The sequence below is a fragment of the Clytia hemisphaerica genome, unplaced genomic scaffold (genome assembly GCF_902728285.1).
Source record: "Clytia hemisphaerica strain Z4C2 unplaced genomic scaffold, Clytia hemisphaerica genome assembly, whole genome shotgun sequence".
NCBI classification, from domain to species: Eukaryota; Metazoa; Cnidaria; class Hydrozoa; order Leptothecata; family Clytiidae; genus Clytia; species Clytia hemisphaerica.
In genome coordinates, this window is record NW_027103510.1 from 1,652,402 (window position 1) to 1,777,504 (window position 125,103).

At 35.7% G+C, this 125,103-nt stretch overlaps 8 protein-coding genes, 1 long non-coding RNA gene and 1 other non-coding gene across 15 annotated transcripts; 4 read left to right on the forward strand and 6 right to left on the reverse strand.

Moving 5' to 3' along the window:
- The first annotated feature begins 1,060 nt into the window (after positions 1 to 1,060).
- On the forward strand, positions 1,061 to 30,522 carry LOC136799143 (zinc finger CCCH domain-containing protein 15-like). The gene is made up of 14 exons (XM_067055850.1): positions 1,061 to 1,261; positions 5,900 to 5,971; positions 6,186 to 6,203; positions 6,915 to 6,941; positions 7,388 to 7,475; positions 7,606 to 7,752; positions 9,031 to 9,116; positions 15,430 to 15,612; positions 16,006 to 16,074; positions 16,302 to 16,382; positions 16,794 to 16,886; positions 26,049 to 26,213; positions 29,922 to 30,098; positions 30,346 to 30,522. Exons 1-13 carry the CDS (start codon positions 1,193 to 1,195, stop codon positions 30,069 to 30,071), a joined length of 1,248 nt encoding a protein of 415 aa, XP_066911951.1. The 5' UTR covers positions 1,061 to 1,192; the 3' UTR covers positions 30,072 to 30,098; positions 30,346 to 30,522.
- A 3,113-nt stretch (positions 30,523 to 33,635) lies between these two features.
- On the reverse strand, positions 33,636 to 37,068 carry LOC136799128 (homeobox protein 5-like). The gene is made up of 2 exons (XM_067055816.1): positions 35,099 to 37,068; positions 33,636 to 34,855 (listed from the first exon to the last, which is right to left on the reverse strand). Exons 1-2 carry the CDS (start codon positions 36,979 to 36,981, stop codon positions 34,045 to 34,047), a joined length of 2,694 nt encoding a protein of 897 aa, XP_066911917.1. The 5' UTR covers positions 36,982 to 37,068; the 3' UTR covers positions 33,636 to 34,044.
- Positions 37,069 to 41,362: 4,294 nt separating this feature from the next.
- On the reverse strand, positions 41,363 to 48,338 carry LOC136799129 (mitotic spindle assembly checkpoint protein MAD2A-like). The gene is given in 7 exon segments (XM_067055817.1): positions 41,363 to 42,516; positions 42,841 to 42,856; positions 42,858 to 42,945; positions 43,457 to 43,577; positions 43,890 to 44,020; positions 48,030 to 48,045; positions 48,241 to 48,338. Coding segments are annotated over 7 exon segments (618 nt in total). The 5' UTR covers positions 48,323 to 48,338; the 3' UTR covers positions 41,363 to 42,352.
- A 1,655-nt stretch (positions 48,339 to 49,993) lies between these two features.
- LOC136799130 (uncharacterized) lies at positions 49,994 to 58,772 on the reverse strand. The gene is made up of 2 exons (XM_067055818.1): positions 58,655 to 58,772; positions 49,994 to 52,319 (listed from the first exon to the last, which is right to left on the reverse strand). Exon 2 carries the CDS (start codon positions 52,290 to 52,292, stop codon positions 50,364 to 50,366), a length of 1,929 nt encoding a protein of 642 aa, XP_066911919.1. The 5' UTR covers positions 52,293 to 52,319; positions 58,655 to 58,772; the 3' UTR covers positions 49,994 to 50,363.
- Positions 58,773 to 59,091: 319 nt separating this feature from the next.
- Positions 59,092 to 71,969, forward strand: LOC136799131 (Y-box factor homolog). Its single transcript, XM_067055819.1, has 4 exons — positions 59,092 to 59,340; positions 70,264 to 70,689; positions 70,884 to 71,094; positions 71,257 to 71,969. Exons 1-4 carry the CDS (start codon positions 59,235 to 59,237, stop codon positions 71,528 to 71,530), a joined length of 1,017 nt encoding a protein of 338 aa, XP_066911920.1. The 5' UTR covers positions 59,092 to 59,234; the 3' UTR covers positions 71,531 to 71,969.
- Positions 71,970 to 75,660: 3,691 nt separating this feature from the next.
- Positions 75,661 to 104,873, reverse strand: LOC136799132 (broad substrate specificity ATP-binding cassette transporter ABCG2-like). Of its 6 annotated transcripts, XM_067055821.1 has the most exons (18): positions 104,796 to 104,873; positions 103,269 to 103,550; positions 101,776 to 101,815; positions 96,902 to 97,107; positions 96,494 to 96,553; positions 94,959 to 95,073; positions 94,231 to 94,383; positions 93,684 to 93,841; positions 93,113 to 93,264; positions 92,760 to 92,837; positions 81,466 to 81,656; positions 81,025 to 81,090; positions 80,776 to 80,861; positions 79,406 to 79,495; positions 78,737 to 79,016; positions 78,203 to 78,292; positions 76,614 to 76,687; positions 75,661 to 76,004 (listed from the first exon to the last, which is right to left on the reverse strand). In XM_067055821.1, exons 2-18 carry the CDS (start codon positions 103,304 to 103,306, stop codon positions 75,857 to 75,859), a joined length of 2,025 nt encoding a protein of 674 aa, XP_066911922.1. In that variant the 5' UTR covers positions 103,307 to 103,550; positions 104,796 to 104,873; the 3' UTR covers positions 75,661 to 75,856. The 6 variants fall into 6 exon arrangements, with proteins under 6 accessions (XP_066911922.1, XP_066911921.1, XP_066911925.1 ...); XM_067055820.1 differs by lacking the exon at positions 104,796 to 104,873 and having other exon boundaries at positions 103,269 to 103,594; XM_067055824.1 differs by lacking the exons at positions 101,776 to 101,815; positions 104,796 to 104,873 and having other exon boundaries at positions 103,269 to 103,593.
- Positions 83,574 to 92,586, forward strand: LOC136799133 (uncharacterized). The gene is made up of 9 exons (XM_067055826.1): positions 83,574 to 84,239; positions 85,931 to 86,236; positions 86,798 to 86,940; positions 87,486 to 87,586; positions 87,956 to 88,112; positions 88,500 to 88,563; positions 89,184 to 89,443; positions 89,831 to 89,987; positions 91,560 to 92,586. The coding sequence occupies exons 1-9, from the start codon at positions 84,179 to 84,181 to the stop codon at positions 91,772 to 91,774; spliced, it is 1,464 nt and encodes a 487-aa protein (XP_066911927.1). The 5' UTR covers positions 83,574 to 84,178; the 3' UTR covers positions 91,775 to 92,586.
- On the forward strand, positions 90,521 to 90,609 carry Trnay-gua (transfer RNA tyrosine (anticodon GUA)). Its single transcript is given in 2 exon segments — positions 90,521 to 90,557; positions 90,574 to 90,609. It is a non-coding gene; the product is annotated as a tRNA-Tyr (tRNA).
- A 353-nt stretch (positions 104,874 to 105,226) lies between the features above and the next one.
- Positions 105,227 to 119,937, reverse strand: LOC136799134 (dynein regulatory complex protein 8-like). Its single transcript, XM_067055827.1, has 6 exons — positions 119,792 to 119,937; positions 107,550 to 107,622; positions 107,001 to 107,080; positions 106,767 to 106,809; positions 106,165 to 106,231; positions 105,227 to 105,757 (listed from the first exon to the last, which is right to left on the reverse strand). The coding sequence occupies exons 1-6, from the start codon at positions 119,890 to 119,892 to the stop codon at positions 105,636 to 105,638; spliced, it is 486 nt and encodes a 161-aa protein (XP_066911928.1). The 5' UTR covers positions 119,893 to 119,937; the 3' UTR covers positions 105,227 to 105,635.
- On the reverse strand, positions 108,537 to 109,680 carry LOC136799010 (uncharacterized). Its single transcript, XR_010845469.1, has 2 exons — positions 109,616 to 109,680; positions 108,537 to 109,051 (listed from the first exon to the last, which is right to left on the reverse strand). It is a non-coding gene; the product is annotated as an uncharacterized lncRNA (long non-coding RNA).
- Positions 119,938 to 125,103: the final 5,166 nt, after the last annotated feature.

Genomic DNA, 125,103 nt, shown 5'->3' on the forward strand with positions numbered 1-125,103 from the left:
AATATCCAAAACATCTAAAAATTAAATTTATCGTCTATAAGGTATTTCATACAGATAATCCAAAGCACATTTATATATTAAAAAAAAAATCAATAGACTGAATGTGTATCCTAGAATTGGCTTGAAAATTGAGAAAATAACAGAGGGGATTATTATAAGTCAATTAAAGTATAAAACACCATACAAATGAATTGTATTTATGGCAATATAAAACAGTAAAATTTAGTTTGGAATCAGTTTAGATTTGCCTTTCACTTTAACAGAACAGAAAGTTATTTTGCTCAATTATTCTTAGAAGAGATATTGACTTCAAAGATAAAACTTTTCAATGTTCAATATATACCTATAAGATGTAAGCTCGATGTTAATGAAATACAAAAGAACAGTAAACACTTTCTCTGAGAAGTAAGATATGATTATCTGGATTATTTTAGGACCACCCAATCAGCATACCAAATCTAAAAGGTATCCCCACATTGCCAAATCAAGCTCACAAATGAAATCGTCAGGTTGCTTAACAAAACAGTCCATATTGGAGTAAAGTCCTTCTTCCCATCTTCTTAGGACTCCATTTTTACCATAATTTCTCTTCAATATATCTTTCCATGGTGTATTTTTTTGAGCGTCCTTCTCAACAATAGTTTGATCAAGGTTTTTGCAATGATATTTCCAAAGAGCCCAATCACCTTCTACAAAGTTTTTCCAACTTTTACAAACGGTATTGATTGTTTTGAAGTCTTCTATTTCAACTTCTTGTAATACTTTCTCAAAGAGTTCATCAGGTAACGTTTTTTTTGGATCCATGGATATATTGAAAACTCAAATTCGATTCCAAAGCTGATCTTTTGGCTTCAGCTGTAAAATTTCAAAAATTTTCGTCAGCCATTTTTATCAGCTGATAGTTTGTTTTGATAAAATTTAAAGGGACGATTTGTTTTGGTTTTTCTTGCATCTGATTGGTTAAAAATTACACCACGAATTTTTTATACCTTGTTCGTACTTACTAAATTAAAATAATAAATTTTCTTGAGCCGATCGTATGACCAAGGATTAACCTGCGCTCGCTGTTCTAAAATGTAAATGGTAGACTTTGTAGCGCACATGAACTTTTTTCTCGAAAGTGTGACTCGCTTGTCGCTCCCTTTATTTTCTCCAACTTTCGTCTTTTTTCTCGACATCTTTTTGATTAAATATGCCACCCAAGAAAGCTGATAAAGCAAGTAAAAAGACTCAAGAGAAAGCAAAGCAGAAAGTTGTTGAGGTGAGTTCTTATTGTAATTCTGAGAAATTCTGGGGCTGGATCGACCGGGCGGGTTGCCATGTGTGGAACCAGTCTGGAATTCATGCACAGTAATTCGGCGTGAGAATGTCCTCAATTGGGTGCAACCTTCTTGATCCTCAAAATATCTTCGGCGTGGCTTTTGCATGGATTCCACACTGGGTGTGGAAACGATGCAAAGGCTACGCCACGACGACCCACGGCATGGCCCGAACATGTTCGGGCCTGTTCGGACCATGCTCGGGCCACAAAAAAGTATTATTGAATCGGCCCGAACATTTTGTTCGGACCATGTTCGGGCCATGTATTTACAATTGATACGGATTTCATTTACCTTTCCTCACGTGCGTTTGCGTAGGGTAAAATGGCGAAATGCGAAAATCGAATTTGGCAAAAAATTTTTGAAAAATGACCCTACAAGATTTGACTATATCTTTTTATTCCATGAAGAGATTACTTTCAAATAAAAAATGTATTAACAATGAATGTGTGACTATGTTTGCTACATCGTCTAGGCTAAAAAAAGTGCGAAAAGACACGAACGCCATTTTTTAATGAGTGACGTTATGATTTTTTTGATTGCGGATGTGTACAGGAACTCGCCAAATGTTCCTAACTGTCTATTTAAAAGATATGGACATAAAAAAGGCACTTTTTTGGGTGATAATTAAGATTTTACTTAGAAACTTTAATTCTCTTACCCCCGTCTCCCCCCCCTGATATGAGCAAGGGAACCATGTTGGCCACCCCTACTGAAATTTTCAGATAAAAACAAACAAGGAATTAATTCCTGTAACTCGAAGAAAATTGGAAAACAGCTGGTTTTTGACCGTTTCTGATCCTAAAGTGCTATTTTTTAGTAAAAGCTATACAATTTATGTTTGGATTTCTAGAAAGCTTACCCATTCATTGTCAATACATTTTTTATTTGAAAGTAATCTCTTCATGGAATAAAAAGATATGGTCAAATCTTGTATCTTGTAGGGTCATTTTTCAAAAAAATTTTGCCAAGTTCGATTTTCGCATTTCGCCATTTTACCCTACGCAAACGCACGTGACGCCGAATTGTTATTTGTTTGAACTGAGATCTACGCCAAAAAAAGGTCTGCATGTAGGGGGGTTTGGGGTGCTGTAGCCCCCCCAATGAGTCCTGAGCCCTGGTGGGGGGTTCAGGGGCGAAGCTTTGACTTACGCCAAAATCTTACTTTGTATCCGTTCCTTACTATTCACCAAAAGTAATTACTGCCTCACGCCGAATATATCCGTCGCACTGTTCACCATTTCCAAGCTGGCCGGGTTGTGAAGCAATCCAGACAGTATAGACTTAACCAGTTGGCTGGGTGTTTAAGATAAAAACAGCAATTATTGCTTATTTCGGCAATTATTGCTATAAACGGCAATTTTTTCAACGATGAAATGCTTTAATCAACAAAATGTGTTGTCTTTATAAGGGCAAAGATGTTAGAGGTGTTTGAAAATTGTAAAATTGCATCGAGAAAAAGGTTTTTCGGATTTTTAACAGTGATTTTTTCGATTTTTCGTTGCTCATTAACATGAAAAGTTCTAAAATAATATGTAAAAAGATCCTGCATCGATGCCGAAACACAGCCAAAACGAGATAACAAAACCCCCCGTTGTAAATTTGTTTACTAATACATGTGACTCGATTTTGCTAACTGAATCTCCAACAAAAACCAGTTGAAAACAAAACTAAACGAGGCGTGTCAAATACCACGTGTTCAATAATAATATCAATTTTTCTTTCCAAAAACGGCAGTAATTGCCGAAAACGGTAATGATCGACGTAATCTAGCAATTCAATCACTTTGTTAACAACCCTTCAAAGACTCGATAACCGTTCGAGTACTTTGATTGTTATTGATCAGTCCGTCACAAAGTGACATACAAACAAAACTCAACATCCTTACAAAAGTTGTCTTTTTGATTTCCCAAACATTCATCTCAAGTGTTCACTTCCACAATAATTTATGTAATTGCAATTTCTGTCAGTCCACAGTCAGTTAGGAACATTTGGCGAGCTCCTGTACGCGGCTGCAATCAAAGAAATTATAATATCACTCATTAAAAAATGACGTTTGTGTCTTTTCACACTTTTTTTAGCCTAGACGATGTAGCAAACATAGTAAGTATAGGCACACTATGCTTTTAATTTGCTGAAATTTTTTTTTGCGTTGGAAAAACTTTTACAAACTTTCAGCGATGATTGACCAAACTAATACAATGAAAATTATCCAGCGCATTTTTTATCTTCTTACCTTCTTCATTTTTAATGAAGCACTCAAAGTTTACTGAAGGTAAGCACATAAGATATTCTTATAATTAATGATATTCATTGAAACATGCTTCGTTGTGCACTGCGGTGGAGTGCATGACTTAACTCGCGCGGCAACTAACTCGCCTTCTGTTGGAAGATCATATTGGATGTTTTGGCGTTACCACCCTCGAAGCAGCAGGCGCCTTTGTCTTCCAGCAACTATTTCCGCCATTTTAGACTTAGGTAAGTAGCAATGTTTTTGGTTGTTTTCGATGGAAAATGGTAAGAAACTTAAATTTACAAGTGTCATTTAGTTTTTGCTGGCTTATAGAATGGCAGGATCCTGGATGGTTTCCCTAACTGACAGTCGGGTTCAACATATAAGCGTGTTTTTATTCATGTGACCAAAGTGCCTACTAAAACAATCTGGGGTAAGTGGCGAAGCAACATAGCAGATTATTCGTAAAGTAAAGAAATATCTTTTGGCATTGACAATCAAATATAATATATTACATTATATTTCATTGATTCAAAAATCAAAAATTCATTTTGCAATCGCAAAAAAATAAAAAAATGAATTAATATTACATAATAAAGCGCCCCCGTCCCCGTCCTTTACTCTCGTCTAATTTCTGATCTCGGGACGTGTAAAACGCCCGTCCGCCCAATATCCATCCAATCATCTTAAATTCACTTTAGTTGTGCTTTGACTTTTGAAAAATATTATTTAAAAACTATGAATTTATAACAATTACAAAAAACAAAAAGCTCGTATTTTCATCAGTGAAACATAATCAATAAATTTCTAGTTTCAATTTTCAGTGGGCGTTTTTCTAGCGCTTCGTTGATCGCGCAATTTTTGAGTCACACCAACTTTCTCGGCAACTCTTAATAATTATGCATTGTCAAATTTGGTTCCCCATTGTCAAGTCAGGATCGATGGTGACATCACCTAAGCATATAAAAGAAAAGATTACGTCAGTTTTATGCATATATTGATTTGTGAGATATTCTATTCGCCGCGCGAGCGCACTTTTCGTAGACTAGTTGGAATACCTTCTTTTACTGGCGGGATTGATGGTAACTTTTCATCTTCGTTATTTTTAAAATGAAGCATTGCATCAACTATTTACATCATCCATTACATTATAACACACACAACATAATGAGCCTTTATAGCATCCAACCCATGAACGCTAAATAACTGACTAAATTACGGAGACATTACATAATGTGTCTCAAATTAACTCAACAAAAGAAATGCAAGTTCAGGACTTATACAAATACTACAAATTGATGAAAATAAGAAGAAACACCAGATCTCAACTGGATGGCCAACAAGAAGGAACTCGAATGATCAACGAACAACCAAAAGGAAGAAACCCGGGAAGAAACATAAAGAAGAAATATTTATTGTAAATTAAACTTGTGCACTAAAGAGAAAAGAATCTAAGGGAAAAGAGTAAAATTATAGCGAACACTTTAATAAATAATTAGAGTCATTTATTGTTTGAAATAATTGGGAAGATTAAGGTAATCTTATTAGTGATAAAAGGTAATTATCACAATATTTTGAAAATATGCATTTGTTTAAAAAAATTTGAAAATTTAGAGGGAAAAACTGCATTTTAAGTGCATATTTTAACTTCCTGAAAACTTCCTGTGGTACGTTTTCAATGCTAAACTTTTACAGGGGAAAATGCTAAAAATTTCAGACAGATAGATGTCTCTGGTGGTTAGTGCCTTTGTTTTTAGTATCCCCAGTAAAAAGAATTACAGTGTCGCAAATACATTTGAAAAAGTGCACTCACGAGTACTCATTTTCAAATTTTGAAAGAACGAAAAGACGTATCTTAATAATAGTTTTTGCAAAAGTAAGTCTAATAAATTCTCTAAAAAAATTTCCAACCTGGAGGTATGAAAGTTTTTTTCAACAATCTTTTTTTGTTACTGCCGCAATCGCTACCAGTGCAGATACGGTTTCAGAGTTACAGATTTATATATTGACACACACATTTTTACAGTGTCTACTGTCATGCCTGCAAGTTCTTTGTTGATTTGATTTAAAGTCAGTTCATATTCAAAAACAGCAGAGCTTTTAGAGCAAGGTTAGAAATCTGAAATCTGGAATGTTTTGCTTTATTGCGATTAACCATTTTGTTGTTTTGATATGAGGGGACCAAATTTCTGTACAATCTGAAAAATGGCTTTGGAGTGACACATTGTACCAAGTAACCTTTTATTAAAAGAGAGAATGGATGGTATAAGAAAGTTATCTATAAAGCACCACATCCCCAATCAGAGCAAATAATTGATGATGAAATAACCATTTTTTACTTTTTTAGGACAAAACATTTGGATTGAAGAATAAGAAAGGAAAGAAACAACAAACGTACATAAAAACTGTTCAACATCAGGTATTAAAAGGTTTGCGGGTGAAGTTTATCTTTTAAAAGCATTTTCAACCAGTTACATTTCTATGGCAGCAATGCTTAATTAACTACTTGTCTATTTATAAAATGGACAAAACCTTACTTGGGTTTAGATTTTTTAAGTGTTTCTGTGTTTTGACATTCAAAAATATTTTCATTATTAAAATAACATAATAATTACCCTTTCAATATTTCATAGGTTCAAGGGAATCAAAAGGTATGATTTATGATTGTTCTTATTTTTATAATCTTTACGAAATCTTCTTTGTCAGGTTTCCAAATAAGTGACATGGTGTGATATTACGGAACTTTTATGCAGAGAAAAGGTGTTACAAAGAAAAACTCGGGCGTTAACAATCACAAAATCAATTTACCCGTTACCCACTTGCCCACTCATAGTTTGGAAAGGGGTCAATACCCACTCTAGCCTAGAGCTACCCCCCCCCCCTACTCTAGGTTCTACCCCCTTTCAAAATTTGATGGAACCCTACTCAAAACCGGAATGTCATCAGGTTTTTTTCTACTTTCAGGATATTATGCACCACTCATATTAACTAAAATAATACCATATTCACTATTGAAGGGGTGTTTTTGTGTTTATTCGTAGTGTTCCTTCTGAAAACTGGTTAAAATAGGTATAGAGCGAAGGGAGGAAAAAAAATTTAGGATTTTAACCCAGACTGCAAAACTAGATACTTAGAAAGATGGGTTCAAAGAACTTTGCAAACACATTAACCCCCTTTCTAGATGAACCTGCTCCCTTTTGAGAACTTCCCCCTTTTTACGAGAATTTCTCTTACCCCTCCCCTTTCTGCGATTTTCAGGACATCTAAACCCAACCCCCCCACCCCCCACCCGAACTATGCCACTTACCTTGAAGTTTCAATATCTTGAAAATCTTTAAATGTTATTATCTCGTTTATTATAGAAAGCAGGAGAAGCAAATGCACCTAAAGTATGTATTGCATCGCTGCTTTGCTCGCATAAATATTAAATTTAGGTTTATTTATATTAGTTACAAAAATCTAACTATTTTGGGACTTTTTTGTTATGTTGAATAACGAAAACAAAAATGAAAAGTTACAAATGTTTATCCTATTATAATATATAACAAGTCTTTGTTGTTTAAAAAATTTGGACAAAATTTCGACTGACGTGTCGGAACAATTTTTAGTGGCAATAAGTTTTAGAAAATATTGAAAACATTGATTTTGTTACGGCAGGAAGTAAAGTTGTCATATTTTTTAAATTGATTTTATAGTCCTCGAATTGCGTGTCTGTAGCTATTGTTTTTAAATTCTAATATTTATTAAACTTCGTTCCAGTGAACACCCACAAAAAGTTCGTTACTGTTTCTAGGAAAATGATTGATATAAAAAACAATCTGACCTTCATTTTTAGTTATCAAAACGAGAGCAAGAGCGAAAGAAGCTTGAAGAGCTAAATGATCTCTTCAAGCCCGTGCAAGAAGTACAAAAAGTGGCAGCAGGTATTTTTCAAGTATCTTTTTTCTTTCCTTTAATCGATGTTTTTTTCTTAGTTATAGTTATGGTAGGTTATGGGCGAAGAAAATTGTTCATGAATATGAATCTCATAACTTCTTCTTTCTCTCAAATCAGGTGTTGATCCAAAATCAGTTTTGTGTTCCTACTTCAAGCAAGGAACATGTGGCAAAGGGAACAAATGTAAATTTTCACATGACTTAACGATCGAACGTAAATCTGAGAAACGAAGTATGTACTCTGATGAGCGAGACGGGAAGAAAGGTAAACAGAACTTAATTAATTTTATTCCTGACACTACACATATAATCAGAGTAAGGATTCCTCATGATAAATTCATGGTTTCCCTGTGGTTCCAACCTTAATCAACCAACTTGCCTATCTATGATATAAAATTTCATCTATTTTGAAAAAGTTTTTTTGTGACTTAAGAGCCATTTTTTTAAGAGTCTTCAGGGTGTGATACCTCACCCTCTTGGATTTTGCTGAAATTTAGAACAAATGATCTATCACACAAGAAAATAAGACTTGTTGATTCTTAAATAACTAAGCAACATTACTAGGGTGATAATTTATGAGATACTGCAAACAATGCTGTTTAAATCTTCTGGACAAGAAATATTGGACTAAGGAATCCTTGCAGAAAGTTTCAAAAAAATTTGGTGTTGCCTTAAAAAGATACGCCATCTTGAATTTTGCTCCAGGTCTGCCAAAATAGCAATTTTTTCGGCCATTTTTGACGGTTACGCAAAGATGGAAATCCTGAAAATGTTATTTTTGTGGCCAAAACCCACCAGTAAACGACTCCAGGTCAAAAGTTTGCTTCAAAAAAGTCCCAAGGACCATCAGCAGACAGCTAAAAGTGTTTCCAAACCCAGATTACGCAAAGTTTGAAGTCCTCTACAGGAGGTGCTAGAGATTTTCGGGGAAAATTTTGGAAACTCAATTTGATTTCTTCTGATTCCCTACAGAAAGTTCTTGAAATCCACTGTAAATCAGCTTTCTAATGTACTTGAATGAAAATTCATTGACTTTCAAAATCTGCTCCCCACCAGAGTTCATGATTTTTAGGGGTCAATTTTCGCTTAGTAGCCTATCTTTGAGACACTATATCTGCAAAACTGCTTGAGATATCAAGGTGAAATTTTCAGAGTCTTATTTTCTTGTGTGATAGATCATTTTGGTCAAAATTTCATCAAAATCTAAGAGGGTGAGGTATCAGTATCTTTATTCTGAAGATTTAAAAAAAAAAATGGCTCTTAAATAGCATACTAATGCCGGACTTTGTGCTCATGCGTGAGCGTTTCTTAAATATTGCTGATTCGAAAATTGATCCAAACTTAAGAAAGGAATGCTGTAAATTCAGTTGAAACGGAACAACATTTTGTTTATTTGTGCACAACTTTCAAAGGGCTGATTGATACAAAATTCATTCTTTGTTAGGCTTGGAATGGTTTTCCTTATTAACCCTATTTTATTTATTTTGGATGCTATTTCAATTCAATTTGTAACCACTATGATGATGTATCTCACTTTCTTCAGAGTCTATGGAGGACTGGGACCAAGACACGTTAGAAGATGTTGTCAACAAAAAGCATGGCGCTACAAATACGAATAAAACTGATATCGTATGTATTATTCTTTTTCTCTTGTGTAAACTTTTCTGGAGGTGTTAAGATTTCCACGAAGTCAATCATAACATAAATCACCAAAATTGGGGGAATTGATTTCTTAACTTATTATATTATAACATTTATTTTCGTTGGCCATGTTTGACTTTTCGTTGGACATTATTCCAGTTAATTGAGAGAAACATTTAGTTGCTTCTTTGCGGCCTTCCCCAGTATTCAGTACAAAGATTATAAACATTGCTTAAACCAATCTGTCTGCTTCACATATGTTAAAGTCTTGAACAAAATCTAACAGTGCATTATAGACATAACACAAACACAAGAACAAGATGGCGGACGAAGACGCGCGTGTTCAAGATGGCGCATCTTCAACATCAGAAAACAACAACAACACCTTTAATTTTCCACTAATTGTGATGGAAATTAAAGAAACTCAAGGAGACTCAACCTCATTTCTTACAAACCTGGACAATATCTACAATTTGCCGAAGGTTACAAACGAACTTTCAAAACAGCTTCAAATTCCTTTTCTCAAAACACTAAGAGAACAGGTCTTTCAACAATTCTTGAACGTATTCGACCAAGACACACTAACAGAAAACGGTTTTTTCATCACAGACAAAAATGTATCTAAACACCTGAAAAATCGCACAAACCCACTGTACGCTGCAAATGACATTTACGAGTTGGGTCTCTCAATCCATGAAGGACATATTGTGTTGAGGCTTGCCAACTCTCTTTTCAGACCATCTGATAAGCAACAATCGCACACAACAAAAATAGCATCTCCGCTGCTTGAACCAAACATAACGTTACTTATCCAGAAAATGCAAGAACTCTTAGAAGACAACGCAAAGTTGCGTGTTGACAATGCTGATCTGAGGAGACATCTTGTTAGTGTTGAGATGAAACTTGATAAGTTTATGAACAGTGAAAACAATATTCAACCAAGGAAATCTGGAGGATCCTACAACCCCCATGTAGAACGTCAAGCGTCCAACAACGACATCCTTAGCAGTAGTATCCTTAATGAAATTCCTTTCGACTCTTCAATCATCAACAATGAAACTCCCCTTGGCACTGGCACTACTTTCAAACGCAAAAATGCACAAATTCAACCTACTAGATCTGCTTCAAAACCAGCGTACGTTAACCATCCAACGTATGATAACCATCCAACTAACACGGACGACTCCACCTCCGAGAAAGCTAAAGTTACGAGTAAGACTGTTGTATACGGTGACAAACCCCAAGTCAGAGGTAATATAACCGGTGCTACCAGACCGTACTCTTTGTTCGTTGGAGGATTTGACCCCACTTTAGAGATCGCACATGTCAAAAGTTACGTAGAGGAGGAAGTCGGTTTACCAGCTATAGACGTTACACCAACACCAAACAAAGTCAACAAATACAACCGATCATTCAAAATTGATATACCATCTGTTGACAAAGACAAGGCATTCGAACCTAATCGTTGGGCAAAAGGACTCGTTGTTAAACCATTTCGAAATAAGTCTCTATCCCGTCAAACCAGATACAAACCTCGACAGCAAGATGATTACTACTACCAAATCGACTACGATGAACAGCACTACCAAACGAATCACCAACAGAACCACCATTCAGACCAACAGAACCACTATTCAGACCAGAAACAACAAAGTCAATCTCACAGCAAACCACATCACAAATTAGACAAAGGACATAATTCTCATTATTATTCACGCAATGGCTGGGCATAGTAATAATAACAACAACGTAAAATTTATTGCTCTGAACTGTTATGGATTTAAATCAAACTATCTATATGTAAACAACATTATTACTGATGTATGTATGTATGTATGTATGTATGTATGTATGTATGTAATAGTTTATTTCAAGTTGACGAACAGGTAGCAACAAAGGCTAATAAAAGTCAACGCTACTTTACAATTTGTAAGGTGATTACAGTTGAGGCACAAGGGCCTCTAAACCGTTCTTGTACAAAAAATCTTTTTAAAATATAATTTTTCACGAGGGCTTCCTCGTACCCTCCATTTAAAATCGTCATTCGATCTGGCTTTATTCGTCTCGTCTGCTCTCTTTTTCCACTCTTTGATTTGTTCCCTCTCCATTTTTGTCAAGTCGTCGGTGATACTTAATTTCACGTACTTCTCGTGTTGTTTCAATTCAGTCAACTTCTTCATGAATCTGTATTTGTTATGACTGTCTTTGAATACAACTTTGATTGGGCGCATAACCTTAGATTCTTTTCCAACACGAGAGACGTAGGTTGGTTGAGTCTTTAAATTAACGTCATTCAGAAGCTCAGTAACGAAATCGATATCTTCTTTATTTTTCATTTTCATTTACCCCATGGATAATGATATTTGCGTCTGTCGATAGTTTCCTTTGGTCCTCAATTTGTTCGTCGATTTTTTCCTCTCGTAGTAGCTGTTTCATGCTATTTACGCTTAATTGATCATTGTTTTTAGTCGCTTCAGCAAAACTTTTCTTACGTGGTTCTGTTGCGGTTTGAATTTTTGCAGTCTTGTTATTCAACGTCTCTTCTATCTTGGATGTTAGTTTTGTTTCTAGCGTGGAAAACTGGCTCTGTATTAGATTGGTAACTTGATTTTTATCCTTGATGTATTCCTGATATCTTGCCTGTAAATCTTTGATCATTGTGTTTAGACTTTTTTCACTCTCACTTTTGACTTTTATTATACTTTCGCACGATTCGATTTCTTTATAACTGTGCGTGCAGCTTTTAATTCTTTCCACTTGATTATGAACTTTTCTACCGAGTTCTTTTGCCGGAGAGCAACAAGTTATACACACGTATTTTCGGTAACCTTTATTCAAAAACATATTGAACTGGTATGGTGGTAGTCCAGTGCAGGCATAATGTAGCGTTCGTTGGCATTTATGACATTGAATTCTCATTTTTTCATCGTCTTTTATACAATTATGCTCGGTACATCGATTGTTGTCACTCGCATCTTCATCAGGGATCAGGATCTTGCCAGGTGATGTCGTTTTTGGTTGAAATTTGGCTATTTTTTCCATATTTTTAAAATTTTATTGAAAATTCTTCATTTTGAAAAATAAACGAAGAGCACAACCTTTCTGTTTGACGTCAAATTTATTTGCCGATCACGACTGCATTCATCTCTCAGAGACATGGCTTACTCAAAGTGAAGCACACCTCATCCACGATTACAAAAAGGACTTCTATATTTGCTTTCAGCCAGCTAACAAACAGAACACCGGTAGACCTTTCGGTGGAACAACGCTATTCTTACGCAAAAAGAAATTTCAAAATTCAGTTACAATTTTCCAAGAGGACTACATGACAACAATACAGACTTCACTAAATAATCAACTATTAGTTATCACAGGAGTATACCTTCAATCGATAAACAAATCAGACTATATAGAAACATATAAAAGCCAACTATCATCTATCACTGGTATTTTGAACCAATTTTCCGCTACATCTGAATCGATTATCCTTGGTGACTTTCAAAGCTGCCCGAATGAACCTATCACACAAAGGACTACACCACCCAATGCTCTTTTACCTTACCTATCAGGATTTATTGCCGATAATAACCTTGTTCCAATAGACATCACTCACGGTCATGGTCCAAACTACACATACCACCATATTTCGCTTCCCAACAAGTCATATATAGACCATGTCCTTATATCACAATCGTTACTAGATCTACTTGTTGACTCACACGTCCCCGAACCAGATGCCTTGAATACAGGCGACCACCTAGCTGTTAAATTGACGTTACAATCCCCACCTTCAACAAACAATCATACCACTGAACTTGAAACAGAAACTCTGACCAATGACTATATACCAACCCATATGTGGAGAAATAGTGAATTTGTAAAACTATACAAGGAAAAAGTTTCAGAAAACATCACTAAAATCAACAATGTAATCGACACTGAAACCATGCTTGATAACCTACAGAATATCCTACACTCATCGGCATCTGACTGCTACACAACTTTTAAACAAGACTTCTTCGAATTTCCAACTAAACGCTGGTGGAACAACGAACTAACTGAAGCCAAGAAAAATTTACAATTACACTTTAACATTTGGCGAGAAAACAACTTCCCTAGAAAGGATTCAGACATCTCCTATAACCGTTACAAATTCTCACGTAAGATATTCAGAACACTCGTTAAACGCGCAAAGCACCAAGCAACAGTTGAACACTATATTAATGTGGAAAAGCTCAAGAACTTAAACCCATCTTCATACTGGGCTCAAATTAATCTAATTAAGAAAAAGCAACAGAAATTATACACAATCAATGGCAAATCTACCAAAATCGACATTGCTAAAGAATTCAGTGACCACTTTGATAAGCTCCTTAATACACCAAGAATCGACACCATTGATAACACCACATCGAATGAAGAACTTGTTAATATGCTACATGAACTTCAAAAAGATCTCGATTCCGACGAATTTTACGTTACCCAGCATGACGTTTCATCAGTAATAGAAAAACTTAAAACAGGTAAATCTCGTGACCCTTTCCAGTTGTTACCAGAACATTACAAATACGCATCAAGTGACACATTCAATGAATACCTCACCAAACTAATAAACGAAATATTTCGCTCCAAAGACATTCCTGCATCACTGAGTACGTCAATACTTATACCGCTGGTGAAATCACACAAAAAGTCTTTGAACGACGCGAATAACTACCGTGGAATAAGTCTTCTCCCGATCATCACAAAAATACTTGAACTTATCATTATTGAGAAATGCCCTCAACTCACGGACCACAATGTTTCTCAATACGGCTTCACTAAAGCATCATCATCGATTCATGCTGAGCTCGTCATCCAAGATACAATACGATATTATAATAACAACAGTACACCGGTATACGTTTGTAGCCTGGACATAGAGAAAGCCTTTGACTGTTGCAACTGGCAAATACTTTTCACCAAACTTCTTGATTCAGAGTTACCCAACCAAGTTTTAAACTTTTTGATTCAATTTTATCTGAACAGTTCAGCAATCGTCAGCTATGGTTCTTTTCGCTCCAAAGCCTTCACATTGACTCAAGGTGTACGCCAGGGTGGGATCCTCTCACCCTACCTGTACAACTTATACACTGAAGGTCTTCTTGTAAAAGTTAAACAATTAAACATTGGCTGCTCACTACCTAACGGACTACACACAGCAGTCATTGCCTACGCGGACGACATAATCCTTCTCAGCCCATCTCTCAAACACCTACAATCAATGGTTAGTTTATGCGAAAAATATGGACGAGAGCATGGATTGAAGTTCAACCCATCGAAATCAAAAACACAATTTGTAATCTCCGGCCGGAGTAGTATTGCTAATCCAACGATACAACTTGAATCTACAGAAATCAATCCTCAACAAAAACTCACCCATCTTGGATTCCACTGGTGCACAAAGAACAACAGACTCTCTCTTAGTGGACACAAAGATTCCCGAATCTCGGAGTTATGGTCGGTAGCCACCTCTCTTATAACCTCTGGCGTAAGGCACTGTCACCCGGATGCTATTGTCAAAATCTTTCAATCAATCGTTTTGCCAAAATTACTATATGGTTTGGAACTTATTGACTTAACTAAAACTGAACTAGACTGCTTAAACAGACAAGCGAGGTCCTGTTTAAAATCTCTGTTTAATATTTCGAAAAACAGCAAAAATCATCTGCACAAAATTTACAATATCCCGGATGTCTCTGTCCTCATAGAGGACAGAAAAGTTAAACTTCTACGACAAACATTGGTGAACTCCAACACCTCTTCATATATGTATAACACACTCAGCTGCACTGACAATATTGACTATAGCTTTCTCGCGAGGGCAGCAAACACTATTCATATGAGCAGCCTTGACCTCGTTCAAGTAATCTTGGATAAAAAACACAACATTGATAGGAAATATATTTATGAAAACTCAAGCGAGGTTGACCTATGCAAGCTCCTTATAAAGAACTGGCATGTGATGGAATATCGGCTTGCTCTAAAACATATCCTAGAGGAACACGTTCAACGCTCAAGGACAGCCACATCTTCATGACACCCCTCCCCTGCCATTTTCCCTATCCCGTCCCTTTCTCGTCATGATAATTTGTGTCTGACCTTGTTCTGAACTTTGTTTCCTTTTTTTTAACGCTGTATATACTTTTAGCTTTTTATTTTTCCCTAACCATGTACCTTATCTTATAGGTGATAAAAGAGATTTATTATTATTATATACATGCTTAGTGTATCTTATCCGATATTTCTCTATATTTTGCAGGTCTGCAAATTCTTTTTGGACGCGATTGAGAAAGGTTTATACGGTTGGTTTTGGAATTGTCCGAGTGGAAACAAATGTATATACCGTCATGCATTGCCGCCTGGCTTCGTCTTGAAGAAAGACAAGAAGAAAATGGAAGAAGACGAAGAAAAAATTACACTGGAAGAACATATCGAAAATGAAGTACGTTTTCCTCACATTCATTGATTACTTTTTCAGTACCTTTTATGGGGTTAAATGTTTTAAATACTGGTCACGTGGAATATGAAAATTAGCCAAATAGAATGGCTCTATTTGGTTTTGAAGCTATACATTTACCTTGATTTATAAAATACACCTTTCATATTAATCCGTTGGGTGCTTTTCTGAGTAAAATCAATTTTTCAATGACCAATCCTGACAGTTTTTGGTCCGATGAAAGTTCAATGGTCGCTTGATTGATACTCTTAGCTTTACATGTTGACTAGGATATTAGCTTTAATCTCTAAGATTGAGACAATGGAATAGCAATATTTCATTTTGAATCGATTTGTATTCTGTATGACTTGAAACTCTACTTTTGTTTTACTTTTTTAGAGAAAACAATTAACGGGGGATTTAACGCCTGTCACGTTACAAACTTTCTTGGCATGGAAAAAACGGAAGGTAATTATCTTCAATTCAGTCAAAATTCATTACTTTGCACAGAGAAGTAATCGTTAAGAGCAAGAATACGTAAAATTCTGAGTTCGGTGTAAAAACTGCAATGCCATTTTCATTGTATTATAGGAAAGTAAGGAGAAACCCTCTCTATCTAAGTCTATTCTTTTAAGGTATCGATTAAATTGTCCATTTTCTACATATTGTCATATTATAATGAATCCATCGTTTAGATTCAAGAGAAAAAGGATAAACTTGCGGCAGAGATGAGCAAAAAGAAAGAAGACTTTAAAACTGGAAAACTTCTCGGCAAGGTATTGTGGGAGAGAGTATTATAACACCAATCAACTAAATTCAAGATTATCATTTTCCCTATAGTAACAAACAATATTCTTGTCAAATATATAAAAGTAGAAAAAAGTCCATATATTTAGCAGCAAACATACGCAAACAAATAACATTGAGAAGGATTTTGTTGACTTACTACAACGGCATAAAAAGCACCCTATCAGGATAGGGCCCATGTTATAAAGACCATATTTGTGCTAAGCTTTGTGTGCTATAAGCGTCATAACTTCTGTGCTTATTTACTGTTCACAATATGCTTCTACGTCTCAGATCGGTTGAAACTCAAAATGAACTTGAAGTACTTGAAGTGTCAGTTTTTTCAACACTGTTAAACGGTCTATTCTAATGTTGTTCTTTTGTTGTTTTCATATTCTCAGATCAGTGGAAAAGAAGTGTTCTTGTTCAAACCGGAAATGGCGGACGCGGATGACGATGAAGCTGATGACGAAATTTCGAAATTCAGAAAAGAGGTTTGCTCTTACAATATTCGAAATAAGTTTACTTTGTGGAAACTAATTTTGGCGATACTCCCCCCTTCCAATTATGAAAAAGGACCTTGTCATCGCTTTTACCTATTTCCTGAACAATCAAAGTTTCAGCCCACTTCTTTTGAGTGACTAATAATGACCTAACGGCGACCTACTATTTCAATCTATTTTCGTTAACATCGCCATCCTTTTCTGTTTTCCCTTGAATCTTTGTTTATGATAATTCGTGACGTATTAAATGTTGATCACTCTTAATCGAATTAATGTTCAGTTAATACCCTAACGTGTCTGCTTAGGAAGTAATTGAACTATGAGCGCAATAAACTTTCATTGATAATAGTAGCAGTGATCAATATTTGTTACGTCATGAATTATCATAAACAAAGTTTTAAACGTTGCTTAAGTGTACTCTTAAAGGGGACAAGCTGGAATTTTTACAAGCTCTTATTTGATTTGGTTGGTCGTTAAGATGTAATAAAAGAATCGTATTACTTTTTCTAAAGAACGCGTCATCTCTATCACTTTAAATGACCAATTAGTGAAGTATCTTGTAAAAACTCCAAGGCATCTCTCTTAAAGGGATGTTTCTAAACATCGACCAGAAATGACAACCACGACCGGCGACCGCGACCACGACCAGCGACTAGACAAATTTGGGTTATCGAGTTTTTTCCCTTTCTCCAACGTAGAGTATCTCTCCTTATCTATCTAGAGCCACGCGCCTAATGCGTAAAACAACCATTTTGACGCTCTTGGAGCTTGGTTATGGTGTCAATTTCTATCCTTTTGTATTATCAGCATCAAAATAATTAGCGGCACAAAATATTTTGAAATTGGCTTGTATTTCTTCATCAGATTTGTTATTTCTGTCGAAATTAGTCACTTTGTCAACATAAAAACAATAGAATAATTGGTTAGATTCATATCTTTAAAACTGGCCTTCCCAGTTTTTTCCTACTAACAAGTTCTATCTATTCATACTAAAGGCATCTCATTAACAGCATAATCAAAATATTTGGACAGCAGCTTAAGGACATCATACTTAATGACCTTGCCAATATTTTTGTCAAATAGTGTCACTTTGTCAAGAAAATGACTGGTTACTTCAAAGGTCATTTTTTAGTATTCTGAGGACTTGATTTGGACATTCTCTACGGTGGAGAGAGAGCAGATAAACTTGATAACCCAAATTTGTCTGGTCGCCGGTCGTAGTCGCTGGTCGTAGTCGCCATTTCTGGTTGAAACTCCCCTCTTAACCCTTTTTTTATCAGGGGGTGTTTTCCACCAGCCTGGCACTCTTTTGCTAATAGCTCACTGAAAAGAATTTAGCACTCTGAAAGTTTCTGACTTTTAATATAATCTTATAAGCAGCATGTATTCCAAATTTTTCAATCATATACCGACCAGATCAGGTTTTATGTACAGGCATATCATAAAACCATGTAAAATTCCAAAATCTTAAATTTAGCATAACTTTTGATCTAGGCATCCAATTGACTTCAAATTTTGACAGGTTTTAGGTATCAATAATAAATTTTAAAAAATATTTTTAAAATTTTCAAATACTGATGACGTCACCAAAAACGACGTCATTGTTTTTTGAAAAAATTTATTCATCTTCTGCATGGATTTTAAACGTCAATTTTACTAATATGTTAAAAACCGGCAAATATGTTAAAGATATTCTCTTTTGCTTTTAGAAATTCAAAACAGAATTGAAAAATCTCCATTCGTTCAACTTTAATTACTATTTTATTGAAAAGTACTTTTTCATTGGTCAGCGATAATTGTGAAACTTTGTAATGATGTCATCACCTTTATTACGTCATCAACCCAAATCTTTTTCTATGAGCTCCTTCTATGGTAGAAAACTTTTCTGCCAAGTTTTAAGTCCATAACTTTTCTAGATCAAAAGTTGTGCAAGGCTTGTGGAAAACACCCTCTTCCTTGAGAATACGAATGATAATAATAGGGTTAAAGCCAGGTTAACGATATTTAAATGGAGGTCTGAATCACTATGAAAAAAAATATAAGCCTGCAAGAGAAGTTGTTGAAAGAAATCAACAATTCAATAAAGCGCGCGTTTCATTACGTAAGCTTACGTCAGTTGATTGTTCTATTCGACAAAAGAATGTCTTCTTGCTGAAATTACATAATGAAGACTATCAATTAAGAACGCTTCGACGTTAATGGGTCAAATAAGATGTTCTATTGCCTTAGCCTATTGACTACGAAATGGTGAACGTTTCATCATGTTTGACCATTATTTTTTGAGATATTCAAATCTTAAATTATATAACGTCATCAATTATGAGGAAAGTTTTTGCGCCAAACATATGGCATTTTTGGACATGCCAAAGGTTACATGAAAAATTGCCCCAGGATGAATGTTTGGATACTTCAACCTTGGGAAAAGTTTTAATGAAACCGTTTTAGTATTAACCCGTTTAGCCAATACCCCATTACAAATTTCTTGCTTTTCACAAACAAAAAAGCAGCGATGGTCATGGTTTCTGCCCACTTGTCAGGTGCCCCCATTGAAGCATGGTGCCCCCAACGAGTTAAGTCCTCTTGAAAAAGAGGATTAGCCCCCCTCTACTAACCTGGCCTAGGTGCCCTTCAGATTTCTGGGGGGGGGGGCTGATACCATGGATGGTCCAGTAAGAATAGCAAACCTTTCGCTCTGTTTTAAGCTGCCGCCTCTGGTTGAAACTCTGTCAAAAAATTTTCCCGACAATTTGGCAATTTCCATCTTCGCGTAGGCTTTTTTAACAGACTTCAAAGCCATTCATTGTATCCAAAAAAGAGTACAAAAGTACAAAAATTACAAAAAAGATGAAATAAGATATAGTCACTTCTTTGGACCTGATAATATATCTATGTGCCTTATCGATCCTATAAATATCAGCGTAAAAAGGTCATCACTAGGGTAGCCATATAGTTAGTAAGGGTAGCCATATAATTAGTTAGGTTAGCCCATACATAGATTTCTGTAAAGCCCGAAGAGCTAGATAACGTGCTTTGGTTGAAAAGTGTGCCGAGGCTCGGTAGGAAATCTTACCTAGGCGACGTTGCACTACAACAGAATTTCAGCGCTTGACCAATCAGAAGCTTTAAGGATTTGTGAAAACAATAACAACAACACTTATTACGATATTTCACTTATGTTTGCTTGGAAAAGCCTAAATCATTCCATCTAACCTGTAGGGTAGCCATACGTGACCACTTTAGGGTTTTTTTTTGGAACCTCGCCCTTTACGATTGTGATGTTAGGCCACAAAAATGAGATCTAATTACTTTTCTTACAATTAGGCCCACATACAGCTCTTATTAGAAAGGGACAAAAATGTTTTCTATATTTTCTTTAGAACAGCAATCACGAAATTTCATTAACTTTTGGTGTCTAGACTGTGGGAAAATACATCTAAATCTTGAGTATCTCTTAAGTTACAATAAACCAGCTGCGCTGGAAGCTCCGGCTTAAGAGATTAAAAGATGTGAAAGATGAGCTTGTTGAGTTAGTTGTGTTAGAACGTTGCCCACAAACTGCTAATCAGAACAGATCAGAAAGCAAAGTAATAATTCTATTGCAGAGCGAGTATGAGAAATAATCTTAACGAATAAATAAACAAGCTGGAAGTTTAGCTCTTCTACTCTCGGGTACCTAATAGCCGGGGGGTTGGAATAAGCGGGGGGGGGGGGGTTGGAAAAAATCTCAAAACTTAATAAGCGGGAGGTTGGAATAAGTGGGGGGTAGGGGGGTTGGAAAAAATCTCAAAACTTATAAGCGGGGGGTTTGGAATAAAAATGTCCTGGGTGGAAAATTTTTGAAAAGGAGGCTAATACAGCTGAATTAGGACAAAAAAGGGAACTTTCAAAAATTAATTAGCGGGGGGGGAGGCTATTAAGTACCCGAGAGTAAGTGATTACACATGCACTTTCTTGCTTAAAGAACCAACCCCACCCCCCGCCCACTCATCCTCGACTAAAAAGTTCAAAATTGGAGCTAAATGAGATAAACATTTAGAAGTCAATATTTCCAAGTTCTTGATTTGATTGTCCAGATAAAATTTTGGGAAGAAAAATAGTCTAAATTAGAGGCCACGGGCTTTTAGCTAAGCATTATTGTCGGGATAATACTTGGGGGAGAGTAGGATAAACCAAATAAAATGGTACAATAGTGTGTATGTAATAAATAGTGGTATATTTGGAAAAAACCTGTTTCGGGTTTGAAAAATCTTCAAAGGGAACGGTCGCCCCAGCCAATGAAATTACGACAAAGTCCAAAAAATATCATTTTCAGCCATAACACTGAAAATTTCTCCAATCTTGTTCAAATTTACACAGGAATTGTGTTTTAGTATCCTTTATTGAATTCTCATAGTGATATGTTGGTAAAAAATCTGTGTCGGGTTTGAAAAATCAAAAGGAACGGTCGCCAGCCGCGATGAAATTACGACAAAGTCCAAAGACGATCATTTTCAGCCATAATACTGTGAAAATTTCTCCAATCTTGTTCAAACTTACACAGGAATTGTGTTTTAGTATCCGTTATTGAATTCTCATAGTGATATGTTTGTAAAATATTTGTGTCGGGTTTGAAAAATCAAAAGGAACGGTCGTCAGCCGCGATGAAATTACGACAAAGTCCAAAAACGATCATTTTCAGCCATAGTACTGTGAAATCTTTTCCAATCTTGTTCAAATTTACACAGGAATTGTGTTTTAGTATCCTTTATTGAATTCTCATAGTGATATGTTTGTAAAATATCTGTGTCGGGTTTGAAAAATCAAAAGGAACGGTCGCCCAGTCAAAAAATGATGAATACAAAACAGGACAGGATCATTTTCAGCCATACACATAACACCACAAAAACTGCTCAGATCGTTTGCAAATTTGCACTGTAATGTTGTAATTTTAGTATTCTCTTTCGAATTCCAATGGATGTGTGTTTGAAAGTTTCATTCCATTGTCTAGTCTAGCAAGCTAGACGACTAATTTATACATAGTAGAAATAAAGCAAAAAGTAATGAATAGAACAATTTTAGTCGTCTAGAAACCTTTGTGCACTCCAAACAAAAGAAAAGTGTCAATATTGCAATTGTAATTTTTTCCTGCTCAAAATAATTCTCGAGAAAAAAAGTATGTGTGGATTTGTGTATTGAAAGTTTTTCATTTGAGTTGATTTCGTTTTGAGAGTTTGTTGTTGCTTGATAAATTGTTTTCTCGCTACGCAAGTTTCTTTCTCGCTACGCAAGTTTCTGCGTAGCTAGCCCCTGTATCTATAAGGCTGGAACACCGGATTCTTCCAGTCGTTTATACAAACTAAATCCCGTATTATTATTATTAGTATTACACGCATTATAAACGACTCCAGTCTATCCATTGTCAAGTTACAGAGTTTTATGGTTTTGTGCGTCCATAAAACTAGAGAAGTTAGCCATATGCAAGATTTAAGCACTCGAGCAGCTGACGATTCATGGCCAAAATTTCTCCAAAGTCTTTCCACATTGTTATAGACCAGTATGCATCAAACTTCTCATAAATCATGTCCAAAACATCATGAATAATGATGAAAATGATCACTATCTTTCACTGAGATTTGCAGCTAAGCCCACTTTCGGCAGCCATCTTTTTCTAAATACTTTCGCAATATTATCGAAATCCAGATAATCCGTTTTTATTAAATCGGAATAGATCATCGGATTAGATAAACAAACAAAAAATGTCTTGACCGTCGTTGTCGGAAGAGAGAATTAAAGGCTCTAGGCCGGAGCAAGAATTTTCATGAAATGAGTAACCATGAACACTAAATATACTTTTAGCGTCTTTTAATTGCCCGTTAATTAATATCATTTAACATTCTGTAATTTATAAGACGATAATAAGAATATCCAAATTAGCGTTACAAAAAATAATCTAAAATCGGTGTATTTATCATACTCTTTGTAATATGACCTCAAATGTAAAAATAGAAAGAAGTTCTGAAATACAAAGTAAAACTCCCGAATAAATTTTCCCGACATTTCGGGAAATTCCTCGTCAGTATCATTATTCACAAAAGGTTTGTAAGCTTAAAAATCCATGTTGCTTATTTTGGGGTAATTTAGGTAATAGCCGAGTAGCATAGCCCCAAGTCACTCCCATACTAATCTTAATCGCTAGAGGACTGAATCCAAAAACAGTTTAAACTTTCGACCACATTCACAGGAGTAATTAGGGAATAAGTCACATACCTAGTCAGGAATTTGATAACCAATTAAAGATGGCTGAATCTTTGACTGGTCTGAATATCATTTTACTCCCATGCAGCCCCTAAAACTTTAAAAAGCGAAAAAAATAGAGAGATTTAGATTTAGATTAACTTCGATTTTACGAAAATCTTGGATACGTCATACGTCAAGAAAGGAGAGTTTCCATGGCCAACGCCCACGTAAAGAGAACACGCCCATCCTATGAGCTTTATACTAATATGACATACAAATATGCAATCAAGATTTAGCTGGTAAAAAAAAATCCAATTATGATAATTCTGATCTATCTTTAAAAAATGCTGAACTAGACAAAATTATTAGTAGGGAAAATGAGGCATCGGCTTAGGTATTTTTTCAAGAAAAAGGAATTTCCCCGACTCTTATATCAAAATGCGCTATAAAGTTAGCCATTCTTGTTGTGCAAAGTTTATGAAATACTTTACGTGAAGCAGAGTATTGATTTGAGTGGCAACACACAGGGTATCGAAGCACAAACTTTACCAAGAACTTTCCAGGAAGAGGATTTGTTAAAAGACATTCTAAACTTATTTACGTAAAAGTATTCAGGAGACAAAGCATTCAATTAGGCAATCAGACAGACTGTCGTTGAAGCAACCAGAATTTCTTCGAAGGAGTAATTTTAAAAGGCAACAAGGCTTTGGAGAAATCGAGAAGAATAAGCAAAATGTCTATGTCATCTGGAAGCTCGCCTTTGAACAGGACCCCTCCAATTCAAGAATCGAAACAAAACCAAAAATCAGAACTGCTTACAAACTCCACCAACAAGAAGCTTGTGAAGAATGCAAGCTATATGAACTCTGTAGTGACTTCTATCAAAGGAGGTATTTCCAAATCGAACGGACTGAACAGTCTACATTACGCCATCGGGAAGAAAAAATGACGTCTAGTTCTTGTAAGTTAAAAGCTTGGTTGTTTGTCCTCCGCCCAAAGACGGTACATACAGGGCAATATCAAATATCTAGTAGCGATTCCCTCGGAAGGTATTCGAAGTGGATTGGACAAGCTACATTTTGTGATCGGAAAGAAGAAAAGTATCTAAAGCCTTTCTCAGATTTTGAACAGATTCGACAGCCTTTCATCCAAAGAATACACGCTTGGTTGCTCTACTATCAATCCCTCAAAAGGCATTTCCAATGGGAGTGGATTGAACGAGCATTGTTTAATTTTGCAATCGGAAAGACGATGCAAAGAGGAAATGAATTCTATTGTATTGGTTTTGAACGTTGTAATCAGTACGAAATGAATGCAAGACTAACGAGAGCAAGAAATGAGATTATCCTTTATGGAGAAACGGAGCAAGGAAGGGGTTTTCAATTAAGATAAACTTAATTATTTAATCATTTAGGAAGCTTTTTAGTCATGGTTGCACCGATATTATTTATCAGAGAGAAATGTCGATTAGTAAAAATGGTCCTTTCTCTGCAACAGACCTATTTCGGATTCAACACAATTTTAGTGATAGCTAAAGTTAGGTTTTTAAATTTTTATTACGAACACCACTAACGTCATTTCGAAATAAGAGACTTCAGGGAAATAAGCGTAACTTTATACATTTTATATGCAAAGTTTATTTAACTGGATTTGGATTTATTTGGATTTTGATTTTGATATATTTTTCTTATATTGATTATTGGAATTATTCAAAGAATTTAACTTTTTAAAAGGCACTGTACATAAACTACTTTTCTATCTAAAATTTTTTTGACTACCACGAAATTTTTGTTTTGAAAAAGACATTTTTATCATATAGAAAAACCCGACAGGACAAACTGATATAATGTATAGACTTTGTTTCATTTTTTACTAGTTTTACACCACTTAATAATGTCAACATGCTACTCAGAAATTCCCTATAGATTTTCCATAGTGGAACTATTTTTAAAAAGTATCAGCCTTTATACATGTCGTCGACAAATATTGACAATTTCCCCTCTTTCATTAATATATGTTGAATAGTAACCTACTTGACATATGAATTAAGGACGTAGTATCAATCTTTCCACCTTCCAAATATGTGTATATTACAGACCAACTCAAATTTGCCTTTTCGGCCTTATTTAGGCCTAGCCTTTATCTCAAGATTGAAAACTTGTTTTTGCCGAAAGTGAGCATTTTTGGTAAAATTCTGACCGGTCTGTAAAATGTCAACCCCACAGGTCCATATTGCCCCAAATATTCGAGACCCATAACTCTTACGTGCCAAATAAACGGGGGGGTTCAAATAAACGGGGGGGTTGGAAAATTTACGAAATTTTAATAAACGGGGGGTACCTAATTGCCGGGGGGGTTGGAAATTGTACTTCTGAAACCCCAAAAATAAGGTAAATATAGGCTAAAATCAGGCTATTAAGAGAAAATAAGGGGCCTTCTCTTTGACAGCTGAAAATTTTCGTAAGAATTAATAAACGGGGGGGTCCTTATAAGGTCCGGGGGGGTTGGAAAATTTTCGAAAAATTAACAAGCGGGGGGGGGCCCGTTTATTTGGCACCTAAGAGTACTGGTCCAAATTTTAACTCCAAAGCTCCTGTAGTTCCCATGTTCCAGAAAAAGGGTTGTTTTACAGACCGTTCTGTTAAGTACAAAATTTTACCAATAAAAATACCAATATTTTCGGTAAATTTTATTTTTATTTGGACCAAGTTTCAACAACACCAAACTAGTTTCCAAATTTATTTGATGAGCCATTTTTAACATCCTGGTCTACAAACAACTCACTTAATTTGTCAATATTTATTACTGGTCAAAACTTCATGTTCACAGCATCACTCAATTCTGACATACGGGGAGGAGTGGTGTTCCTTCCGCTTATACAAAATATGAAGAGGCTCGCAAAGTTAAGAAGTTAACAATCTCTTTTCTCATTCACAGCAACTCGGTGAAGCCGTCGACGAAGGACCATGCCAAGAAATTGACCTCGAACAATTCTCCATGAACGCGTCTGCGGCCCATATTAACGACAAAGGAATTTCAAAAGCGTCTTCTCTGAGGGCCAGTGAACGGAACCCATACGGACCGACGTTGAACGGTGACACGGTAAGAGTCTAAACGTTGTAAAGAACTTCACCAAGAGGTTATTAGTCATAAAAGCTTAACCTTTCCAGCGCGCAACTTTTTAAATTTTCACGCTGTCAGCGCGCAACATTTTTTCAGAAAATAGACATGTTCAGTTATTTGATCATAACTCAAGAACTAGGAATCTTTAGAAAAAAAGTAAGGTATCCCTGAAAAGCTACTTAAATTCTACAACTTTTAGACCAAGTACCAATCCAAATAAAATATTCCAACAAAAATGGTAGCATCACGTAAACCACAGTTTTTTTACACGTTTTGCGGTAATGTCACTTTTTTTGCATTTTTCACTTCTAGAGCAAAAAAAAAGTGGGGGGAAGTTAATTAAAAAATCTGTCTTTGGCTATTTATCAATCTATACATCATTTTGAAGTAATATACCAAAAATCAGCATCCAGAAAAATCTGTATGTGTCACACCAGCCTCCCAAATATCTGTCACTTTTGCCAAAAATCACGATTTTCGGCTAAAAAAATCCAATATATACAATTTTGAAGTATTTTGATGATAATGTGTTTCCAGAAGCAGCTACAACATCAAAAATGGTGTAAAAGTATTCCCCAACTATCTAAACAACACTTTCAGTCAGTATTCTTAGCTCCTGAAGCTTTTGAAGGGTATCGGCTACCGTGAAACTAGATGGCATAGTCGGCGGCAGTTGCAAAGTTTCCAAAAACCGTAAGCCTTTTGAGGCAAACTCATTGCTATCAAATCTGGTCTCTTTTGCCCATAAGGAATGCTAAAATGTCATCATAATAATTCCATGTGGCTGTTATGTGGTTCTTGCCATCATTTTGATCCATATAAGCTGTAATCAGGACATCGTTATGAGCCAAGAATTTCGGGGATCGATCGACCGTTGCTGGTGGAGCGGAAGAAGTAGTGCAATTCAACATAAATCCAGGCTTTTCAAATTCTTTGGTGCTCCTTTGAAATAAATGAGGTGTAGAAAACACTTTTGCATTGAATTTGTCCACTTTCCATGCTCCAACCTGAATAAAAAGTAAAAAGTACTGTAAGTTTGGGTTGACTCCGATGGTTTGTCGAGAAAAGTGGTCAAAATGACAAATAAATGGAATTTTTATGCTAAAAACAAAACACAAAATATAAGATATACTTACTGGATGTTTTGCCATTATAAAAACAATGTTTCCATGAAGAAAAGTGGCCTAAACCAGTCAAAAAATCCAAGAACTTTAGCAGTAAGTTTGAAAAACCCATTTCTTGGTCGCCATCTTGATTCAGTGTTTTTCTCTATCTTTTCTCCGAAATCTGCTGCCTCACCACGTGATCAAAACATTACATCACCATATATCAAAAGAAAGCTTAGAATCTCTAGTTTCCGTTTCTCTTTACTTCTACGGCTAGCAAAGAAGCCAATGGGAGAAATATAGCTTAGAAGATCACTATGTCAAAAAGACGTGTATACACGTCTGCCGGAACGTATGCTCGACGTGTATACACGTCCGCCGGGCTGAAAAGGTTAAATATGTTTCAAAAGTATAAGGACATTTTACTTTTTTATTAATTTATCAACCATCCATTTATGCTATGATAAAAAGTTGTGCGCCGTTACATAAAAAAGTTGTGAAGTAGGCCTTTTTTTGTGATTTTTGGCCAGTCTAGGCCGTTTTCACAGGATTGTTGCTTCTTATAGAAGAAAGGTAATCTGAACCAGGATGTCAAATTTGCGAGAATCATATTTCTGATTAGCGTCATGTCATGATTGATTCTCTTGAAGAATATCATGGCAACGGTCTATAACTTTTTAACAGTAGCATAAATCGGTGCTGAGAAATTGTTAAAAAAAGTTTCGAGACAGACTTTAGTTTCTACATACATAAACTAAGGATTCAATCTCAAAATAAGTAAAGTGAATCTTTTACTATACTAAAAGAATGTTACATTTTCTTTTCATTTGATCCGTTTGATCCGTTTGTATGGAAACTTGATACCTTGAACCCTTCGAGCATCTTGCCACTCCCCCCCCCCAAGATGAGAGGCCCTGCTCAAAACGGTTTTTTTGATAACGTTTGAAATATTTATCAAATGGACTTGAAATTTTGCAAGTGTGCACCATAATTGTCCTTGGCATCATTGATGACGCCATCGCCACCCTGATGATGTCATCATTCTTTGAAAATATCGAAAATAGAACCCCCTCTAACTTCTAACACTTGGGATGTATTTTGGGGGCAGAGGGTAAATTATTTGCCACCTGTTGGTATCGTGTATTTTACAGACCAGCCCAAAATTGTCCTTTTTTGCCTAAACAGCCCTGTGATACTGTTTCTTTTAATCGGAAAATGCTATTGACTTGAAATTATGATGATACAAGCTTACAGCCAAAATTTCAGCAAAATCGGACGAGTGGTTTATGCTGAAAGTGAGCATTTTAGGTAAAAACGGACCGGTCTGACGTGACTAAATTGAAATTTTGCACACTGTCTTAGATGTTCAATGTTTATTACTGATGAAAATTCCAAGTTAAAAGCTACAATAGCTCCTGAGTTCACGCAGGTGGTCAACGTGTATTTACAGACTAGTCTGCAAAGTACCAAATACTCATGGGAATGAGTTTTTTCTGTTACTAGTCTCTTTTATTTTACAAATCAGCCTTAAATACATTTCAGTCAAATCGAACGAGTCAATCAGGCAATACATGATTTTGGTCAAGTTTGCATTCTGGTCTGTAAAATACTAACTAGACAGGTGACCGAACCAAAATTCTGCAATTCATCTTCAATTATCCATATCTACCAATGGTCAAAATTTCAAGTTCATAGCACTTGTCAATTTTGAGCCCCCCTAGTAAAAAAATAGGAAGATGCTCAAAGGGTTAATCGTATAAACGCCGATATTTGCATACACCTTTTTTTATAAACTCCAATTTTCGGGTCTGACCTGAGGTTAATTAGCATTCTAGCTCATTTTCTAAAGATTTTGCTTTGGCCACCCTTGATATTATACCTTATTTATGCTTAGGGTATGACTGGATTAAAAAGCTTTAACTTTTAATCCCTTTGGTTGGCCACAGAATGATGATTCAAAACGTTGCGCAAACAGGAAATACTAATTAGAGCACGTCAGCCCTAACCATATCAAAAAATTCCCTCAAAAATGATACTGTAACATAATGAATCAAAAGTTGGGTTTTAAATTTCACTGCAATTTTGTTATGAAATCTCATATCTTGTAATGAAATGTCAATGAGAGTTTTCCCTTGGATTTTTACCGTGCATCAGAAAGGGAAATTCCTACCTGATGCAAATGATATCATGTACAAGACATTGCTTCATCTATTTTATAAGACTATTTTATAAGAAAGTTATCTATACTAAGAACTCGTTTAATTAGCACCATTTAATTGTAAATCAGATTAAGTAATTTTTCATATTAGCAACTCTCGAATAGACCTTATCGGAGTTTTTGATTTTTCTAAAAAAGCGATGCATTGTGGGATTATTTTGAGTGTATTACAATAGAATTCCCTCGAGGAATTCCTAAGAGATTTCTATTGTAACACACTCGAAACAATCCCACGATGCATCGCTTTTTTAGAAAAATCAAAAACTCCGATAAGGTCTATTGCCATTGTCCCAGAATAAATCGGAATTGTTTCGATTGATTTAATCCTAGTTTTAATGTCTATACTATTTTGTTGTTTTTCAGACATCAGAAACAAGCAAAACGGACGTTTCCGGCCTTTCACAAGCGACCGGTGGTGGTGGAACAGCGGAACCCTCTCTAGACGGTGTGCCGGTCGACGAAAGTTTGTTCCAGGACCTTGACCTTGACGATCTTGATATTGATGACGAGTGAAAGATTTTTTGTCCATCGGTAGATAAGGTCTTATTTTTACTTTCGGTTTTTCTATAAATAAATTTTATTATTTTTGAAATTAAAATTAACGTCCTTTTTTCAATGAGGGGTTGGAAAGGAAAAAGGAATAGAGACGAAAAAAGTTCGAATTACAGTTGCATTTCGGTTAAAAAAATGGGTGTGAGGGCGAGCAATATTTTGAATTAATGTTTATTATGGATTCACGATTTGAAGAGAAACTTTTTTCAAAAAATAAAATATTGAAAATTTTTAGGCGTCCAGAAAATGAAGAGGGAGTTGAGTTGTACCAGATATTTGTTATTGGGGAGTTATGAATAAACTCTTACCACAATAATTTCGTAAGATTACAGTTTATTTTATAAAACTTTTTGTAACTCACGTCAACTGTCTTCGTACTATACTGAAAATGAAAATACACAACCTTATATGACGACGAAAAATCGACTGAATTACTGCTCTACAATAAAAAGATAAACAACTAGGTCGCGTCTTTTGACCCTTTCAGGTCGATTGGACCACCGTGTTGCCGGGTGACCTTAGTATTTCCATCGATGGTATTTCCAAGAGACTTAAAGCCAAAAATGAAAGTTGAGTAAATTTAAAGGCTTGGGGACACGAGAAGTTTTTTTTGCGTTTATGCAATGCAACATGCTCCATCCCACCACCACAAGAAAAAAAGTGTGTGTCTCATAGTTCCTTTTTTTGTTTCGTGGGACAAAAAGTGAGGCCCGGAAAACCCGAGTTACAAAAACTCGAGTTACAAAAACCCGAGTTACAAAAACCCGAGTTACGACGAATATGACGTCACAAGTTTCAAATTATGACGTCATAAGGGGACTTCTTAACTCGAAAAAGTTTTTTACTGTTGTTTTGTAACTCGAAATATTTTTTTCAAATTTTGCTTTAGAGTTATGTAACTCTAAAATAAAATTTCAATTTCAATTTTCGAGTTACGTAACTCGAAAATAAATTTTAAATTTCATTTTTCGAGATACGTAACTCGAAATTGTAGTACATTATTTGAACTTTCGAGTTATCTCTAGGTGAAACCAAGTCGGCTAAAAATACTAGAATTCACCATTTTTTTTGAGAAGAATCAATAGATCAGATTAGAATATATTTAAGAAAATAGAATTATTTTAAAACAGAAATGATAGAACAACGTCAAAAGATCTAATTTACAAAACAATAATCACAATAGACCAGAAGAGCAGGCGTCATAAACATGATTATAATTTTTTCATTATATTATTTCTGTACATTGCGCAATCGAGAATCTCTTCAACGAAATATGTGTTGTGTTTTTTTATAAGAACATTTAAAAATTCGAAGCCTTCGGGTCTTTAGCTTTTTTAGTTGAGCCTTAAAATTTTCTTAAAATGTTCCTATTTCACTATTAGCATTAGGTAAGTATTTTCTGCAATTTTCTAAGAAATTAGGTGTTTTTGAGTCCATAAGGCCTTAGTTAGAATGTTCTTAACTTATTGTTACTAACTTAGCCATCGAAACTTTCTGTTCTCATGGTTTGTTCTTAAAAAAATGTGTGAAAAACTTAAAGAAACTACAAGTTCTAGCGAAGTTTCTAGCGAAAGGACAATGAATTTGAATTTAATAAATATAGATTGTGGAATTTTACGTAGTAAAATGAACGTGGTTAAACCTAGGTTCCAGGCGCCAAAAACTTTGCAACAATGTTTAAAAGAATGGTGGAAGCCTGGGAACTATTTGGAGTTGAACAGCATGGAGAATTGGCAAAAAGACAACAACGCACATATGTGAGATAGCGAGCAAGGGTGCAAGATGTCAGCGATTGAAGAAGTTTTTGAAAAACAGTTGAGAAAAAACATCCCTCAAAATTTTATTTTCAGTGAACAATTTTTTGAAAAGTTTTACCTTTTGCTACCAAATCGCAATCTAGCAACTGTAATAAAATATACCAATGTTTATAAATTTCTATATATTCCTAAAGTTTACAGTTTAGTATGTTGATAATGTATCCATTTGTTTGTCGTTTTTAAAGATACCCATTCACCTGAACACTAAAACATTTTCTACTTTTAATTGTTATACTGTATCTCACTCATCCCATGGCACACTTTCCTCTACAAGAAAAGACGATAAAAAGAAAAATCACTTAGTTGTTGGAAAAGTATCTTGCTTGTATTTGTATTTGTAAGACAGCCTGTGGTACTGATCTATAAAATGTATTTCAAGTAATCGAATCTTTTAGATTTTAGTCTACTTCGGCCAACAAAACCTTCAGAAATTCCCATCAAAATAGAGGTATATAAGTTTCAAGAAAATTACAGAAAATTAAATTCTTTGCTGTTCCCGTTCATTTTTATTCCTCTTCCTCTTTTAGTTTTATAGATCCCATTCCGTAAACTAAAAGAAATATTGCACTTTTTAGAATTTTGGCCAACTTGGTTGCGCTTTAACATAACTCGAAAAATAATGTTGTAACTTATGTGTTCGAGTTACGTATCTCGAAAAATGAAATTTAAAATTTGTTTTAGAGTTACGTAACTCGAAAATTGAAATTTGAATTTTATTTTCGAGTTACGTAACTCTAAAGCAAAATTTGAAAAAAATATTTCGAGTTACAAAACAACAGTAAAAAACTTTTTCAAGTTAAGAAGTCCCCTTATGACGTCATAATTTGAGACTTGTGACGTCATATTCGTCGTAACTCGGGTTTTTGTAACTCGGGTTTTTGTAACTCGAGTTTCTGTAACTCGGGTTTTCCGGGCCTCACAAAAAGTGAGTGAAATACCCAAAAGACTCAAAGAATCAATTTTAGCTCCATTGTCACAGGGGCAAAAGTCAGATTTCACTTTTATTGGTAGAAAGAAAAAAAAATTTAAGAGCTGAATTTGGATACAGTAAAGCTAAAATAGAATGTATGTATGTTATAGTTTATTTCAAGTTGACGAACAGGCAGCCACAAAGGCTAATAAAAGTCAACCTACTTTACAATTTGTACGGTGATTACAAAAAGCCTACACCGTCAATATAGGTCTGGCAGATTCTGCACGGGCATGATGTAGGTCTCCACTGCCTATTCTTTTCCTTTAATACAGAATTAATTCCCACATTTTTGGCCCTCAAAATGAAAGTGACTCTGAACCGTGAAAAAAACGTTAGAGAGTTTATATTTCTCTTGATCTGAAGTAAGGCGTTTTGCGATTTACTTTAATATTGATATAAGAAGCTGATACTATTTACGTACGGAACTGTATACTTTATTGGAACTAATTTTTGTGGGAAGTAATATTCGTGGTCGAAAAAAAAGAATCGGAAAAATTGCATTTCGCGGGTTTTAATTTTTGCGGTTTTGCCCCTTTTTGGACAAATTTATTTTTCGATAAAATTGGAAAAGATTGTATTTCGAGGGTTCAAATTTTAACAACGCAAAAATCAATTCCCGTAAAAATTAGTTCCATTAAGGTAGTTTTAGTTAATCTTTTATAACAAATTCTATACTTTCGGGCATATTTGATTTTTTAGATGGAAGGAGAGTAATTTGAGAACATAATGGTTTTTATCATAATACAACAGTCATATATTTAAAAGATGAGAATAATCATTTATACAAGTTTTTGTGTCACAGGGAAAAACGCCAGCATTTTTCTATACTTAGAATTATCCAAAAATTATGTCTTAGGGTTTAAAATATCATCTAATAATCAAAATAATTTTATTTTAACTAATTTCAAAAAATATTTAATACATACGAAATAGGATGATATCCATAAATTATTCCCAAAGGTTTTAAATATCATTTAATTTTTTTTGATTTTTTTAGTTCCACCTTTAATCAAAAAATTATCTATAAAAAAAAGTTGAAATTATAAAAAAATATAAAAAATCTATACCAAAGTTTTAGAAAAAAGTTAAAATTCAAATTGTATACGTAATTTTTTTAAAGATTTGTTATTTATAGACACGGCGATTATTGCCTCATTTTAAAATCAGCATTAAAGCTGACCGTATTGATGCAAAGAGCGATTTCTTCTCGAAGATGATTCAATTTGTAGGATGGAGTTGTCAGAGGGCACTTCAAATAATTCAATGTTGGAGCATTGCTGAGATAACCATTCTTTGTTGTAGCTTTCCAGATCTCCAAATTGCGGACGGAATCGAAATTATCTCGGACAGTAGATTCAATGATGACACCTTTTGGATACAAACTCGATTGTGTTAACAAGTCAACATATGGGGTTGTATGTCCAACGTTTTGGATGTCACTCCAAATATACATGTCTTGGTTCTTATCTAACAGAACTTTAACGCCAGTCCATAGAGATAAGAAGTCAGTTTCTTGGATCGGTTCATTTGGTATGATAACATGAAATCCAGCATCGGATAACACTTTAAAAACATTAGTTCGATGGTAAGAATTGCCAAATGCTTCGTCTCGTAAATGAATTACGATGTTGTTACCATCGTTTAGATTCTCAGCAATTGAACCTTCATAGGTTTGTCCTGAGGGCGGGACATGCCAGAAGGTCACATTCTCTTTGGCCGGTATGTTCATCTTGATGGAGTTTGGTATCATTGAACCAATATCATCGATCTGCATTCTCGAGTACTGGTAACCATCAAGTAGCATCACACCCAACACGAAAGGTAACACGAAAACGATCATGTTTAATGTTAAGTATTTTTTCCGGATTCCATTAAGATTGAAGCCTCGTTTACGAGCATACTGGATAAGTTTGATGAAATAAGGGCGGAGGGCTTTCTGAGCTCTGGATTGGAACCTAGAAGAATAATGGTTATATTTTACAACAGGCACCTTGATATTTTGCGTAGAAAAATTCTTGGGAACTGCTTGATCTAAGTATTTACTGTGGCAAGATCATGTAAAATTATTTTAATTTTCAGTAGAAGAATATAACACAAAATATCAAGGTGCCTGTCTACGTCTATCTTATGCATTTACATGATTTTTCGTTTTCATTTATAAAAAAAGTACCAATTAGGAAAAATAATGTATAACATACCTGTAGAAATAGTGGAGCGCAATTTTCAAGTAAATCTTGAGGTGCTTCTCAACTTTGATCATAACGTCCGTGCTGGCGATAAAGAATTTGTAAGCGAAAATCATCAAGACTGTGAACGCATACGGGTACTTGCTTGCTAAAGTTTGCTGAGGTTTACCGTTATCCATTTCACCGTATTGTTTAGAAAGAGCCGTAGTACGGGGGCTTTTACGTACACCAGGTTTGGAGGCGGGTGACTTTTCAGAGTAACACGCATACATCGATTGTGACGGTTTGGACGATAATGCTTGAGCGTCGGGTTGAGCGTCATTTGCTTGATGGATGTCACTGAAACTCTTGATAAGTGGCATGGTGATTTTTCGTTTTAAGAAATTTGGTAAATAGTCATTAATGCCACTAGCTTGGCTATTTGCTGGGGTGGACTCTAAAGGACCACCGCAGGAGTCAATCGGCACTGAAGGGTCGCTGTGGGAGTTTTCCGACAATGAAGGGCCACCGTAGGAGTCGATCGGTGCTAAAGGCCCACCGGAAGAATTGTTTGACCCCGAGGAGCCGCTGCGAGATTTGTTACGAGGTGATCTTCTAAGGGTTGAAGGGCTGCTGTAAGTATTGTCTGACGGTGGAGGGTTGAGAGAGTTGTTACGGGTTGAAGGGCCGCCGTAAGAATTGTTACGGGTTGAAGGGCCGCTGTGAGAGTTGTTACGAGTTGTAAGGCCGCCGTAAGAGTTGTTCGACACTGGAAGGTCGTCGTAAGATTTATTCGACGCTGAAGAACCTCCGTAAGAGTTATTACGGGTTGAAGGTCCGTCGTAAGAATTGTTACGGGTTGAAGGTCCGCCGTAAGAATTGTTGCGGGTTGAAGGTCCGCCGTAAGAATTGTTGCGGGTTGAAGGGCCACTGTGAGAGTTGTTACGAGTTGTAAGGCCGCCGTAAGAGTTGTTCGACACTGGAGGGTCGTCGTAAGAGTTGTTCGACACTGGAAGGTCGTCGCAAGAGTTATTCGACGCTGAAGAACCTCCGTAAGAGTTATTACGGGTTGAAGGTCCGTCGTAAGAATTGTTACGGGTTGAAGGTCCGCCGTAAGAATTGTTACGGGTTGAAGGTCCGCTTTGTGAGTTGTTACGACTTGTAGGACCGCCGTAAGAATTGTTACGGGCTGAAGGATCGCTGTAAGAGTTGTTACGACTTGTAGGTCCGCCGTAAGAATTGTTACGGGCGGAAGGGTCGCTGTGAGAGTTTTCTGACAATGAAGATTCACCGTAGGAGTCGATCGGTGCTAAAGGTCCGCTTAGTGAGCTGTTACGACTTGTAGGTCCGCCGTAAGAATTGTTACGGGCTGAAGGGCCACTTTGAGAGTTGTTGCGACTTGTAGAGCCGCCGTAAGAATAGTTACGGGCTGAAGGGTCGATGTGAGAGTTGTTACGACTTGCAGGGCCGCCGTACGAATTATTACGGGCTGAAGGGCCGCTTTGAGAGTTGTTACGACTTGTAGAGCCACCGTAAGAATAGTTACGGGCTGAAGGGTCGATGTGAGAGTTGTTGCGACTTGCAGGGCCTCCGTACGAATTGTTACGGGCTAAAGGGTCACTGTGAGAGTTGTTACGACTTGTAGGACCGCCGTAAGAGTTGTTCGACGCTGAAGAGCTGACGATAGAGTTGTTCGACGCTGAAGAACCGTCATACGAGTCGATCTCTTCATCTGGAACGTAGTCATTGTTTGAGTTTTGATAGCTTCGGAATGGATTCCACAGTCCGAAGGGTGAGCGAAGTAATCGGTTGAAAACGCTTGCTTGAAATGAATGGACTGTTTTCCCATCTCGTAGAATCATATGTTGGCTTTCAAAAGGTGAATAAAAACTTCCATCCCGCAATATCATCGGCATGCTTGCTGTTGAAGTATAGAAGACAGGTTGGTGTCTGTATCAGCTGGATGCAAAATTTGTGTTGCAATGTGAATAAAATTAAAAAACTTTTTCACGAATCAATGTTTCATGTCTGCAGATATTCAGCTTTCCGCCATCTTGAATGAATATATTGAATGTCAGCAATTGACTTAAAAACAATCAAAAAATAAATTTGACGTTAATAATTTACGTATTTTCAATTTGACGTCACAATATGTTTTTATTTGAAAATACATTACGCGATGATAAAAATTTGAAGTGTTGGTCTAATTTGTTTATTGAAATATTCGAAGACGCGGGGGGGGGCCTAAGGGTTCCTTTTCCAAGATGTTTAAAATGCACTGTAAGGGGCAAACTAGAGATGTACTGTAAGGGTAGAAATTTTAGAAAAACCTAGATATTTTGCCCAAAAATGCTACTTTAATCGGATTAATTTTCGCGATTTCGCGAATTTTTGCCATTTTCGCGAAATTAAAACTCGCGAGCACGCGTGAGATTCCTGATTCGCGAAATTAAATCCACCACAAAACTTTTAAAATTGTATTTCTGGTGGAGAAACTAGTTCCAAGTCTCCATTTATGGCAAAAAATGGCTATTTTCAGCTGTTTTCGGGCTTATTCGCGAAATATTCCGAAACTCTGACTCGCGAAATTAAATCCAGAAAATTTCGCGATTTTTAAGCTCGCCAAATTTAATCCGGTTAAAGTAGAATTTAGACAATTTTTTGCATGACGTGAAAAGGGTTGAAAATTTGGGGGAAAATACGCGGGTATGATTTCACCGATTTTTACAGCATTGTAAGGGTGCAATTTTAAAAGCCAATTTTTGCCACGCACATACCGTCAGTCCGCAAACCCAGTGCCCCCACCCCGGGTCGAAGATCAAGAAAGACTATTATCTATTTGCAAAACATGCCTCGATTATCTCAAATATGAATTATTATTTTTCATTTTTTTCTTGGATAAAAAGTCACACCCCCCCCAAACAAAAAGACTAAAAAGTCCATATCAAAGTAAAATGGCAACAACATATAGAGCAGCATAAAAATAGCCGATATGGTAAAATGAATGTGGTTTACACCAACTGCTGCTTTTCTGCGGGGTAAATAGTCGAAACTACTACATTACATCTAGAATGTTAAGAAAATAATTTATGTAAGACATGTAGTCAATCTTTCATTTTTTAAATATTTCCTTTCCAGAAGGAAATATTTGTTAAAACGGTAATTTTTCTTCTCCTTCTTCTCCTTCTCCTCCAAGTCTAACGCTCGGTTTTGGTCAATTTCGTGAGTTTGTACATGAGTCTCTTTTTAAATCAAGCTCCGGCGGTAAAAACAGTAGGATGTTCTTTTTTCGAGGTGGAAGACGTCATTTCTTCGAGAAACATCACTGACCTTTATATACCCTGGACCAAGCTTCTCAATCCCAGCCAAGCAAAATCTTTGATCGGAGTTTTTTGAAAATTGGTACCCTAATGGCGGCAATACTTGATAGCGGTGTAAATGCATCGAGAGCGCTAGGTCTACTTTTCCTCAAATTCTTTTGATGATGTAGCGACGTTAGACGTTAATTTTTAACATTGCAATGGCTTCTCCTCGGGTACCAATCCCAAAAAAACTCCAATCAAAGATGGCAGATATTGCTTGGTCCAGGGTTATATAAAGGTCAGTGAGAAACATCTGTGGTAAATATCCGTACGGCCCTCTATTCTCCCTGTCGATCGGGCAACGTCGGCCGTTTCAGAAGCGTATTGTTGATCGGACCATACTGCTTTGTTTCTAACTGTCAAAACAAAGATGGCAGAAAATAGACAACAACTTTTGCTCTTTCGCTACTTTTCTTTGCTTTGGTTTATATGCTTTGATGAGTTGAATTGGATCATGATTTTTGTACGATTGTCACAAGGAATGGTCGATAGTGAACTTTTCTTAATATTCCATTCTGGATTTGATGTTTCGTGGTCTTGGAAAAACAGGACATTTTATCAACTTTCACAACAAACTAACTAGTCTGGAGACCATACTCGTTACAAAAATATTTCTATCCTGTCAAAATCCCAACAACTTCACTGAAATACAGAGTATGGAATTATTGACTCAATTCAAATCACTTCAAATCACAAAAGAAAAAACCGTTATCTTTTCAAAACAATTTAAAAGCTCGCGCCACTTCTTGAAACAATAGAGCTGTTTGACGTCATACTTTTGTTTATCAAATCATAACAATAAAATATTAGCCAATCAAATTTTGCGCTGATTCTTACATCTTCAATAATTCCCGGCTACTATGTCAAAACTCTGATATTTTCTGCTCGAACTAAATGCTATACCTCAAAACCACACGGACATTGTAGCCGGGTCTCCCAGCTACAAACTAACTTCAATTTTGTTTGTATATTTACATAAAATCATACGAAGGCAAGTGACTGTGAATAAATCTGACCATGTTATACCTGAAAAATTACATACTTGCAATATGAAAAAAGTTTGCACCCAGCAAATGCAATGCCGACAATGCAACAATGGGAATGGTTGATGAACTGATTTTAGCTAAAAATTTAAACATGGAGCAAAATTGACTGGTTAGTGATTGAATTTCCCTTGGTTTTTTATCTACAACAATGAATTAACTGCTGGGGTTAGTGACAGTTAGCTAGTGAAAACTCGTTGCGGTTATAAATTTCAAATTATAAAGCTGATAACCGGATCCGGAACACCACGGCCCCAATACGAAGAATGTTATGTTATACTTCTTAAAAGGTTTATTGCATTGAATACGGATGTAAAGAATTTGAAATCACCTCACATGTGCAATTAAAATTTTTCTTGAACTTGGAGATTTTCTTCCCCGCTTGCATTTTAAAACGTGGAAAACTTTAGTTGTGAATTTAGAGATCTTTTGCAACTTGTGTTTTAAACGTGGAAACTTTTGTCGTGAATTTGGAGATTTTCTTACCGTCAACTGCTCCAACTTAAAGGGACTATCTGACAAAACATGGGACGACAATTTGGTCATCACCGAAGCACCAAAGTCATTTGATTTGAGTTAATGAACGGCGTATTAAAAAATGGCAAAACGATGGAGCGTTTAACATCACTCATGCGGCAAGTTACACACGCCTTATTTGTTAATCCCATCGGGCGATAGGCGGTTAGGCAGCGAACGTTCTCTAATTCTCCAATTGGCGCTATCAGTGAAAGTTATCGTGACATGTTATGAAAGGAAGTATGATTGATAAACTTGGTGGAGTTATCAAAATAAATTTGTTGTCAAAGAGATTTAACGAGTTAGTGAAAAAACAGACCAGATATCAAACAGTCCCATGTTTCGACCAATCGTCCCAAGTTAAAGCAGTTGACGGTTTGTACATTTTTAAACGTGGAAACTTTTGTGATAAATTTGGAGATTTTCTTACACGTGCATTCAAAAAATGAAGAAAACTCAAGTGATTTCCTGGCATGACAATTTATTTTATTTTCTGACATTTTTTGGAAATTTTGATTGTTTCCAAGTATGTGACATTTTTTGCCCTTGCAGCATGCTTTTGGAAATCATAAAATGGCTTCTGTTAGGGAATTTTTTCCTATCGACATTCTTTCAGATTATGAAATGTTTCCCAGTATATATATAAAAATGAGATTTTTTTTTTTTTTTGAATTCTGTCGGAAAATATGAAATTGTTTCCCTGTTTTGAAAGATTTTCACTTTTTAGCACGTACATTATTTCAAAAAACTCCAAAAGTTACTTTAAATTTTCACATTTTTTACAATATTTTATATATGAAAGTATAATGCAAAATATTTCATCTCATTTTGAAAATATATAAAATTTTCTTTGGTTTTCTTACTCTGAAATATTCTCCTTTTTGTCATTCTTTCATTTTAAATATTTGTCCTTTTTGGCTATATAATATTTTTCTGGAAATCAGCGCTTAAAATAATAATTATATAATCAGGTCTTTTGATGTGTTCAACAACACTCTACTTGGCGGTGCGACGCCGGGTGACCGCTAGTATAATACTAAAATCCATTTAAAGTCCACCTAACAAAAATTAAAGTTCCAGCCAATTTGATGTTCTCAGTCGGGTTCAGCTTGAATATATTCCGTGATCTGTAGCTTTGAAATTCTTAGGGACTTGTGTTGCTTGATGTTATCTGAGATTTAAAGCACTTTGAAATCTTTTGAGGACATCATTTTATTATTTTAATATTTGTAAAGGAAATATTTATCCGCATCTTTGCGGCTCTTGTTTCCGATTCTTGGGTTTATAGGAATCTCACAATCTCACTAAGGATGAGGTAAAGTTAAACACGTCGTCGATTGTTATTTTAAAGCAAAACAAGTATATGCTCGTCAGTCTTGATTTCAAAGATGTAAATGTTTTTTTTTGTAACGTACTACCTACTTTTAAATATGTACAATAAAATAAATCCATAAAAAACTTGCTTCTTCAAATAAACATTAACTTTGAAGACAAATAAAAAATAGTTTGACAAGTCAGAAAAGGATATCTTTTAAAATGACATCATACAATAATGCCATGTAAGTCCATAACCTCAGAGTTTAAAAATAACCGATGCTAGAAAATCTCCCTAGGCTAAAAGCTTGACAATCGTTGAGTTTCAAGCCCGAAGGGCGAAACTTGAACCCTTCTAAGGCAAGAGAAATTGAAGCCACTTATTTCCCATCCAAAACACGCATAGAACGCGCCGTAATCTCGACGGGGGATTGTATCTAGCGATTCCTTTGTTTTGGAGGACTACATTTTTTTAAATTCTAGCGATAGATTTTAGTTGCCGGCGTTTGTGTAAAAACTACGCGCGGGCGTTCTGGATGGGAAATAAGTGGTTTCATTTCCCATATAGGAGTCTCGCCTCTAGCCCTTCTGGCTTGAAACTCAATGTTGACAATCTAATTATAGTCTTACCGTTTGAGCGATTACTTGCAACAACAACCTGTTAGTTAAAAGTTTCATCAATTTTTTTGGAAAAGTTCCATTTATACTGAGACGGAAAAATCGCCTGAGACGAGTAGTTTGTAAAATGTGATCTGTGGAGGAGATCCTATTCATTGAAACATGAATGGAAAGTACACTCCTCCATTATGCTCATTTTTTAAATTGCTCGTCTCAGTCTATTCTTTGCTATATGTAATGAAAGCCACATAATATTCTTAGAGTGTATCATATGAGAGAATTCAAAGTCGTTGTTAAAAGTTTTTGAAAATGATTTGCCATTGTATCAAAGAACTACACAGGCACTTTTGAACAGTCGTTTAGAACTCTCAAACATAATTTTGATAAGTTGATGCTTCTAATCAAAAATGAGAATAACAAAAAATTGTTCATTATTATGAGACTTTGTAGCATACAGCCATGTCAACTTTATGAAGCAAAGTTGAGAAGGATTTTAGTTTGACTTCTTCGGCGTTCGAAATGTAATGTTCCTCTCCGTCTTCCCAAAGAGCTGGTACTTCGCTGTCCGCATCTGTGTACACTAACAAGTCGAACGTGCCTGATAAGAAGAAGGTGGAGATTCAGGTATTGTAAATATTTGAGTTTGGATTTGTAAGTCCTAAAAGTGCAGAGGTAGTTTTGAGCTTTTACCGGCGAAAGTTGAATATAAGCCCTTATCCCGTCTGGGTGAAAGCTGGGCTAAACATGTTTATTATTAGTCTGTTTTTAGTTGAGTCATTTGCAACGTTATCGAAGAGTTGTACAAATCCAAACAACAAATTTGGCATAAGTTTGTGACAACAGAAGTTAATACGAACGAACGAACAAACGAGAGGGGTTAATTTAAAGGACATCCAGGTAGGTCCGAAACGTTAATACATACATCTTTCATCGAGGATAAGGTAGAAAGGTGACTGTTGACACAATTTGTTTGATGACTGCTTGCATTTCTTTACGAACCTCTTTTACTGGTTTTGTCGTCTGTTCCCTAGAGAAGAAAAGAAAGTAGGGCCTTATTAAAAAAAGATAAAAGAACGTTGGTTCTGACAGTATAGCATGGAACTCAAAGAGATGGAAACTCAGGGTAAAAGCTTCAGGGAAATTATAAACTCCAAGCATTAAGAAGACAGCGAGGTAAGGCAGGAAAATTAATTTTATAAGTGATAATTATGAAGTTTTTGAACGTTTACGCCAAAGATGACTCGGGTAAGTTATGGCATGTCTTAAAATTACCATAATTTTAGATCGCATTAGCCGACAGAAAACGACCAAACAAATGACTGAAAATGAAGGGTACTATAAAAACGTCATAAAAACTAAAAAAACTAACTTTTCTTAATTGGGTCATTTGTTCTTTCTCGAATCTTTTCGATTACGCCCTCGTTTTATTGATACACGATCATTGAGCACTCTTGGTGAATTAATTTACGATAACATTTAGGTTTTTAAAAAGCCCCTTTATCATAATTGTTCCCCTGTACGTCCGAAATCATTCTTACGTGGTTTCATTAGCAGTTTTATCACATTCGATGTTGAATGTCCACCGTTCAACGTCCACTTTCTTGGCAACTGAAGTGATCACCAATACAATCCTTTGAATCGTCTTCTTTACTAACCAATCTGGTAATGAAAAAAAAAATGGGATATATATTTCTTAAAATTCTAAAGCTCTTCAGATCGTAAATTTTAGCGCTCTTCCCTTTTTTACCTCACAATTTTTTTTCAGCTAAAAAAAACGCACTCGTTTTTAGCTCGCCTATTTTTTAAAATTTTTTTCCTGGTAATGAAGCAGCAAAACCATATTATCTCTATTCCCGTCCCTCCCATCCCGCTACCAGACAAAGTAGATCTCCAGGTAAGACCATGAAGTTCATTTTTCTAAGAATAAAACTGTCAAAGAATTGAAATCAAAATAAGAAAGTACCAACAAACCTTTCATTTGTTCGATGAACTTGTGTAGATAATCATTCAAATCAGTGTTGGTAGAAACGAAAACGGGCACATCGTAAGCAATCTTGCGATCGAACGATTCCATAGGATATAAACCTCGTTGAAAGAGGATACTATTGAACAATATAAAGGTTTGGTAATATTGTGATTACTGTCAGTAAATTGGGATTAACACAGGAACAATTTATTCACTGCCATTACAAAATACTTCGATTTCCACAAATACGACATTATCTCATATGCAGAAACATTCAACCAATAAATTTCGCTACAATCAACCAATTTTGTTTGGGTATAGACCTTTTCATAAATTACGTCACGAACAACACTTGCCTCGTTTTGAAATAAAAAAATTGCCATGGTGATTAACTCCCAGCGGGTTTTCTTAAAACTACTTTCTATTCATAAAAAAAATCATGCCTCAAGGGACATAATCACCATGGTAATTGTTTGGATACGAGGCAAGTGATGTTCGTGACGTAATTTTTGAATAGGTCTATTTGCAAGAAATTTATAGTCATGATGCGATGAGATCGAGTCTGCTAAATCGCGTGCCACGCGTGCCATCGGTTTTTAAGCGTGCCAGCGTGCCATGCGTGCCTTCGTGCCTTCGTGCCAACTGTCTTGGCGTGCCAGCGTGCCAACTGTCTTGGCGTGCCAACGTGTCTTGGCGTGCCAACGTGCCAGCGTGCCTACGTGCCATCCAAATTTCGGCGTGCCATCCAAATTTTGGCGTGCCATCCAAATTTTGGCGTGCCAACCAAGTTTTGGCGTGCCATCCAAATTTTGGCGTGCCAACCAAATTTTGGCGTGCCATCCTTATTCCGGCGTGCCATCCAAGTTTTGGCGTGCCAACCAAATTCCGGCGTGCCATCCAAGTTTTGGCGTGACAACCAAATTCCGGCGTGCCATCCAAGTTTTGGCGTCACAACCAAATTTTGCGTACTTTTTTTAAATTTCCAGAGTCTTTATTTTCCATGAAACATTAATTGTTAGGCGATATTTCGGAATATACACTTACTACGGTCTCTTACACGGGTTAAAGTACGGCAAGTGAGGAGAGTAAGAAAAAGAAAAAGTCAAGAAAAATGATGACTTCTGAAAATTACTTTAGCCCTTGGACAACCATTTAACTAAGCTCCTTATTTTTGGCTACAGCTCCTGACCACTTGATTTAAAAAGGCAAAAACGGTAACCGTAAACTCATGAGCTTTTTGGCTATTTTGAAGTTTTAGGTTTTCAAAAAAAAAAAATTCCAGAAAAAAACTTTTTCAAAAGGTTTCAGAATGAAAAGCTTTTTCAATTTTTTAGAACAGTAGCGTAGACAGGGGTGAAGAAAGATCTGCGTATGAGAGTAGATTTTAACGACAAAGCACTTACCTATTCGTGACATAAAAACATCAACCCCCCCCCCCCAATATGGACCCCCTCAAAAATACCACATGTTTAATTAACTGTGATATTCATTGTTACTAAAAAAGGTAACACATGGTAACAGGGAGTAACGAGGTGACAGGTGAAGAATGGTGGCTCTGAGGCGTGAAGAATTTAAGAATACACTCTTTTTATAAGCATAACGTTTATAAGCCTACTTAGGTTCAAATTCGGTAAAAAAAAAGCATAACGCTAAGTATCTAAACATATATTATATATAAAGCTGAAAATGAGATTTTTCTTTGTCAAGAAAATGACAGGTAGACTACTGCCTTACGCGTGGAAGNTCAAATTATATAAAACGTTTTGTTGTACTTCATAACATGAAAGTATTACCTGAGAGATGATTAATGTTGGCATTTTAAGCTTTTACGACGTGTCACAGACCAGCTGGGACCCCAGCCCAATCAGAAAATTTGCCTAAGTTTTGAAAAATAAAATTTCTATCCCCATTGGGAATTTAGTAGAAATTTTTTGACCCGATGTGGGAAAAGTTCCACCGGGGCTGTGAGCAGAGGTGTTTGTTACATTATTCACATATTTTAACACAGAATCTTCAACCTACAAAATAAAAACAACTTTCTTGTCTCTTCTATTCGTCCTTTCTTTTACTTTTTCATCATTTGTAGCACGATAAAATTAATATCTTTATTAATTCTTTGTCAGAGTATATTTCTAAAGTATGAATTTCACTTAGAGAACAAAACTTTCCGATGAATACTGAAATTTCGCTCTCAGCAACCGAATCTTTTCACCTACATTCTGGGGGTTAAAAAGCGAAAAAATCCAATTTTCAGAATACCAAAAGCTCTTTAGAATATTGTATTGGCACAAAATATTTCTAAAATTTCCTGTTATAATTAATTCAATCGAAAAGATATCAACATTTTACTATGGAGGAGGAGGAGGTGAACCTTCCCTTGGCACAGGGAATAAGCCCTAACTTAACGTAGGGTTCACAGCGCTAAAAGATTGTAGATTATTTTCCAGCATTGTTATGAAATTTGGTCAGCATGAAAGGAAGTTCTTTATTTTCACTAAAAAGTGGTATTCTATTTGTCAGACTTAATTTTTCTTTACTGTTTCCCCTCCCTTTTTACCATAAAAAATTTAGCCCAAAACCCTTAGGGGATAGGCATTTTTAAAGGTTGGGGGTCGTTTAAGAAGGGGAGGGGTCGTTTAAGAAGGGGGGGGTCAGACCCCTTTCCGCACTATGAAGCCATTCCAAACCTACATTCTGGGGGTTATAACGAAAATGGGAGTCAACTTCAAAGACCAAAAAAATTAGCCTATCTATCAAAAGTAATGAAACTAACCCCTGGGAAAGGATTTTGGGATTCAAACTTCACCTACATTCTCGGGGTCAGGTGCTGTAATGTTTTGATTATTATTTATAATCGGCCAATTTGTTTCATTGCTTTCAACTAGTCGGAAGTAACTATCATCTGTTTTCAAGTGGCAAGTGGAATGTTATAGAAGGAATCGGAATCTTACGTGATTCTACGGTAAGGGTCTCAAAATCAGAACTGATGAAGTCTAGGTTTGAAAGGCCTATTTTGCAAGTATAAGCTTTAAAACGACGCTTTTACAAAGAGGACGAGAGCAAATGCTTGCTTTGTTTGATTACCTATGTTGTGTGGGAGATGCGCAAGACTCAGAAGGTTTCGATTTCGAACTCGAAAAGAATACAAGTTTCAAAAAAAATTTCCGGAAACAATGTTGTTAGTACCACTATTCAGCTGAACATTTATTCTAAATAGTTCAATAGAGATATCGTTGAAATTAGCCTCGACCCCTTTAAGAGGGCGCAATGGCGGGCGTGTGGTGCGAGACAACAGCAGCAAAGCGCCTGTGTTGGCCGTGCGATAAGTATTTGCAAAAAGCTGTTTGCCCCTCGTAGGGGTCTGCTCACCGCCGCGTCAAAACGATTTGCGAAAGAACTCTACATGCAAAAACGGCAAAAACAGACCCTGTCAGACACACATCATGAAATTGCACCCCTGTCAGATCAGGATTTTGCAATTTTAGATACCCTGTCAGTAATTCTGCAACACTGAAAAAGGTACCCTGACCAGCGGCACGTCCCCGTACCTATTTTTGCCTAAGTGCCCCCCCCGGGTGTATCTCCTTCAAAACTTTTAAAGTTATGTAATGCTCTGTTCATATAAAAATAAAAATAATAAAATAATAATAAAAGTACTAATATTTTCATATCTCTGAAACAGCTCTCTTGGAGCATTTAATGTTTTCATTGCATGACAATCTATATCCATTTGCACCGCCAGCATTGTTGGTGTATACACCTCATATTTTGTGATAATGCCCAAAATTCGGATGGCACGCCAAAATTCGGATGGCACGCCAAAATTCAGATGGCACGCCAAAATTCGGATGGCACGCCAAAATTCGGATGGCACGCCGAAGTTCGGATGGCACGCCAAATTTGGATGGCATGCTGGCACGTTGGCACGCTGGCACGCCATGGCACGTTGGCATGCTTGGCACGCAGGCACGTTGGCATGCTTGGCACGCAGGCACGCATGGCACGTAGGCACGCATGGCACGTAGGCACGCTGGCACGCGATTTAGCAGACTCGATGAGATCATGAAAGGTCAAAGTCATCAGATAAATGACTACTAATTACCAAGTATAATGATTCAATGAAATGAAAATGGAAAAAGTCTTACCAATTCACACCGTATTCTAAAAAAAAGACAAAAGAAAAATTGAAAAACAAGCGAAAATATTATAATAGAATGAGAATAGAAATTTACACAATAGGGTATAAGAAATCCTCATGGTGGGTGCCATTAAAGAAATCGAAAAAAGTAGGTGAGGTATGATGGTTTCAAGGATAGAATGTTTCAAATAAAAGACTGTACGCACTGAATGACTTACCGAAAAATTCTCCAATAAGTTCAGCACTTCCTTTAAGCGTGATTGCTTTAGACTTATTTGCTTGAGCTGTACTTTGAGCCATTTCAAAAAAAGAATTTTTTTTTCTGAAAAAAATGAATATCAATTGTAATATTGATTCAAATTGCATGATATACAATATATAATATATCAAAATACAGAATCTTCTACAAGATAATTATCAAGGTATCAAATTCCTTTCTCTACTATTTATAAAATTTGGATAGTGTGGAGCAAGAAGCAAATAGAGAATGCTCACACGGAAAGAGTCGATATTTCACGTGGATAGCCCAGTAACCTAAAACTTTTAGGGTCTACGGGCAGTGGTCTTGGCTATCTGTGAGCTGAACAGAACAGAACATTTAAGTAAGTGGGGATTCGAACCGCGAACAGTTGACTTGACCACTCAGCTATCGCTCCTGTTTTTAATCTCAGTTAATCACAATGAATCACAAATAAATAATTACCTCAGGGGAACAAAATTCTGACGAGATCTAGATTTGGTGAGGCTGCAATTTTGTTTAAATTCCCCAAAATGAGTTCATCGCATTGGTTAAATACTTAGGATCATTCATTGAGACAGTTCCGCTTTCCAAACAGTGTATAATATCTAATATTTCTTTCAGTATAAATCAAGTGAGTGGTATCTAGGCTATAAATTGTTATAAAATATAAATAAAATCATTTAAAATTAATAATTACCTTCAGGAACCTAATTTTGGGATAACTGCAGTTCTACAAAATTCCACAAAATTAGTTGTCAAGAAAAAGGCTAATCGAGCTGCTCGCAAAAATTAGTTCTCGCTAAAAATTAGTTCTCGCTCAAATTTAGTTCTCGCTCAAATTAGTTCCTTTAAGGTATTCAAATAAAACACTTTTTTAATTATTGGATTGAAATCGATTAAAATTATAAATTCTGTTTCATTTCCCTTCACTTAAACATAATATCACTGTTGGCAATGAAATTGAGTAAGGATTTAAAACTTTAAAAAATCTTTGACAAGCTAAATGCTATATAATCTGAATTTGTAATTATTTCTTTTAAATATACATTCATAAATAAACTAATATCGTATTACTTCGAATAAACGCCCGGGGCGTTTATTTAATTTTTTCGATTTTAGGAGGGGTGTTTATTCGAGGGAGGCGTTTAAAAAAAGGGGGCGTTTATTAAATTATTTTAGTCTAAAGTCGAATATATAGAGCAAATATACCCTTTGTTTTAGTTCTTTATCAGGATTTTAGTACAAAATTTCTTTGGTTCAATCGACTAAAATTGTATCGAAAACTGCTCTGGTTACAAGAATTGACTAAAATCTTCCTTTTCAAACCCAATCAACACTGGTATTGAAATTTGAAGGGGGCGTTTATCTAAGGGGGCGTTTATTCAATAATTTTCCTTTTCAGGAGGGGCGTTTATTCCAGGGGGCGTTTAAAAGAAGGGGGCGTTTATTCGAAGTAATACGGTATGTTTCTTTAATAAATTAATTTACACTCATAAAACATGTAAATACTAATTTACTAAAAGTAATGGTGATATGCTGTAATTTGAAAATTATTGAGTGTAATAAAATCGCCTGTTATAATATTATTTATTTTACATCGTGTTTTAACAAAAAAAAAACTTGAATGGTGCAAAGAATTTCAAGCATTCACAAATCAGTTTTATCAAACTCGTTGTAAATGAAAATCAAAATAGCATTTCTCAAATGAACATTTGCACTTTTCTAATCAGATAAAACATTCTCAGACCAAATTTGGCAGTTTCACAAACTTCGGTGTCTCGTCCTCCAGCTTTCACAAAATTAAACCCAGTAAAAAGATGCACTCAAATTGCGGAGACGCTTGTAGAAAAAAATTAACAAAATATGAACAACACAGTTTCCTCAAGCAATTACATAAACTGACTGTATATTCATAAGATATTTATTAAGTGTAATTAAATTTAAAATCTAAGATCATCATGCAATTAACTTATCCATATATGTAGTTTTAAAGAAATATCTTCATACTAATCCTCGAATGAAGGATTAAGAACTTGGTATTCTCTTGGATTCAATCAAGGACTTGTTTATTTATCTTATATATTTTATTGCGAGGTTATTTTAAACAGGTGGTATCAATTTGGCATTTTCACTTTCGCCATCCATAGGGGAATCATCATCAGCTGCTTTTACGTCACTGAAAGCTACCTGTGGGACTCTGGGCATTGACGGTGATTTCCTTATTGTTTTGTTTGAAGAGTCTTGGTTGAAATCTGCAGGCAAGTTCAAAGACACAACACTTTTTTTTCCTCCCAAAGGCTCCTTGGTATTAGTATCAGACTTTTTAGAATGATCAATTTCATCATATCTGGTTGTTTTGAACCTGTTGACATAGCTGTATTCCCTGGGTACTAATTCAATAGTGCTTACTGGCTCAACTTGGAATCGAGAGCTGCCGGTGTTAAATCCAAGAACCTTTTTCATATGGTTCAACCCACTGCCTGGTTTATTAACCAAACGATTAGTCACAGCTGTGTATTCATTATCCTGTTCGATTCCTTTGATTAGATAACTCAGCTCTTTTGCAACTTTTTGACCCTTTGCACCCTGTATAGTTTCCTTGTTTTTGAGATCGATATTTCGTAGTTTGCTGTAATCTTGAATTAAACTTTCCTCAATTGCATTCTCCCCACCTTCATGTTTATGTAACATTTGTCGTGTTTCCTTCAAATCTTTTTTCCAAAAAGAACTTGTGATGGCAGTTGCGGTCTTAGGAGCAACTTCTTTGATTTTCAATACTACGACACCCATTATGAAAATAACAACAATGTTTACAAGGGTCAATGTTACACTGATTGCTCCTAAACGACCAAGATGGTCTGGAGAAAAATGTGTAATTTGTTGTGATGAAGATATAGGTGCAACATCTTTAGCACTATTGACAACAGCAAAGGCCCAAAACATACCAGCGTTGACAGCAGGAGGCAACAAGGAGGCAGAAATAGCAACACCGATCAAAGACCCGAAATTTCCTTGAAGAAAAGATAAAGCAACTGCTGCACCTGATGGTATTGCAACTAGCAAGCCAACCAATAAACCCCTTGGCTCACCTCTGGATTGCATTTCAGTGGTAACATTTTCGGAAATTCCAGTTAAATATGTCAACAAACCAATAAAAAAGCCAACAATCAGACAGAGAGACAATCCAATCAACTCATTAAAAACTGCAGGTTTCCAGACTTGCTTACTTTGTAACACCAAGCCAAACGTACCACCAAGGATAGGGCCCATGAGAGGTGAAACCAACATACTGGCTACCAGAAGAACAGAGCTGTTTTCAAGTAGCCCAATAGCTGCAATCATGCTTGCCAATATGAGCAACATGATGTAATCAAAAGTCATTTGTGATCCATTTTTGACTGATGTTACAACTTGTGCAACATTCATTCTAGATTTGACGGTTTGACGAAATTGTTGCATATCATCAATTTTTTTATCCTCCTCTTTTTCCACAGCTGTGGGAAAATGAATATTGATTGGGATAATACTGACAGATGAATATTCATTATTTCCAATTCCTGCATTTAAAAGAGCATTCAAAAGAGCATCAATCTTATCTCCATCAAGTTCAAACAAGATTTTCCAGCTATCGTTAATTGTATTCTTAATCCAAGTAGCATCAATTTTCAACTCCAGGTTCTTTATAATTGCCTCAAACCTGCGCTTATATTTATAGACAGATTTCTGCTTTTTCACCTTGGATGGTTTACTTTCTTCTTGAATGATTTCAACTTGAACTTCAGTTGAAGAGGTCACTTTACTGTCAGAGGATTTCTCATCAGAAAGATCGCCATCAGGAGTGATTTTTTCCTCAGAGTCAGCATTATTTTGGCTACCAGCAGATTGTTCAGTCACTTCACTATCTTCGTTTAATAATGGAGCATCAGGAACCACAGCCGCATCCACTGGTGTGTCGGCTTCTTCTTTAATAGGTTCTTCTTCGTCTTCTTCAAATGGAAGTGTAACAATAAACAAAACAGACGATGACATGTTTTCTTTAGTTTATTTTACGCTTACCTGAAAAGAACAAATAATAATTATTCAATATATTTCTCCATATATTCCTTAAAAAACACTAAAATTGTTGCAGATTTCAATAAACAAATTTTATAAGAAAAATGAGACTCAGAAAAGCCAAAAAATAAGAACAACAATTTAAAGCATTTTTTAAGAGCCAAAGCAGTAAAAAATACCCTAACTAAAGTGTGTCTCAGTCCAGCACATCCTTGCAATTGGAAAGGGTGGACAGGTTTCCCATACCCAATGTGATGAGATGTCTAGGGCAAACATACTAATTGGAGCTTGAATAAAAAATGGCTAAAGGGGAATCAAAACGGCAATTTAATTTCTTCTTAAAGTAATCTTAAAATATTTAAAAAAAAATAATGGCCCATGAAAAAAAACTTCATCTACTGTATCCAATTTTTTGCAAGTACAGTATAATATTATCCATTTACTGGAGGCGGAAATCCAAAATTTTGTGGTCCGATCTTGGATTGAACATCAATGTCTGCGCCAAAAGAATGTTTTTCTATTTTGGCCCAAACATGACACCTTTAAATATATTTTTTGCTAGGCACTATACCATTCAGGGGGGGGGGGTTGGTACTAAAATCTCAGACATATATGAATACTAAAAGGGTTTTCAAGAATTCTTTTCATACCACCACACCATTTTAGGGTCTTCTTGGGACCATTTTTCTCAAGAGTGCTGATTTTTGCAACATAATTAATCATTTTTTGCAAAAGTGATTCTTTTAAACAATGGTGCCTTATGAATTGAGCAAACATTATATAACAGTAAAAAAGAAAATATTATTTTCCATTCCGATAACAAACAGTTACAAATATAACAATTATTGCTCTTTTTGGCAATTTTTTCAAAATTTCAGGAAAGTAAAAAAAGTAAGTAAATGAAGATTGCTGTTTTTGGAAAGAAAAATTGATTTTATATTGAACACGCGGTATTTGACCCCCTCACAATGGGCCATACCAAAAAAAAACATTACAACATCAATTTTTAGAATAAATTTTGGCCCGGAATTCCAGGCAAACTTTAAAGAGAAAGTATCAGAATTACATGAATTTTACTTAATTTTGCATTAAAGTATTGGAATTTAATGATTTTTATAGGTTACAGTAACAGAATTCCACGGTTTTGATAGGTATTTTGTAAAATTGTTACAGAAATTCTGGACTTTCTTCTTGCAGTCTAAGCTTAAACTCCTATATCAGGATTAGAAACTAGGCTAGTCTTACCTCTTTATCTTTCCCTTAACAACAATACAATGCTGACAAGTTGACACAATAACAAGTAATCCCTGAGAGAAGTTTATATTGAAATCTGCAACAAAAACGAAAGTATTTTTTTCTACTGATTGCTTCCCAGCGCTCCTTCGCAGGTGTTTATCAAATTTCCACCAATAAAATTGCCGCATTTCACACTGCCCTTTTTTGGCACCCGTGGCCTCTCAGTGCCTTGCACGACGGGCGGCTGTAAAATCTCACCCTTCATATATTTGTTTCAATCCATGATCTTAAGGCCGACCCTAACCGGCCGGATGAAATTTTTTTTTGTCGTCACCCGGCCGCATTTTTTTTCATAAGAACCAAATAGATAACAGATGAAACTTTCTTCCTAAAAGCCTTTACTCGTGACTCATTCAAACTGTTACATCGTTCCTATATAACACTCTTCAAAAAGTTTGTTTATTTGGCATTCTTTCTGGACATTAAAGATCAAATAAATAGTGTTATGCATATTAAATCAATTTATTAGAATGAAAAGTTAGTTGATTCTAAAAAAAACAAGCTAGATGCTGAATGGACCTACCTGATGATGAAAGTTAGATAGCAATGCGAGGAGAAAAATGAAAAAAAAATCAGTCAGAAAATATAGCGTTTAGCGAAAATGCATAACGCAATAAATTCATCATTGATTGTTGATGGGGGGAGAGGGAAGGGTTGTAGGGAAAAATAAATAGAAAGTTCTGGTCGCAAAAATCAGTTTTATTGACAATTGAATCATGCTTGATGGTGGGCATTGCTATCAATAATGTTTTTGTGTGAAAAAACAACGAAATATAAGGAAAAAGTCCGATGAAAATCTGCAAAAACGGCGATTTCCGGCATTTTCAGCCGGAATAGAATTTTTCTCAAAAATCGGACTAGGCCATGTTTTAGACATTGTTAATACGCATCTTTGTGCAAAAAATCAGAAAAAACTAATGATGAAATCTCGAGAAAATGCCAAAAAAACGGTTTTTCCGGCATATTTCCGGCATTTTCGGCTGGAAATGAATTTTTTTCGAAAATCGGGCTCCGTCACATTTTGGGCATTACCATTTTGCATCTTTGTGCCAAAAATTAGGAAAAACTAATGAGCCAATCCCGAGAAAAGCTAGTAACGAACGGACGAACGAACGAACGAACACGGGTTAATTTATAGGACCTCCAAAGGTAGGTCCAAAAAATCACAGTAGAAAAAGTACAGCTTTTTGTAATTAATAGCAACACATTTCTTTCAGTGAAAGAGAGAAAAAATATAAAGACAGAATGTGGGGCAACACTAACAGCCAGAGAGATGATTTTTTTCTTTCTAATTTTCTTTATTAGAAATCATGAAAAGGACCAGGTGGACCGGAAACGAAAAAAAATTTAGGGTCGGCCTAAGGCTTAGGTTTTTTCTCATCTTCAATTTTCTGAAGAAAGCGGGAATTTGATGCGAGAGTTAGATTATCAACAAAGTGCCATAAAAAATCAATGAATAAAAGAAGAACTTTAAATCTTAGATATTTTCATTTTGAAGAATTGGTGCAAAAAAGTGAAACATGGAAAAGTTTCTTTTTTTATTGGTTCAATCAAAATAGGGGATTTGGAAATTTTCTTTGTTTGTTTTTTTGCACAAACCCCTGTAACTATTTATGGGCGAGCACCCTGTTGCTAATATATTGGCTAGAAATTAAAATTAAAAGTAAAACCACTGAAAATGAAAGTAAAATCGGTCCGTACTCCAAATTCCGTAATCTTGATTCAGGAGTTAAAGCATAGACTGTTTTTGTTGCAAATTTTGAAAAAAACTTATTTCCTTAAGGGAATTAAATTTTGCGGCAACTAATTTTCTAATAATAAATAATTTAATTAACTAACTAATTTTCTAATAAGAAATAATTTAATTTTTGCGAGACTTATTTTCGCGACTAACTTCGACTGTAAATTTTCGCGAGGATTTAATTTCACGAATTGGCAAATTTTTTCAAATTTTCACATTTTTCGTTGGTTTGATTACGAGATTTTATGTGTACAGTAGAGTCTCCATAACTCCAACAGCTACAAGAAATTCGCACACAGAACAACTCATCCATCATATTGAAAAAGGACGTAACGTTGACATTATTTACCTTGACTTCAGCAAGGCATTTGACCGTGTAGATCATACAATCTTACTCCATAAAATCGAGAGAAATGGTATAACTGGCAAATTACTGCAATGGATCAGATCCTTCCTTACCGGTAGGACCCAACAAGTATCTGTTGACTACATCCTCTCCAAAAAAGCAGAAGTCATTTCTGGCGTCCCCCAAGGATCAGTTCTTGGTCCACTTCTCTTCCTGATAATGATCCAAGATATTGACACTAACATCCTACATTCATTTCTATCTTCATTTCTTCTTTCTATTTCATTCTTTCGATTGTATTCGATTATGTTCGATTGCGTTCGATTGATTCAATTGTATTCTATTTTATTCATTCTAGTACGGTTACTTACGCACTCGGCCGTCCACGCTAAAAAGAGCTTTAAAGGAGTGATCAAATTTAATTTAATTGCAATCAAACTTATCGAAAATAATCATAATCGAAGATCAATCGAAGGTAATTTAGGGGCCGTCGACATTCGACTTTCGAATTTTTTAATGGCATTTGGCCGTTAAGGGGGGGAGGGGGTCGACCATGTGCCGTTAAGGGAAGGTCGAAAATCTCTCTAGGGGTCAACTCACCACATATCAATTCTTTTCACCAGAAAATATCGATTTTTGAGACGTTTATTCCATACAAATATTACTTTCCATATTTCTTTTCCTCCTTTTATCAACTAAGATCTGCTAAAGTCGCATCCTAAAGTATTCACTTCGCTATTTTTTAGAATAGTTTTAACCAAAACAAACGACCCGATGTTTATGTCTCGTGTTCGTTTTGTTTAGATGGTCCGTGCGGCCCTTGAATTTCGCAGACGGTCAGTCTTTTTTCTTTGAAATGCCGCTATTCTTTTGAGTATGATTACTGAGATAATTAATTCGCCCAACTTTCGGAAAAAAGTTTAGAAATTATCTCCGTTATTTTTAAAATGTAAACTGAGCGAAGCCGTAGCGATATTAAAGATGGCTGACGAAACAATGATGAAAGTGAAGGAGAAAATTTAGAGTTTCATTGATTTTTGACAATTTTTTTAACTTTAGAGAATTTGATGGCCGTTAACATAGAGGGGGGAGGGGGTCAGAACCATAACGGCCAAATGCCGTTAAAAAATTCGAAAGTCGAATGTTGACGGCCCCTTACAATCAATCGAACCAATTAAACATAGGTTGACTATCAATCGAACCAATCGAACGTTACTTGAACGCAATCGAATATTACCCACATAGTTTGCAGAGGGGTATGAACCCCCCTAGGTTTATTTCATCCCCCCCTATATACCCATCCCCCCCTTTTGTAATGAAATCTTATCCCCCCTTTTTTTTACAGAAAATCGGTTTCGAAGGAAACTCGCTTTCCCACCTACCAGCAAAATTATCAACAAGAAAGAGTATGAAGTATTATAGTCACGAGCCAACAATGACAGAATATAACTAGCGTTTTTCATTAATCTTGATCATTTTAAAATCTAAATCAAAACAATTTGTATTTGATTAGAAAATTGACCAAAATTTCCAATCCCCCCCTTTTTTATTTGATCCCCCCCTACATTCCCATCCCCCCTAGTTTTTTCGGCAGATCTCGGTACCCCCCCTACAAAGGCCCTCCAGAAAGTTGGCATCCCCCCTATTAAAAAGGGGGGGTGCAAACTATGACCCAAGAATCGGCCATTCGATTGAGATTCGATTGCCGAACGCAATCGAATCTCAATCATTCGATCGCGTTCGATTGCGTTCGATTGGTTCGATTGCGATTTCCGTTCGAAGTTGTTCGATTGACACCGTGTCTGGAAAAGAGCAATAATTGTTGTTTTTATCCCCCAGTCTGGAAAGGAGGGAAATGTTACGCCGGAGCTGCACCAACTTAACTAGGAAAAGTTGAGGGCAGCAGATCTCAAACCTCAAATTTATGCCGGAGATATCCGGCGCACAAGCCGCAATTTCCAGACCGGCAGGTACAAAATGCATAAAACATAATGCATATTGCATAATGCATAATAGTATTGTGTAATTTACAGAACGATTTTATATTTTCTAAAACTCTCCTTTGTAGAGGCTAAAACCGTGAAACCCTGTTTAGAAGAGTTTCTTAAGTAAACATTCAAATCAGAGGGATTTCCCCAGACATGATATTTACTTTTCGAATTCGAACAAAAGAGAAAACATTCGAATCATAACAACAAAGGGTTTTCCGCCAGCATAAATAATAAGAAAATGCAACAGATCAGAAAGGTTTCCCCCTTCTTCTTTCTCAAAAAAAGGTAAACACATATAAACATTCGAATGTAATAAAATGATTCGAAGTCTATTTTCTTTGATCTAGCTTTCGCATTAAGCTCTTTACTTCATATTGGCTGGATATTGGCTTATCTAACAAAAAGCATTCACATGGTTAATGCTTTGTAAGAGGGAAAACCCGTTGAAATTTGTTAGAAATTGTTCGAAAAGATCTCCGAGAAAACCCAGAATAAAGATCTTGCTATAAAATTTACGTTTTCGAGTTTTCGCTTTCGAAAAGTAATATACGGAGGAGATACTTTCGTGTTTTTTCTGCACTATACTACATTCTGTAAAATACAACTATGAAAATCAAAATGGTGACAAGTATTTCAGTGGATCATGGATTTTCTTCATCATCTAAAATACAGATTTACAGCTTTCTACCCTTTATTTTTTGGTAGAAAATGGTATATTTGTTTTGTTAAAAGTAACATCTTTCAAATTCTCCTTATTATAGACTCTAAAATTGACATTTTTCAAATATTATGCATTATGCATTATGCAATATGCATTATGTTTTATGCATTTTGAACCTGCCGATTTCCAGACTGGTTTTTATTATCATTATAAACACCCAACTGCTTTTGGGGACTACTCTAGAAATTTCTCAGAAAAACGGAGATTGTACCAGGAATACAATTAATCTAGAATCATACTTACTTTACTGTACTGTACTGCTAAGGCTCGTACAGTAGGTTAAGTTAGAGGCCCACCCTTTCGTTGGTTCTGGAGGTTTTGTTGGAGATCAAAATTGGTACTGCACCCAGCTACACCGCCTGCACCCGCTCAAAATTTCGATTACAGATAATGGTCACCCCTTCAAACCACCTAACCGCCCTCCGCCATTCCAGCACCAAAGGCGCCAACGAGACATTCCCACAAGTCAACATTCTTTTAAAATGTTAACAGGGGGGAATGGTAATTTTTAGATTTTAGAAATTAAGTTTTGGTAACTCGATTTAAGTATATATTTTATCATTTATGAATGGTATATTTCCACAAGTTTTCGGTTAAATGAAAATATTTGTATATTGACCTTCTACAAATTGACGAAAGTAGTTCTAAATTTAGTACTTTTACGTGCTTACCCCCGTACTAATCTGCGCGCTTTGTATAAATCCATGATATCCCTTCCACGATGCGGAGATCTCGAGAAGGAGCCAAGAGAGAACAAGTAACATCTTTACCATCAATCTTACCATCTTTTACCATCTAAAGCCAGTCGGCAGCTTTTGCCATCATGTCAGCTGCACCACAAGACCTGACTGCCGAAAGCCAGAAAAATATTAAAGAAGAACATCAAGACGAAGAAGAAGCTCCTTCAACTAAATCTGGCAAAATTATAGGTGAGGTTACTTTAATTACTTTCACTTTCCTTCATTTCCTGTTCTCACACTATTTTACTATTAGCTACAATATCCTTAGTCATCAGAGGAGAGGTTCTAGAATTTAGCCCATAGGATTCTCTAACCAACAACCCTACCTTCTTTGGGCTGGGGATTAAAAGGGGTCTTAATGTTGGTTCTTCCCGGTTTAGGGTCTGGTAACTGCTGGTAATGTCAAAATATTGGAAATGGGTTTGGGTTGGTCAGGCCAGCATACTATTGGGGTCTCAAACCTTTGTTTATATTGCACCCCCTATTTAAAAATCTCATGGACCAGCATATTGCAGTAACCTGAGATCAGATTGTGATTGTTTTCTGCCCACCACGCTGAAGCTCTAAAGGGATGGGTGAAAACATCCAGACCCGATCAATCGAACTTGTCGAACCAATCGAACAATCAAACTAATCGAACTTCATCGAACTCTAAGATTTTTTAAAAGATTGTGAGTGTTAGATTAAGTTAGATCAATGTGTTTCGGTCCGATCAGTTCGATAAACCAATTTTGTTTGACAAGTTTGTGCTACTCCACCACCGTATATTAGCTTCTTTTCAAAGCCAAAACAACAACAACACACTCAATAATATTTATTGATATTTATGAATAAAATTATTTTATTAAACAATCTTGTATTTTATATGTAGCGAAAATGGGCCTACGGGCCTAATGTTACTTAAATATATAGATAGATAGAGAGGTAGATTTTCCTGTATCCTTTTAGCGCCAGAGGCGGTTTGTTGGGGCATAGTATTCCGCCACTCGGCTGCGCGCGAAATCACAACAGAGGGGCTACGGACTTTATTCCGGAAAGACAAATATCCGGGTACAATAAACGTTAAGCTGTTAAGTCGGGGGAACTGTCGAAATGGCAATCGTGTCGGCAAGTTAAAGTTTTTGCACGCGAGGGAAGATATGAAGATTTAATATCATTGAACTAATTGAACTGCTATAGCTTCAAAAATGGAAACATACACTCTGACGAATATGCAATCTTGAAATTGTAAGGACTGCATTCGTCTAAAAGGACTGGGGATGACAACAAAGTTGCATGATTGTGTTTATGAATAGGGTGGCGTATCAGTTTTTGACTTTCTGGCGCACAACAAGATTCTTGTTGTAAAAGATGTACAATTTTCAAGCGCCTTTAGAGGTTTACTGTGCGCGTTAGAAAATTAGAACAGCTGTTATCAGGTTAACTTGCAGTGGCTCGCACGTTAGATTTAGGAATGAAAACTACCGATATGTTTAAACTTTTCAATATATCTCCAGAACGAAAAGACTTTGAAATTCTGTAAAAAAAGTTCAAACTCCTAAATAATTTTACTATGTTCTGTGGAAAAATTGTACTGTAAGGCAACTACTTTTTTATTTTCTGGTTTACGGACATTTGGAGATGATCTTTTGGACCGGAGGATAGAAAAAAAATAAAAATAAAATTGCTCTTTTCAAACTTTAATATTGGAAAAAATTAAAAAAATATGTTTTGAGAAAACTTAAATACATTAAAGAATGTTTTTAGTAGGGAAATTGTGTTCAAGTTATTAAAGACCTGGACACTGACCCCTTTACTTGCCCTTTTTACTTTTATAAAATGTAATTTTCTATAAAGTTTCCTTTTATGGCTGTTCAGTACAAGGTCGGAAGAGCATAAATTAATAAAATACCGGGTGCGCCACAAAAAAGTTTCTCTCTTTAAAACTAATTTTCTAGAAATCTAAAGATTTTAAAAGAACCATTCCTACTTTACTGGAAAGAAGAAAGATAAACTTAAATTTTGATGGGTCATTTATTAAATTCGATTCATTAGATCAAAAGTTATGCTCAATTGAATAAAAAAGTTACTTTCTGAAATTGTTAAAAAACGTTGAAAATCGACCTATCAAATTAAACAGAAGCATAATCAATGATACATCATTATCCTTCGTTTCGGTCATTAAAAATGATAATTAGCTGTCTAAATGACCTTTTGTTATGTAAAGGAAAGTTAAATTTCAATAAAAGGCAGAAAATTCGTCGAAAAAGGCAAAAAAATCTGGTAAAATTCATGAAAATACATAAAATATTAGTTTCGAGGTAAATCCAGCCTTACATAGACTTTATCCAATCTAAAACCGAAAATCGGAGGAAAATTTCGGTAAAAGTAAATTCAAGTGATTTTGATGAAGATTTTAAACCCTTTCGGCCTTTCAGTCTCGAAATGTTATGTGTTTAATCACTGAAAAATGCTTTTAATCATGTAAAGGTTATTGCGATTGCCAATTTTAATATAGAAATTTGATAGGTCGATTTTCAACGTTTTCGAACACTTTCAGATAGTAACTTTTTTATTCAATTGAGCATAACTTTTGATCTAATGAATCGAATTTAATAAATGACCCATCAAAATTTAAGTTTATCTTTCTTCTTTCCAGTAAAATAGAAATGGTTCTTTTAAAATCTTTAGATTTCTAGAAGATTAGTTTTAAAGAGAGAAACTTTTTTGTGGCGCACCCGGTATTTGTAAAATCCAATTTTATTTTTATTTTATTTTTGCAAAGGAAACGTCGGTGATTCCGTAAACCAGAAAATAAAAAAGTAATTGCCTAACCATTAGTGAAATATAAATCTCCTGCATTTCCAAAAATTTTCTGATTTCCTGAAAAAAAAATCGATTTTCCTTGGATTTTGTGGGGGAAAAAAAACCGATTTCGAAAAAATTGGATTGACAGCTACGTGGCCCAGTGGTATAGACAATATGTTTTGTAATCGAAAACATGTAGGTTCGAACTGGTGTAAAGTATCAAAAAGTTATGAAAAAATCTCTAAGTCTCAGTGTATCTTGAAGATCTGGCTGTAAGTCGTGTTTTCTCTCAATCTTGTTTTGAAGTGAGAATTATTTTTTGTTCCAGATCACATGGAATTTTTGTCATCCAATCATATCGTGTGATTTCACTTTCGCTTTCTCTAGTCCAAAAAGACAGGGGATTTGAGTCACGTGAAGACATGTGATTTGAGTCACGTGAAGACATGTGATTTGAGTTATGTGACATCTGTCTTTAAAAACTGGTGCAAAATACAATAGAAATAAGCTGTCTACATGGTGTCAGCCCCCCCCAGAAATCTGAAGGGTACCTAGGCCAGGTTAGTAGAGGGGGGCTAATGCCTTGCAATTCTTTGGGGTTACCTATTCATTAAGGGTACCTAGCTGTCTTGATGGAGGCTCTGGGGGCTGGTTATATTTTCCAAATCGAATATTTCAAATTATTGAATTTTTTTACTAAACCACCCCAAAAATCATTAAGATTTTATGAATGACAAATAAACAAAAAGTGTCTGTAAAATTGGTTACTCACCATTTATCATAGTTGGACATCAACCAACAGGATCACTTCTTTATTTAATTATTCGACTAGAAGAACAATGTTAACAGCTTCCGGCCGGACGAATCTTGTATTGATCGACATATTTGTGATCCAGTGTTGTACGTAGTGTTGTAACATAACGTAACGAAACATAAGTGTGTGTATCTTGAATCTGAGACCAAATCAATCTCAAAAGTGTTTCTGCAGCAATAACATAATGTCAACAGAAGTTTAATGTTCAATACCAACAATATTTACACTATATACATTTGGCGGGTCTTCTTATTGACTTGGAAGGCCAGCTTCACCAGCCAACACCTTCATCAATAAGGCAGCAGATGCTGTAGATTTTGTTAAGCAATCTGCCAGTTGTTTTGAGGCAGGAACCCATTCAATCGTAATGAGTTTGCCTTGAATCATTTCTCGTAAACAGCAAAGGTCAATCATAAGACCTTTATCTTCAACAACTGTAGATGTGTGAACAGTGTCTCTCAGTGATTTACTGTCTGTTATACAAACAGTCGGAAATGTTGATTGTTCTGAATCGTAAATCTCACAGAGTAGTGCTTTAATTAATGCTGCATGTTCCACTGCTTCCTGTAGTGCAAGAGTCTCAGCAGCAAGTGGACTTTTCACAACACGTTTTACTTTCTTTGAAGTCCAGACGATTGGCGCAGAGTGTCCATTTTCACCTTTAATCAGGATAATGAAACCTCCTTGAGACTTAAATCCCGGAAGATTAGCGTGTGATGCGTCACTATAAGCATACAACGTTGACTTTGTAACATCACCAATATTAGGTAAGTGGATCTGAGCAGTTGAATTTTGAAGCTTTCGAAGATACTTGTTCGCTAATCGTATGTCATCTGTTGTACCATCTTTAACACGATTACTTAAATCACACGACGCAAAAGCTAAATCAGGGCGTGTTTGTTTTGACACCCATTGTATCTGACCAATTAAAGCTTTCAGTTGTAACTTTTCCTCTTGAGTAAGATTACGTTTTGATGTATCTTTCAATTCAATAGGTTGAAGTGTCTTTAATGTAGTCATTCTGATGCATTGCTACGAACTCTCCTGTCTGGTTGATGTCCAATCCTAAGTACTGGAAAGTTGAAAACGACTCTTTGCTTAAATCAAATGATTTCTGAACATGTGATACAATTTTCTCATGGAACAGGCGTGTTCCAGCGTAGAAGAAATCGTCAACATGACAACATAAAACACCTTGAAGCTTTCCTTTGTTTCTCCAAAAGAATAACGCTTGGTCATATTTGCTTCTTGTGGCACCAGCTTTAACTAGTTCCTCAGCAGCTTTAAGATACCACGAGCGAGGGGCATCATTTAAACCGTAAACAGTACGTTTTAATTTCCAAAGTTTTGAGGTATTCGCCTCTCTTGGCGGTTGAATGAAAACTTCGCGATTAATTGGACACCCTTGCAGAAAAGCAGCTTTAATGTCCATAGAGTGTATTTTCCACGAATTGCTCACGGCAATTGTTGATACGAGACGAAGGTTTTCCTTACAGATAGTTGGGGAGTCGGTACGAATTTCAGTAGTGATTTCCTCAAAACCACGAGCGACTAACCTTGCTTTCACGGTGTTGGTGTCCTTGTCAGATTTCTCGGTAATAACCCATCTGGTCGATACTTTCTCTTGACCTTCATTGTCAACCTCCTCATAGACATTGTACTCGATCCATTTCTCTAGTTCCTTTTGTTTAGCTGCTAATACTTGAGGGTTGTTACTGGAACTGTAAAGGACTTCTCCTTCAACTGGCTGCCATTCAATATTTTCAAAATCAACGCACTTAATAACACCCGACACTAAATTTTTAACATTAAACCAATGTTTATTCTTGCCATTAGCTTTTCCAGCTCGATTAACAGCGATAAACTTTTCTTCCTTATTGGTATCTGGGTCAATGAACAAAATCTGCTGTCCAATACGAGGAAGCCGAATTTGTTGAGAGTTACTTTTATTTCTACGATCAGTCTTTTTCTTATCTCCCACCGGTTGTGTTGTTTCAACTGTTTGGATCTCTGATATCTTTTTGTCAGGTTTAGGAAGCTTAGGCTCTACGATCGGGTTTTCAACTGGAATCATAACTGTTTCATTACTAACAATATCGATTTCGAATAGCTCTGGAATGGGTACATGTGGTTGTTCATCTTCATCTGGTACGATAAGTATTTCCTTTGGTGATGATCCCGACTTTTCCTTATTTGCTTTGGTCAAATGGCATGGACTTACTCGTAAAACATTTCCTCCGTGACGCACAACAACAACTTTTCCGTCAATTCCGATAATGGTACCTGGACCATGCCAATCCTTGTCTGAATTTCGTTTGTAATAGACTGTATCTCCATTATTAAACTCCTTGCTCGTTGTTGTTCGTGTTTGACGTGATAACGCTGTTTTGATTCTTTTACTGGATTCAGCTTGGATAAATGCCCTTCTAGCAGAGTGAAGAGCATTCAAATGTTCAGCAACAAGTTCACTTGACGTTTTCGTTCGAAGGGCTGGTAACTGAGATGTTAACGTGGACGGAAGATTTGGGTTACGGCCGAAGACTAACTGATTAGGACTGTATCCCAAGTTGTTGGACAAAGCATTTTTCGCACTTACAGCCCAAACAAGTGCATTCTGTATGGAGCACTGAGTGTCAGCAACAATTTTGTGGATCATGTTTCCTAGAGTGGCATTATGTCTCTCGACTACCCCATTTGACCATGGTGATTCAGCAGCTGTAGAAGCTATCGATACATCTAAAAGTTCTGCTACATCACGAAGCAGTTCATTGTTAAACTCTCCTCCATTGTCAGCAAAGATTGATTGTGGTGAACCGAAAAAAATAGCAACCCAGTGTTTCAAGATTTCGTCAACTATCACCTCCTTGTGTTTGGATTTGATGACGGACGCCGCAGAGTAGCGAGTAAATAAATCGATCATATGAAAAACAATGTACTTTTTATCGTTAATGGTAATGAACTTTAAATCCATTGCAAGGCAACCATTAAATTCTTTGGAAAGCGATAAAGATACGACAGGTCTGGCTCTGGCTTTTCGGTAACGGGTACAAATGTCACATTCCTCTGTAACTTGATCGATAAGTCTCAATAACTCGTCATCTTTGATTTCTGCATCTTTTACGATAGTTTTCAGTTTTGTGGAATCAACAGGATGTCCAAACTGTTTTATGTAGCTTAACAGCAATAGACTTTTTTCTCCTCTTTCGACTTTGTGTTTAAATCATTTATTGTAAGATATAACTCGATTGGTGCTTCAGGTGCGATATTACGATTGACAAGAATCTGCTTTGGCGAAATAGGAATACAATAATGTCCGCTTGAAGTGTGTTGAAGTTTTATCTCTGTACCGAAAAGAGTTATCGTGTCTTTAACAAAATCAAGTTGTCCACCGGCTTCCTTTATACTATGCTTGGAAAGTAAGAGAGGTACTTCACAGTCGACTACATCTGTAAGGATATGTCCTGGTTTTCCACCGATGTTAATGGGAATGTTTACTTTCTTCAATGATTGATAAACTTGACTAGGACCGAATTGATACGACTTCTTACTTTTTGTTTCTGTTACATCTTCGTGATTTGGTAACGAATCGAGATAGCAATTTAACCAATTCTTTCCGCATACATTCGAAGGGCACCCTGGATCAATAACTGCACAACTTAATGTTTCTGATACCATCTGCTCAAGAAAACATAACTCGACTCCACTTTCTTGCGTAAATAATTGAATTTTCAAATGTTGTAATGATAAGTCCTTTTTATCCGCATCCGGACAGTCACGATAGTAATGATAAATTGAACCACAAATTTTACAACGAGTAGGGTTTCCATTTTCATCTGGACAGTTTCGATAACGAGTTGATGGCTGTGCTTGAGGAGCGCGACTGTCCTCTTGACGGGATCCTCGATAATTAGCTCCTCCACGTCCACGATATCGATTACCTCGGAAATTTCGTCCTCGATTAGCATAATAATTGTTACGAGAATAATATGCTTGTTCATTTTCAACTAAAATATCTGACGTATCTTCAGTTGTTTTATCATCGGTCGTACACGAATCGTAAATAGCTTTAATCTGTCGTTTCATGTCATCATACTTCAGTTCTGCAATAGTGGCTCTGGCTAAATCACGTTTACTTTTTGGTAAATTAGCGTTTTTCAACAATTGATAAGCTAGTACTGGCGATGGTAACTCAATTTTATAAGTTTTCAGTTTATGATTGAGTTGTTCAAACTGATTGATATATTCTGCGATATTCATACTCGTATCTCTTTGAAAACGTTTCGAATTGTTCGTATGCAGTAAACATTGCCTGATCTTTTGACACTGCATAGAGTTCTCTCAATTTGGTTATAAGCACATCCAAACCCTCTTCGACATTTAGCTGTTCTTTCGTTAATGTTGCACATGCTTGGCGAACCTTTGGGGATAAACTGAGATACAACACAGGTCCCTGTTTTGTTTTAGCTAAATCAGTTACTAACTGCCACATTTCAATTTCATGTAACCAATGTTCAAAGTCTCCATCTTCGGAGAACGGGGGCAATCCATACTTTTGCCCTATCGAAACAACACCTGCCATTTTCAACAATTAACCACTTTAGTTTATACTTTTATAACAACCAAAGTTCATAAACTTTATCACACTTTAGTAACCAACCAATAATATCTTTACTGCAAACCACCGAATGCTGCTACCATGTAAAATTGGTTACTCACCATTTATCATAGTTGGACATCAACCAACAGGATCACTTCTTTATTTAATTATTCGACTAGAAGAACAATGTTAACAGTGTCAATTCAAAAAAATTTTTTTTGGCTGAATGGGGGTACCTAACTCAAAGCAATTTCTCAAGGGGACCTAAATTGCTGGGGGCACCATGCTCAATTGGGGCACCTGAAAAGTGGGCTGAAACCATGGTCTACCAGGTGTCATACTACTGGCTACAGTAACTGAAAGCAAACAATTGAAGCTGATGTTTTTGGTTTTTCTGAAGGACAGAAGGTATAGGAAGGTTTATTAAAGGCGGCTTGAAGCTGGGACTATTTATTTAAGAGATATGGGGTGATATTAAGCATTTTACTTAGAAACAATAATTCCATTGCCATCTTTGCCATGAGCGAGGGAGACATATTGATTACCTCTGCTGAAAAATTCCAGATTTAAACTGAAAACCAATTCTTGCAAGTCAGTGAAAATTTAAAAATGTTGGTTTTTGACAGTTTCTAATCCTTAAAAGCAAAATTTTGTAAAAGTTATGCAATCCATGCTTGTATTTCTTTAGGGTTTACCCATTCGTTGTCAAGATAATTTTTATTTTAAACTGATTGCTTTATGAAATAAAAAGACACAATAAAAAATTGATTATCCTACGCAAACAAGTAGGGAAATAAAGGCAAAAACAGGTCTGTACCTCTAGAGACCAAACAGTGGAGAGGATGTGAATTATTTAAAAGATGTATTTCCATAGTATTTGTCAAACAAAAATGCAATATAATTGGCAAATTTTGACTTTAGTGAGACACATTCTTTCTTTCACTTTGCTGGTATAGTTGTATGTCCTCTTACAAAACTTCATTGAAATTTTAGACCTGTAGACCCAGGGGACATTCAATCTGTAGCCTACAATCTGGACCCGTGCAGAAAGAAAATTTGACCACAATTTGGAAAAAATTAGGGCCTCAGAATTGAGTTTTACAGCTATCTTCCAATTCTGGGTGACGTAAGTTTTTTTTTTGCAAGACAATTTTCTCAAAAAAATTACACTTTGCGGGACATTTTCGCGAGCTAAGGATAATATTTTGCGAATTAGCCTCTTTTTACCTACTTTCCTTCATTTTTCAAAGAGCTTAGGTAAAAATCAATCTGGTTTTGAAGTCGCAAGGGACCATATAGTTGTTTGGATGTTCTTTTGAATAACTTATTACTCTCAGGTACCTAATAGCCGCGGGGCTGCTAATTAATTTTAGAAAATTTTCCACCCAGGACAAACCCCCCCTCCAAAAGTTCCCTCTTTTGCTCTGATTCTTCTGTATTAGCCTCCTTTTCGAAAACTTTCCACCCAATACATTTTTATTCCAACCCCCCCCCCCTTATTAAGTTTTTAAATTTTTTTCCACCCCCCCCCCCCCTGCTTATTCCAAGCCCCCCAAGGCTATTAGGTACCCAAGAGTACTCCAGCAGATATTTTTTAATGATAATGTGATATAATTGATTTGTCTTTACAACACAGCTGTTACCTAGGTACAATATAATTTATTCTGTTTGTACTAGCTGGAGTAAATTGCTATTTGATCGACTGTCGTGTTCTCCCAAATGACTTATAATAATGGAAAACAAAATTAAACCCATGTACATACTATTTGCCAGACTTTTTGTTTACGTAATCTGTCCATAGTTCGGACCCCCCCCCCCTTTTTCTTAAGGGGGGATGGCACCTTCCAAAAAAGTGAAGAAAGAGTCTTGTAAAATTTTGCTTTGGCATTGCTGAATACTGACCTGGATTCACAGGGCTGCGAAAGTTATTGAATTCCTTTTCCATGGAATAACACAAGTTGGCAGCTAGGCGACTGATTACAAAAGTTGCAAAGGAATTAAAAGGCCTTACTCTTAGGTGCCAAATAAACGGGCCCCCCCGCTTGTTAATTTTTCGATTTTTTTCCAACCCCCCTGGACCTTATTAGGACCCCCCCGTTTATTAATTTTTGAAAAAATTCCCTGCTATCAAAAGGAAAGTTAACTAGATAAAAATATAAACAAATGACTGTCATAAGTTCTGAAGGTTAAAAAGAGTTCATCCATTACCTATGACATATGTTTCCTAAAGGAAAAAAGGATAAACTGAATTTTCAGGTGGGGGTTGGGCTGATATGAGATTTCAGGTGGGGGTAACCCTATGTAGGTGGGGGTGACCTTTTTCAGGTGGGGGTTGGAGGGGTGTTGCCCACTATGCTTTTTAGGGTTTTTTTAAGGTCCATTTTCCAACCCCCCCCCCCCCGGTAATTAGGTCCCCCCGTTTATTTAATTTGAAAATTTTTTCCAACCCCCCCCCCGTTTATTCGAACCCCCCCCCCCCCCCCGTTTATTTGGCACCTAAGAGTATGCTTCAAAATTAAGTTAGAGTCCCTCTAGCCCCTGGTCCACCCAATATAATTTGACAGACTCTGTTTGGCTCTGCTTGAGATGGGAGCTATTCGGTTAATTGTGTCGCTATTATTATCAACATTGAAATGCCTGCAGGGATATATTCATAATTTTGCCACAGTCCGAAGAGTTAGGAAGTCTTCCATTTTAGCTGCTCAGGGTCCTATTAGCAAGGTTGAAATTTTTTGCAGGACACATCCTGCGTATCTTTCAGCTTTGGCTGAAGGAAAGTGCCGTGGGCAAACAAAGGTTGAGGAAAATCCTTTTATTTGACATGTGATATAACTAGCTACGAGTCTCACTCGATACAACTTTCGGATTTCACATTAGTTTCTTTTTCTTAATCTTCTACTCTCTTCTTTTTCAGCCGAGAATGTCTCTGGCGTTGTCAAGTGGTTCAATGTTCGTAACGGTTATGGATTTATCTGTCGCCACGATACAAATGAAGACGTTTTCATTCATCAAACTGCTGTAAAGAAGAACAACCCAAAGAAGTATTTACGTAGTGTTGGTGATGGAGAGATCGTTGAATTTGATGTCATGGAAGGACAAAAAGGCTTAGAAGCCGCCAACGTTACAGGACCAAATGGGGAACCAGTCCAGGGTAGTAAATATGCACCCGACAGACGACCACGAAACCGTGGATATAACCGCGGTCGGGGACGTGGTCGTGGAGGATACATCCGACGAAACAACTACAATGACCGACCAAGATCAGAAGGTACTGGAGAAGAGAAAAGCGACAACGAAAATGACCAAGACAGATCTGAGGCTGATGAACGACCAAGACGATGTAAGAACTTTTTCTCATTAGTAAAAAAGGTTAGACAAGTACAATAGTTGACTTTTTGCCCAATGTGTTTGATGAGAGAACATCACTTATGATTTTTACTGACTTTAACACTAATGGTTCGATGTAGTTGAAAGATATTAGTGGCTGACGCACTGAGTTTCACCTTGCTTTCAAATGATGTTTTTTCTCCTTAGCATACAGAGGTCGTGGCCGTGGACGGGGCAGAGGACGTGGTCGTGGACGAGGTTATTCAGGACGTGGAGGATACATTCGACGCAACCGTGACGACGACGGTGAAGGTTCAGAACACTCACAAGACGGCGATCGTCGAGGAGATGACGGTGAGCGACGTCGCGATAACAGTGATGGTGATAGACGCCCACGACGATTCCGCAGACGTCCACGGTAAGAGGCCTTTATTTATATCTTTGATTCAAATAGCTGAGTTCTCTGAAGTAAAGAGTGCAAGTCTCGGTAACGCTTTTTCTTCCAAGACATCCTCCTGAACGATGCTTGTTCTAGGATTTTACACAATTTTTCAATATGTAATGTCTCTTGTCATTACAGACGTCCACCACAGAGCTCCGGAGACGAAGGTGATCATCGCGACCGAGGTGAGCAAGAAGAACGCGGAGACCGCGACAACGAACGTAGAGACGGTGATAACGAACGTGGAGGTCGTGGCGGACGCCGTAGACGCCCAAGACGTAACTTCCGTCCACGTAAGCCAAGAGGTGAAGGCGAAAACTCAGAGGGCGGTCAATCTGAACGTCAAGATCAACAATCTGAACGTCAAGATCAACCTGCAAAGGACGCCCCACCCGCCCCCGCTCAAGCTTAAAGCTGTAAAAAAAAACTCGAGTAGTTTTTTCAACCGTTGCGTTGTTTCATTCATATTAATCGCAACTTTACGAACTTATTTTTTCATTCCAAAATTCATATTTAGTACGAAGGTGATTTTCCAACCTGTTAGAGAAGTAACCGAATATCCAAAAAGTTTCCATCTATGATGTTTTGGAAATAACACCAACATTGTTGATTTAGAACTTGAACTTGTAGTTTATATAAATGGTGTTCATTAAGAACTTTTTTCATAAATTTACGATCTATATATTATAATATTATATTTTTTCCTGCACTCTTAGAGATCGGGTAGTGCTATTTCAAAAATTCTTGTAAAACGATATCTACGTCATTTTCTTTACACGATTCTTTGATATATTTTGACGTATGCAAGCCAGCTATTTGTTGTTCATTTAAGATCATATATGCAACCATAATCTCTTTCTTATCTCTTGTTTATTGTCTATCGCCGACCACCGGAACTTTAAAGATTTGTTTTGATCTCTTTTTGTATGAAGGGATTTGAAAATCAAATCGTATTTAAAAATTTTTAATACCTTTTTCTTTGGCTCAATATTTGTCAGAAAAAACAATTTAGAAAGAGCTTTGAGAAAAACCCATGAAAATTACTTATGCCGTTAAGCACCCACGCCGAAATTGAATAGTCTCTCAAAAGGGTACACAAACGATAAATAGGCAATGAAGTTTCTGAAAGGGTCCTAAAATTACGAATTATAGCTATTTCGACTCACAAGGTCATAAGGTCTCGTAATTTATAGTTTTTGGCTTAAAAATGGAGGAAATTGTCCCTCAATTACAGCAAAACTCTCGGCGACGATTTTCAAACTAAAGACATAGAACTATCATCAGATAGAATAAATACAAGCTTTTTCCCTCAAAATGAAGCATGTCTGTAAGGGGTCCTATAGCTGCAATGGGAATTCTATTATACGCGTGTAATAATAATTTCATTTCTTTGTTGTTATCGTATATTAATTACATATGTTCACATGCTTGATCAGATTCTTTTGAATTCTCGAAAATTATGATTAATAATTTGATTATTTTCAAATGGAAATTTAGGGCACATCGGTCCCATCAGTAAAAATAAAAATTATGTATTCGAAATCAGCTACTTTCATAAATTCATCAGTGGTGAAAACGCAATTCTTAGGAAAGAAATCTAGCTGTCAAGTTTTCACCTAAATTAGTCATTCCTTCCATGTAGATGGGAATTCAGATTATAGTTTTTGAAGTGAAAATTGATGAAAGCACTGAATTTCAACTCCTAAAATTTCAGATTATATTGTAAGCTGAAATAGATTTGTAAAATTTCGAACATTTTTTAAAATGAAATCTTTCTGAACTGAGACAAAATGTAGTGAAAATATACCCTTATAAAGAGATTTTTATCCATGCTTCAGATTTTGAGAAAATGTTTTTACGACCAATAAATCACTTTTAACAAAAGGAATCTGAATAGACGATGACGCAGCCAAAGTAAGATGTTATTCTATCTGATAACAGTTCACCTTAATGGCATTAATTTTCGCGGATGACTACCCTAAGAGAAGAAATTTTGGCGAGCCTATTTGCCAATTTCACTTTGGGTGCAATTTGGTGATTTAATAAAATTTCTAAATTTGGCGAGAATTAATTTTGGTGAACGACCCACTTTGTTGTTGAATATTTAAGCTTAAAAGGATGAAAAGGGTTTTTAGGAGGATAGAAACTAGTGTGAAAGAAATTTCTTCTCGTTTTCATACTATTTTACTGCTAAACGCATAATTAGCGCTTCTTCGATGGCGGTAAACATGTAAAAATGGTCTTTTGACACTCTTTGGAATTTTAATTCGAAATAATTTTGCGGTTAATAACAATAATAAAGATAATAATAATAGTAACCATAGCTTCTTCAAATCAAATTATCAATTTACGTTTTTAAACTGATGTGAAAAACCTAAGCTTTTTCGATCAAATACACCTCAGGGTAATTTATGTTGCTACTATTTCGTACGAGATGTACTCTTTTTTATGATTTATAAACAGGAAATCTCTATCTCTATTGTACTTTTGAATTTATATAAGGAAAGAAATGAGATAACAATAATAATAATAATAAGACCTTCTCAAATTTCCATTGGGACTCTTTTTTTTCCCGCGGATAACAACCAAATCCGCGATATCTGCCAAAATTGACCCCATTAAAGCACCCGCCCGTCACCTCAAACGTAGCACCCACGGGTAATTCTTGAAATAATTGATTGCAGTATGTAACAAATCTTAACACACAAAACGTTCTATTTTCTGGGAGTTAGAGTAACTGAAAAATGTCAATTTTGGGCTCAAAGCTAAGTTAACGGTCATTTAAGAGGTCGAAGTCGCTATGAAAAGAAAAAAATGCTGAGCTTGCCAAAACATTGCAGTTGTTTTAACGTGGATTGTTTTATTTGGCTTTTTAAAAGTACATAATGCAGACCATCAATTCAGAGCGCTTCGTTGTGGGTTTTTTTCTTCAAAATATTAATAAAAATGGGCATGTAAGTTATGTGGTAGGCACCACAAATAAAAAATGTTCCGATGGTCCATTGCTTTTGCAAGATCGGCAAACAGTTTCATAAATGTAGAGATTAAAGATTTTGATTTTAAATAAGAGTGATATCGTTTGCTTACTCATCAATTTTAATTCACAAGCTTTTTCACATTGGATTGACAAGATTGACACAGATGTGGAGCAAGATTGGTCAGAAATATGAAAAGAAAAACATTTTTTTGTTTATATAACCATGAACATATAACAATAGCAAGACACTGTCCTGATATGAAATATGTGTCTGATATGAAACAGGAACACTTATGTAAAAACAAAACCTTTAACTGTAGACAATGACAAAAACAAAGGGTAAGTTTATTAATGGTGAAATATTGGAATAACCTAAAATCCCACCCCCCCCTCTGAAAAGACGGTAATTATATCGATTCTTCTATTTTGACTCCATTATTGCTCATAAAAAATGTGGTAAAGCTATCAATTTCAGACCATTAACATTGTTAAAGATATCGGAATTTTAATACGTTCTCTCTTACTGTGTATATTGTATTATCAATTTTCCTTCCCAATAAATTACAAAATCAATATCTGTTTTAAAACTAAAACAGAAATGTCGTATAAGCTTTAGAGTCAGATAAAAATGTAAAAAAAATAAAAAAATTAATAGCCAAATAGCTAAAAGTCAAACTAAAATATCGATTTTACCGAACCATTTTAAACAATTGGCAACAGTTCATTTTCTTTAAAGGTTTGAACTAGGTTTGAAGCTTTCCTTTTTTGGTCCGGGGGGGGGGGGGTACTTAGGCAAAAATGGGTGCTGGGTATGTGCGGACGGTAAGGCTCGGGTAAGTTATGGCATGTCTTAAAATTACCATAATTTTTAGATCGCATTAGTCGACAGAAAATGACCAAACAAATGACTGAACATAAAGGGTACTATCATGTGGTTTCTAACCTGATGTGTAACCTAATTGTTTTTTCGCTGATTTTTGCGAAAAATCGCAAAAACTGATTATTACGTAATAATCGATGACGTCATCAAAACTAAAAATTGAATTTCTCAAGAATGGTTTATCTAATTGTCTTCAAACTTTCACCAAAGATGTATCTTACTAAAGTCGATCATCTTAAAAAAAAATTTTTTCGAAATTTTGATGACGTCAGTAGAAAATAAGATTTCTCATTTTTTACTAATTTCTGCTGACGTCATCAAAATTTCGAAAAAGTTTTTTTTCAAATGATTGACTTTAGTAAGATACATCTTTGGTGAAAGTTTGAAGACAATTAGATAAACCATTCTTGAGAAATTCAATTTTTAGTTTTGATGACGTCATCGATTATGACGTAATAATCAGTTTTTGCGGTTTTTCGCGAAAATCAGCTAAAAAACAATTAGGTTACACATCAGGTTAGAAACTACATCATAGTACCCTTCACGTTCAGTCATTTGTTTGGTCATTTTCTGTCGACTAATGCGATCTAAAAATTATGGTAATTTTCAGTTTTTGAGACATGCCATAACTTACCCGAGGGGTCGGTTTTTTGAAAATTTTTTGATTCAGAGTGAACAAATTGTAAAAAAAGTCTCTCTATGGGTCGGTTTTTGGAGGTCCCATCCGCACATACCCCTCATCCACCAACCCTAGTACCCCCATCCCTGGTATAACTACCTGACTATAAAACAGTACGACACAGTTTCCTAGTTGAACACTCTAGTTGAAATACAAAAATATGTCTAATACTAATAAAAAACCTTCAGAAAAATACAAATATTTAGGAGAATTTCTTCATCCTTCGTAACTGAACGTACGTCAGTAGCAAAAACGCAACGGTGATTCCACCTAGAGCCAACTGGTTCCACCACTGCCAGTCGGTCTCTATGCCAACTTTCTCCAGGTATTGGTAACCTGTCTCCGTCATACTGTAAGTAGAAATAGATAGAAATAATTTTAGGAGAATCATCCGGGTAAAGTAAACCAATTCGATTTATTGACGAGGCCCCCCAGCGGTAAGTCTGATCACATTATCACGCAATTTTTTGTCTTCAATCAAGATCACGAAAATCAGCAAACAATTTGGATAATAAAATTAGAAATAGTCCAAATCACTCATCACGGCTCAAAAATCTTTCAAATCACGATTACGTTTTGACTTCTGATCACGAAATCACGAAAAAAAAAATTCCAAATCACGTAATTACGCAAGAAAAAGTTCCTACCACGCTATCACGAAAACCGCTTGGGGGCCTCATTAAATTACCTCTTAAATGAACAATCGAGAAATGCTTGAACCGATACAATCGAGGAATCACCAAAAGATATTCGCGTATAAAAATCTGAAAAAAGACTGAAAACCCAAAAGCGTGTGAAAAATGACTAGAATCCCAAAAATCTCAAAACATTCCAAGAGTTCAACAAATCCACCAAAGAAACCAACCGCAATCAACCGCAATCAAGTCCACCAGTCACCTGAGACGTTGTATTTTTGCTCATCTTCTCCACATCACTTACTTTAACATTGAAGAACTTACCAAGGCAATGTTTCTGGAGTATTGCTTGTACAATTTGTGAACGTCAGCCCTTCCATTTCATTTAAAAGAAGGCTCTGAAGAGAGAAAAAGACAAAAATGACAATTGGACATGGTGGACTTCATCATATTAATCTTGTGAGGGATAAACGAAAGCATCCAGCGAGGTCCTTTTTTTAAACATCTGTTTCCCAGGCATAGCCTTCCTGGAAAATTTCATCTGTTGGCCAAAAGTTTCAAAAATCTTATTCCTAGAAATGAAGATCTGTTTCTCCTCAAAACCTAAATTTTTAATCTCAAAGTATCTTCCCTAGAAAATTTGATCTGTTTTCACAATTTTCAGAATTAAAATTTTGATATGTTCTCCTAAGCTTATGAGGAATAGGATATGTTTCCCTCTCCTGGAAATTTTCATCTGTTTCCCTTGCTTTTTGTGATTGATAACTGTTTTCCCTAGAAAGTTCAATCTGTTTCCAATGCAATATCATCTTTACATCCCTGTCTCACAGCCCCGGTGGAACTTTTTTCCTCTGTGGAGATAAAAATTCCTATTGAAATCCTAATGGGGATAGAAATTCTATTGTTTCAAGGTTAAAAGACCTAGTGGGGATGGTTTTGGAGTGCAATTTTTAAACATGGAGTTTCGAGTGGGGATGAAATTAAAGTCAATATCCCATTGGGGCTGAAATTCAAGGATGTTTTTCGAGTGGGGATGAAATTGTTGCTTAATTTACCAGCGGGACTGGGGTCCCAGCGGGTCTGTGACACATGGGTGTATCTTTTTTGGAAACAGATATCTGTTTCCCAATTTATTATGCCCGGGGGGGCAGCTGGGCAAAAGGACCGACGGGTATGTGCGGGTCCTAATGGTACCTTCTCCAATATGTTTAAAATGCACTGTAAGGGTCGGAAAAACTAGAGGTGCACTGTAAGGGTAGAAATTTCAGAAAATTCTTGAAAAATCTAGATATTTTGACCAAACAAGCTAGAATTTTGACCATTTTTTGCACGAAAGGGAACGAAAATTTGGGGGAAAATGCACTCTAAGGGTATGATTTTCACTGATTTTTGCTGCACTGTAAGGGTGCAATTTTAAAAGCCAATTTTTGGCCCGCACATACCGTCAGTCCGCAAACCCAGTGCCCCCCCCCCCGGGTTATTATGTCATCTCCTAGAAATATTGATCTGTTTCTCTCTGATGACGTCATCAGCTGGAGCGGGGAAACAGATAGCTTTAAGGAAAAGGTCTTTCCTAGAAAATCGGATCTGTTTCCCCATTTTTCAAAAAGCACTCTCTCCTGGAAAAGGGAAACAGATATTTCGGGGAAATGGGCTCGTTGGCTGCTTCTGGATAAAGCATGAAAAAAATCTCATATACTTTTTAAGTACTTTAACCAGTCAGAAAATGTATTTTGGCTGACTTTGACAGTGATGTTTATCTCCGGCAAAAAGATTTTCATCCCAGTAAATTTTTGAATTGCAATTGCCTTCAATGAAACTAAGGCTGACACACCAATATAACAGAAGTTTTAAAGTAAAAACTAAAAATGAACCTTTTCACAAACAGCAAAAAAAAAAAAAACTGAACTTACAGAAAAGCCATATTTGAAGATACTGATGTATTTGATCCATCTTAACCACACTGGTATACTTGAAAGGTTGTTCAAAAATCCACTAAAAATCTAAAAGAGAATGGAAGAGGAGCAAGATTGAAAGGGAGGAATTCTATGTCACACCTGTTGAATTCACTGTTGTAGGCTCTATATATGCAACAAATATTTCATAGGGTGATGCATAGGGCTTCAATCAATTCTTTTTTTCAAAAAGTCATATGTTATATTACATTGTAAAAGAAAGCCACCTAGAGAACTAAGCACACGCACTTTTATATATTCATCAATTCTCTAAAATCATTTTTGAAAATGTCCATACAAACTTTCCCACAGGATTAACTTGGATTCTTTGTCTAGACTTTTAAAGATTTCGCTTTGGTTGATAGCATTTGTAATGGGCCTTCAAAATCTGCTAAATTCATAAGCATAATGCCAGTGTAAATATTTACCAGCAATGGTTTTGTTGGTACCAGAAAACCAGAAGATAAGGACTAAAATATCTATAATACTTACCATCATCAGTACAAAAGGTAAGGAGACCAACAAGTTGGCGATAGCGATGTTGGACACACTACTGCTCACCATCAAACACACCGCTGCTGCAGCAAGGGAAATCAGTAACAGCGTCAATACGAAGACGAAAAATTTGACAACATCTTTTTGGAAACCCACTAAGAAGTATGAGATGCATGAGAAGAGGAGAATGGGTATTAGTCGAAGTGGGATGACATCACAGATGACTTTCGATATGAAGAACGCGGAACAACGGTAATATCCGTTCGCTGATTCATGCCTGTAACGGGAAGGAACAAAACTGAATTAATAGAATTAGATCTGAGGTCGAACTCCATTTGAAATGTATAACTTTCAGTACAAAGTGTTGATTGCCCTGTCAGAAAATCCCCCAGTCCTCGCGAAAGTAAGGGGGTTTAAAGCTTCCTGGCTACGTGCTGGCGATTCCAAAATAAGACAAACTGCACAGTGACGAGTATCCAATCTACTGATACGATAGCTAGCTGGATCAATGTTTCTTCTTTATGTACATTATTGATGCCAATAGCGGAATCAACAGTGGAGCATTTTCTAGAATTTCTACAATTCATTAGTCTGATTTGCAGTCATAACAATCAAAGGTGTCAAAACCATACAAAACAGATTTCAATAGCCTAGAAACACACTCACCTGAATATCCTTCGTTCGAGAAGAAAAACAGCGACCGCGCTCATGTTTGAAAACACCATGTTCGTCGTGACCAAGAAGAAGACGCCTGACCTATAAGAATGAAATGTAGAATATAAAAATCAATCGAGACTATCCAGTAGCGAATACCTCAACTACCAATTAAGGAAAGAGTGGTGGTCATTTGGTACAGGATAGTAAAACAAAGTATACTAGGCATTGAATGAATATTTGAAAAAGTTTAGAAAAAACGTTATCATTGGTTTTTGAACAAAATTCCGTAAATTTCGCTTAAAAAATGTCGAGAAAGGGAACCAACATTTGATGATTCAATAATTCACTTATTTGACGATGTCAGTTTTGGAATTGATCGATATGCCGAGTATTTAGATTTTTCTAAATATCATTTATAAATGGTAGCTATAATCTTTCTACGATTTCCGATGGAGCTTTAAGAACTGAGCAATATGGATACGGTAAGAAAAATAATAGTTTCTAATATAAAAAAACAGTGTTTCCAGGGTTTGGCTTATTCCGCTAATGGGTTATTTTATTCAAAGTATAATTAGACCAATCATACAAAAAATCCAGAAAAGCCCTTTTAGTCCAAATAAAACAAGTCTCAACAAACGAGGTCTAGGGGAGCGAGGAAGCAAATATTTTATTTATGAAAATCAGTAAAACCCATTCAATTAAAATTGAATGGCGGTCCTCTATATAAAACTGTTCTGTGAGTGCATTCTTGCGCGTATAAGGTTATGACAAGATTCCTGTTTTGACATAACTGTTCCGAAGCCGTGGTTCGGTGGTTTTTGTTCAATCAGAGAGGTTCAATGATTACCTAACTTAGCTTTAAGTTTACCACAGGCCATTTAAGGGGACTTTCAATCAAAAGGAAAACTTTCTAGACGTTGAATAGTATTATATAAATTCTTATAAATGGACCTTTGGACAATATTGTATATTCCATTTCCTTTTTTCTGTGACCCTGCACAGAAAAATTTTTCCCAAAATGAAGAAGAGGAAAAAATGTGATTTGTAGTCTGGGAAGAAAATTGAGAGAATGTAGACTGATTGCTTGGTTCTTATGAATGGATCATGTCAGATTGCTTAGTTGTTACTAAAGTTCATTCTGACAATAAAATTAAATTTTGTTTTTGTAATTTCTGAAAACCGTTGGAAAGATAATTCCAAGTTCTTATATTTTTAGAATGATGGCGCTTGTGCTAGAAACTTTATTTTTTGTACGAAGGACCTTAAAAAGGTATAAAATATGTTGGGGAAGCACTTTCTTCATTTCTAGTCAATCTAATTTTCACTGTCCAATAGTTGGTCACTAAATCTTTGGAACCCAAAAAGATATTCACACATACCTGTTTACTAGTCCAGTATTGATTCCCAAATCCAAATTGTAATAAATTGCTCCAATCAATAAACCCATGAAAATATTCGTAAAAACCTATAATAAAAAGAGTGAAAATATGAAGATAAACTACTTTTAGAATAGTCAAAAAACGAATTATAGAAAGATTCAGATAATAGAAGTTCGAATGAGCGAGAGGCTACTGTACCATGAAAATAATTTGAATCGCAGTAATAAGATGACAATTATAATGAAATACCTGAGAAGCGAATGTCCGAGGGTCCCTCAGAACGTTAATAGATGTCCGGTGTGAGACGCATAGTAACTGGAAAGGAAAAATAGGAAAATAAATAAATACAATTTAGCCTTCTTATGCTCTCATCAAATTGAGATAATGGTTTTTTGGCAAATCCACGAAATTAAAAATTCCACAAAACAAGAATATTCTCATGATTTAAAAAATCATTGGTGTTTTTGAGGCAAAATAAGCCATATCTTAAACAAAAATTCCTCTCAAACTTCCGAATTTTGAGCTATGAACTGCGAAATTAAATTTCGCGAAAATTTCTTTTTTTTTTGGAAATTCAATCCATCAAAGCGCGAAATAAATCTTTCTAGTCATAGGGCTAAAGCTAGCAGTACTTTCTTTGTTAGGGCATTTGTTACAAAGTGGCAAACATAAATCAAAAGTTTAAGGTACCTGCTTTAAGAAGGAAGAGTTATAGGTGACTTGAGCAGTATCAGCGCTATGACTCTGATTGAACTTGGCTTCTTCGACTGAAGGGTAGATAGAACGATCCGTCTCTGCTTTGATTAACGATGTTTTGTACTGACTTGCGAAGGAGGGCGCTGCAATAATTTCCTGACCATTCTTATTCAAATTGACTGCATCTGAAATCGAAAATAAGGTTTTATGAATTAGCGTCTTGATGATACTTAAGGCTGGTCTCCACTTCCGCGCGCTGCGATTTTTTTGCTTGGAAATAGCGACTAATAACGTGGAAACTTTGCTCAAAAAAGTGCGATCGCAACGCGCGCAAGTGGAGACCGACCTTTATACTCTGCATCCGGGGCAGATACTGAGTTGGCAAGCCATGGGTTCACATTGCTTGTGAGCTTGTACCCTTAAACACGCCGTAAGGTCCCGTACATGCTGTTATATCAATTATACTCAAATTTCAAGATGGCAAATTCAAAATAATCTCACCCTAAAATATTTTCTTCAGATAGCATGGAAACATGGAAACGAGGCCAACTGTTAGTTTTAATGTCCTTGGACTCTAGTACCTTTTTTTCTCGGCTATTGAGATTAACCTTTACCACGCCGAGGCCGTAAATTTACGTTCTAATATATAGCCGAGGCCGTAAATATACGTTTTTCATGGGGTGTTAAGAAAAGCCGCCCTACCGCCTTAAAGACGCCTTTAAATCCCGGGAAATGTCTTATATGACGGAGAGAAAATGTAAACAAACTATTTTCAATAGTTTGAAACCACCTACTTTCGATTTTAACTGTCAAAACAAACTGGAAAATCAGGCAAAATATTCTTTTGGAAATTATGAGCTCATTGACTGCTGTAACTAACTTTTTATGTTTATTTAGTGGAAAATGGTTTGTTTTATTGGTTGGAAATGTTATGTATTGCTTGTTTGTAGTTTAGTCAGTGTTTGAGGTAAGTTTCTGCCTCCTTATTCTTTAGTATGACGGTACATTAAGGGTGAGGACTGGAGGCTTGTCGGCCGCCATCGACCGTCACCGAAACCCAAGTTAAGGCTTCTGATAAGGCTGCAAAGAGTTTCAAAGTATATATACTATGTTATTTCTATTGCTTTCATGCTGGTTGATGATAGGAAAGTTATTTTTAGCTGTTTTTAGTGATATTTCCCATAAAAATTACCTCAAGGGGCCTCTGCCTTACGTGCCTCTGATTTACGTGGAAATTATCTCGAAAACCAAGGTTTTCTAAAAATGAATTCTGCTTTTTCTAGTAAAGGTATGATTGTGATTTTTTGGCTAGCAGTTGTAGTTATAATGGTGGACAAAATGAGCCAGAAAATTATGGTATCGCAAATGTTCTCCCCACTTTTTTTTTAACCGGAACTTAAAATTTTGAAAAATATGACAAATTGCGTTTTGAATTTTTTTCAACTCTAAGGCAAAAGACTACTGTGTCACCATTGATAGAGGAAAATCCTTTATTTTAACATTTTTAGAAAGCAGGATAGCTGGGCTTTCCAGAATGGGCTTATTTTTTTGAATCGGTTTAGTAGATCAAAAGTTATGACGGAAAGCGTAAAACTGTCATTTTTCCCAAAAAGACAAGGCGTGCACGGGGTGAAGTTCCCAAAGAGAAGGCGTGGTAAAGGTTAAGCAATGAGTTGTGTTCTTGGGGTGCCTTTAAGCCTAACAGATACTTAAGTTCTCAGGATCTTTGTCCTTGAATATTCGTGCTCTGAAATATAGTTTGTGGTTCTTAGGCAAGACCAATTTGATTAGATGTTTTACGGGCCCAACTGACCCTGAAATTACAAAAGTCAAGATAAAAATAAAATATTTTTTGTTTTTCAAACTTAACTGTTATCCTCATTTCACATTTTAGCGATTCTGGAACTTCGATTCATATGAACTAATCGAATTTGTTAATTTGTAAAAATCAATTTGAATATTAACGGTGTAAAAAAAGTAAATTAATTTAGAAAAATAAAAAAGTGGGAAAATTGATAAAAAAATGTGCGAAAAGGGCAGATATGAAATCGATATAACCTCGTAAATATAAAATTGAGTGTTGATGAGATAACAAGACGATCTAAAAAACATTATTTTCGTTCGATAGAAAACCTATAACAGTATTAAAATTGTAAAATAAAGAAGGGAAAAAGAAGAAAAACAAGGATTGGAAATCATAATCTTATTCTATTGGGATTTGAAAACCACGAATGGATATATGAAAGATACGAAGAGAAGAGTGGGGTTGAGTTGATTAAAAATAATAAATATATAAAGAAAGAAGAAGAAAAGAAAGTAGAAGGGTATATTATAATAACGACGGCGCTTGGTACCACCTGCTGAGATTGTCCTAGAATGTCTCTCACTTGAGAGTGAGAAAGAAAATAGATTTGAAGTGTCAGGATTTTTTCCCTTTACTCAATAACTGATGTAAACTCAAAAGCAAATATACATTCGATATGATGATGGTGGTCTTATAAAATATGAAATTGCGTGCAATGACCGGTAATTTATGAGACCAGATTTGATCAAACGTGAAATTTTTCATATAAATTGGAATTTGAATGGAATACATTGTAGCTAACAGGAAGAAATATTTGAGCAAAGCATTATTTTTTTTCACAAGCATCGTTCAAACGTGGATTCGAGGACTTGAAATACCCAAGTGAAATTTTAGAACCTTTAAATGATGGATTGGATTTATGGGAAAGTTCTGTTTGTATTTTTGATGGTTCTAATGATGAAAAGTAAGTAAAATATCAGATATAAATGGAATACACCCCTGTCTCGCAGCCCCGGTGGAACTTCTTCCCACAGTGGGCATGGAAATTGCTATCAAAAACCCAATAGGAAAAAATTCTTATAACTTCAAGCTTAGAAAATCCACTGGAGACAACTTTGAAGTACAATCCTTTGAATTTCAAATGGGGTTGAAAACTAAGTCAATTTCCCCGTGGGATTGAAACTGTAGTGCATTTCTGATCGAGGACAAAATTTTCAAAGTCTTTCAAAGGAGTCTGTTCAAAGTCTTTCAAAGTCTTTCAAAGTCTTTCAAAGTCTTTCAAAGTCTTTCAAAGTCTTTCAAAGTCTTTGTCTTTGAAAGTCTTTCAAAGGTCTTTCAAAGTCTTTCAAAGTTCGAGTTTGAATCTCTGTGAGGTCATCGTAAATTCAGACATTTAGACATTTAGACACTATTATATTTAATCTCCGAGCAGATTCTGATATCCTCGCACATGGTACGTAGTCACTCTAAAGGCCAAGGCTCCATTATAGCCCATAACAATAGCTTTGGAGCAGAATATGGTGTTCGCAGATTTGTTATGTGATTACGTCATATGTCATATTCAATTATGTTCGACACGATTTACATTAGCCTAACTAGACGTCACCCGCGTTTTTTACGCAATTAAGAAACGAGATGAAAAATTCCGGTTTTTAGTGAGGTGCTCGCTAGATTTACATAAGAACCAGTAAATTTTGGCTCAGCATTGGATGTTCTTAGTTTTTCCAGGGATATGTTATAGCGTAGCTGGATAACGCACATTTGAAAAAGCCTTGTTCTATCTCTGTCCCTGACATTAAAATTTGATATGATATTAAACTTTTTTAATTACAAATTCGTGAAATTTGGATTTCTTTTTAGCCAATGATTCGGCTGCTGCATTTATTGTTCACGATTAAAAACTTTTAATTATCAAGAGGGTCTGTAAAACATTGGTGAATGACAATTTAAAAAAATGAAAAACATTGTTTTCATTAGTAAAGTTATAAGAAATTTCTTCTGTAGATTATAAATAGCTCTTTTTCATTTGAAATACCGCGCTACACCGCGGGGTGCCTCACTTTCTAACTGATATTTTCAGATAGCAAGTCGGTATGTCTGATTATGGAAAAAATTTCAAGTCAATTGAAACAATATTTGTCAAAATATTTACATCCGAAATTTTTAAAGAGAAATCATGAAAGCTTCTCAAATTCATAACACACGCTGATAAAATTAGATTTCATTTACAAAGAAGCTTTTGGGGTATCTTTTGCAAATATTATTTTGATGAAAAGCGGGAACATCATAGCAAAATATAGGCAAACGTACTGCATGAATACTATGTCTGCTTCATTTTTCTTATAAAAACAGAACACTCAAGGGGACAGAGATGGATTTCTATTATGAACAGTTTACAATAGAAAAGACAAAGAAGCAATCCGCTAAGGAATTCTCGTCCTTCATCCAGCTACGCTATAACATATCCCTGGTTTTTCGAACTTTTATGACATGATTTACCTGGAGACTTTAAAATGAAATCATTTAAAATCAACAGCATTTCAGTTTCAACTTTGAAATCCGAGACTGGAGCTGTTTTTAATTATTCTCATAAATAAGAATGAGTCACATCTATTGACAGTTATACTTTGATTGTTATTTCTTTCTGTTTTTCAGTTTGTTTGGCTGGATTTTCTGGTAAACCCAGTTGTTTAGACACATTAAGCGGAGCGTACCGTATAGAAATGCCATTTATAAATATATCACGGACTAACCGGACCAGCGAAGGAATCATTCCGCAGATTTTCGAGAAAGCAATGCGGGCATGTTGTCGTGGAGAATTCCAAATTGATTATGATCAGCAATTCGAAACACAGGGACAAGTTATAGAAATACTGAAGAATTTCACCATACATTTTGCACTACCTATTCAGAAAGATCATAAAAGCAAAAAACATTTGCATAACCCTTTCGTATCAATAGGTAAGTATATCTAGTTTTTTTCATATTTTTTTAGTCAATTTAACGTCTAATTCATGGATAATTTTGAATGATTATTCGAATTCCTGCTTTCCACAAAAAAGCCATCAAACCATCTTTAATAACATTTGAACAATTTTTCAACATGATAAGATAAGACAAGAGATTTTGCACATTTGGGAAGTTTTAAAATTACATATTATCAGCTTTCGGAACTTTACGATATGGGTCAAAATCATAGATTTTTAAAGCCCAAAGGGCAAGATATCGTGCTTTTGCTGAAAAGTGTGCCGAGGTTAGGTAGAAAATCCTACCTAAGTCACGTGACATTACAATAGAATTTCAGCGCTTGACCAATCAGAAGCTTCGCGGGTTTTCGAAAACAATAGCAGCAATATTTTTTTACGATATATTCACTTTTTTTTACTTGGAAGAGCTTAAAGCACTCCATCTAGCCCGTCGGGCTTTATAAATCTATGGTCAAAATCTGTGCTTTCATTTCCCATTTCAAATGCTCCTTGATGCACCATTCTCTTTGACAGTCATCTTTATTCAATTTTTCAGTACAAAGCCCTGGTTTAGCATTTTACGTTGTTGGAGAATCCAGCATTGGTAAAGAGATAATGAATGCTTTGATGCCGTCATGGTCTGTCTTTGCTCTGCTGCTGGTCCTTGTGGCTATCTCTGGTTCTATATATGCTCTAATTGTAGGTAGCTTTTTCACCCTCGATTAAAATCACAACTTTGACCTGTTGTCGAGTGTGACGATAGTGTATATTGCCAAGTTAAATTATATTCCTGTATCATAATAAGCTCTTTAATCAAAGAGGTCTCATTTTTTTAGTAACTTCTTTTCAATATAGTCATACTCCATTCGATGATAACAATCACTTTATGTTGAATTTAACTTTGAAAAATTGTCAATTTTTCCCTTATTTGGGGGTTACGAGTTTTGCGAATAACGTCATAGTTTCTGGCCGCAAAAACTTTTGCCAGGCCTAATTCGCGGGTCCCTTACCTCTCAAAAAAGTCTCAATATCCTTTCGAACCAATCACATGAGATTGCGTCCTAAGAAAGACGCTAGCATCCTAAAGGTTGGCCACCTACCAATACAAAACTTTTTAGAGATTTTTCCCCATTCTTCCATATAGAACTCGTAGACTGGCCTTAGTAAAGCACAGCAATCTGATGTCTTGTTAGCTTTGGTCTGAATCTCTCTTTGTTTGACTTGATCATTTGACTTGCTTTCAGGAGATGATTAGTCTCTCTCTGGATGGTGAAGAGTATCCTGCTTTTCATCAAGGGGTCTGGGCAGGAATTTGGTGGGCCTTTGTTTCCATGACTACAGTTGGGTGAGTTAATTAAGTTACATTCTTGAGTTATAGTTTTTTAGTAGAAGTGTGGAGTCTTTTCACCTTTTCACCACAAGATAATTTCTGACTTATACTTTTGTTTTTACAAAAGTAAATATTCCACAGATTGAACTTTAACTTAAAACATATTTTCTAGTTCTTGTAATCAATAATTTAGTTGAAATTGGCGTTGGAGTTGGTTCTGGCGGAACCAGCACTTTAAAATAGCAATCAAATAAAGCTTCCATATTTTCGGAAAAAAGTAGGGGGAGGGGGTATTTAATCGAATTTGAAAATCCAAAATGCATTTTGAGACTAAAACCCACATCAAAGAATGAAAGACTTGAGACCTGAAACTTTCATTTCTAGATACGGCGATATATGTCCAAAGACGAAACCTGGTCGTATATTCAGCATTGTATGGGTGATCACAGGAGTTGCAAGCTGTGCATTATTCACGTCCTACATGACGACGGTTTTGACGTCCATTTGTATGACGGAAGACGTGTCTCTGACGGCAACCAAGGTAAAAACAACAAATAACACTCCATTCACACACTAAAAATTTGTTTTTATTCGAACTCTTGAGCATTAATTTCCTTTGAGCTGTTTGGTCAACCTTTTTGTAAAAAAGTTTCTTTATAATTGTTGAATGATGGCCGATTGGTTTGAAGTGCCGACTGTTCCTTTCAGTCTAAGGAAAGCACAAAAGATTCACAAAGGATATTGGGAAAACAACCAAAAGTCGGCGAGTCCAAGAATACTGCACTATTCACGGCAAAATATCGATTGCATCAGATAGCTTTAGAGAGTAAATAGAAAAAAGTGGTTATATAAGGTTCAGAAAGAGGTGTCTGTTATGAAGGAACGCCCTCTTTAAACCTTTTGAATCTCCTTTCCCAATTTCTTTTAGGTTGGCGTCCTAACTGAAAGCGAAGAACATCGGTTTGCCATGAAACGAAATTCAATGCCTCAAGGTAAATCCTTCCTTATTTCCTGAAAGAGCCAAAGGCGTTCAAAAGAGTTCAATGATAGTAACAATATATAGGTCATTTAAAGATTTTGAGAGTTTTAAAAGGATTTCTGAGTTTTCTAAACCAAGCTACAATGGTGGAACAAAGGTTTGTAAAACTTTTAAAAAAATCCCTAAAAGTGTCAATCTTTTTCACACTTGGGGAAATTCATTGGCAGAAAATATCAATATGCTTGCCAGGAGTCCTTATGACTTCAGTCCGTATGATTTTTGGACTTCCAAGACTTCCAAGGACTGAAAATGGGTGAACCTCGGCCACACAGATTGTAGGTGCACCAGAGAGCTCTGAAAAGTTGTTTTTCATGAAGGAACCTCCTCAAATATGGTCTAGTTAGTTGTTTTCTCGAAGGAGATGAAGAGGAAAACTCGTCGAGTCTTCAATCTCAGACCAAAAAAGGCCTGAAGGTGACGACATTCATTTCCTTCAATATTGTGTGGATCAAAAAAACATCATTGGCTTTATTTCATGGATTTTTGAAAAGTCTACAATCTTTTGCCCATGGTTGTAGCTATGAAAGTTGCACCGTCTTTTAACCTCTGTTGGGCAAATCAATATATTTGTAGCATTTCCAACGATAAATGAAGTCATAGATGCTTTAAAACGCCGTGAAGTTCGTGGTATCTTAATCGATAGTTACATAGCAGCCGAATATGAAGAACAACTGAAATCGTTCAAGAGACAAATGGTCATTGAATATATCACAAGTTATGGTGTGGTGTTTTTAAACGAAGGTGTTCGCTTCTCAGATTGTGTGCGAGATTATGTGTTTTCAAGACAGAATGAAATATCAGAGATTATACGACAGAACGTACAATTATTAGAGGTATGTAGGTTCTCTTCCTTCCATGGGTTATTGCGATAAAAGTACTAATCTTGCCACAGATACATGACTTGTGGCTCAACTTTCAGGAGGCAAAAAGATTAGAACAGGGTCAGAGGCGTCTAATGTTCACAAAGTTCATAGTTACTGTGCTGGTATAATATCAGGGTTGGTCAAAGCAAAATTTTTAGAAAATGAGCTAGAATGTTAAGCAACCTCAGGTCTGACCCGAAAACTCTTCGAGCATCTTCCTATTTTTTACTAGGGGAAGCATCTTGGGGGTCAAAGAATATGGCTTAATTGTTTTATTCTTGGATAATGATAATGATTCATTGGGATCACGTCGAAATTTCACCGAAGAAAAATGTTGTGCTATAATTCTTTTATTAGGTTTCCACGACGAGTGCTGCAGCAGAGAAATCGAACAATTTGATTGATGTTAAGAGTCCTTCATTTTTCTATATCGTAACTGGTGTGATTGGAATATTAGTGGTGGCAGCTTTCTTTGGCACGATATGGGATATTAGAAAAAGACAAATGGAAAAACGTGAGTATTGTACAAATGAAGTAAAAGCCCGAATGGTTAGAAGCGAATCTTTAACCTTTCTTAGCCAAGCAAAAGCGAAGCCTTAGAATATACGCCGTATTTTTGACTATGGATTAAATTTAGCGGTTTCTTTGTTTTCGAGTGGTATATTTTTTGAAATCTGGCGAAAAAGTTTACTTTCAATCTGAAATTTGTACAAAAACCACGCGGGCCGCTCAAGGATTTGGGGATTTAGCGGCTTCAAATCCTACGTAGGAGGGATTTATGCAATGAATACAGATAAAAGTTATCAAAGAGCTAAAAAAAAACATACGTCAAAGAACTTCGGGGTATAATTTTTTCTCTGTAACAGTGCGATCAACGGAATCAATCCGGTACAGCTATTAGGGTGTTTGGAACTGTTTTAAGATTAGTTGTTGCAAGTAGAAATGAATGAAATGTAATTAAGAAGAGAAAATTACATTAATTGGTTGTGGACAATTAACCAGTTAATATCTAAGAATATCTATGAAAATTATCCCATTCTCACATAACCTTCGATAGCTCAGTTGGTAGAGCGGAGGACTGTAGATGTGAATGAGCAGATATCCTTAGGTCGCTGGTTCAAATCCGGCTCGAAGGACTAATTTTCTATGATTTTTTTTTCTAACGAGATTTCTTTTTCACTTGGTGTATATCAGATTCTTTCATATTGGAAGTTTATCGTGGCTTGGATCACGAGATTTACGTTTGGCTACGTTTCGAGAGATTCTTCTCCCATCATCGGATCCTTTCATCTTTTTAATAAAGAGTCAAATACAGAATTTAAGAACCTTTTATGATGGTAATACAGCAGCAAATTTTCTTAAACCTAACTAAAAAGAAATACAAAAAGGCCACTCACAACATCTTTTGACTCTCCGTTCGAATCTGGTGGTACGTTTTTAGATAGAAAGCATTGATATTTAACGTGGAACAATGAGAACTGGTGACTGCTATTTTCAGCAATCTTTAGCTGTAGCTATTTTTGATTTGTCAAAAACAGTTCCAATGACAACACGAGTGATCTATCCCACTTTTCCGGCCTAACCAACCTGGTCGACTCTAAGTGACGACACCACATCGATTGCTTCAATTGATCTTTAAAGATGACATCGTGGAGATCGAATTAAGCTTGACAAACAATTCAGATTACAGGAAGCTTGGCCGAGCAAATAGAAATATTGATAACGGCTCTCGACTTCGAAAATACAAAAAACAACAGAAATTTGAACACTGAGTTTCTGCTGGTTTTAATACACGTTTTTTTTATAAGAACAAACTATATAAGAACATAAGGCTTCGCTGGCCAAAATGTTAAGAACAAGTTAAGAAGATTTAAGACTTTGTGGACTGAAAAACACCCTATTTCTTAGGAAAATGGTCAAAAATATTCAAAAAAATGGTCAAAGTAAGAACATGTTAAGAACATTATTAGGCTTAAAACTCAAAAAGTTATTGAGAACATCCAAAGGCTTCAAAAATTTTGGATGCTCTTATAAAAAAATGTGTACTGGCTTTGATAATTGGTATTCTCCTTTTTTTCATTTTCAGTGAAGAAGTACAACCCCCACGAAGATATTTCTCTGTCCGAATGGCGTGCACGTTATAAATGTGACTTTCAACAGGTGTTGGAAGACATGCAAGGGGAATGTACAAGCATAAGTGATAAATGTACTTCTATACTGAAACAACTTCAAAGTAGTAATGGGATTGTATGTTTACGGAAAAAACGTTCGGATGATATGAGGATTGAGTATGACTACTAGTCCAAACACAACGTTGTGCCTAGCGCCCAGTGACGTCGAATCGACAGTTAGGAGACGGTAGAATGTCTGTAAGGAATGAAACCACGTTCACACGCTACGGTTCCGTTTCATTTCGAAACAAAATGAAGCCATTCTATTGGTGAATTCAAGTTTTACGTCATTTCTAACCAATAGAATGGCTTCACTTCGTTTCGGAGCGAAACGGGACCGTTACCTGCGAACATGGTCTGAGTTTGCGTATCATTCCTTGAGAAATCAATTCATGGTATTCATTTCGTAATGATTTCTATGGAAACAACCGGTTTTTGCCAGTAATGGCAAATTTTTAACAACTTTTCTCGAAGAAGTGAAGACGTCAACGATATTGTACCTCTCGGATACAACCGTCAGCTGTTGATTTGTACAATAGAGAAATACCGATGTTGGTTTATTCTCGATTAACCATCAACCACGTTCCTTGAGGTGGAAATTTGGTCAGCATTTTAAGCAAGAAATTTTATGGAGAATCGACCATAAAAATGTTTTTATAAAATATGTGTTAGTATGCCAATGTAAGTTTTTTAAGAATTGTTTTAAATAGCTCGGACATCCTTTTGGATTTGTCCATTAAACAATTCCATGCGAAATGGGAGGTTTTAAGATAGCATATAAATAATATTAGTCTGCTGGCTCATAGCCCAAAACTACATGAATGGATCAGGCTCTCCATAAAAATGGTACCGTGTCCAGTTTTAGAGCTGATTAGTCCGCCTTCTTGTTTCAATTCTGGTCGCACACAGCCCGATTTAAATGTTTAGAAATTCGAACGTTCGAAAATCTTACCAAGGTAAATTAAAAGACAATGTGGCGGACTTATCGATCTCAAAACTGGGCACACTTCCACGGGGAATCTATAAGCAGTTAGGCTATCTAGAGTGTAAATGAATATGATATCTGTGATCCATTCCAGTAATTATTTTAAAATACTGCCAAACAAAACACAAACCTCTTTGTTCCTTTTCGTTACCGGCAATAATGTCCAAAAAATGGTCGGCAGGATTGTTGTATGTTTCACACGGGTATCCTGTTGTAAAGAAATGAAAAGATGATATGGAAAGAGTAACTGAAACGCTTTGTGTTACTAACAGGACACCAGGGATCCAACCATTCGAAAAAGTCACAATTGAAATAGACGTGACGTGTTATGAACTCGAACACTCACTAACAAATTTGTTCGTGTTAAGGGAATTTCGAGCTATGGAGTAAGGTTTGTAAGGCATTATTAACGGATGGGACCATAAAACTTGTTCGAGTTATAGAGAAATTCGAATTAAATAGGTTCGAGCTAAACAGACTAACCTAAATCTTTGAAGTAAGTGATTGCGTTATTCGGATCGCCATGATAAACCATTTCACCAGCAGAAAGAAGAGTTAGAGTGTCGAATTGCTTGAATACTGAATATCGCGGTTGATGGATGGAGAATATGATGGTCCGACCTTTCTCGCATTGCCTGGAAATGGAATGGTCACAAACAAATCTTTATAAACCCTGAAGACAATTACTTATTCCTAAGTCCAGCGGTACCTATACTCATGAAAATATGATCAAAGATGGCAGATATAATGTAGTCTCGGGTTTTAAATAGAGGTCAGGACACCTAGGTCATCAATAGTCAATAGTCAATAGAAACTAATTTACAACTAACCTATTTTTTGGGGAACCATGTAAACCGGTCGTTCGAAAACGTAAAAGATAAAAAAAAGACCTCTCAGTAGACCAAAATTCCTTCAGTAAATTTGTAAAAAAAAAGATTGCAAAAGAAAAACAGAGCATAACCAAAGCTCGCCAAAATAAGCTGGTTCTTATAACAAAACACACATACAACGGCACCTCAAACATCCGAGAAGAGTAGAAGAAAAAAGAACGAACCTTTTTAAAAGCATCATAACAGAACTAGCCGTGGAAGCATCCAGTCCGGTTGTCGGTTCATCTAAAAACAAGAACTGTGGCTGCGTGATCAGTTCCATTCCGATGCTTGTACGACGTCGTTCCCCTCCGGATACACCTCGCGTTTCGTCCGTACCAACCTTCGAAATAAGAACAATACAATTTAATTGCGAAAGCGATACGTACTGAATATTCGAGAAAATAGAAAAAACGTTAAGTGATGACCTATCAACAATGACGCCAAAATCGAATCGCGTTACAGTTTATCATAGACCAGTACGTAGACTTTACTTATTGCACTTTTTTAGTATATTACGAAACCATCCTGCAATTACGTCAAAATTAAAATGACGCCTTGAAAGTGAAATCCTTTCTACGATTTCTGGGAAAATCACTCATAAGCGATTACGGAACATTTCTTTTTGGAAAAGTTTGAGAGCTCTTTTTGAATGTTCCAGAAGGGAGAGGGGAAATCTACAGTAGAGGGAAAACTTATTATACATAGATGTATAAACTGAATAAAACTAACCCTAGTTTCTGCACAGCGGAACAAACCAAGATCTTGTATTGTTTGATTGACTCGTCTCTCACGTTCTTCTTTCGTAAATTCCTTCGGTAATCGTAAAGCAGCTGAAAAAGCTAGATTTTCACGAACCGTCATCGTTCCCATAACAATGTCTTCCTGAAAAAAAAATTGATAATATTATAGCCAAGCCAACAAGAGATGATCAAAAAACCAATTAAGAAGCCTAAATAATAGTTTGACCGGGTTGGTTTTCAAGGCGAGGACTTTGTCGATTCTAAGTCTTTCACAGACGAAAAAAATTTTCAAAACCAAAACAAAATAATTCCGAAACAGCACCTACATGTTTTTTTTTTTATAAGCAAGTGTATGCCCCTTGGTCAGGCTCGTGTATGCTTAAAAGTTCTCAAAGCATCCAGGCATAGTTTATGCTTATTATATGCTTAAGAATTATGCTTATGATTCACCCCGAGCCAAGTTTTTTAATGAAATTTCAGAAATTTTGTAAAAAAATTGTTCAGATTTTGGAAGAAGTGGAATGTAGCTAGCCGTGGAATGTCTTATATTTTACTAGACCTCTACCAAACCAGTTAAAAATGAAACAACAACATATAAAAATTACCACTTGAAAAATATTTTAGGCTGACATATATGCTCATGTTATGCTTAGGAATTCTGCAAATCTGAGCCTTCATATGCTTATAAGCGTTATGCTTATAAAAAAAAACATGTACCTGGACAACGAATCCAGATTCCAACCGAAAATCACGTTTTTGAAAAGAGCCATTGATGAGTACGTTGCCAGAGTATTGAGATTTGTCTTTACGTCCTGCAAGCACGTCCAGTAAGCTGAATAGTAATGAAAACTTTCAATACTCAGATACAGGGTGTCTACGGATTTTATTTTGGGATTTTCAAGGTTTTCAAGGTTCTTTGGGCCATTTTTAAGTGGTTTTTCAAGGTTTTTTGGCAAAGTTTTTGGCATTTTTCAAGGTTTTTTTATCCTCAGTTGACAGATTGTCAGAAAAGTTTTGTAAGATACTATCGTGAAAAAGATAGGCAAATAGAACTTTTGCATCTTTTAGACATAATGAGCCATACAGGGTAGGCAGAAAGATTGGTCAGGCAAAAAATTAGCGAATAAGAAATTCCATTTATCTTAATTGTGCCGTAGTTGTTCTTGTAATACATTGGGAAAACCCCTACGTGGTAGCCCCCTCAGGAAATATATTTGAAAATTCAGAGTCTCCCCATAGGAAATCCTATAGAAATTTCAGTGCAGCCCCCTTTATGCATTCGACCCATCAATCAAAAGCCAATTTTTTACAGTGGGGTCGGTACTAAAATCTAGGACATCATGATGTTTAGTGACGTGGTGGCATACCCAGAAAAAAACCATGGATACTAAAATACCAAAAAGGTGGTATCCAGACTAAAATTTGAGAACTTTTTAATAATTGGCTATAAAATTATAGATTTTCATGATATTTTGAATCTTTTTTCAGAAATCTTTGTGATTTTTTCAGAATTTAACTTTCAAAGTTTTGGAATTTCAATGGCACTAATTATTATTCAAGAAGCACATTTTTGTCTCGCAACTTTTTTTACCCACCCTGTATGGCTCCAAACTTTAATGTAATAAAACGGTAACAGTAAAGAATGAAAAAAGAACTCAAAGATAAAAGCATTCAAACTCAAAACTAATCTCAACCTTTAAGATTAACCTGGTAGAACCTATGACAATCGATAGAAAAAAAGAAAAAAAAACCTACTTCATTGAAAGGCTAGTAGAAGAGATGGAGATATACCTCAATTCGCAATTCTAGAGAAAAACATGGCAGCCACTGCCCTATTGAAAAGCTTGTATGATAAAAAGGATGAATAGGAAGAGGTACTTTTCAAGGTTTTTAATGATTTTTCAAGGTTTTCAAGGTTTTTCCCAGAAAATTGATAGTTTTCAAGGTTTTCAAGGTTGGATGGTTCATTTTCAAGGTATTCAAGGTTTTCAAGGTTTTCAAGGTCCCGTAGACACCCTGAGATAGGTTTACGCATGTTAATGTCCTCGTGTTTCTAATTTGAGGTTGAAGCGCGCTATTGCCGTTTTTTAATCAAAATCTTTTTTAACGCAGAACCAAAATATATATAAATTGAAGGCAAAAGACTTGTGACGAGAGATTTCTGAATTCTACACCTGAGTTTGTCAAACTGAGAAAAAATAATATGAAAGGAACAAATTGAACAAAACGTTATTGCTGGTCCTTTATCTTACGTTGTTTTGCCTGATCCGGTTGGTCCAAGAATTGCGTTAAGACCAGACTTCATGATGCCGCTGAAAGAAGATATTATTAGATACACATACTTCGAGTAGCAGTATAGTACGTGATCATTTGGGTCAGGAAATCCATATTAGGCGAGGTTTGCCAAAAGTTGATTAGTTGCTGAGGCAAGGGTGTTTTTTTGGCGTCTAAAACTCCTTTAATAATTCAGAATGTCTCTTTTTGCAACGAAAAAGGCAAGGTGCAGTTATTTGGGAGTTATTTTAGCATGAGAATTTAAGAGCGACGGGGCTTTAAAAATCGATTTAAAGAAAAACTCGAGCCTCAAATGGCTGGATCTAAAACAAAAAATAAGCACATCCGGCCTCAACTTCTACCGATGCTTATGAAATGTTAAATACCTGCAGTCTGACAGAATCTGTTTGGAGGTTTTTTGTCCTTTGATTTTGAGGGGAATCATGACGTTGACATCATTGAAGACAAGTTCATTTTTACGGAAAGTGCTGTACTTCTTTTCGTTGTAAATGGTTGTTGCACCGTGTTGGTCGTCCATACCGTTTGGTTGAACCTCGTTGGCAATCAGACCGTCAGTATCTTTGTAATCAGCCTGTTCGTCCATGGTGAGGTGAAGTGAAGTGAAGAATATGAAAAGTCAAAGTTTTTGATTGATCACTGGGAAAGTTTGCGGGAAATCCCCTTTCTTATGGTCTAGATACGTTGATAAATATCGATAGAGGCTTTAAGGCCAAAACAAGGCGACCCAATCACAGTCACCACCGCTAATGAGGTGATTAGTATTGCAATTCCGAACGCAACAGTTCCACAAAGAGCTCCAATTCCAAATTAAATTCCACGATCAAAGCAATAAAACAAATCAAACGAAGTATTGAATTAAATCAAAATCCAGTATACGTCTTTAAAATACTGAAGTTCAGTACGATTTTCTAAAACCTCTTATAACTGCTATACCATCTACATGTCCTTACATTCCACTACTTAAACATACATCATGGAAGCACTACAGCGTACAAAGTCTCAAATATCACATGATAAAAACATTCTGAAATTCTCATTCCTATGGTTAAACTATTGCTCAATCTTCTTGTGATATCAACAAAAACAAAAATCGACAACAGACGGGATACGTATTTATTCTAGCTCAGATTTCACGACGAATTCGTTTTTAAAGTTTGTATCACAGTAAAGAAATCTCTCATAGTTTCCTAATTAAAGATCGTTGACATTTATTTATTCAATTAGCAATTAGCATGGCGTTGTCAGCAAAACTTCAAATGTAGCTTCTGGTGGCAATTCAAAACGGGGAATTAATTAGAAAGCTCGTATAAAATCATAAACATGTACAGTCAGCGGTTGAGATTCAAGTAGAAGAACAACCTATTTGGTTGTTCGAAGACTTTTTCTCATACACGTTTTTATAAGAACAAATTATATAAGAGCATAAGGTTACGATGGCCAAAATTTTAAGAACAAGTTAAAAACATTTTAAGGCTTTGCAGACCCATAATCACAAAATGGTGAAAATAAGAACATATTAAGAATATTTTTAGGCTTAAAACTCAAAAAGTTAAGAATAGCCGAAAGCTTCAAAAATTTTGGATGTTCTTATAAAAGAAAACGGGTATTAAGATTTTAACCGAGTCTGGCAATCTGGCAAACACACGATGACGTAATGTTATATAACAAAAACCATAGAAAAACACGTGAAGTTGATATTTTATACCAATGGTTGTTTACTTTAAGACAAACATCTTAAAATATGGAATTAACTTTCTCACAAAGTATTGACAGAATGGGATTTGGCATGAAGCTCTTTGCTACAAAATATAGTGGGCTTAGTACCTGAAGCAAAGTTATACAACTTTGGAATTGTTACATACCATGCCAAAATCACGAGTCGCTTTATTATGAAAGTCGTGACTAAAAGTTAGAATCCAAGGCGTAACAGGATGTTCGAACTAAAGTGGCTCTCGCTAATTCAAGCTCGAATGGGGAATCGAATTACAGAGAGATTCGAAATAGAAAGTATTTTAAGTGGGTTTTTTCCTGACGGAGACAAGTTCGAATTATAGAAAGATTCGAATAATAGAAGTTCAAATAAGCGAGAGTCTGCTGTAAATTCAATGTACAATATTTATCAATTTGAATGACGAAGGATACTACCAAATCATGATCCAACGGCAAACCCAAGTTTCAACAACAACAATTAATAAAATAAACGATGTTAACCTCAATCTTCACCAGCCAACATACTAAAAGAACATATCACGTTCTCCACAACATGAACTGCAAAAACATTCGTATTATCTACCTTCTAAGGTGCAATAAATATCACATTCAATATATAGGTAAAAGCGAGAATAAATTCAATCAACGACTCAATAACCATAGAAGTAACGCATACAGACCACGACAAGAAACAATCCAAGCGTGTAAACACTTTCACCAAACAAACCACGATTTCAACAGAGGCGCAAAGTTCACCATCATCAAACAGATAAAAAAGACTGATATTGGAAAATGGAAAAGATAAAACTTCCTGATCAAAAAACTGAAAAGCCTCACACCCTATAGATTCTTTTCCACCGTTCAACATCACATCATCATCCAACGGCAAAGCCAAGTTTCGTCAATATCTGACGAGCAGTAACAACACACATCAATTTTACCATAGAGGTAATAAGAAATAGATGGAGAATTAACTCCTTTTGTTTCATTGTACCTAATCATCGGAAGCAAACGGCTCCTTGGTTTCAATGGGAAAAAGTGATCAATTCTGTTTGCACTCATGGGAATATTTAAGTTCATAAAAAACTGAATAAAAAGATGTTGCATTTTTAACAACTCTATTGTGAGATAATAGCATTGTTTTGTTCGTAGTTTGACTTAATATTTTCTCTGTCAGACCAAAATAGACTGACCAAAACACCATTTTTTCACCAACAAAAGGTTTTCTTGCCAAATGTCACAAAATGTACCCGAAAGTGCAAAAAGAAGTTTTCAGTAAAAAAATTAAAATACCTACAGGATTAATGCATAAGTTGAAGTCCTCTTCAGTAAACATATTCCTTTAAAAACTTTCAAAACCTTTCTTTTAGTTTGAAGATTCAAAATAAAAAAAGAATCCTTCTTTCCGAAAATGAACAGGTATTTTATCAACACTGTCGCTAATCTTTAAAACCTCAAAACTACTATTGAACAGTGCTTTTAACCTTAAAAACTGTTAAAAGGTGGACCTAGTTTAAGCCTCTTGAAGTCAGCAATGACGCAAGAATAATCTTAATGACCTTAACCTAGTGTCAAGTCAAGAGGGCTGAATCATTAAAGAAGACTCTAGGCTTATGGACCTGTGAGATACCCTTTCACCGTTGGCCTTGTTGTTTGTTATTTATTTCTATCAAAACCGAATGTTTCTACAACCACAAACACAATTTTAAAGGGTGGATAAGTTTTTTAGTCATTGATTGAAATTCAGGAAGTATTATCAACCTGAGTGTTGAACGACTAACTAATATTTCACAGTCTTACATGATTTATACATTGGAAAAGACGAAACCCTTTAAACTCATAGGTCGAATATATTAATTATAATTGAAGCAGTGAAATTATTCTTTCAATATTGACCCTAATAACCCTCAAATATTACGCTTCCGATTCTCCGATTTCGGGCGGTTAATTCTAATGACGAATAAAAGGATCACATCAAGTAAATAAGTTGAACATAAAAACATAACATACCTTATAGACCTGATACCGCAGCTTTATTTAAGTTCCTCTACACATATTTTCAGGTATTCGAAACATACTTCTCAATGCGAGTACATACCTAATGAAAAATTAAAATTTCATGAAACATGAATGAAACGTTACAATGACTACAATATTCATACAATATTTTTCATAATACGTTGTATGCCCATTCACTATTGTTGCCATGACGTTACCAAGGTTACATTGGAGGATGAACAGTGACATGGATGAGGACGACCAATAGTGGAGATTGCCTTAAAGTTACCAGGAGTCAGATATATCGTCACTTGTAGCACATTAGGATAATCGTGATTGAGGTGTGATTAGGTATACCCTTATATTAGGGGTAATCCGTATATACGTACGCAAAAATTTTCCAAATATTTGGAAACCTATCCCCTTTTGAACGCAGAAAACAATAGAAATGACGTCTTTCAAACAATAGACGTACGCTTTTACTTAACCCCCTCCCTCCTTCCTCATTGTATACGTACCATATGGATGACCCCTATGGTAAAGATTTGATGATGCTTTTGAAAAAGGAACTTATAGTGCCGACTAGAAGGGGTTACACGTGAGGCCCGCAAAATGAACTGTAGGTTGAACTCTTTTTTTGAATATATCAAAAAAATTGGCCCTGAATCGGACTAAAATTCAGAATATTCTACTATTTTTTCAAAATGTCTTAAAAAGGCACACTACGAGGGATGAATTTTTTCTAGTTGCATGTGTTTGCAACCCTAACTGGAACCCTCCTTTTTAGTCCCGCTAAGGGTCCGAGGGTTGAAAGTCGGGCGCGGCACACCCGCATCAGCTCGCAACCCTAGTACCCCCTCCCCTCGGGCCCTATAAGTAGCTGCTACAGCTTTACCACCCGGAAAGATACTAGTTGACTGTTTCCGGTCAGTTTAATATAGGTTCGGAAGTTTCTCTTTTGCAAATCATCATTGTAATAAATTTTTCGAGGAGAAAATTATTCAAAATAGCTAAAAAGACAAATATTAAGTTAAGGAAGTGATATGTTTTCGAACCGTCTTGTCACTTTTAGGACCTTTTAGTAGGAAAGAAGAAGAAAAACAGTCAGAATTTATGAAGACTTAGATAAAAGCCGAAAGGGAGTTAATCAATACCCGATAAAGATCTAAATGAGACAAGCAACTATTGAAGAACAGTGAAGAAAATATTAAAAAATAATCAAAAATTTATTAACCCAACGATTAATATTAAATTTTCTTTCACGGTTTTTTTTCAAGAGACAGTAACTTACAAAGTCTCATTTAACATAAGTCTCAATGTGTTTTTTAAATCATTTCGCATTAGTATTTCAGATAATAAGTCACTATTTTCAGGAAGAATTGATTGAGTTTTTTCTTAAATTTAACGAGGCGAGAATTAAAACTGGTTGGAACTCAAACCATTCAGGATGGAGTCTATAAAAGGAGACAGCCAATCTATCGAAGACGAAGGTAATTACCCCCGGGGGGAGGACTCAATGCAAGCGACCTACCGTAGGTGTGGTCGAACGTTTTCGAGGATTGCCAAATGCACTGTAAGGAAAAAGTGAGAGCAACGAAGTCTTTTTGGCAAAACTTTGGAAAATCTCATCATTATGCATATTAAAATGGACAAAGATTTTCATAAAAATACACCGTAAGGTTCCATTTTTCTCCAACCTTTGCTCAGACTACACATCATACAGTCGTTTTTAAATCGATGCCCCCCCCCCTGGTTATGACCCTACCCTATACAACTTTCAAAACTCATGTCTGACCTTATACATAACTGAACATTTGCGCGAAGATTACCACTCGAAGTACTAAATTGGTCCCAAAATAAAATCTTTGTTGTCGGTTCTTAGTTTTAAACAGTTAGAATATTAACATCTTACTGAGATTGAATGATAGAATTTAATGTTTCGATAAGGTAGTTCATTATCTGAAAATTCTGTTCTAATTTTGAAGTTTAAGGTCAAAGTGATTAACGGACCAAAACCAGATAGTTAAAATTAATAAACTTTTTTGTCCTTAGAAATGGTGATATTACCCACACTCAAAAAGTCAATAACGCGATCCAAAATCCTACAAAAGAAGAAACGGGAATATTCCGAATCGTTCGCTATACACGGTCTATCGCGTGTTTTTCACGGTACCAAATTGGAACAAATATTCTGGCTTATAAACCTCCTTTTAAGTTTGGGTGTAGCAATTTTTCTCATCCGAAAACAAGTTGAAAGTTATTTTAACAAGGAAACCTTCATGGATGAAAACAAAGTTATTGATAATGAAGTTGGCTTCCCGACTATCACACTTTGCACAAATGAAGATCGTTCTAAACTTTTATATTGTAAACGCCCAGTCGCAAAATATACGGCTCTAAACAATAATGACGGAAATCCTTGTCAAGAAAATGGGGAAGCTAAAAACGAGGTCCTTTTGCATAAATTTACATTTGAATTTGCAGTATTCGGTCATCTGTTTGAATTAAGATGTAAAGGTGACTGTGATGCAATGACCGAGTTACTCTTATGGAGGCCCGTTGCAAATTTCACTAATTGTGTCCAATTCAATGGCCCAATCAATAAAAACACCGAAATCACCAAAGATTATATTAGTTACTCTTTCAAACCAAGAGTCGAAATAAAAAATTTGGAAATTTTTATTCACGAGCATGAACGAAGAGGCGGCGTCCGACTTTCGCATCTTCAAGACACTGATATACGTATTCGAAAAACAGTTAAAACAAAACGCTTGGAGGCTCCATATCCGTCAAGATGCATCACAGAGGAAGAAGGGAGCCAGCTCAATATTTTTCCTGGAGCATACAGCACACAAGCTTGTGCAGAGAGTGTTAGATGTGTCGAAAGTTTTAAAGCCTGTGGAGACACCTTTGATTTTTGTTCCAAATATATTCCCCAAATTATCAAGGAGAAACATCAAAAACGTAATCGGACAGTTCTCACAATCAAACAATGTTTAAGAAAATACACAAAATACAACCAACCTGTAATATGCCGCCAACCTTGCCATCAAGTATCTCATGATGTTCAAATCATAACCAGGCCTTTTTCAAAGAATCGAGACGAATGGCAAAATCATTTTGGTTTAGATCTCATTCTGGTACAGCCTGGTTCATACATCCAACAACAAGAGAAGGCCTTGTTTACACTTGAAGATTTGTTAGGTATAGTTGGAGGGACAATTGGTTTGTTTTGTGGGTTTTCTATCATGTCTTTGTTTGAATTGATGATTTATGTTGGTATCAAGGTCATCCATAAACGGCCAACTGTTGGTGAAGACAAAGAGAAAGAAAACGATCATGCTACTCGAGAATAAGAAGATTGCTCGAGCTTACAGTAACATAACATCGAAATGAACAACTTGATACAAAATTTCCGATAAAAAATTGCTCAGATCCTTTGAATATAGTAGTATTTTTATGGTTGATTTTTAATAGGTCACTCTGTAAACAACTTGAAGGAAACATGAAATTATTACTCCTAAAGAACTGACACAAATATATCCACAAAACTACTGGTATAGACTATTTTTCATAACAAGTATTTTTTGAGGCTCCGCTGTTATTATCTCAAATTGGACTTTAGATTTTTTTGATTTGTATTTACTCTTTAACACTATTTTAATTATGATTGAGCAACTTCAGGCTGAGAATTGTTGGCAAGCTCGCAATTTATGGGCAAGCGAAATCTTCGACCTTTTCAATACACAAAACCCCATGTCCTTCGCTAGTAGAGCCACTGTCTCGTAAAACAAGGGAAAACAGTGAAATATATATGAAAACAGTGAAACTAAACAAAATTGCTCATCCTAGTTATATGTCTGATGTAATTTGAAATACGTAGTAGTATTTTATACACCATGTTATAACCCTATATAAAACGTCTAATGTTTATGGAAATACTGTCATATTCAGAACTAGCGTATACGTATTGTAAAGGCCGACGATTTCGCATACACATTGCAAGCTTGTCGAATTGTTTTAAAATGTATTTTTTAATAAAATTGTTCTTATAAAGGAAAAAGAGTGTATAGCACTTTGCATACTCAATGCGCAGACCTGACTGAATGACGGAAAGGTGCCCAATAGTAAAACTTCAAATCAATTCGCTAGAGGACAGAATCAAGTAAAGCAGGGCCAGGATTTGGAGGTTCTTGGATCACTCGTTGACCAAAAATGGTCAAAAAACGGTCAAAATTTCAAAAATATAGATTTTTATCAAATTTTTGTATTTTTGATTTTTTGGCTTAAGATTTCGTTGAAAAGAATTTTTCTTTACTTGACCATGAAGCACAATCCAATTCCTACGTGTTTGACCAAAAATAGCGATTTCTAACTCAAACTGGGCATTATAGGAGTGCGGCCCATGTTCAATATACTCGACATTGGCACTTAAACGGTTAATACACTTTTTTTTATAAGAACAATTCATCTTAAATTTATGTTCTTATTTCTTGGCGATTTTGATCCTCATCGTTCCTATAAAAGAAAAAAAGTGTAATGACACATCACCTTTCGTATGTCGCATCGAGTGTTTTATCACTGTAGCATTAGATAGTCATTCATCTTGAGTGAAATATTTTTTTGAAATATAATTGTTTGTTATTTCCTGAAAGATGAAGAAGTATTTGCATACGAAACACTGTTGATGATTCAATCTCTGATTAAAAGCCAATGAAGAAATTTCTTATTCCCAATATTGATGTAATGTAAGGTGAACAATTCTGGCAAAGTGCTCGATACAAAACTTTGCTTCATTTCAAAATTTATTCAAGAACAAAATTTTAACATTAATTTTGGAATAATTTTAAAAATTTTCCAAATAATAGGAATGAGTGAGATTCTAAAAATGGAAAAGCAGAAGTTTTTCTAAATAAATAATTCTTGATTCATTTGAAAGTTCTTTCTGAAAGGAGTCAAGCATTGAAAGAGTTTAAGTCCCGTTACCTTGGATTTAAAGTTCTGTTTACATACAAAAATAATAGTTTCAAAATAAATTATTTTTTACAATCATACACCTTTTCGACCGTATTCGCGCGGTCAGGTGCGTGGCACTTAATTATTTAATTATCCCCCTAAACTCGGCTACACCTGAGAAGGATTTCGCTATGGTTGTTCTTTGCTGTTTGGTGAATTGAAATTTCCAACCCCCCGTAAAAATCTAGCTTGGAGAAGCTAGTGAGATACTAAGGCGTCTCGAAAAAAATGATGAATTAATGGTGTTTATTCGAAGTTTTAAGGAGACTTTAGAAACTTGGTAAACGAGGATGGGTTTCTAAATGATTCAACTTTTAGAATCGTTAATAGGTTCCCATAGCCTATAGTCTGCTGAATATCGATAATAATTTTGATTCACAATGTATCATCGTCCACAACCATAAGGGCAGCATAGTCTTTATAATAAACAGACCCTTTGTCAGGGTCGACTGCTGCACTTAACATCTCGTCCATTTCTTCTTGAGTGAATGGTTCACCTAAAAGAAATTATTGTGTCTCAGTCATACTAGCTTCTCCATCAGATGACGTTTAAGGCCGATCATATATACACCAAAAATAAATACAAATCACATGCACTTTATCAAAATTTAAAAGCAACTCCTAAACACTCAACGAAAAACGTTATTACAGACTTAGTGTATTTGTCAGTGTGGGGGGTCTACCTTAAATGGATTAACTTTGAAGGCCAAAAAGAATGTTATATTAAAAATTGAACTTTTTATATAGTATATATTCAAAGCAATTTTCATCCATTGTAGTATCCTTAAATTTCCAATCACAAAATTAAATCCACGAGCCAAAATCATAAGGCAAGTCAACTAAATCAAGGAAAAAAACTATTTTATGCATCGTTACGGAAGGTAGATTGCGATGAAAATGTTACCTTCTTCCGTCATGAAGGACTGCACTTCATCCACAGTCAGATATTCTTTTTTCTCTGTATCTAAAATCTTATTAGAGAAAAAACAGCAAGAGTAAACAAGAGTTATAGCACGAGTTCAATAAAATTGATAAGGTGTATTTTGGAACTTTTAAAGTTTCTACCCTCGGGTACCTAATAGCCGGGGGGGGGTTGGTTAGAAAAAATCTTAAAACTTAATAAGCTATTAAAAATGTCCTGGGTGGAAAATCTTTGAAAAGGAAGCCTATACAGCAGAGTTAGGATAAAAGAGGGAACTTTTTAAAAACATTTTCCCAAAAATTAATAAGCGGGGGGAGGGGGTTGGAATGAGAATGTCCTGGGTGGAAGGGGGGCGCTTATTAGGTACCCGAGAGTAAGTTCAAACGTGTGTGTACGATCTATATAAGAAATATATGAATTCCTATAAATACATATTTCTACAAATTCTGACAAATTAGTTATATCTGCGTTTGAAAGTGTAAGGCTCTACTGTAAGCCTACGAAAAAATACAGCCATTTACAGTTCAAAGTTAATGCGTTACTTTGTTATGATTTTTGTTAAAGAAAAAAGTGTAAGTAACTACCTCAAAAGCCTTCAAGATGGCTTCTTCAGAGGCTGGTCTGTACCTTTAACCAAAGCAAAATTTAGAAGTATATAATTTAAAGGTCTTTTCTTATCATTGATAAGTTCAGGCATTTTCTTCAACTGATTTTAGTATAGTATTTGTTTCGATGAAATAATAAGTGTGCCATTGCAAAAATTCTACCCTTAGTTATCTAAAAAGTTGTGATGTGAAAGAAACAGATTTAAAACTTACTTTCTCTCGATGAGAATTCTAAGCATGACGGGTTCGAATTTTTCGAATCGAATATATCCTGTTGGTTCCTCTTCTTCCACCTGGAAATGAAAGCATACTAAAGTCAACTCTCTCTAATTCGAACCTCTATTATTCAAATCTTTCTGTAATTCGAACTAAAACATTGGTGCCTTCAGCTGGAATATCGCATAAAATTACTCTCTGTAATTTGAATCTTTCTCTGATTCGAAGAAGATTTTTGGTCCCATGAAGATCGAATTAGAGTTAGTTAACTGCAAATAAAGTATTCAGAAAGTGTGTAACGGACCCTGATAGGAAAATTACTAGCAGCCAACCCTTCAGGGAGAATTTGTTCTCGCAAATCAGAGAAAAACCCTGGTTGTTATTAAAAGAAAAGTCGGGGAAGAATTAATTTTAAGGGTCAAGAAAAATTTAAACAATATATTTCATGACATAGTTCAAAAGAGCACAAGTTTCAAAATTTAAGATTTAAACCAAAAGCGATAACGTTTAAATCAAACTCAACTAAAAAGATGGATTCGCACTTACTTCAGTGAGTATGTCTCCTAATTCACCTTCGCTTGGACAGCAATTCAATGAACGTACAATCGTTCCAACCTCCCTGAAAATAAAGTAGAGAAACAGTAAAGAAACTAAACTATTTCCTTCTAAACACGGAGTAATGTAGGAAGGGACCAATTCTTACGACCAGTGACAACAATTTTCGAAAAAAATCGATTTTCACAAAAATAATTGGTACCATCGGATAAAGCAAGAAATTTTAATCCAAGCACTAGACACTTTTTTGCTCAGATTTTCTTGCTCTATCCTATGGCACCAATTGTGTTTGTGAAATTCGATTTTTGAGAATCGTTGATTTTTTACACTTTTTACCCTTACAGTTGTGCCCGTAACGTCAGTCTGTACAAAGAAAATTGCCAGACCTAATTCGTGAGCCCTCTTTAAAATTCGAACGAACGAAGGGGTCAATTGAGTATGTATCGAGTTCTGCATGGCTTTTTTATTGGATTGTATACTTTACTTCGGTGAGAAACTTTTATGAACCGAAGGAGTTGTAAAAATGGAGGTAAAAATGGAATTTTGAACTTAATAATATTAAGTTTAAAATTCCATATTTTTACCTCCATTTTATAAAATGATTATCTATAAATTTGATAACGGAAAGGCTCGAGTTGATGGACTAGTAAAAGCACCATGCCGATGTGACTGTGATACTAAAATTGAAAGAATTTCTTTTATCATTAACCTGCTCTACGGGATAAGTGCTTCCTTATTTTCTAAGTGATTCATTGTATGATAAATAGATTTGTAATAGTGGACAATCATATAATAAACTTTCTATGAAGGAAGGATAGAATACAGCCGTAATACGAAATTGTGGTACATTACGTCAATTTTAAAAGCAACAAATCTAAGTCAACTCCAAAAATTCTCAATGATAACATTTGTTCTAGCTTCTTTTATCAAAGATAGTTAATTTCACTTTTAATGGCAACTATCTACTAAAAAGTTAAATTATTTTCCTTCGAAAAGTCTCAAATATATTTCATAATAATTTACAATAATCCAGCAGTACCGGCGTGTTGCAGAACAGATACATTACACAGGTTATGATGCCACCATACATGTTACAACAAGTTATAATACGAATATGTTATATTATGAGTATACAATTATGTTAGAAACGAAGGACATCTTCTTAATTCTTCGCAAAAAGAGCTGAAAAGTTAACTTTCTTCTTTCTTCTCAAAGTGTCTTGAATACTAAGACCCAATGTGCTTGTCAATAAAGATTTCTGTGCTGGAGTCAGTTGATAGCCTCTGGCGGTGACTTTATTACAAAAATATTTGTATTTCAAAATATGACTTTCCATGTCTTCTGTTACTTTGACAATGCATTGGCCATTCTCGTTAAAAGCACTCAATTCCCAAACTTGGTAACCGTAGTGCATTCCCACTAATCTGGCGTATGCATTTGTGCAGTTTTTTGCCATTCTGTTGTTGGTATCCTCTCCTTGTCTTTCTGAATCCCTATAGAAAAACAGGTAAATTTAGCATGAAAAGTATTTTGAACATTTTGAGATATAAAACATAGCTATGTTTGTTGATTGGTGGTTTTGGCAATAGCGCACCGCGCTGAATCTAAAAATAGATTTTATTTTTGACATAATCATTACTCTCAATGTGTTTGTACGAGTTCCAATCCCATCAACCTTTGCGTTTAATCTCTTTTGCACGTTAATTGCAAAATTTGACAACAGATATATAACAACTTGCCCGTATCTTTAATTGAGCTGCATTGAATTGTGGGATTGCAACTCGTACAAATGTCAAAAAAAGTGAAAAGTAATAATTATGACGTATGCGTTGCGGAGCGCTATTATAATTAAACAATAATTCGAATTTCTAACGAAAGTGTCATTCGATCTTTTCTGTAATTCGAACTATGTAATTTGAATCTATCTGCGATTCGAACCAAATAAATGTCTAATTCCAATTCAAATCATCAATAGTTTACTTTAGACAACATTATTAAAATATTCAAAAAAGACTTTTTTATATTGATAAAAATTAAAATTATTACAATTGACCTACCTTTGTTAGGGAAGTGCCTCAGTCGTGTACTGCTAACTGCATTGTAATGTCTAAAAATCTTGTTTCATCATACATAATTATTAACGATATGTGAAAATATTTCAATGAATTAAGAAACAATTTCACAAGAAATTCTTAACTCTATAGGAAGCTTTCCTTTCTCAGCATGAGCAAATGGAATTTTAATGCATGTTTTGTAATGAATGACACAAAGAATTTATTTTAAACATTTTAATGTAATACAAAAGAATTACAGGTTTGTCCCAGATGAGAATGGTTTAGGCTATTTTGTCTATTTTTATTGGCTGGTTGTGTTTTAGTTTTTTTAGTAAAACAAAAAAACATGTCAAAACATTGTCTAGATATCATTTTTAAATGTTCTCCCACTGGTCTTTTTTGACAAGGTCTAAAACTAAACACTGGGTGTGCTAGAGAAAAGTTACTTTTAATCTAATGAACGAAATTTGACAAATGACCCATCAAGTGTCTAAAAAGCTTAAACGACTGAAGAATTTTAATTTTCTTGTTCTTTGTTTAAATCTCCCTGTTTAAAATCAATTGAGCAGTTTTCTTTAATAGAACTCCTGGAAGAAACTTTATATTTTAGATATTCTAGATTTAACTTCAACCTTCATTACTGTAAAAATATTATTAATTGATTTAAAATCAAAACTTTTGATTAACAGCTCAAAAAAGAGATGCTAATATTCCTCCTCGGACATGAAGATATTATATTGGCACTTTACAGGGAGTTTCTATCAAAAAAAGAAAGTGAAAACTCTCCTCACAAAAAAAATTTTAATATCTTGATTTTAATCAATAATTCATTGTCACAATTTAGCAAACTTCATTTTAATTTAATTTTTATTTTTAACTATTTTATCGGCGATCCAAAAAATATCTGCAATCTGATTGGTTAAGAAGAGTACAATATATCTTGTATTTTACATGTACAAAATATAAATTGACGAAAAGATGTTGTTGCATTGTAGCGGTAGCAGCAATCTAACGTCACTTTGCTACAAAAGTGCCCTGTGCTTTCTTCCAACACAAAAAGTGCATTTTTTGGGTCACCGATAAACCAGTTATCAGACATTTGCTCGTACAATATGGAAATATTTCACTCGTTCCGGATTTTCCGTATATTTTCCTCGCCTAAAGGCTCGGAAAATATTGTGCGGAAAAATCTCGGAACTCATAAAATATTTCTCATATTGTACTCGCAACTGTCCGATAACTATTACATATTCTCATCTTAACCACCTTTTGACGTCACAGAGCAGTTTTTCTGTTTCTTAGGCAAACCTTTATTTATACAAGTTGAAAGCTATTGAAAAACGAAGACTTTTAGGTGTGTATAGTCAATTTTTAAACGTAACTCAAAGAAATCGAAAAATGAAAGACATGAAAAATAAAATCGAAAAAGCAAATTAATTTAATCAATTATAGAATTAAATTAACTTTTGGTGATTCTGAAACTATGGCCAGTAAACTATGGAATTAAAAACTACAGAATTTTCAAGATGGTAGTTGGAGTTATGACGTCACAAAAACTACTACACATTTGATTTTAGGGGTATCTTAGAGCTACCTGACTTATCCCAGCGGAGTTTGTTCCTGTTCAAAATAATATCTGATAGTATAGTCCTTGGTCTATCCATTTAAAGTGATTATAATAAAGAATTCTGGCTCTAATAGCACTTAGATTGCTTGAAAAATTACTGAAATTTAGGATATTTTGACCCATTGGCTATAACTTCAAATAGGTCCAGGTCACTAAATTTTTTGTATTATGAGGGATGTTAATCTTTTATAAACCATGAAACTAGGTGGAAAAAGTTGACAAAGGTTGTTTGTGCCAGAAATTATTTTTTTGTCAATTTTTGATTAGAACTGAAGTTATTCTATTGCACCTAGTAACAGGCAGTTAGAAAATGATTTTAATCTGAAAATCATGATTACTCATTAAATTCCAGAAAAATTTTCAGGGAAATCAAATATGATAATCTTTGATAACTTATAGAGGCTGAAATCTCACTCAAAGATCGCTTCTAACACTCCTTTGACCCCTTGACCCCTTTTGTAAAATTGACTTTAAAAAAGTTAACATTTTTGGCTGAACTTGTTACCCAAAATGAGTACCCATAGATACTTGATTCTGTGGAAGCATTTTATAGGTAGTGCAACTATTTATTAAAAGTTTGACCTCTTTCCCTTTCTTCTAAAGATTACACCTTTTTTTTTTAAGAAACACACTTTTTAAGAAACACGAGGCTCAGTTGCCTAAAAACTAAGAAACATCTAAGAAACATGCTGAGGCTGAGAATGAGAAAATAACATTTTTCAATTCGGTTTTTCTTAAGAACCTTCTAATCCAGCCTTCCATGAGGCTGATTATGTCAAAAAATTTAGAAACATGTAAGAAACATTTAAGGCTCAAAAGGTCGATTTCTTAAGAAACATAGAGGCTGCTTGGTAAATCTAGTTTCGAGAAGAAAAAAAACGTGTAAGCATTGCTAAATGTCCTTCTTAAACTCTTAAATACTTTTTACCTCCTGTCAATTTAAACACAGGACATTTAAAACACTAAAAAAAAATTCTTGTGTTTGTCGAGCAGCTTTGACAAATTTGTATGTTTTGTTTTTGACATAAATAAGCTCTCATGTTCTTTTAACGCCCCCTGACAGCTCAAAATTAGGCTAGGTTTAGAACCTTACCACTTTTCGTTTTCCTATTTTAGCAATGTAGTGCTTGCATTAGTTAACACATTAAAACACATTGACAAAAATATTCCCTATGCAATGTTTACATCGAAATCTGCAATAAAACAAAAAAGGTCTCTTCTACTGAATGCTTCCGTAACTTGCTCCATCAGGAAGTCTTTTTTAAATTTCAACCAATGAGAATGCCGCTTATGATGAAGTTTAACAACTGACCTTAATTTTTAGCGCTAATGGCTTTTGCGTCTTAGATCACGGGTGGTGTAACATAGCTTCAGTCAGGTTTCTAGCTCCCCCCAACAAAGTAAGGTCCCCCCCAACAATTTAGCTCCCCCAAAAAATTGCCTTGTGCTAGGTCCCCTAACACTTAGTCAGCAAGATAAGCTAAAGCAAAAACATTGTTCTCTCGCCCCTGTAGAGAGAAGTCAATAAAAAATATATGCGAGTACAGTACTGATAAATGAAAACTAAATTTTACTTGTATTAATATTTATGTTTACAAATCTTTTGCTTTTTATATTTGATTTAATGGTAAGATAAGAGATCTTTTGAAATTAGCTGAACAGCCCCCAGAGTCTCAGTCAGATCATCTAGCCCCCCCCCCAAACAATCTAGGTCCCTCCAAATATTTTGGTAATTTTAGCCCCCAGGTTCTTTAAAGAGCAAAATATTTCTTAGCCCCCCCCCCCCAAAAAAAAAAAAAAAAATTAAGGGGGGCTGAAGCTATGTGTAATAACTGTCACTATCATTTAACGTCATTTTTGTTTATTTTAATCAGTGATTCTAAAGGTTGAATTTTGAATTTGATGCAAGCGTAAGATTGTAAGGTCAACTGAGTCATGTTTGGGCCTAAATAGCAAAATATTCTTTAGGTAGGGAGGATCTAGGGCAAAAATTTTCCCCACAATTTTTAAAAACCAAATTTGAAAGCCCTTACCTTAGTAAGAAAATGAGGGGTGATTAGTTTCCACAGGAAAGGACATTTTTGTAATTTTTCACTGCACTTTTTAAGATGACATTAAGAATGTGAAAAATAGTGGCTATCAAAAAAATATTTTTTTTGGTCGAAGGGAATGCAACAAATTTTCCAATGTGAAAAGAACTAATTTTCTAGCCTAACCTGTAGCCTTAACACCTAGCTGTGACAAATTGTGGCTAAATTGGTATGTGACTAATAGCACCTTACCTTACTTGTAGCTTTCACTTCATATTCTTGACTGCAGCTATTTCAAAAATAATTTCATATTCTGGAGCTCTGAAAGTCTAGCTTTAAAGCTAGGGTGATTTTTGTAGCTAGAAGTCATTTTCAAGTTATAAATTGTGGCATTGAATTTTGATCTTGATGAAATTTGATGTAGGATTCAAATATTTTTCAAGTAAAAAGTCTCTGGAGGTGCTATTGTGGCTCCAGAAACAAACTGTAGAAATTTTTGAAAAAAAATGTGAATTTTTGTGGCAAACTTAAGGCCTTTAAAGAAAAATGGTATTCAAATCATTAGTGTAAATACCTTACTTTTCCAAATTCCCAAAAACATGCTTTTAAGAGAAGCCCAGATATAACTCGAGAAGGAATAAGCATCCCTGAGTGTGAATTATTGTGGCTAAATAGAAACTGGCTCTGTGAAAATTAGTGGCTTTTTGCTGAAAATTCACATTTTTTTACTCTTGAGCTACTTTTTTACGAATTAGTTAAGTTAATTTTGATGAAGGGATGTAATAGTTTTCTGAAAACAATAATGTTAGCCACAATATGTCACCTGTATGAATCCAAGCAAACTGCAAAGATTCTTATGAATTTCTTAAACTGTTTATTGAGGAATTGATTAAATTGAAGGAGTTTATGGTATAAATTGATTTTGAAGAACATATTTTCCAGAGCTAGTTAGCCACATTTAATCACAATATTAGATAAATGGTTTTGGTTATCAAAATAAGAGTTTTTCGCTAGTTTCATTGGACAAAGTCTTGTAGGTATCTACTATCTAAAGATCTAAAAGAATTTCAATTTATTTAATATTCATTCGCTAATAAGTATTTTTTTAGCTATTTTAGGGAATATTTCAAAATTCTACATTTATTCTTGATAGCCACTTTCCATCACCTCTTTTGTGTGAAACAGGTAATGTTATAATATCAATAGATCTCTATTTAGGCATAGATGAATTCTTAATGGGTTATTTTCAATTTATTGACTTGCGTGAAGGAATGTGGCTCAAAATACTTCTTCTTAAAATATCCCTTCTTTTTATTAGCCACAAAACATCACAGGACTTTAGTCATAGATCATACTCAATTCACACAAAAGTATAGTCTTCCTAGGTTAGATTTCCCTTGAAATCACATCTTTAAACAGGCTGGTGTTTTTTTGTGGATATAATTGTAAAGTGTGAGAAATTGCTTTAAATTGACATAATTAGCCACTAACTTTCACACATATGAAAATATCAGTATTTTACCATATCAGCGTATTCTAAGATTTATCATTTGAGCATTTCAATTAACTTATATGAATTGTAAAACAATTAGCATTGGCATTTCTATTTTTACTTCAAAAATAATTTCAGCTTACTTCGAACCACAAAATTTCACTCATCTCTTTGAAATTTTCATCACATTTTCATTACAAGATATCAATCCGCATTTCGACAAGCTAATCTACATAACCTTTTTAAACAAAAAATCAAAGTGAAATTTTGAGGCTACGTTGAAAAAACATAAGAAAACCTTAAATATCAACCACAATAATTTTCAAAAAAGTTTTTCAAACTATTGACAGGCGTCAACCTACAGGGACAAGTACTTTTCTAGAAGGGGTCAACTTAGGACTCACCATTTAGTGAATTATAATGGTTTTTCTAAAAAGACCATTTTTTGTAAAATTCTAAAATGTCCTTTCCTGTGGAAACTCATCGGGTCATTTAGTAAAATTTGTTGAAAACTTACAAAAACATTCCATTTTTACATAAGAGATTTAAGCTCCTTTTTTTAAAGAACAGTCATTCCACCTCAGGCCAACCAAAAATTACTATGATACGGAACTAAAAGGGAGTTTTTGCAGTTTTTATGTTCTGTTTGCATGCTTTGCAAATCAACCCAATCACTGATAGTCTTTTACTAATGAGCAAAAAATGATACAGTAGTTAAAAACAAATTGTACCAAAGTAGAAAGACAACAGCTTTCTAACGATGAAAGAAAGAAAGCCTTAGGTCTTTTATGTGTGTGTTTAAAGCAAGTCATTGTAAAGATTGCACCTCGCTCAATAGCAACAGACCCTTGGGAAACACTGAAATTTTTGTAAAAATGTCTCAGACACGAAATGTTGCCTAACAAAAACAAACCAAACTTTGCGTTATCTTTCCAGTCAGTGAAGAAGAGTTTGGTAAGGCTTCCTCTCCTCTGCACACTCGCCTTTCTACAAGGATAAGTGCCAAAAGAATGAAAGGAATATCAGTGTTCAACTTTCTGGCCCATCCCTATTACAACTGCATTTTGGTCATAAAATACCTTAACAGTAAACAATCTTTCTGCCAGGAAAACCAATCCCATAAATATCTATCTACCAATCATATTTTGGACTGGTGACGTAATTTCATGATCGAGACTCTGTCTTTCGAAAATTTTAAATAACAAGATGCCAGTTGTCAAGCTCACGTTGCTAGGTTGAGGTCATTCGGGCGGGAGACACAATATATGGTAATTAGGCCGCTGGAAATTAATGTTATGTTTACCGTAAACCGCCCGCATGTTCAAAAACCTGCCGCACGATGTTGTCATTATTTGCAATTTTTTTTAAAATTGTCCTTATTTTCCCTTTGTCCTGCACGAGAGAGAAAATTTTGTTCATAAGTAAAGACAACATTTTTGAGCTTTTGACTGTTCAAATCAAAACAAACATCCCAAGGCCTTTTAAACTGGATGGGGAAAGAGCCCTTTAGTATTTGCTAATACCTTGCAAAATCAATTTTACAATATTGTGAAGTTAAGATTGTATAATTCTAGACTACCGTGGCTGATCTGGTATTTCGAAGTTTTTAGTTATTTTGCTTTTGGCGGCCACTTTTTTAAGAGGCGGCCGCCAGTTATAATCCGCGGCCGCCTATAATACTGGCGGCCGCCTTTTATAATAAGCGGTCACCTTTTTCCTTCGAAAAAGGAGGCCGTCCTTTATAACTGGCACCCACTCTTTATAACAGACGGCCGCCCTTTAAAAACGCGGCCGCTATTTATAAAGGGCGGCCGTCAGTTATAAAGGGCGGCCACGTTTTTTAAAAGGCGGCCGCGTATTTTACCGCCTTTTTCATAATCTGGTCTGTGAAATACAAGAGTCGTCAATGTTAATCGCGTGGTATGGATAGGATTAGAGTGTAAATATATATACACAGTATAATATAATATAATATACAGTACTGTAATCGAGATAATGTTTTTAGAGCCGAACATCAACTTGGGCGTGACTTGGGTGTGACTGATCACATGGGTAGCTACCATGTTTGTTTATGTTTAGCCAATACATTTCACAGACCAGATTATGAAAAAGGCGGTAAAAAAAAACGTGGCCGCCCTTTATAAATAGCGGCCGCGTTTTTAAAGGGCGGCCGCCTGTTATAAAGAGTGGGCGCCAGTTATAAAGGGCGGCCGCCTTTTTCGAAGGAAAAGGGTGGCCGCTTATTATAAAAGGCGGCCGCCAGTATTATAGGCGGCCGCTCTTTGTAAAAGGCGGCCGCGGATTATAACTGGCGGCCGCCTCTTAAAAAGGAGGCTGCCAAAAGCCAAAAAACTAAAAACTTCGAAATACCAGATCAGCCACGGTACTAGACAGAAAGACATAAAGCTTTATCTTTTTTTAACCTCATAAAAACGGGAATCCAAAGAATGGATAAAAAACATACAAGAAGTCATGTAATGGCTGTGTATGGCATGCTTTTTTTTCTTTCGTCTTTTCAAAAAATTAATATTTGTCTTGCTTTGTTTGTTTTAGTGTTAAAAGATATGAAGTCAAAATAAAATAAAGATAGCTTTACCCGTCTGGAGTCTAGGAGTCATTTGAAGGCCTTATCTCTGAAAGATTTGGTGTGTTGTAAAATAATGAATTACTAATGAATAATGACAACTCTCCCACATCGAATTCGGAAATTGGATCTTACGGTTAACCTGAAATCCAATTCCACAGTGATGAAATTTACCCAATTTCACGGTTACAAATTCCCAGACGGTGTCAATCAAAGTGAAACGAATCAAACGCCGAATCAATACACCGTTTAGGAGTCTTGCTATCTCCACCGTGTTCCACCCTGAAAACGGTAGGTAAAAATGTGCACTTTAGTACTGTGGAAGGTTAGAGGAATGCAAACATTGTCAATTTTTTTCTTTCCTTTAAAGAGAATGGTTTAGATATTTGAACATGATATCAATGATGATTTTATGGATCTTTCCTGAAAATTTCACAAAAATTCATCTAGAGGAAAGGAAGTTATGATTAAAAGGAGTTCTTTACCTACCGTTTCTCTACTAGGTTTCCTTACGAGAACCAGAATTTTACATACCGTTTTTTTACGGGAAAGAGCGGTCGCTATAAAATCAAAACAATGGAAAATTGTTTGGATGTGTGCGTAGTCGACACTACTAAATGGTAAATGGTGTATTGAACACAATCGAACGCAATCGAGTCTTAATCGAATTATATAACACAGGATTTGCCGTTCAATTGCTTTGATTGATTACGTTCGATTGTTTCAATTATGCTCGATTACGTTTGATTGATTCAATTATATTCGCTCACTTTAATCGCTCTCGTGCGGTGCTTATGCACTTGCCTAATCTGATTTTCCATTAGCGTATATGGCGGTCGCCCACGACGCTTTTAAGCTCTTAAAGAGTAGGCCAACTTAATTGAAATCAAACTTATTTTCCAACATAATCGAGGCTCAATCAAACATAATTGACAATCAATTAGACGTAATTGACAATCAATTAAACGTAATTGACAATCAATTAAACGTAATTGACAATCAATTAAACGTCAGTCTGGTAAATCCTCTCAATTGCACGCTTATGTTCCGAGGGCGTAAGCGCGTAATTGCATGGTTATAATTTACGCCCGCTCCCGCCCCGGTTGAAATTGCTTAGGTATTTCAAGGGGTTCAGAATTCTCTAATTCGGGCGAAGGCATGGTTTAAGGGGCAATCCATTTTTACGGAATCTTCTTCTACGATAAATTTTGAGTAAAACTGCCCTAGGCTTTTGAAATTCAACAGAGCTTTCGGAAGGAATTACGTCAAAAATATAGGAAATTTTAAAGCGTGCAATTACACGCTTACCGCAAAAGCCGTCACCTGTCAATCTTGCTTAACGCTTACCGCCCGTTTCAGAACAATTTCGATAAGCGTGTAGTTACACGCTTAAAAATTCTGCCATTTTGATAACCGTGCAATTGCGCGCTTACGGCCTCGGAACATAAGCGTGCAATTGAGAGGATTTCCCAGACTGAACGTAATTGACAATCAATCGAACGTTATTCTTCGAACAATGCAATCAAAACAAACACAATCAAACACAATCGAATATTTACCCACCAGGAATCGGCCGTTTGATTGAGATTCAATTGCGTTTGATTACATTCGATTGATTCAATCTCGCTTAACGATCGAACACCGGACACGCGATAGTCCAGTATAAAATGATGATTTTACCACCGGACGGACAATCTCTACACCGGACTTAAGGACCAGTATGGATTTCGTGTAACTAACGCCAAAGTTCTTCGGCGTACAACTGAAACGTTTTTGGCGCATTGGCGTAAGGGTACTTACAAAGATTGTTTGATTTCAGTTGGCGTAAAGTAATAATTCCAGCTCGGCGTGAATGACTCCATAATCCATCGATTTTTAGCTTCCGTTTGGCTAAATTTGCTTTCGCTCGCTTGCGCTCGCGTCAATTTATTAATTATGTTCGCGCATGCGCCTCTTTTCCCATCTTGCACCCTTATTGAAAAATTGAATGTTGGTACAAAAGAAATTTTGCTTGGCGTGAGGCTTGCTGCACGGAAGAATATCTTCGGCGCGAGATTTTGTGGAATCCATACTGGCTTAAGGAAGTCGGATGTCCGGTGTCGGAGAAGGATATTTTTTCTACCGGACAATCAAAACACTGGACATGACCAGTCCGGTGCGTCCGATGTTTCTTAATTTTTTGTTTCATAAATGTCCGGTGTCCAAAATTACCTGTATGCAACACCGGACTGACACCGGACTTATTGTGTCTGGTGTAGCGAAAGGATACTTTTTGCCACCGGATAAATACACCGGACAGTCCGGTGCGTCGACAGGGTCCTGGAAATTCTAACTAAAAAAAAGACCATGCCATAAAAAAAAGTTTCCCAAAAAGTACTGAAAAGTTAACATTTGAGTTTTAACTAGTGTAAAATCCTCTTAAAGTAAAAAAGAACTCTTTCCTCACCTTACATCTATGGTTTTATTACACTCATGGTCAAATATATCAAAGCATTCTTTGATTCTTCGTTGCAATTCAGCTGTACTGCTCTCTTGATCAGCGGCCATCTTGGTTTGTTTACTTCGCAGACATGGAAATGCGACATGTAACCTTGGTCTTAAGAGCCTGTATGGGTCACTTTACACTGAAAAAGCGCGGGAAAACGGATTTTTTCACCAACCGGTTGTGCCGTTATCGAGTAGATTGTTTTTCGCGAATCAGCCTCTTTTTTACCTAAATTTCTTTCTTTTTCCTAATCCTAGGGGAATAAATCTTTCGCGAGGAATTATTTTCGCGAAAATGCCCAAAATTGGCGAAAATTAATCCTCTAAAGGTGCTAAATTTCAAGCTACTTAAGGTATGTGTACGCCTTTTTTCCGATTTTTTGTCAAAAAAAATTTTTTCAGTCAAAGTGGAAGAAAAGTTACTGGATTTCATTTTGGTAAAATCGCGATCTTAAAATCTTTTTTTGATCCAGAGTTATAACCATTTAAATTTCAAAAAAAAGTTCGTCTTATGATGGATTTTTTACTCAAATAATTGTCTCTTTCGGAAACAACAAAGGCAAAAGAGAGAATTCACGAAATTCAGCTAATAGTCCCGGGGGGGGGCAGCTGGGCAAAAGGACCGACGGGTATGTGCGGGCACTAAGGGTGTCTTTTTCAAGGCACCTCAAATGCACTGTAAGGGTCGGAAAAACTAGAGATGCACTGTAAGGGTAGAAATTTCAGAAAATTCTTGAAAAATCTAGATATTTTGACCAAAAATGCTAGAATTTTGAATTTTGACCATTTTTTGCACGAAAGGGATCGAAAATTTGGGGGAAAATGCACTCTAAGGGTATGATTTTCACTGATTTTTGCTGCACTGTAAGGGTGCAATTTTAAAAGCCAAGTCCAGTGGCTTATCACAATAATACTTCAGTTTGTGAAAAAAGCATGAAACTTGGCACAGACATGCTCAATTGTATTCTGAACAAAAAAATTGACAGAGACGTCTGAAAACCACGTGACTGCTGACGTCAGCACTTTTTTGCTGACGTCATGAAAATTTTTTGAAGGTATCCAAACCATCAAGTATTATATACCATTGGAAAGGAAATTCAATTCTGAACAACCTTTTTGCCTACAGTTTTTGCTGAAAAGGAAGCCAATAAAAGTTAGAAGCCTCTGAAGTTGACTTGTGACGTCATCAAAAATTTTCAAAAAATTTATAGTTACAAACCATCAAGTATTATATACCGTTGGAAAGGAAATTTCATCCTGAACAACTTTTTTGCTTACAGTTTTTCATGAAAATAATGTCAATAAAAGTTAAAGAAGACAAAAAATTTTCTCATGTATTACAATATACAAAGTTGGAAAGGATAATTCATGCTGAATACATTTTTGCTTACATTTTATTATGAAAACTACTCAATAAAAACTAGATGTCAAAGTGGACGCTTGTAGTCAAAAGTAGTCAGTATTTTTCTACCAATTAAAATATTTACGCTAAGAAACCTTACCTTTTCGCCATTATTTTTCCTTCAAAACTGAAACAACGGACGGAAACCTAATACTAATAGGCTAATCACTAACACTATATACTCTAACCACAGCATTAAAGATCCTCTGACTCAATGGAAAATAAAGAGATAGAAAATAATTTCAGGCTAGGTAACTAAACGTTAAAAATTATTCCACGATCATAAAATATCTTCGGCTGGTTGGAGTAGCAATTGAAGGTGGTCAATGTCTTAGCTGGAGCGTTGATATTCACAAATGCTGGCCCATCGATAACTTTCATGTCGACTTGAGGTGCCTCCGTGTCTGGATTGCCAACATCTTTCTTGAGACAAGTTACAAAATCGGACTTGGCAGTGCATTTACCCAGTCTACCATATTCTGAGATGGCGATAGGGTACCCATAATTTTCGTGCGAAAAGAAGTTTTGAAGATCTCCTTTTCTTAACTGGTAAGCAATAAAGAGGAGAGAGAAAAATCTCCTGTCTGCAGTTAAGCTTTGAATTTTTTCTTTGGATTTGGCTCACATGGACAGATTGGACTGCTTGAAAATGAGGAGCTTGTTCTTTGGAATCACGCCATACAGGGACTTCTTCTCGCTTTGGAGTCGATCTTTGATGAAGGTTTGAAATTGATTTTCTCGAATGCTGCAGCAAATTCGATTGACTTCAAAATATGCCATTTTTGCCCTGATTGCCAATTATTTTGCATTTGATTGACAAAAATTTGGCAAATGTGGCAAAATTTGAGTGCCATAAATGCCAAATAAAAAAGATGTGGTGAATCTGGCATTCTTGGCATTTTTGGAACTTACCTCCATACGTCTCCAAACAAAACACTGTTCCCACGAGACCTGTGTTCTTTTCGCTCCAATTTTGCCACTTTTGCCAATGATTTTGAAAAATAGGAGACCTTCCAATGCTAAAGCAAAACAATGCCGATCGGCAATTTGATTGGTTAAAAAAGCGTTCGCTTTACAAACGCCAACAGAAAACTGCTGTCTAAGCATCATAAAACGAAAATAATAATGGCGGCGTAGCGATTTACAAATTTGCCATGAAGCTGTGATCTTTTGACATTGAAATTGTAGATTTGGCAAAGTTGGTGAGTGTGGCAAATTTGGAAGTCTATCGAATTGGCTGCTGGAGTATCTTCATGATGTTTCAAATCAGTTTCATCTTCATCCGACGCGATACGATCACTTCCACGAATCTCAGCGATGATGGGGTTGCTGACTGACCATCTAAGTAGGGCTTTGGGGTTGTCAAGCAAAACAACTGTGCCTTTACAAATTTTGACAAGCTTGTTGTTTTGTTCATGGGCCTGATCTATTTCGATGTTATTGAAAACGGTCGGTTACTACGAGTTTGATGGTGAAGGATCCCTTTTCAAATTTGCTTCTCGTCGAGGTGTCAAGTTTTTCCAAATCATTGACGAAGACTGGAAACCAACGGGCATAATGCGTATGATCCATTGAAAACATCCCTTGACATATAATATGCATTATGCACGTGTCACGTTTCAGACTGTTTAGGAATGAAGTGAAGTCTGCATCGCGTAGGCTAATCGAATAACAGAACTTACATATCGATCAGGCCAAACCAAAAGCAAGCGTTAGCATTTTCTGACAAGCAAGATGCTTTTCAACATTCAAAATCAGAAGTTGTAGTTTGTTGATAAAATGCCTTTCTTGTAAGTCTCAGCCAAGCAGGCAGCAGGTGATATTTGATGTGCGTACCGAGTTCTTTTCACTTTAGATCCAGATAGGAAACTTTCGATACGACCTGGTGTGGACACGTTTGCATTTTTCAGTGCTTCTACCCACCCTGAGCCCTCAATCCAGTTGCCCATTGCACCCATATAGGCCATTGCGATATGCAGAGGACCCATCATCCAGATGACATCACTGTATCTGTCGTTGTACATCCACTGCACCTACTTCCCCAATGCGTAAACTGGTTGATCCGTTGTGACGATAACCTTTTGACCAGGGTTTAGAGAGTAAGTGATACTTTGGACAATTTCGATACAATGACGAACCATGGCTGTTGAGTTAATTGATTTGTCTATTCGTGTATTCGAGCACTGGTCGTGTGGATGTGCTGGATATTGTCGTTCCATGAAAATATGTTGATTTCGGATCATTGTCCATGTTGTAGATGGCAGAACACTTATTAGATGAATAATATTGATTTATCAGTTTTAATTGAAGTTAAGGGGGTAGTCATATGAGAAATTTGAAATGTCATTTTTTAAACTTTTTGTTATATCTTCTGAAGTAGTAAATATTTTTCAATGAAACTTTCCACAATTGTAGCACAACTATAAAGGATTTGAAAAATTAAAAAAAAAATCTAAAAATAGCAAAGACGGGGGTAATATCGTCCAGGGGGTAAAAGCTATAAAAATATTGTGTCAACCTTTTAAGAAAAGCTAAGAAAGCTATTCAAAAAATTTCTTTTGGCGAAGGTTAGTATTATGAAAGTCTCCAGAATGAGTGGAAAATTTTTTCAAAATTTCAAGCCAGGGGGTCTGGAACCTAAAATTTGTACTTTTTCAGTTTAAAAGTCAAAAAATGATTTTTTTAAAAAACTGCTTCATTCATCCTGAGGCTTACCATAATGGAAAACTACCCTGAAAATTTCAATTCGATAGCTTTCCTCAATCCTGAGAAAAGGCTGACAAGGTGCGCGAAAACCCCCTAAAACGTGTTTTGAGAAAACGGCGCAGAAAGATGAAAATAGAGGTTTTTCTAAATTTTTCTGCGATACATAGACCGTTTTACAAAATTTTTGCTGTGGTTGACTAAAATGGATTGACACATTACTTTTAATGTTGAAAAGGTACTGGAAATACTAAAATAGTCCAAATTTTTTGAAAAAAATGGCCTTCCCCGTGCTCCGGGAATCTCCAAGTATTTTGCGTTTTAACTCTGCGTACGACGCAAACATGGCTTTAAGTCAATAAAAGTGCATTTTCTCATCAAAAAACATATTGCCAACAAAATATATCATCCTTGTGCTCTCTCAAATCTGTTTATATCATTTACAGGTGAATTTCAGTGTTGATCTTAGGGAAACGTGTCTTCGGCGGTCGGGTTGAACGTCAATCAATCATGATGCAATGGCATAGTTTTACTCAATTTTCTGGGATCGCCTCTGGCGCCATGATTCATCAAAGACTAGATTTCCACTGGATTTAAGACTCACAATGGATACATCATTGAATACGTTTGGTTCCTTTTATTCATAGTCTATAGTCCATCACTTTGAAAAGTTTTTTTCGGTGTACAAGTTTTACTGCTCGAAAACATCAGTTCGCAGAATCAAATTGTTGCTTTCACTCAAATTATAGGCTTCCAAAGCTTTCCCAGATGTGAGAAATGAAATGAAACATTCAATAATATCATAATTCAATCCAAAACAATACATAAGCTCAGTTTCCATGTCAAAAACACAGCTGATTGCCTCCAAAATGTGAATGTTTTTGAGAATACCACTTCTTTGGTTACCATCTTTAATTACGTCATATTAAGAAATCCCGGGGAAAAAAGGCGGTATTGACTTAGACGCCCGAAAAGGGCGTAAAAAGAGCTTTCATTTGATATGTCATAATGCTATGTTTAGAGCAGCCATACGGAAATGAGGCCTTAGCAACGGATGCGATTTCCCGTTGCTAAGGAGAAAATTGTATACCAGGGCTCATAAGAAACCCAATATCTCGGCAGATATTTATGCTACGGTCTTGAAATTTTCAGGGTATGTTCAGGAAGGA

What these genes read in the sequence shown, in the direction of transcription:
- LOC136799143 (XM_067055850.1), top strand. Translation starts at nt 1,193, where the DNA reads ATGCCACCCAAGAAAGCTGATAAAGCAAGTAAAAAGACTCAAGAGAAA. An exon ending in TTTCGAAATTCAGAAAAGAG is followed by an intron (nt 16,887 to 26,048) that starts GTTTGCTCTTAC and finishes TCTCATTCACAG; the next exon opens with CAACTCGGTGAAGCCGTCGA. An exon ending in CGACGTTGAACGGTGACACG is followed by an intron (nt 26,214 to 29,921) that starts GTAAGAGTCTAA and finishes GTTGTTTTTCAG; the next exon opens with ACATCAGAAACAAGCAAAAC.
- LOC136799128 (XM_067055816.1), bottom strand. Translation starts at nt 36,981, where the DNA reads ATGCCGATGATATTGCGGGATGGAAGTTTTTATTCACCTTTTGAAAGC. An exon ending in GCGCTCCACTATTTCTACAG is followed by an intron (nt 34,856 to 35,098) that starts GTATGTTATACA and finishes TTATTCTTCTAG; the next exon opens with GTTCCAATCCAGAGCTCAGA.
- LOC136799130 (XM_067055818.1), bottom strand. Translation starts at nt 52,292, where the DNA reads ATGTCATCGTCTGTTTTGTTTATTGTTACACTTCCATTTGAAGAAGAC.
- LOC136799131 (XM_067055819.1), top strand. Translation starts at nt 59,235, where the DNA reads ATGTCAGCTGCACCACAAGACCTGACTGCCGAAAGCCAGAAAAATATT. An exon ending in TAAATCTGGCAAAATTATAG is followed by an intron (nt 59,341 to 70,263) that starts GTGAGGTTACTT and finishes CTTCTTTTTCAG; the next exon opens with CCGAGAATGTCTCTGGCGTT. An exon ending in CGATTCCGCAGACGTCCACG is followed by an intron (nt 71,095 to 71,256) that starts GTAAGAGGCCTT and finishes TTGTCATTACAG; the next exon opens with ACGTCCACCACAGAGCTCCG.
- LOC136799133 (XM_067055826.1), top strand. Translation starts at nt 84,179, where the DNA reads ATGATGGATTGGATTTATGGGAAAGTTCTGTTTGTATTTTTGATGGTT. An exon ending in TGTCTCTGACGGCAACCAAG is followed by an intron (nt 88,113 to 88,499) that starts GTAAAAACAACA and finishes AATTTCTTTTAG; the next exon opens with GTTGGCGTCCTAACTGAAAG. An exon ending in AGAACGTACAATTATTAGAG is followed by an intron (nt 89,444 to 89,830) that starts GTATGTAGGTTC and finishes TTCTTTTATTAG; the next exon opens with GTTTCCACGACGAGTGCTGC.
- LOC136799132 (XM_067055821.1), bottom strand. Translation starts at nt 103,306, where the DNA reads ATGAGATACTTGATGGCAAGGTTGGCGGCATATTACAG. An exon ending in AGGTTGGCGGCATATTACAG is followed by an intron (nt 101,816 to 103,268) that starts GTTGGTTGTATT and finishes TTTTCCTTACAG; the next exon opens with TGCATTTGGCAATCCTCGAA. An exon ending in TCTTCAAATATGGCTTTTCT is followed by an intron (nt 76,688 to 78,202) that starts GTAAGTTCAGTT and finishes TTCTCTCTTCAG; the next exon opens with AGCCTTCTTTTAAATGAAAT.
- LOC136799134 (XM_067055827.1), bottom strand. Translation starts at nt 119,892, where the DNA reads ATGGCCGCTGATCAAGAGAGCAGTACAGCTGAATTGCAACGAAGAATC. An exon ending in TAGGAGACATACTCACTGAA is followed by an intron (nt 107,081 to 107,549) that starts GTAAGTGCGAAT and finishes TTTCATTTCCAG; the next exon opens with GTGGAAGAAGAGGAACCAAC. An exon ending in AGAATTCTCATCGAGAGAAA is followed by an intron (nt 106,810 to 107,000) that starts GTAAGTTTTAAA and finishes CTTTGGTTAAAG; the next exon opens with GTACAGACCAGCCTCTGAAG.